The sequence below is a fragment of the Vigna unguiculata genome, chromosome 3, assembly GCF_004118075.2.
Source record: "Vigna unguiculata cultivar IT97K-499-35 chromosome 3, ASM411807v1, whole genome shotgun sequence".
Taxonomy (NCBI): Eukaryota; Viridiplantae; Streptophyta; class Magnoliopsida; order Fabales; family Fabaceae; genus Vigna; species Vigna unguiculata.
In genome coordinates, this window is record NC_040281.1 from 45,659,870 (window position 1) to 45,795,543 (window position 135,674).

Below are 135,674 nucleotides of genomic sequence, written 5' to 3' on the forward strand. Positions count from 1 at the left end.
ATTTCTCCCCCTCATGTAAACTTACATCATTAAGGTGACAGAGTCCGAATTTGTGAGTCATTTGCTCAAAAGTTTTTCTTGGCAAAAACTTTACAAATAGACTTGTCATATTTTCAGATGAACGAATTTTTGGATATCTATATCATCCTTTCAATTGAACAATACACTATTGTCTTCATATATGGTTGTTGATTCCATCTTTCTCGGGGATAGTCACAAGTTTCTTGCACATGTTGAATTATAAACCTTAACCAAACATATTCACAACTTTCCTCGTAATTTTGTATGATTAGACGATGTTGCTACTATGGTTTGTTTCATATACCTTCATGAAACCATTGTGCTACCACATGTGAACAAACATCTTGTTTGTGATCAACCATTGTGACATTGTAAGAATATGTAAAATAACATGCATATCCATAACCCATTGGTCTGAATCTGAATCATTTGGATGGAATAAGCTCATATTCGTAGTACCCTTAAAGTAACGAAGTATATGTTTTACTCCAAACCATTTTCTTCTTGTAGTTGAAGAATTATATCTTGCTTAACAAATTTATAGCAAATGCAATATTAGATCGAGTATAATTCGCAAGATACATTAGTGTTTCTATGACACTAAGATATGGTGCTTCTAGACCAAGAAGATCTTCATCATTTTCTTGAGGTCTAAGAAGAGTCTTTATCAACATCTAACGACCTCACAACTATTGGAGTGCATAATAGACATGACTTGTCCATTTAGAACATTTTAAGCACCTTAATCATATAAGCCTCTTGATGTATAAAAATACTTTTATTTAAATACTCAATTTCTAATTTCAAACAAGACTTTGCCCTTCAAAGATCATTCATCTCAAATTCTTTCAATTGCCTTGTGAGCTCATTAGTAGTTTCAACGATGTTTATGTCATCTACATAAACAATAATTATGAAAAATTGATTTTTAATATTTTCATATAAATACAAAGACAAAAAGGATAATTTCCATATCCTTATTTTAATAAGAACTCAATAAGATGGTTATACCACACACATCCTTGCTTTAATCAATAAAAGAGCATGTTCAATTTTATTGAATAACCCTTTTTAGAATTTGTCTTGTTGGGCAAATAAAATCCTTCAGGGATTTTCATATAAATATGATTCTCAAAAGAACCGTACGAATAGGTTGTAACATCATCCATTAGATGTAAATGCAAACCTTGTTGTGCAACTAGGATAATCGAATATTGCAATGTTGTTGCATCCAATACTAGTGAACATGTTTTTTCACTAATCAATACAAGGTTTTGTGAATAACCTTGAGCATCCAATTATGCTTTGTATCTAACAATTTCATCATTTTTAATTTGATTTTTGCGCAAAAATCCATATGTACCCAATGGGTTTCACAACTTCAGGAGTGCGAACTATACGTCCAAAAACCTTTCGTTTAGCAAACAAATAATTATGCTTCTTTGCATATTTTCATTTTGGCCAATCTTTTCTTTGCCAACAATCTTCAATGATCATTGTTTATTGATCCTCATTGTCATTCATAGCATTCATCGCTATGTTATAAGTAAAATTTTCGTCAATGTTAACTTCATTTTGGTTCCATATTATATGATTCATGACATAATTTATTGAGATCTCATCATTTTCAACCATTTCAGGTACCTGAGGTTCTTCTGGAACCGAACCATTAATTATGTCAAATGAATCTTTTGGGATTTCAACCTTTTCGATTAGGTTATTTTGCATATTAGCCTCCTTTCTCATTCAAGAGTTTTTATCTTTGGAACCAATAAGTCTACAACGCTTCAAACGTGTTCACATGAGTTTTTCAACCTTTTTTTTTCGCATCATAATAACTGATCATGCCAAATAAGGCAATCATTTTGATTTGTAAACTTCTGGTTTACCATGACATGCATTTAAATTGTACTAATAAACTTGTAGTACAAACTATAAGAGAATGTTGATAATTTCTCCAATACATTTTCTTTTTCAACTCAATCATAGAGATATAAAGATATTTCATATCTTTTTCATTGTTTGTCTCAATATAATATCCATTTAGACAAATATCATTGAAACTTAATAAGTTTCTATTCAACTTCTTGGTAGAAGTATAGTAGCTCTTTTAGAGTCTTCAAATATATTTGTAGTACTATAAATAATACTAACATCGATGTCTCACATTATCAAACAAGAGAAAAATTTATTACTCTTGAGAATTGTATAAGTTGTTGCACTATCAATAAGACACATATCTTTTGGTACTAGTGCAAAACATTCGTTTTTCATATAAACGTAAATATCAATATGAGATTTTTTTTTTCAACACTCTCATAATCAATTAGGTGATCAATGCTTTCATTTGCTTTAGCAAAGAAAATAACAATATTAAGATGAGTAGCATCCATATGACCATAATCAGAATAACCATCTTCATAAGCAAAGTGTGTTTCTATGTTCTTCTCATTATTTGTAAGATGCTCTGGTGTACAATAAGTACAATTCAAATGGCCTTTACCATCGTAATGATAATATATACCTTCATCTTTTTGTCAATATTTTCACATTTTCCTTTTCCTTTTTTTTACATTATCGTGCCACTTCTGGTGACAAAATGTGTCTTTAAAATTTTCTTTATAACCATGTCCAAAATCAAGATCATGATCGATCATGAAAATATAAATAAAATGTTGCTGCATTCACTTCTGGAAATGGAGCAGAACCAATTTGGACAGGTTTCATGATTTTTTATCAAAAGCTCATTGCTTTGTTCAGCCATACAAAGGCATGAAAGAAATTCATAATATTGATTGCTGCATTCACTTCTGGGAATGGAGCATATTAGGCGGATTTCATGATTTTTCATCAAAAGCTTTATTGCTTTGTCCAGCCAGCCATACATAGGCATGAAATAAATTCACAATATTTGTGAAATCTCTTTTCACAATATTTTTGTCATGTTGCTTAGATGCTTTATTTCTTTATTTAATGGTATCCCAATATCCATTGCATCTAAATATATTTCAACAGTTAAAATCCAATATAAGGAATTCTTCCTATCAAGGGTCACAAATCCAAATTTTGCAACATTTCGTGTGTTTAGAACTAGCACATAAAATAATTATATTAATAATAATAATAATAATCACCGTCAAAATAAAAATAAAAATAATAAGACGAAGATGAAAATTGATAAAGTTAAATAGTTTTGATCACAAGAGGAAGAATATAAGATAAAATTATAATTTGAGAAAGGATTAGAAAGAGCTTGGATTGAGACACGCATAACACTGTCGTTATAGAGAAAAAGCTTTCACTAGTCCTCAATTGGTTGGAGCATCGTGCTGATAACGTGTTATGAAATACAGTTAATAACATAGAGAATGACGACAGATAATAGAGAAGAGAAAAAATAAGAGAGAATAGAGAATGAGAGAATAGGGAGCAACTCATCTTGTCTATTATTATTGATAGGAAGAGTACTATTTATATATACAATATGTAATCCATAAAGGAAACAAATCAACTTAGTTAATACAAATATTTACCATAAAGAGTAATGAATCATATGAGTAAATGTATCAAATCAATGGACAATCATTAATTCATAACAAATATATATATATATATATATATATATATATATATATATATATATATATATATATAAAACAACACATTAAATGATTCTCATGATAGTGAGAATATGATTGAAGGTTAGTCTTTAATCCTTCTTTTTGCATTAGTTTTACATCTGGTATCAGAGTAAGGTTAAATACCTTTTGCCTTTTGTTTGAATATGTCGTGAAACATAGTTTTATCGGCGTTGAAGGTGTCACTATTGATGAGGTGACGCTTGTTAGCAAAATAGAAAAATCAAAACAGCAGATTGTTAGCAATACAACAGATTATCAAGACAGAAATCAAGACAGTTGTGTCGTGGAAGAACCACTGTCGTGAAAGCAAAATTTCGGCACGGCCGAGGTGAAACCGTCGTTCGCTCCCCAAGGTTAACACAACACCTCCTACCCTCGTGCACTCGTGGAAGGAGTTGGAACTGCAGACTCTCAATGCCCAGAAAAAATGAAAAAGAGGAAGGAAAATGTTTCGTTTGTCTCGTAAAAGGAAAACCCCAATTTCGTTTCTGATATTTGGTAAAGTATATTTCTATATATATAAACTGCTTTTTCTATTTCCTATCTTTGTGGAGAAAATCTAATAAATTTATAAAACTGATTTTGAAAGGTAATAAAAAGAGATATTTTAAAAATGAAAACTGACAACTAAAAGAGTGTTTCCTTCAGTTTTGGAAAAATTGGCTTGAGAATAATAAATGTAGTCATATTCCCAACCGCCACTATTGGGCCTTGGGTTATGGGTATAAAAGAGCTAGGAGCATCACATTGCGACCCTTCGACGCTTAGCCAGAATCACTCTAGGAATTCGAGATTTGTTTTGTGTACTCATGTAATGCAAAACACTGTCACTTGCTTCTGGCAATTGATACCATTTTTGGACAGTGAGTATGCTGATTATTTTGAGGTTGAAGATAAATTAAAAAGACACATTTTATTTTGTGAAAATAATGAGGACTATATAACTTTATTTTATATCTATATTTTAACGTTGTTAAATATTCGATGGTGTATGATGTGATGGTTCAGTAATGCTTCTATTTGAATTACATGACTTAATTAAGGATTGACATATGATTGTTCCTTTTACCTCTTTTGATCAAATAAACTCCTATATATAAGACGGAAGAAAATCGTATTATAAGATTTTGCACATACTATAAGTTTTTGTACGTAATATATGTTTTTGTACGTACTATAAAGTTTCTTTCGTACTATAACTAAGTTTTTGTATGTAATATATGTTTTTGTACGTATTATAAGATTTTACATGTACTATAAAATTTTATATGTACTATAAGTTTTTGTACGTAATGTATGTTTTTGTACGTATTATAACTAACATTTACTACAAAAAAATGATTTTTTCTATGGACAAAATCTGTATGTAATGAACAAAATCCATATGTAATTAGATATTATTTATAGATTACATACAAAAACAAATTTGTATATAAACCAGACATCGATAACTTTACATACAAAATTTTTCGTAAGTATTAAAATTTGTATATAATTTACATACCGATTGTTCTGTATGTAATTCTCAGTGACGTATTGGTGATATATTTTAGATTAGGTGTTAGAATTATTGGTGAAGTGTGAAAGGGTGAGAACATTTAATGAGAACCCATCTTAGATTCACCTTACACTACCGGGCTCAATTATGAGACTGCAATGTATTACATAAGACATGAGAAATCTCTTCCTCTACCAACAATGTCCAATTACTGATATCTATTATCCTCACCCTGCACGAGCCCATTCAAATTCAGACCTTCTACCACTAATGCATCTGCCTGCATATGCTTGTCTCTACCCACTTTTCATTTTTAATAATTCTCATTTTAGTTTCAAACTTACATTTTCATTCCTATGCAAATTAAAAAAAATATATATATCCACAAATTTTATTTTACTTAATAATAAAATTAAGAAACCTGTTATTGAACATTTATTTGGAAACAACTTTCCAATACTTATTATTTTAAATCTTTCGTATTTAAGAATTTTTATGAGATAAATTTACAATTATTATTTTATCTTTGATAAATTATTCATTATCAAAGTGAGTTAATTTCACTTTGTATAATTGAATTTTCCTTCCTTATCAGTACACTATAACTGAAAACACACGACGAGGAATCGAATCTTATATGCAGATGTGATGTGCATAAAAAATAATAATAAATTAATAGAACTTCAAAGTTAAATAGAAAAAATATATTTAAGTGTAATTAGTATAATAGGATAATAATATAATAATTATTGATGACAAAGTGATAACAAGGGCTCATTGAATAGGTCCTTAGCTTCTTGCGGATACAAATACAAGAAAATTAATGTTTCTTTACACAAACATGCTTCACATCTATTCCATAGACTTAGACTTATAAATAAGTATGCTTCTTTAAAAAACCACAACACACCATGCTTCTTTACAAAACATTCTCTAGGTTTTTAAGATAGCGGTTAGTAGTAGAAATTAAAGTCACCTAAATTGATAAAAAAGCTTCTCAAACCTCGGGAGTAGTCTAGGCAGATTCAATGCACCATCTAGTACATAATTGCAACTAGTAGATTAATTAGCTAAATGGAAATAGGAACTAAATCTACACATTTGTGATGAATAACTAAGAGACCCAAATGGCACAACTCATAGCACAATTAAAATATTTGGAGAGCAAGTGCAACCAGGTCTTTCTATTTTCAACCGATAGAACTATAGATATTCATAAAAGTTTGGTAATTGTAAAGCAAAGAAACCTGGAGTGTAAGGTAAAGAAGGGACTTTATAAACCCTATGCAGAAATAGACCTCAATGAAATCCCTTCTTGTGTCTCTTCAATGGACAGAACAAAACCACATATTGTGTCTCTTCAATTCAATCAAAATCCAAAATATACGTAGAGCAAAAATGGGTTTTATATCTATCCACAACACTAATCCATTTTATGATTTGAATGGGTTGTTTACCCTCGTTAGAGGTGAGAAGACATGGTGGTGGTCGTAGGGTGAGAGTTTTGTGATGCAGCAGCAAGGGTGCGAGCTCTAAAAGTCAAGTAACCTACAACGAGCTTGAATGAAGGTGCTCCCAGGGTCGGGCCAATCCAGAGGAGGCATGAGTGGTGATGCTAGGGTTTTGACCTCGTCGTTGGATCAATGATCCTCTATGTTAGTGTGAGTGGCAGAGAACGAATGGAGAGTGAGTGCGAGATGAAGGAAGAATAGGGTTTCTAGTGAACTTCTTCTTCTCTGTGACTAAGCTTCTTAAGCTTCTTCTCGGAGCTTATTATTATCTGATATGTGAGTTTCTTCTTTTAGAATAAGTAACAAAATTTAGAATGCGAGAATAAACTTGGTTTTAATTTTTAATAATTAATTAATTTTAAATATGTGTATAAAATTAGGAGGTATTTTCTTTTACTTATTTACGGATACTTTATCATTATTTACCGATGTCATCTTTCCCAAAAGTCAGAAAAGTTGAGTTCTAACACATCAAATTCTTTCTATGTTATATACAAATTTTTTCGTATGTAATTCAATTTTACAAATTCGTATGTAATATCTACTTTACATACAAATTTAAATTTGTATGTAAATATTTGTAGATAAATTACATTTTTCTTGTAGTGATTTTATACGTACTATAAGATTATAAAATTTTCTACGTACTATAAGTTTTTGTATATACTATAAGGTTTTCTACGTACTATAAGTTTTTGTTTGTAATATATATTTTTGTACGTACTATAAGATTTTCTACGTACTATAAGCTATTGTACATAATATATGTTTTTTTATGAAACCAATGATAAAGTATAAAATCATATGGTTTGACACAATTATTTTGTGAAGCTATAGATTCATTTCTTGACTGCACCATAAGAGGAGGATAATGTAAATTATATGTTGTATGATTAATTTAAATACTTGAACATTATTATTTATTTTTGTTGCATTATAAACAGTGTTAATGCAAATATTTATTTCAAATGTTTAAATGGTGGATATTTTTAATGAATTAGAGAGTGGTCACGACATCTGTGATTGATTGATATTTATAATCACGTAATAAACATTAATTGTAATTAATTATATGTGATGGGATAAATTTTTACCTACAAGAATTTTCTTACATCTTTATCTTTATGATTAATTAGAATGGAATATTGGATTATATTTCTCAGCTTGCCCATAAGGATTAAGAGAGAAGAAACGTAGTCTAATAGTTTTATCATTTGGTTATATATGAATTGAGGAAGAATTTAGCCCACCAGCATGTTTTATGTCACTAGATTCATTCATTAAGACGCGTGTTTACATTGGTAAAATATAATAGTTCATAATTTTATCATTTGGTGATGTGAGTCTAATTGAGTAAGACTTTTTAGCCCACAAACAAGTTTTATGTCACTAGATTCATTCATTAAGACGCATGTTTATGTTTACATTGGTATAACATAATAGTATAATTGTTTTATCATTTGGTGATGTGGGTCTAATTGAGTAAGACTTTAACTCAGACAAGTTTATGTCACTAGATTCATTCATTAATACATGTTTGTATCGGTAAAACATAATAGCATTTGGTTCTGTTGAGTATGACTTTGACCCACATTCAAGTTTTATATCACTAAGATTCATTTATTAAGACAAGTTTGCATTGACAAAATATTATTTTGTTATAGTCTCAAATTATGATAATGAGCATGTTTTTATAAAAAAAATTGCAGTTTCTCAATCTGTAAATATTTCTAATATCCATCATGATGATCATGGTATTCCCAAACTAGAAAGGAGATAATTATAAGTTTTGGAAGGAAAAAGTTCTTCTCCTTTTGGGTTGGATGGACATTGATTATGCTATTAGAAAACTATAATCATGGTTATTACTTATACCAGCCAGCACTCAATATATTGTTGATCTCTATGAAAAGTGGGAGAGATTAATTAATTGTCACCTTGTGATGTTAATAAAGACTAACTTTTTTTATGGTATTCGGGATTTTGTTGATTAGCATGACAATGTGAGAGATTTACTAAAGGTTAATGATAAACCATTCATCACATATGATAAATCTCTTACCAGCACTATTATCATGTATTTTTCATCTTTAGAGTTCATTGAGATTAAGGGAGTTACATAATCACATCATGTGCATAAGAGACATTGTGGCTCATGTAACATCCATATTTTTAATAAATTGTATTATTTATTTTAAATAAAACACTTAGAAAATTTTCTATTTTTACTAATGTTTCGTATTTTATTATGATGTAGTTTAAACATTAAAAATATATTATATCATGATGTAGTTTTTACTTATTAAGAATAACAATAAGAAGAAAACAAAACTAATAAAATATGCATATATATATATATATATTAAAAAATATTAGGTAAAAAAATATTAATTTAAATTTTATTAAATAGGTGTATGTAAAAAAAATATAGAAAAAAAAAGAAGAACAAGAAGAGATAAGAAGATAAGAAGAAAAGTGAGAAGGTAAGAAAGTGAGAAAGAGAGAAAGAAAGAAAGAAGAGAGAGAAAGAGAGAAGAAAGAAAGGAGAGAGAAAAAAAGTTTAGAGCAAAGATTCAAAGAGATCTTAATCATCTACAAATATTATTAGTGTGCCATTCAATCAATAAGGTAAGGGGGAGCGAGGTTAAGCTCTTTTTATATTAATCTTGATAAACTCATGGGTTTTATATTAATCTTTTATTTATTTTGACTCATATATTATTCTATTTACTTTCATTTAACTTATTTTCATTTATTATCCTCTTATATTTATTTTATTTAATATCTAATTATACACTGATCCTGTTTATTTATTTATTTTATTTAATCTCCAGTTATGCACTGGTCCTATTTATTTATCTCCAGTTACGCATTGGTCCTATTTATTTATTTTATTTTATTTATCTCCAGTTACGCACTGGTCCTATTTATTTATTTTATTTTATTTACCTTCAATTACACACTGGTCCTATTTATTTATTTTATTTTATTTATATCCAGTTATGCATTGGTCTTGTTTATTTATTTCAATTAATATATTTTCAGTTACGCACGGGTCCCGTTTAATTTATATTTTTGTTATTATATTTATTTATAATGCTATAATCCTTATCTAATTATTTATTTAAAGTTCTTGCTTTGATTCTTATTTTATCATTATTTTATAATTTTATAAAACAAAAATAAATGTGAAGTGAAAGTAAATATTATTTTATTCAGTGAGCTTGGATAGAAGAAAATTGCATGTACATTTTATCGTTGTTTTATATTCTTTGTGTATAGTTTATACAATGACATGATTTGATAGTCATCACATTTTATAACCTTTGAAAATATCCAAGAATATGTCAGTTAAGTAAGAGTTAAGTCTGATTTCAATAAGTTGAGATTAAACTAGTGTCAGAGTGTTTGTATTTGGGAAGTCACAGTTTGGTACACTGCGGGATGAAAGGCAGGGACCATGGTGGGGTCTAAGGAAGTTTTACCAAGTAGGTGAATATCTGGATAGTTCAGAATAGCACACCGGACTAGGATATTCATAGGCCAAACTTAGGACTATCCGATACCCGCTCGACATCGCCAATGTTAGGTAGTGAGTATATATCTCTTTTGTGAGCCGATGAATGACTAATATTCTTGAGAAAGAAATAATGATGATTGTACCAATGTTTTATGAGAAATACTCAACTACCTGATCACTCTCAAAGTAACTTTTGATGTTCATAATGGATCATCAGAAGTGGAATATGGATTCATATGTCTGGTAAAACAAGATCGAGTTTTGTGGTTGTAGATCCAAATCTAGGCCCCCAGTGTTTGTATTGTTTGTTGAGTTTATTAAGATTGATATTTAAGGCTTATAAAGACCTCACTCCTTTCATATTTTTCTTTCATATGTACCTGTTGCATGAGCAGAAGAGGAACCTGCTCAGTGAGAGTTGTTCGGAATATTATTGGTGGATCTTCTGAAGTTTGACTCATGGATAATTTCTATTAATATCTTTAGGAGATATTAAAAATATAGATAATCTTCTATTTTGATGTAATACTCTTAATATTATACAAATATATATTTTTGTAATATTTCATAAACAATTACAGAGATGTAAACTATATATATATATATATATATATATATATATATATATATATATATATGAATATGAAGTTATGTTATTATTAATATTCTCTTAAGAAAAATCTTATGGTAAAAAAAATTTAATTCCATATCTTTTTTATCAAATAATAATTATTTAATATAGTAGTCAGGGCGTCACAGCTCAACTGAAGGCCTTAAAGGCTACTATGTCAGATTTCGTTATAGTACATTATATTTTGTATACTTTGCCTCATCCATATGCTCCTTTTAAAATTCCTTATAACACATATAAGGATAAGTGGTCTATTAATGAATTAGTGACCATGTGTGTTCAAGAAGAGGAAAGGTTACTAATGGAAGAAGGTCAAATGGTAAACTTGACTACTTCTCTTAAGAATAAGAAGAATCAAGTTAATGAGAATGGAAAGATGTCTGCTAAGCCAGTTATAAAGAAGGAGTCCAAGTGTTTCTTTTGTAAAAGAAGGGACACATGAGGAAGGATTGCGCAAAGTTTAAGAATTGGCGAGTGAAGAAAGGTAATTATTTTGCTTCTGTTTGTGATGAGTTTAATATGACTAGTATTAATCATCACACATTGTGGATTGATTCTGGAACTACAATCCATGTTTGTAATACCATATAGGGTATGCAAATGTGGAGGCTATCGGGACATGCAATTTGGTTTTTAATAGTGATTTTATTTTGTGTTTAGAAAAGGTCTTTTTTGTGTTTCTCGTTTTTATAAAAATTTAATTTCCATTTTGAGATTTGCACCTTTGGGTGTTTCTTTTAATTTTATGGAATATGGTTTTACTTTGTTGAATAAATTGAAAGTTTGTTGGCTTTTATGAACTATGTGATGGTTTTTACTCAATTAAATTACAAATTACACTGCTTATAGTTCAATGTATGTTTCTGTTGGGTTAAACAATGTGTTATGAATGAAAATTCCTTCATGTTATGGCACCGAAGATTGGAACATATCTCCATTAAGACAATCAAACAATTAATAAATGATGAAGTACTTAGTACTTTATATTTTGTTGATTTTGAAACTTGTGTAGATTGCATTAAGGGTAAGTAAACTAACAAGTCCAAAAAAGGTGCTAAAAGGAGTTCAAACTTACTAGAAATTATTCATACAAATATTTGTTGTCAAAGTATGGATGCAAGTAATCCAAGATACTTCATCACCTTGATAGATGATTACTCACGATACATTTATCTTCACTTACTTCATTATAAGGATGAAGCTTTATATGCCTTTAATGTTTTTAAGGCTAAAGTAGAGTTACAATGTAGAAAGCAAATTAAGTTTGTGAGATCAGATAGAGGTGGAGAGTATTATGGTAGATACACTATAAGTGGACAAACACCTTGTCCATTTGCAAAATTTCTTCAAGAACATAGGATTGTTGCCCAATACACTATGCCTAGTTCTTCGGAGCAGAATGGTGTGGCAAAAGGAAGAAATCAAACTTTAATGGATATGGTGAGAAGAAGCATGAGGAGTTATGCAAAACTTCCTAAATTCTTGTGGATTGAAGCACTTAAGACGATTGTGTGTATAGTGGATCAAGTTCTAACCAAGGTTGTTTTAAGAACACCTTTTGAGTTATTCAAAGGTTAGAAACCCAATTTATGACACCATACGCCTTTGGAAATGCCCATCTAAAGTGACATTTTATAACCCACAAGAGAAGAAACTAGAACTTAAGAATATTTATTAGTCGATATTTCATTGGATATACTAAAAAGTCCAAAGGTTATAATGTTTTATTGTCCATCTCATAACACTAGAATTGTTGAATCAAGGAATGTAAAGTTTCTTGTAAATGACTTGATTAGTGGGAGTGATTTAATCAAAATAATCATAATGAAGTACAACCCTCTAAATCAAATGATAGACTGGTAGTCATTCATGCTCCTTTGGTTCAAGAGCATATTGGACAACTAGTTATTCGAGTTCCACAAATTGTTGGAGATAGATCAAGTTGCTAAGGAACCAGTTGAACAACAAGTTTCTCATCAAGGTAGTAAAGCAACATTAAGAAGACCAACAAAGATCAAAGGATCAATCAACAATTTCTAGTGATTATAAAGTGTATTTACAATAATTAGATTACAACATTGGAGCAGAAAATAACCTTGAACGAGAACAGATGAAGAATGTTTCATATGCTTCAGCTGTTGAAAATCTAATGTATGCTCAGGTTTGCCCCAAACCTGACATTTCACAGTTAGAGTTTTGGAAAGATATCAAAGTAGTCCAAGTGTTGACCACTAGAAAGCTGCAAAGAAGGTAACCAAATATCTTCCCAGACTAAAGGATTTCTTGCTCATATATCAATGGCATTAATACTAGAGAATCAACATTTGGTTATTTTTTATGCTTACTAGTGATGCTATATTTTGAAGCAGCAAAAAGCAGACCTTTTGACTGCTACTTCCAGTATCTAGTATGGAGGTTGAGTTTGTTTCTTGTTTTGAGGCTACCTCACATGGTATATAGTTGAAGAGTTTTATATCTAGGTTTACTGTTGTGGATTCAATTGCTAGGTCATTGAAGTTATATTGTGATAAGTTTGTTGCGTTATTTATGGCTAAGAATAATAGAAGTGAAAATCAAATTAAGCACATTGACATTAAATATTTAGCCATAAGAAAAGGTGTTAAATGGTCATTGAGCATGTTAGCACTGAGTTGATGATTGTCGATCTTTTAACTAAAGGCATGCCATTAATGAAATTTAGTGTAAATGGGAGTTGGTTTCATGTTATGACAATCATTATTTTTTACTTTAATAAAACTTTTATTCAGTTTTTCTCATTTTGTTGTACACATATTTGTTTATTTTGAGAAATATCGTTTGATCCCGAATAAACATATGATTTATTCATTATAGTTAAGAGTCTTTGATGAGAAACTATATATTGTGATACATAGGAGATCATACTAACTTTTGGAGAAACTGTCACCATGATCCTTGTATCAATTTTATTGTATTGATTAATAATGGGATAAATGAATCAAGTGGGAGAATGTTGGAAATTTTCCAAATATGTGATATGTGAGATAATATGATATTTTCACATGGTCAATTATTTCCAAAGATATTATCCATTTGTCAATCATCTAATTGACAACAATTTATTATGGCAACTACTTTGTGATGGACAGATGACTACTATATAAGTGCAAGTTTCATAAGTGTCTTATGCTTTGGGTCATCAAATATATTCTTTTCTACGTTATACTATACTACCAAAATTTAGAGAGTGATGATTTGAAACGAAAAAATACATTAAAAAAATTCTCATAAATTAAAGGTTAGTTCTTAATCTTTTTCGCATTAATTTTAGTATTGGATCCTCACACACATAATAAACCTATAGTTTACATTAAAAAAAAAAAAAAAATCCTTCTTCCATTCTTCTACGCATGATTTTAACATTTTTTTTACCAGCAATACAAAATATATTGAATGAAATACTTGGTGTACTTCAATTCATATACACACTTAAAACAAGGAAAAATAAAATAAAATAACAGATCTACAACTGAAAAATATATATATAAAAGACACAAAACCCACAAGAATATAACAAAACAAAACAAATTCAAGTGCACATACAGGAAATTTGTAGTATTAGTAAATATTCTTGCAATAAGTGAAAAGCAGATACATTGGTTTTTTTTAAATGATATTAAGGGATTGCAATAAATTATTTAAGCTATTTTTTTAATATTTAAAATAAAAACGTGAATAAATGCTGCTTCTTCTTGGCGTTGCCCAGTACTATTAGTATAGCCTCGGCGTTCCTAACTCTATGTAAGTAAATATTTTGGAATAAATTTTATTTGAGATTTACGATACAATCTATACATTATGGTTATGGACTTAAATTTCTTTCTTAATGATTTATAAAATATTTATATAAAAAGGAAAATTAATTTAAAAGTAAAAATAGAAAGATTAGAATAAAAGGGATAACAAAATTGAAATTTATTAATAAATTTTGAAAATACTTTCAGTGAAGATAGCTATTTAAATCTATCTATTGAGAGCATACAGATACTATAGTATAATTAAATGTTTATGTTTTGATACTGTTTAAAAAATTTAGTTCATAAACTTATTTAAAAATAAATATTAATTAATTATTTAACTGTATATATTTAAAATAAGTTGCTAAAAATAATGCATATATGGTTTTTATTTTGAAAGGTGTAACATTCAAATTATATTCCCAAATTTCAATTTAGTCTATTAAAACATACAAATTATACATAGAATTCCATGCAAACTCAACTATTATTAGTTTAACGTTCAACATGAGTTCAATTTACTCTAACCAAATCCAAATAATTTTTGTTAATATAGTTCAACTATCCTTACTTAAAATAGTTGCTCTAACCAAGAGAAAACTAAAAACTCTCAAAACTTCCTTAAACTCTTAGCTATAACTCCTAAATAACAATTCAATGATCAAGAACTAGACCAACTCACGGGACTATTCTCACTATAATTAAATTTTTGAAACCCTGGAATGATCATAAATAGAACCAAAGAGAAATGGTAGGAAAGAATTCGAGTAAGCAAAAACTTACTCCAAAGCATATTCTAATTGCATAAAATTGGTATAAATAAAGCAACCTGCTAGTTGGTGCAATTTGATTGAACAATGATAAAAATAGACTTTAGAAACGTAGAGAGGGTAAAAAGAAGAAAAACAAATTTAGTTAAGATAGTGAGTTTTGAAAATGAATAAATAAATAGTTAAACATTTTAATTTATATACTTAAAAGTATTTCCCCTCATTTCCTAATCTCTTTATTGCCTTTTGTCATCCCATGTTTTCAGTTGGATTTTTCTTTATTACTTCTTGTTTTCTCTCTATTCTTGAACTTGAAACTTGAATTGGTTAATTTAATTTAAGCGAATTTAAATACTACTAGACCCACATCATCAATAGAGAGACTCTTGTATTTCTACCACAAAAAATTTCATACGATACGATTTCATACCAATATTAAAATGATAATTATTGTTATATATAAATTTCACCAAAAGTAGAATTTCATCAACTGATCTAAAACACATTTTCAACAAATTTTAATAATAAAATTGTTCTCTTTTGTTATCTTCAAGGATGGGTCTATTTAATTTTCAACATAAAAGAAGTTAATGTAATGCTCACATCACTTTAAAAGATTATATGTAATTTACTTTAGAAGAAGTTTAATATTCTAAGGATAATGATATTTTAATCCATTTTTTTTAACCAATTTTTAACTCATCACTCTTATCACCATTAGATCATCACATCACATCACTACAAAAAATTAAAATAGATTATTTAAACGATAACAAATGAGGAAATAACAATATAATACTCAATACTCACTAGGAAAGAAGATTATAGTGTGATGAAAAACTAAACATGCTTTACGGATAAAATATGGAATAGATATTATTTCGATAAGTATTTATGGATAAAATCTAGAATAGATATTGAATAGATATTTTGAATGAATACATGCAGATAATAAGTATAAATAGTTTAGTTATTTTATTGTTGACGGGGCATTTACTCTAATCATGGTATCTAACTAACATATATGCTTTTTTCATTAATCATTGTTAGTAAATTTTATTCAGATATTTATAAAAAATCAAGTGATTACAGTAAAATTAATGGTAAAAAGAATAATTATTAAATAATTGTTTATAATTTCAATTTATACATTTTTTTTATTTTTTTAAATTAAACCCATAAAAGTAAAGTTATTTTAAATAAATTATTTTTTTAAAACTTATACTTTGTAGTCTAATTCATTTAAAAAAAACAAATTTATTTACACTACTATTTTATGGCACAATTTTATTTAAACTATAATTTAAACTTAATTTTTATCTAAATTTTATATTTATTTTATATTTTAAAGTATTTAAAATTACAAGATATTCATATGTATAAAAAAACACAAATATTTTCTTTAAGAAAGTATACCCCTACCCTATCCGTTACATGCAAGGCGATGTTGGATTTTAGATGGATAGATCAGTTTTTGTGTGAATATAAAATATGTGCTTGCTGGGTCTTGGTTTGACTTGGTAATTGCGGGCTTATGATAACTCGGCGGTTAGAATTGGGCTGCTTATGTGGGTTGGGCGCCTTTTTACACTAGGCCTAATGAATATCGGAATAAGAAAAAAAACTAGACACTTTGGCAAAATTTGAAAGAGAATGGCATTTTTATGGATATTGCTACCAGTCGTGCTTTGATTATTTTAAGGGGGTTTTTCCCAGTTAGTGCCTCCAAAGAGTTCTACTGCACCCCCAAATATTAATTGTGCAGTCCATTTTACCCCTCTGACTTACCTCTGTCTTAAGTAGGTAAAAGTAATTAAAATAGTTGTTGCGTTAGGTGAACTAAGAGTTGAAAGTTGAGAGTTCTATTTGGTTCTTATGCTGCACCCCTCCCCCTCGAAATCCGGATTTAGAAATCCGGTTCAAAAATTAAACGGATTTAGAAATCTGGTTCAAAAATTAATTGGATTTTGACATCCGGTTTTCCAGAAAATGAATTTAGACAGAAAGGATACACCGGCTTTCGACGTTCGATTGTGTCCAAAAACGAATTTAGAAATCTGCTTCACAAATTAAACAAATTTCCACATCCGATTCTCATGAAAACAGATCTTTTCAATTGTTAAATTTTTAAGTTGTTTATATTTTTTGTGATTCATTATATATTTATTTAATTTTTTTTTTTCAAACTTTTAAAAATTAAATATTTTGTTAAATCTTTAATTCTTCATTTTGAAGTTGTTTTTAATACAAATCAGCTTTCAGTATAATGATAACCACGTATTTATTTTACACAAACCGAAAATCGAAATCCGATTTTTATTATACTTTACTTATTTTTTGATTTTTTTTGAATTTTGAAATGCTTTTTAATTATTTCGAATATTTTGTTAGTATTACTGTATTTGTTTTATATATTTTTTTAATTTTATTAATTGGTTGAAAATTTAATTTCTTTTTAATTTAATGTTAAATAGTTTTTTAATATAAGAATAACATAAAATTAAAAATAATAATAACTAAAAAAATATATATAACTTAAAAATAAACAAATAAAAACGCATTCATCAAATACATAAAACTTTAAAAAGTGTAGAAAATAATTAATACAAAAAATTGAAAATTACAAAAATTATAAAACAATAAATAATAAAATGAATAAAAAATTAAAACAAAAATAATAAAAATAAATACATAAAAGTTCAAGTTCAGAATTAAAAAAATAATAAATATTAATAAAATATATTTTAAAAACAATTAAACAGCAACTTAATAATATTAATCAAATTGAAATTAAATTTATATATAAAATAAATAAAAAAATTAAAGTAACGGAATTGGAATGTGGATATACAAATATCAACGTTAAATAAAAAATCTGTTTATCAAGCGGACTTCCATTGTATATAACTTTATTTAATATAATTATATATAATATAAATAATCTAAAATTAAATAATTAATATATAAATATAAAAAATTTAAATTAAATCTCATAAATAAATAAAAATATTAAAAGCTAACAAATAATAAATAAGTAAAAATAACTTTAAAATAATTAAATATAATTAATCTAAACATTATAAAGACAAATATTTTAAATAAAAATTTATCGTTATTAATTAAAAATTAAAAAAGTAAAAATAACTATAAAATATATAATTAAAAAAATATGAGAAATAAAATTAAAAATAAAGTAATAAAATGAATAAAAAAATAACAAATTAAAACAAAAATAATAAAAATAAATACATAAAAACTCAAGTTCAGAATTAAAAAAATAATAAATATTAATAAAATATATTCTAAAAACAATTAAACATTAATTTAATAATATTAATCAACTTAAAATTAAATTTTAAATGTAAAATAAATAAAAAAATTAAACTAACGGAAAGCCGATATACAAATATCAATTTTAAATAAAAAATAGTTTACCAAACAGATTTCAATTGCCGATATATAATTTTATTTAATGTAGAATCTAAAATTAAATAATTAATATATCAATATAAAAAATTGAAATTAAATCTTATAAATAAAATTAAATAAATAAATAAAAATATTAAAACTAACAAATAATAAATAAGTAAAAATAACTCAAAAATAATTAAATATAATTAATCTAGATATTATAAAGGAAAATATTTTAAATAAAAAATTATTATTATTAATTAAAAATTAACAAAGTAAAAATAACTACAAAACTTAAAATAATAAAATTTTATTTAATGTACTTATATAAAATATAAATAATCAAAAATTAAATAATTAATACATAAATTATAAAATAATTGAAATTAAATCTTATAAACAAATCAAATAATAAAATAATAAAATTGAAATCATCAATCGGATTACCAATCTTGGTTAAAGAAAAGAAGCTAATTTTGAATTTCGTAACCGAGTTTCGAATGCCGGTAAACAATTCATCCGGACTTCAAATGACGGAATTTGAATTCTGTTAAATTACTTTATCGGATTTCAAATGACGGTTCATAATTTCAAATCTGTTCATCGGGTTTCTCAGAGCAGAGGCGAAGATTTGTTTTTTTTTTTTTTAACTTTTTACCGCTGAATAGTCAAAGGTTCAGAGGGATGCTATTGGAAATTTGAAATTTTTGAGGGTGCAGTAGAACTCTTTGGAGGTGTAGGGAGAAACCCCCTTATTTTAAAAGCAGTACAGAGTTTGCTTGCTGATCTATGTTGATAATAGTCCCACACAATCATTATTTATTAACTGTATAAATAATGATATTTTAACACTCTTTTTGACCAACTTTTAACCAACCACTCTCATTATCCTTAGATTATCACATCATATCACACAGTGGCGGATCTTGATCAAAATTTATGGGGGAGCCAAAATAATATACTTAAAATTTATATATTTAATATTACTGCTACTAATTCAATAAAATGAATATATAATTTAGTATAACTATAACTATAAAAGAAATTTCACATATCTAAAGATTATCCATCATTTTTTCATATTCTAGAACTTATCAAATAATTCAATTATAAGTATATTTTTCAGCTATTTTTTTTCCAATATAAATAACCATATTATCTACAAAATATTCATTTTTCCTTTTACTAATATGCACGTATCGATTCAAAAGTCATCACAAGCATTCCATTTCATTGTTATGCAATGAGTAACGATATTGTCCTGTTTTGATCTTCACTTTTCTTTTATCAATTTAAAAAAATGAATTTATTCTTTTATTTTTCATCAATATACATATTTTAAAAACAAATTTAATATTAACTTCTTCTTTATCATAATCTAATCAAACATTAAGAGACATAACTACTACAAAAAATTATGATAATCAAATTCACTTAAAAATTGTCTAGAAAAAATCACATAATACATTACTTACTTTTCTATATTCATAAAAAATAAATAATATACAAAATGTCATAAGATAAAAATTAATACTAAATATTAAACAGGTATTTCATTACCAAGTTAGACAAGATAAAGTTATCTTCTTTTTTTTTAAAGATGGAAGAAAAGATTAAAAAATGAGGATAAAAATAATGAGTTTTTGTTTAACTTATTTTTTTTTCTTCGGTAACAAAAAGTTAGATAAAAATGAGAGATAAGTACAACATATAAAAAACTTAGTAAACAATGAAAAGAGAAAATGAAAATTATCTTAATAATTTTTATTATTATATTTGATTTTATATTTTACTATTTATTAACATTAAATATTATACTTTAAAAAAAATATCTAACTTAACTTTTATTAATTTTTTAATATATTATTACCTAATTTAAAAATATAGACATAATTTAAAAAATTTAATAATATACATAATTTTAAAAAAATTAAACAAATAATTTTAAAAAATTGAAAAAAAATTGGGGGGGCCGTGGCCCCCGCCAGCTCCTAAAGAGCTCCGCCACTGATATCACATCACTAAAAAAAAATCAAAATAGATAATTTAAGGGTGATGAGAGTGGTAGGTTAAAAGTGAGTCAAAAAAGTGGGTTAAAATATTGTAATTAATTTTATTTAATATTTATTTGCAATAAACAATAAAACTAATATGTTTAATTTTTGTTGAGATATTGTTCATTCTTGATAATACAATGTTGATTAATTTATCATTTTCTAATCCTATAATTTCTTTTAAGATATTTAATTATCAAAGTAAATTCAATCCATCTAGATCTAACAAATTATCATGTTTAGAGAATTTTGCAAGGTTCAAGCCTTTTTTCTTTCAATACTATACAATCTAGCGACTTCAATTTCTTAATACTAAATCAAAAATCAAAAATATCTTCAGATATTTTAAATTGTTCAAATCTATTTTGAAGAGTGGTAATTGTTTTATCTACAATGTACAAAAAATAGTCAATTTTATATGATTATGGAAGAGACTATACAATTTCATTCTTAACATTCTCATCAAATTGTTTATTTCTAAAACTAATACGTTTTTTTCACAAAACTTAGACTATATAACCATTTCAAACCCAATTTTCTTGGTATAAATCAACCCATTTTCAAATTTATTTTCTATGTACTTTTTTAAAAATGAATGAAGATATTTTAATTGTTCAATAGCTTCAATAATGCATATATACTTTTCTAATTCTTTAGTAAGTGCTTAAATTTAATTTGCAAATTTTAACTTTTTCATCAACTTTCGTAGTTTATTTTGAGATTAATCATTAAAAAACAATTAAAAAATGTTATTTTGTAGATCAATATATATATATATATAGCTTATTTATACAATAAAAACTATCATTATAATAAATTTAAAATTATTGAATGAACACTTTTTAAATAGAAAAGACAATTATAATTTGATAAAGGAACCTACAACTAAAGTTGACTTAAGGCCCAAGCAGCTAAAGTAAGTAAATAAAGGTACAACAAGTTTTAATTTTTGAATTTTAGCCTTTTAGTTGATACAATATTATCGTACTGAAAATGAAGAAATATCAATTAGTTCATTCTACAACTTGAAATAGAGATAATGAGATACATGCACAACATATAAGGAATGCGAGTCAACTAATAGATATTGACTAATGTGTCAAAGTGAATTAAGAAGCAATGTTCAAGAAGAGAGCAAGGAGCCAATGAGTCAAGGAGTAGAACCAATAAATGAGAAGTCATAGAGAGGGAAAATAAGATAAAAATCAAAATTTATTAGAATGAGTAGTTAAAACCAAGATTATGAGAAGTTTGGATTTTCTACTGATTTTTTGGTTTTTTATTGTTGTTCTTCTGCTATATCTTTAAAATACATTGATGGCCATTAATTTTAAAATTAAAATTTTAAAATGTATTAAAATTCTCTTTAAAGTACCAAAATAGTGTGTTTTTAAAGCTTAGTAGAGGACAATACAAAAAAACTCAGCAAAGAACCCAGATTCGATTATGAGTAAGATTGTAATGGCTTCATATATTCAAAAATTTCACATTTTATAATATATATATATATATATATATATATATATATATATATATATATATAATTATTCGATTTTATAAGAAATAGAAATTAATCCAATTTTATCTTTTGAAATTTTAAATAACATATATAAAAATAAATAATGTAATAAAATATAAAAAAAATATGAAAAGAATTAAAAATAAAATAATAGAGAGAAAATAAATAAAAACAAGAATTTTTTATCGGTCTTCATAAATAACATGAATATAATTTTTTTATACAAGAAATAATAAACAGTAACGTTATAATTAATAAATACAAGAAGTAATAAATACTAATGTCATAATTAATAAATATTAAACACTACTAATGTTATAATTAATAAATATTAAACACTACTAATGTTATAATTAATAAATATTAAACACTACTAACATTATAATTAATAAATACTAAACAAATACTAACGTTATAATTAATAAATACTAAACATTATTATCCTTTGAGTCTATACAAAATTGTGAGTGCAAAATTGAAAAATTATAATTCTATTAAATTTTAATTAAAAAGTGTTATGGTGTATTGCAACTGAATTTTAATTGTATTAATTTTTTATTAAGAAATTAATTTTAATTGTATTAATATTTAATTTAATTGGGTAAAAAGTAGTTATGTGACTGAGAAGACATATAACGATGTAAATTTAATTATCGTCAAAGAATATGAACAGGTAGTCCAACAAAAAATTTAAAGAAAAAAAAGATGATTTACATAACTCTACAATTTTGTTTGACAATCTTGCCACTATGTATCTAACTCGTAAATACTATAATCTAACATGTTACTATTTTATGATTTAAATCTTGATTTTGACAAACTTAAGAAAGAAAATATAAATATCTAATCAATCTATTCTTCCAAGACAAAATTATATTTTATTGGAAAGAATTATTCGTTCATCAAATATCACTTTAATACCCACAAAATTAACTATCATTCATAATATTTTAATTAAATTTTATTTAGAAACATAATTTTATAATTAATTTAATAGAGAATTAATATTAAATTTTTTGTTTGAATATTTTTTAAGAAACAAAAAACATGAGCTTTACCCGTTTGGACGTTGAACCTCTAAGAAGTTCATGATATTCATCTTTTATATGATTTTTTCTTCGTCAAAGTTGAAGTGACAATTCATTCAAAGTGTGCTAGACGAGTTTCATTCAACACTTATTATTAGCAATATCATTTTACTCTTCAATGACATCTTAACGATAACATTTGCAATGGAAAAATACTATGACCGAACACAACATGGTTTGATTTTAATAAAAATATTTTGGTTGGCATCAAATTATTGTACTTATAGATTTTAAAATGCGGAAATGAAGTAAAAGATATTCATGTTGCCGGCGGATCTTGACAAAAATATACCGGAGGAATCAAAATAATATAATTTTGAGATTATTAAATTCGATAATTAGTATAATATTTTAAGAAATGAATTCTCTAACTGAATCGATAATTAGTCTAATGTTTTGAAATATGTGAAGAAATAGAATTTATCTTCTTTTCATCAATAGTTTCTTTTTATCACTTTTAAAAAATAAATTTATTCTTTTATTCTTTATCAATATAATCTTCTTTTGTAAATAACATTAAAAAATAATTTATTATAGTATTTTTTTTTATAATTGAGACACATAATTATTAAAAGAAAAATATATTATAATCAAGTCATGATTAAAAATTGGTTATGAAAAAACACATAATACATTATTTATTTTTCTTCTATATTCATAAAAAAATGAATATACAAAAAAGCTCATGAGATAAAACATAATGTTTTTCATTATTGAGACAAGAGACAAAAAATGATGCGATAAATGAAAAATGAGAGCAAAAATAATGAGTTTGTTTCTAACTATATTTTTTCTTCAAGAACAGAAAGAAAATATATGAAAGTAAGAAATGATTACAAGATTAGAGTGAGAAATTATTACAATTTGTGAATAACTAAAAAGATAATGAGAAAAAAAAAGTTATCTTAAAAAATATTTGGTTTAATTACTCTTTTATTCATGTTTTGGTTTAAAAATGTTAAATTGGTCTTATAGTCTTTTTAGTTTCAATTTGATCTCAATTATTGAAAAATTTATACAATTTAATCTTTTACAATAAATTTTGTTAAAATTTTTAAAACAGATCAATGACTTTTTTTATTAAAATTGAAACTCTTAATATGGATGGTTTGCTTTGTTTGTGTAATTAACATTATTGTAAGATCAATTTTTAACAAAAAGAGAGATAAAAAAATTAAACCTAAATAATTTTATTCTTTATTATATTTAATTTTATGTTTTATTATCTATTAACACTGAATATTGTGTTTTATAAAAAAAATGGAAAATTACACAATTTAATTTTCATCAATTTCTAAAATATACTACCTACAATTAATAAATTTTAAATATATATATATATATATATATATATTATAAATTTAAAAATAAAATAAAATTTTGGGAGGCCAGTCCCTCCCTACCTCCATTAAAATCTACTGCTGCATGTTGCAAAGTACTTACATAGGTAAGGATTAAAATGTGAAAACTTTGAATAGGAGAATCAAAAGAAGGAATATCATCAAATATTATAGGAGTAAAAACATATTTAAGACTTTAATAATTTTTTTTTTAAATTATGTCACTAAATTAAATTCTTGTAACAAATGTTAAATGTACTTTAAAACTTCTGATTTAATTTTTTTTTATTACTTCAACACTTAAAAGTAAGCAAAGTAATATTGTAAACAAAATTTAAATACTAAATATTAAACAAAATATGAAAAAAAAATCAAATTAAATGGAATTATTGAAAAAAATGTCATAAAAAGGAAAATAGGTAAAAAGAAAAAAGAAAAGTGAGGAATATATATAGATGTATTTATCATATTACATAAAATAGTAATATTTATGATAATTAAAATTGTAAATTAATTTTAACAGTTAAACACTGTCGCAGACCATGAGAATAAACTGTGATGTTCTGAATTTTCGTTTTTGTGATTTTTCCTTGTCTCTTTATATAAGATTATATTGGACTTATATTTAATTTGTCCCTTGTTGAAATGTTTTATTTTTATGTAATATCTTTCAAATAATTAATACTTTTTATTAATTTTAAAAGTATTTGACAGATATTTTTATTGATATTTTAAAATATAATTAAATTAATTATTTAAAATATCTTATAAATAATCATTTTTAACCAATTTTTCCAATCCGATCCCATGCTTGTTTGACCATTTAACATTGATGCTTTGGCTGTCCAATGGGAGACTGCCATGTGGCAGCTCCTCTTCCGTCTCATAATTAAGGTTTCCTTGTTCTACACTTTAGGGTTGTCGTCGCGGCAAGGACTGCAATGTCAGGAGAGTTTCGCGTGGCGGCGTCGACCTGACCTGTTGGTGATCGAGGCACGGACCTGGTGCGTTGGAGATGTGCGCTGCGGTTTCTCGTTTAAGCGCGGCGATAATGGTTACTGCGTTTTGGCTTGATTCGCGATGGTTTAACGTTCCGATCTGCTTCACGAATTTTGTGGTGTGCGATTTAGGTTCAAAGTGCAGGTGGCTTCGTTCTGCTCCAATGGTTCCGATTTGCTTCGCATCTTCGTGTGCCTGGTGGCAGCGTGATGGAGACGTGAAGACGCGGGTGGACGCAGATGCTGGCAGCGTTGAGGGTTTGGGATTGATGAGATGGTCATGGCAGCGTGATTGCAAGTGGTTGACGTGAGAGGAGCATGCTGCACCGTCATGATGTGGTGGCCGACGGTGGTGTTCGTCAATGGTGCAGGTGCTGCCTAAAGTTTCTGGTTTGAGGGAAAAGGATGGAAGGTTGAAGGTTAAAAAAAGATGATGTGACAGCATAAGATAAGATTGTGAATTAGGTGTTGTGACGTGTTAACCTATGATTGGATATATTTGAAGATGGTGGATTATCACATACATGATGACATGATGTGTTTAACTTGAAATACTGAGCAGCAGGAGAGGTGAAAATAAAAGATATAATTATTTAGTTTTTTTTTTTGTTCATTTTGAATATTCTATTATTTTTTATTTGGTTCATTTTGATTTTTTTATTATTTTTTATTTAAAAATTTTGATTTTTAAAATTTATTGTTTTTAAAAATTATATAAACAATCACGGATCAAAAGTCATTGTTGTATTACGTGTCAGTGTCACGTGGTTGGTTATTGTAGTTACAGCGGTAGTGATTGTTTTCAATTTGGTTTTATCTAAATTTTTGATTCAATACAAACAATCCAAATTTGTCCTACCCAATTTGAAATCAAATTAGTAAATTAATTTAATTACAATTTATATATGCATGTTAAAATAATTTTTTAGAATTTATACATCAAATCGCTACAACTAAATATTCAAAAATTTTCTTTATAAGTGTAAAAAATTTCAAATATAAAAAATTACAAGTGTAAGAATGTAAAAAATAAAATAATTTAAGTATTTAGGTAAAGTGATTTGATGTATAAATTTTAAAAAATTATTTTGACATGTATACATAGCTTATAATTAAACTTAATTATTGATCTCAAATATGAGAAGACAAAATTGTATCGTTTTACATAATAGACGGACTAAATTGAATAAAAAATTTAAATAAAAGACTAAATTGAAAACAACCACTATTACTACTACCACGTGGCAACCTAACATGTGACCGTTTATATATTTAACGAGAAAGACCAACTTGAACCTTTATAAATAATTGAAAGATTCAATTAAAGCAACAAAAAAATATTAAGGGATCAAAATGAACGAAACCAAAAAATTAGAGAACTAAATCAATAATTATACCAAAATAAAAAATATTATGGGTGCATATAATAGGTTATTGGATGACCCATTTTGAAAAGGGGAGTGTATTAATAAATTAGGGGGTGTAAAACATAAGTTTCCAGAACTTGTTGATTTTGGCCTTATTTGAAGGCGTTATGTAACTTTGATCAATTTATTTTTATATCTTAAATGAACTTAATCTTAACTTCAACTGCATGAACAAATATTAGAATATTTAAAAATAATTTATGTAATTAAAAAGTACTTTTTAAGACTTTTTCATCTCACAAGCTCAAAAAACTTAATTATAAAAAATCACTATTAAATTAATGTTTTAATAAATAAATTCAAAATTAAACATTAAATGAGGACAAAAATATGCATTCATCAGCTGTGGTGATGACATATGCAAAAAAAGTGAAGTTGTGTCCCATAGTCACACGTTCTTCAATGAAGTTGTGGGCATTGGACATAATTTCATTTTTTTTACATCATAAGAAGTTGTGTTGTGATTTATACTATAAAAAATGATTTGTACTATAAAAAGATGTTAAAAAAGTGTGGGTGTTTTATAATGTTTTATACTATTAGTTATGATGAAATCATGAGAACTGGATAATTAACTTTAGTATTTAGATCATTTCTTTTTATTATTTTTATTTTAAAAAATAATTAAAGATAAATAGAAATACATATGTTAAAAAATAATTTATTGAAATAGTGTGATGATTTAAAAAATTGTTTTAAGATTGTTTTATAAATAATACTAAAATATTTTATTATTAAAAATTTTAAATATAAATAGAGTTAGTATTATACGGGTTCATTTTATAAAAATGACCATCTCTCTATAATTATTTTCTCTAAATCTCTCTCTGTCATTTCTAAGAGTTTATAACCTTATCTTCATCTCTTTGAAGATTTAAACTCATCATAGGACTCCTAGTGTTGAAAGTAACATTTTATCCGGTCAGATTTGTGATTAGAATAAGTTTTCTTTCTGCTCTTTTTCTTGAGTTTATGTTACGATAGGTTGAATGTGGACATTGTGAGGATGCATGTGGCATTAGGTAGCTCAATTTGAATCTCTACTCTCTCTTTTTTGTCATAAGAGTGTGTCAGATTATTGATATGTGTTTTATTTATGTAGTTAGAGTTACTTGTGAGTGTTGAGTTGAATGACATCAAACAATTGTGGTGTGTGAAATTTGTTTTTGAAGTAAGGGAAGTTAGAAAATTATTATTGTATGAATTTGTGATTATTGTTTCGATGAGAATAGATTAGCTATAATGTTCATTTTGGGATAGATCAAGTTGGACAAAAAAAATGCTTCTAGTTTCTTAATTCATTGAAATGTGATATATGAATTGAATGGATGACGAGGGTATGACTTCTAAGGAAGGGAGTATTATACTAAGTTGTGTTTAAGGTGTATTGAATTGTGATTTGTTGAGATTATCCTATCTCTACTAGTATCCAATTCACATAGAGAAAAATATCTAGTTGTGAGAGTTAGAAAATGTTCATAGAATTTGGTGCTTCGATATGAAACAAGGTTGAATAACAAAGGTATAAGAAATTCACTTGTTCATACTTGAGGGAGACATTACTCTTAGTTTATTGTTGTGTGAGATCATGTTCCTTGGAGAGTGAGATAGTATTATATGTGCACAATTTATGGGTCTATTTAATATACATGTCTTCCAAAAGTAGAGTAAAGTGCTTAAGTCTTGTGAGCTATGAGAGTTGTGCACAACAAAAAACACTTTAGACAACGACATAAAATTGTGATTTAAATTATAAAAACCGTGGTCTAAAAATTAGACTACAATTTTTTAGGCGTGTTATAAGTGAGTGTAGCTATAGGTAAAAGACAATGTTTTTAGTATGAAAATACTTTTAAAACCGTTGCTTAAAATCTTCACAATAGACAATCATTTTTCAAGTTGATTTTAGACTTCACATATATTTTTAGACCACATTTTTTCTAGTTTTGTCCACATAGTTTAAAGCAACAATTATATAATCACGGATTTTCATGATATTTATACAACATTTATAAAAATGTTGTTTATTATATGTTTATGTCACATTTATTTAGTTGTTGTCTAATTTAGTGTGAAATAAACTACAAAATGTTGTAATGGTGATTATATTTTGTTATGCGATGATAATTGCATTACAAATGATACCATCTTATCTAATTTTTTATTGGTTTTTGTGTTTTATCCACCTACTATAATTGTATTATACATGAATAAATGATCGTGCAAGTAGAATTAGCGGTAAATAATGAGTTGCTAATGTGATTTGTGTCTAACTCTATTTGTATGGTTATATTTTGTATAATCCTCCGGTTGTTGGATTAGTTTTATATTTTGAAAAGTAGTTCATTATATATTTTGAAAAACTTAGATGATTGTAAATATAAACTATATTAATGCTTAATACTCAAATCTATAATAGTCTAATTAGTAATGTAATCATGTTAATTCGATGTTACACATAATATTTTAGGAGTTCAATAATAATATGTAAAATATAAACATTTACGATGTATACTAAAAATATCAAATACTAGTTATCAATATGTAAAAAAAAGTCCAGAAAGCATAAACTTTTTAGTAATTTTTTTTTACTTTCGTGATTTAAAAGCATGTTTTAATATTGATAAAGTTGGTGTCTAAAATATTAAAACATATTTATCTTTTAATTATTATTTAACAAAGTTTGCATACATTACTCAATTATAAATATATTTAAAAAAGTGGGACAAAATGTTTAATGATAAGGTGAATGCACTAGAATAGAACCTTCCTTGATTAGTGGTGGAGATTCCCACGAGATAATTGATAAGAAAATGTGAGGTGGACGCAAAGATTTTAGAACAAAAAAAGTAGAAAAGCGGAAGACCCACTACTTTTATGTCGTCTGACATAATTTATTTATTGGTTGGTTGATATAACTTTCTAATCATAGAGAAAAGATTCCATAAGTTGTATCCAATAATCAAGATCTCAATAAATTTCACAAAAATAATTTTGTATGCATATATTGATATCTTTATTTCCACTCTGAGCATACTCTTAGCCCTTACATTAAATATTCTGTTAATCTTTATGAAATATTAGAATACATGAAAATGTCTATTTTTGTTTGTACACATGCCATCATCAATTAATTATTAATTTTATATTTTACAACATATAATTGGTTAATTGTTTAAAGTTTTGTATATTAACATGTTTCTCAAGTTTCATTTATTTGGGCTATTAAATTTGAATTTATCATCATTATCTATATTTGAACTAATTTTAATTATTTAAATTAATTATGCAATTTTTTTATACTCAACATATAATGTACTATATATTTAATAGATTGAAATTAAAATAGACATAATTTAACAAAAATAATGTTTTTTTTGCTGATAAGAATGATATGTTTTAGAAAGTTTCACATCGTCTAGGATAAGTTAGAAAGTGAGTCTTAATGATTATATAATGACTTTAAGTCCATGGTATTTCTTATTCCAGTCAAAAATATTTTAGGTTTGTATTTGACTTCTCTTATACTTTTGTAATAGAGTATTGTGAAGTTTATGTTAAATTTTTGCTTTTAAAGTATGAGTGTACTTTGATCAAAGGGCAGGAAAGGATAATTTATGTGTTGTACAAATTTTTACGTAGTATTTTTTTTTTGTCACTAAACCACGATCAGTTTTGGGGTTTCATATATTTTTGTATTTCTTGTTTTTTTTTTTTATCTTATTATCTTATTTCTTTATTAATAGGGTGAGTCTTAGGAGTAAAGATGATAATATTCTTAATTGATTATGCGTTTTTTTTTTCAATACTTTTGAATAATCAATTAATATTATTCTATAATTCATTTTCTTAATCAATTTTTAATTTTATTTTCCCCGTGTTTTTCATTTTTTAATATACCACTCATAAAATATAATTCTTCCTTTCTCTTGTGCTATTTTGTTTTAGTTTTGTAAATAATTTTTATCTTTTTAGATACATGATATTTTAAAATTGTTTTCTTTTTAATCTCTACTGTTGAATTTATTGTCTGTAAATAATAGAACACCAACATCAATTTATAATTAAATTCATAGTGTTTAGGTAACTTCTTCTTGTACCATCCATCATGTGTACTTGCTCAGACTTTTTTGTGGAACCATATGTGTTCATTCCCTATTTATATGCAAAATGTTTAATGGTTATTGAATTTGTGGGTTTGAGTCTGGGTGTGGGACTAATTGCTAGTTTTATAGTTGTTCAATAAATTTTAATTTTGTAGGGATGCGTTTCATAATATTTTTTGCCATAATAAACTCAAATGAATATATAAAGAGGGTGAATTTGATATAAAGTACATGAAAGAAGAATTCTTCATATGGAGATAATTCATGATAAAAAAAAACTATTGCATTGTGTTTATCTCAAAAAAAAAAAACTATATTAAAAAACATCTAGAGAAATTTGAAATGAACAATGCAAAACCAATTAGTACACTTTTTGCAACCCATTTCAAGTATTTGCAAATTGTCACTTCAATGAAATGAAAGAGGAAGAAGAATTTTTCTCTGAGTACCTTCAATGAAGATGAAAATGATTTATACTAAATTAGATACTACACATATAACGAGTATTGTTATATGACTAATCCCAAAAAGGCTTGTTCACAATCTATAAAGTGAATTATTAAATACTAGAAAAACTAAAGTAATATTAGATTGATATTTAGGAGAGGAACTAACAAAGTTATTGAATATCAAACAAATGTATTTTATAGATATTTATGGGTAAATGAATATAAGTATTTTAATCACTCATGAAATAATAGACTAATATGAATAGTATTATATTTAAGTCATAAATATTCATTCATGTGATAATAGACTAATTTATGTTTTTCTATTTATAGGTAGAAAATTAATTTTATTTTTAAGGAATTTAATTTTATTCAAACTTATATCACTACAATTTATTTAAATTCATTTCTTCTGATATAATATTCTATTATAATATATTTTAAAGTCAAATTTTTGTTCAAATTTATATTTTAAATAATCTTATTTTTCAATAAAAATTATAAATATGCATATATAACGTAAGTATAAAAAAGTTTCAGATATTTTTTATTTCAAACTAGTGTAAACACAGGCGCTATCGTGCCTGTGTGTACGTATTTTTTGAATTATATTAATAATTGATGATATTGTAATGTGATTAAGTTAATAAACAAAATAAAAATATATTTATAAAAAATAAAGTAAAATGTATGGAGAAAATATGAGAAAAATAACTGTTGATGAATAGTAAGAGAAAAAAAGAAAAAGGAGATAAGTAAATAATTTTATAAAAACTTGTAAAAGTAACCGTTAATTTTTTAAAATTTAATAAATAATTAAATTATAAAGGGTAAAGTTGGAATTATGAAATGTGGACACAAAAGAGGAAATCCCCTTTATATATAGTTATATTTTATATATAGTTATAGATAAATATTCATTCATGTGATAATAGACTAATTTATGTTTTTCTATTTATAGGTAGAAAATTAATTTTATTTTTAAGGAATTTCATTTTATTCAAACTTATATCACTACAACTTATTTAAATTCATTTCTTAGAAAGACTGATATAATATTTTATTATAATATATTTTAAAGTCAAATTTTTGTTCGAATTTATATTTTAAATAATCTTATTTTTCAATAAAAATTATAAATATGCATATATAACAACGTAAGTATAAAAAGTTTCAGACATTTTTATTTCAAATAAGAAAAAAAATACTTTGACGTTTGATTTGACGGACTTTTTACCTAAAGGTCCCGATCATAGGCAGAGCGGGAGAGTGACAAGATTAATGAATAATATGAATTATAAATAAACATGAAAATAAAATGCGAACCACATCAGTGTCAAATAAATTCCGTCCATGGGAGACATTATTGGTTGTCCCCCAGTAGCCCGTCTGAGGACAAAAATATAAGGACAATCATATTTTTTTTATTATTAAATTTTGATAATTTTTTTTATAAAATAAAATGTTATTTTTTAAGTAGTTTTTGAATATTAAAAATAAATAAAAAAAAGAAAAAATAGAAAATCATTTAAGAAATGACAACTAATATTAGAAAAGGAAGTTGTGAAAGTAGTGAAAGAATCATTTTCTAAAATATAAATACCATAATAATTAATAAAAACAAAGACAAAGGTGATTTGAAATAAAATATTTTTTTTCTTGATTTGCTAAAACGTGCAGAACATGGGTAGGTATAGTAGTATACTACCACTTGTCCAAAGAGAAGAAACTTTCCTACTAATAAGAACAACGGTGAAGGAAGCTTGAGCTTGAGCTAGCAAGAGATTCAGCACAGACATGGCTAATGACGATGAACCCAAAAGTCATCTCTTCGGCATCAAAAATCTCTCTCATAAGACACTCCTTCAGAGCGATGCACTCTATCAGGTCAATTCAGCAACTCTTTCATTCTCTCTTTCAAATCGTAACCATATTTTCGCTCGAAACCAACATATTTACTATTGCAGTACATACTTGAAACCAGTGTTTATCCAAGAGAGCACGAGTGCTTGAAGGAGCTCCGCGAGATGACAGAAAAACACCCTCGGTAAAATCATTCTCATTTTGTATTTCCTAATAAAAGATATGCACTGTCTAAAACAAACTATGCTTGTTCCAAATTCTTGGGATAAACTTCTTCAATAGTTTACTGATGATATTTAAAACCAGGAACATCATGGCTACACCACCAGACGAAGGCCAACTTCTGAGCATGCTTATTAAGCTCATTAATGCCAAGAACACCTTGGAAATTGGTGTATACACTGGTTATTCTCTTCTCTCCAGTGCCCTCGCTCTTCCCTCTGATGGAAAGGTTCTCTCTTTCTGCATGATTCAACTTTAGTTTATACCCATCATCAACAAAGTAGTGAGTTTTATTTCACATAATATATAATTTCGAGCTTATGTTCTTTTATTTGTGTTAGATCTTGGCTTTGGACGTGAACCGCGAATACTATGAATTGGGTTTGCCCATCATTGAAAAAGCTGGTGTGGCTCACAAGATCGACTTCAGAGAGGGACCTGCTCTTCCTTTTCTTGACGAGCTGCTTAAAGATGTGCGTGCACTGTTTCACACCATCTCAATTTGTATATTAATTTAGAAAAAGAAAAAAAAAAGAAAGAAGAAGGAACTGTTTTGGTTTCATGAATTAGTCTATCCTTGATAGTTAAATCAACCGTGTCAATTATGCAGGAGAATAAGAAGGGAACGTTCGATTTCGTTTTCGTTGATGCTGATAAGAACAATTACTTGAACTATCACAAGAGAGTAATTGATCTGGTGAAAGTGGGAGGTCTGATCGGATACGACAACACCCTATGGGCTGGATCTGTGGCCGCGCCTCCTGATGCACCGTTGATGGATTACGTTAAGCCTCTTCGCATCTATGTGTTGGAGCTGAACAAGTACCTGGCACAAGATTCAAGGATCGAGATTTGCCAGCTCTCCGTGGGTGATGGGATTACCCTGTGCCGCCGCATCATCTGATCATTTATTTTTTCTCTGCCCATTCATTACTTAAATAAGTAGCGTGAAGATTACAGAATCCGGATTAGGTTGTTTGGGTGTGTCTATGCTTGTTTCTTGTCATCTGCGGAAACGACACAAATAGATCGAGCAACATGGAACATGAACATGTAAGTTTGGAACAGTTGTGCAATAAAGATTTTAATAATGGGCTACATTTTTAAGTTATATGATTGCTTTTTTTTTTTTAATATTTAATAATTTTTTAAGATCAAATATGTAATAAGTTATACGTTTTTGGTTTAAGATAGTAAAAAAATATTTATTTATATTTTATTTTCAATATTATATTATTTTTTAAGTAATTTTAGCATATTTTAATTTTTTTACTTTATTTTATTATAACTTGCTTTTTATTATAATAAATAATATATTTTTCACCTCACAGTGTTATGGTATTACTGCAAAAATAAAGTAAGAACTTTAACATATATATCATTTTGTAATTTTTCAAATATTGTGATGCGTATTTTAAATTTTCGAATATGTAGAAGTAGAACTAATGAAGTTAGATGTTTTAATAGATTAAAATATAATTTGAAGAAAAAATGTATTAAATACTCAAAAAAAATAATTATATATTAAAACTTAGCTTTTGATAAATTTTAAAAAAAATGTTGAATGCATATTCTTAATTATAAAATGGTAAAAAATAATTTTGTTACTCCAAATATAATGGGTCTTTGTATGTGATTTCGGATTATTATTATCATTATTTTAATTGTTTAAATCTATCTAATTTCGTACAAATAATACCATCTATAATACAACGATGTAATAAGAATTTCAAAAACTTTTGTTCCATTTTAAATTAATACTATCAAGTCATCTTCGTTTTAAATAATTTCAAACTATATCTTTATACATGTTATTTTAATAATAAACTTGTATAAAAACTCTTTATACTTTTCTATTTATACTTAAATCTTATAACTTCAAAATTAGTTTAATTACTAAAATTTGTATTTTGATAGTAAGATTCATGACTTAAACAAAACTAATTTTTTTTGTTTTTAAGAATATGGTAATATATATATATATATATATATATATATATATATATATATATATATATATATATATATATGTGTGTGTGTGTATCATTATTAATTATAATAATTGGATATCTGATATGATATTTCTATTCTACTAAATTTAATCTTCTGGCGCATTCCTATTTATTGAGTAAAGTGTCCAATCATTATTTTGAAAAAAGAGAAGGAATCAAAAGTGCACTGAAAAATTGCTCACTTTCGACATCCAGATTCCATGGTGTTGGGCTTGGATTATTTATTCGATACGTTGACCTTTACACGCATGACAAGCTCCATTATTGTAGTATAAAACAAACATTTTAAATTCCCGTTTAAAAGCGTAGTTTATCGCTTCTAATAGGCTATCATTTTTATACACCACGTGTTTCTCAAAAGCATAATATATTATATATTCCTATCCAAAAATAATAATAAATTATAATTTTTTTCACTTAACTATTTATTTGATCCTATTTTAGTTGTTTTTATTTAATTTGATCCTCATTTTTTTTATCTAATTTAATTTTTATTTTCGTTAATTTTTTGTTAATTTAGTCATTTTTATTAACGGTGTTTAAATAGTTAATATTTTTTAACAGTATATGTAAGTGTGAGCTCCTGGTTTCTTTAATTTTTTTAAAATTTTTTTAATTTAAAAAAATTGTCCACGTGCAAGTAAAAATTGTGCCACGTGTCAATATTAGTGTCACATGTCAATTTGTGGTTGTATTTTTTTTGTTCAAATTAGTCCCTATATCCGTTATTTTTATTTAATTGAGTCCTAATTTTTATTAAAATAAATTAGTTTTGTCCATTTCAAATTGACACCAAACTTAAATATCTTTTATACAAATTATATTAATATTTTTTCTAAAATTGATATTTCTATTAATTATTTTTTAAATTCAATTATAAATGATTAAATTTAATTATAAATTGAATAAAATTCTTATATTTAATTGATAAAAAGAATATAATCTTAAAATATTATAAGAATATAATTATTAAATATTTTTTTCTAATATTTATATTCTAAAATACTTTTAAAATTGATATTTAAAGATATTTTAAATATTCAAAAATATTTTAGAAAAGTAAACTAATATTTGTAAATTAACATTTAAATATAAAATATTTTAGATTTTAATACCTAAAATGTAATAAAAATATTAAATATTTTAGATTTAAATGTCAATTTTACAAATGTTAATATATATTTTAAAAATTTTAATAATTATATTTTAATAGTATTTTAAATAATTATATTCTATTTAATAATTTAATCTAAGAATTATATTCAATTTATAATTAAATATAATAATTTATAATTGAATTTCAAAATTAACTAATAATAATGTCAATTTTAAAAATTAAATTGTTCCATTTTAACAAAATTGGGACTAAATTAAACAAAAATAACAAATATAAGGACTGAATTGAAAAAAATAACGAATTTTGGGATTAAATTAAACAAAAAGAAATAATACAATTACAAAGTGACACATAACACTAGCATTGAAACATGGCACAATTATGACTTGACACATGTATAATTTTTTTGAAATTTTAAAAAAAAAATTAAAAATAAAAAAAACCAGGAACTGACACGTGACATGTAGTGTTAAAAAACGTTAACTATTTAAATACCATTAGTCAAAAGGACCAAATCGACAAAAATTTGACGGAAATGAAAACCTAATTGAATACAAAATGAAAATGAAAACCAAATTGAATAAAAAAAAAGGACCAAATATATATTTAAGCCTAATTTTTTTAGTAATCATAACTCATTACCATTTAAAAAATAAAAAATTAGAAAGATAATTGCCTATGATTCTTATATAAATCGTAGTCTATTATCATTAAAAGAAAATTAAACTAAAATTAGAGAGGAATATACTATGATTTTTGTATAAATTTTATTCCATATAATAGTTTTCTTAAAACTTTTTTTTTTTTAATTTCGCTACATATAATGAAGAAACTTATACAACAATCATAAGCACAAATACATTTAGAAATGGCCAGAACAGTGAACAATTATATATAATAGTAAAAAATATATTTAAATAAAAAAGATAATTATAAGTTTGTGGAAATTTGTTAAAGATGTAACATGTAAGATAATATGATATATTCACATAATCAATTATTTTCATAGATTTAGTTCATTTGTCAATCAATTTTATAATTGTTATATAAACTTTGATATTGTAATCTCATATAATTGACAACAATTTATTGTGACATAGACATAGAACTCTACAAAGCTCACACATGTGCTCTATGCTTTGAATCATCAAATATGTTTTCTTTTACCTATACTATCAAAGTTGAGAGTGAGGGTTTAAGACGAAAAAGCATATTAAAGGATTTTCATGATAATGATAATGACGAAAGGTTAGTCCTTATTTCTTTTACCGCATTAGTTTTACATTTAGTACTAAAACAAGGTTAAATACATTTTACTTTGTTTTGAATCTGTCGTGGTTATTTTTTTGAATTTTTTTTATTGTGTTTTTTCTTGTGTTTGATGTCGAACCTAATATTATCGTCATTGGAGGTGTCACCATGAGGTGCTTCTAACACACTGTTGGACATTATTGTTATGGGTACAAAAGATCCCATGGTATCGACATTGCGATCCTTCGAGACTTTGCAGTATAAGGAATTTCAGATTTGTTTTGTGTACCCATGTAGTGCGTAACACTGCCACTTGCTTATGACAAATGACACCATCTTTTTGGACAGTGGGTGAACCAATTATTTTGAAGTTGAAGATGAATTAAAATTACACTTTTTATTTTGTCAAAATAAAATAATGAGGATTATATACTTTGTTTTATATCTATACTTTAAGGTTAAACATTACATACATGGTGTGATGTCAAATAATCTTTTTTTATTTTCATAATTAAATATCTCTTAAAGGAAATTAGAGGAGTGAAAAATGATAAATCAATTGATATTCTTAATTATATAAAAAAAGAATATACTACTTTTCAAATGAATATATAACTTATAAAATAATATTAATAATTATAGTATTAGTTGCTTGAGTCGAATGAAGTTTTTCAAAACTAAAGATAATAGAAATTTGTTTAAGATCAACAATGTCTTAGGAAAGATTAAACAAATTAATCATTATTTATTGAAAGAAAATGTGTTAAATAAAATTAATTATGATAATTTAATAGATAATTTTACATAAAAAAATTAAAAAAATAAATTTTAAACAATATTATTATATATTTTAGTATAAATTATTTTGTTAGTAAATAAAAAGATTTCATTTTTAAGTTTATTTTAGACCTTGTAAATTAATGAGGTTTCAATGAGGTGAAGATTTTTTTTTCAATGTCACTTTATCAATAAAATCTTTCTATTTATTTATTCTTTAATCAGTGTTCAAAGGGAATTAAATTAATTTATGGCAAAAATAATACAAATAGTAGAGATAATTATAATTTATTAATTAGATGAATAAACATATTTTTATGAAGTTATTGAATAATGCAAATATAATAAATCTGACACCTGATATAAATTAATCAAATCTGAGTACACGTGTCTATGAATATTTTTATATAAATGAGATCAGTAATTTTCATATCAAATTATATATATATATATATATATATATATATATATATGTATATATATATATATATATATATATCGTGATAGAATCATACACAATTATTCATATTTAATAAGTATACGACTGATGAAAAAATTAGGCAACTTCTTTAAAAACATGTGATTCCTGTTTTATAATCTCAACCTTTGACATTAAATATTAGAGATTAATACGTTTTAAATTTATTTTAATATGAAAAATCATCGTATCTTATAATTTACATGATAAATTTATCTTAATTTAAAAAGTCGTCTTATATGTTTTGAACACGTCCACATAAACTAAAGTATAACACAAGAAAAAATTGCGCACATGCAATAATGTTAGGTATCGCATCTTTAAAGTATTATCAATGCATACCGAAACCAAAGGGTACATGCGACACCTACCCCCCACTTTATAAATTGGAGAGCGATTCGGAGCATTCTTCTCATCCAAAAATTGTTCTGAATATACCAAAAGCAAGACCAACAAAAAATAGTTATGGCTGTCACACAGGAACAAGAACAAACCCTCGGCCACAAAGATCTAGCTCACAAGACCCTCCTTCAGAGCGATGCACTCTACCAGGTATATTCAACAACTTCGTCTTTTATCTCATACCACCATTCACTTTTTCTTACTCACTATAATTTAATTTCACACACTCATGCACGTATATATGCAGTATATACTTGACACCAGTGTACACCCAAGAGAACATGAAAGCCTCAAGGAGCTCAGACAGATGACAAAAAACCACCCTTGGTAACGTCGTACCTCTTCTTATTCATCATCAATACATATATGAACATACTATTTTAAGGCTGTAATGGCATTTTTTGTTTCTACAAAATTGTCATTGCTGTTACGACATGTATATTTGTATGATTCGCTTCCTAAATTACTTTATGATTCTGAAAGTGTCATATCATGACCTGATATCTAAATTATCTCATACTTAAGACCATTAATCCACCATATCACGAAGAAAATCCTTATAATACACTCACATAAAAATGATAGATTGCGCACTTGAATACTTAAAAGATTTAAGAATGAAACACAAGGGTTTTCAACGAGGAAAAAGGAAAAGACAAAAAGAATCCAATAGTTCCGTTTGTTTGTAGAACGTAGGTTTACATCAACGTGGGCAAGATTATTACAAACTTTGTTTTACTGTTTGCAAACAACTTTTGAGCTGGTTCTTTTTTTCGGAATTCTTCTATGTTATGGAATTACTTTACAAATTACAAATATATGTTAAAACAGGAACCTCCTGGCTATACCACCAGACGAAGGACAATTTCTGAGCATGCTTGTTAAGCTCATGAATGCCAAGAACACAATGGAAATTGGTGTATACACCGGTTACTCTCTTCTTTCCACTGCCCTGGCTCTTCCCACTGATGGAAAGGTTCTCTCTTTCTGCATAATTAAACTTTTAAATTCATAAAACTACTGAATTTTATTTCACATATATAATATATAGTTTACAGCTTATGTAATTTTATTTTTTTTAGATTTTGGCTTTGGATGTGAAACGCGAATACTATGATATGGGTTTACCCTTCATTGAAAAAGCTGGTGTGGCTCACAAGATCGACTTCAGAGAAGGACCTGCTCTTCCTTTTCTTGACGAGCTGCTTAAAGATGTGCGTGCATCATTAATGTGTCAACAACTTAAATTTCATCCATGCTTTGAATATTGGTTAGGTTAACTTCTGATGATTAATTGAAATAATAATGTAATTATAATGATTAAAATGTTGAAAAAGTGTAATTATTATAATGTGAAAGCATTGCACTGTTGCATTGCTAGAGTGAGTTTGTAATTCCGTTATGAGGGCGAAACTTTTGCAGGAAAGTAAGAAGGGAAGCTTGGATTTCGTTTTCGTGGACGCTGACAAGGATAACTACTTGAACTATCATAAGAGGGTGATTGAGCTAGTGAAGATCGGGGGGCTGATTGGGTACGACAACACCCTATGGCATGGATCTGTGGCTGCACCACCTGATGCACCTATGGATGATTTCGTCAAGACTCATCGCGCTCATATGATTGAGCTCAACAAGTATCTGGCTCAAGATTCTAGGATTGAGATTTGCCAGCTCCCTGTGGGTGATGGCCTTACCCTGTGCCGCCGCATGATCTGATCTTTTCTTCCCATCCCATGACCACCTTTCATGGATTTTAATTTTACAGGAGTTATGGGCACCGGGATTAAGACACTTAGTGGGATAATTTACTTTTTAAATTAATAATAATTATCATCATCATATATATATATATATATATATATATATATATAACAGATTTAAATATATAAAATTAGGAAGTAAAATTTTCTTTTTTAAATACTTAATAATAATTATAACAAAATCATACAGTAGTATACATGTACACTCTCGTGTATAGATAGTTATACGACTACCAGAATAAATTAAGAAATTTTCTGCTTCAAAAGCTTTACTATTCTTCTCATGGAAAGGTTTTGCTTTCCCATTCTAATGACGAGGGTTGCACAGTAGTTTGGAAGAATTTAATATTTCATCTAGTAATTTTACATCTATCCAATTTCATACATAATATATAAGCTCATGTGTTTTAAATAAGATTTTGCATCATAGAAATTAAAAAAAAACATATTCTTTTTTTTTAAAATACAAATAATTAAATAAAATATTTATTAAAGTACGGATTTCTTTTTATTAGAATAAAAATTCCTACAAAGTATTAAAAGTGGTGAAACGATAAAAACTAGTTAAAATTCGGAATTCAACAAAATTAATTCTTTTCAAAAATAATGTTATTTAATTTATTTCTTTTTCTTCTTTAAAAAGTGAAAATATCAAACTTCTATTGTTTTATTTTTAAAATTTTTTATTTTAAATGATATTATACACTTATTGAGGAATAATATAAATATTAATATATATTTAACTTTTATATATTTTTAATATTAAAATCTTATAAAAGATATTACTTTTAATTTCTAACACAATAAATGATTTGATATTATATTTTTCTAATGTTATATTATTTATTTTAGTTTATTAATACCAGTTGAATCACCCGTTCGAAGAATGCATCTTGGTGTCCAATAGATAAACCTGTTCTTGAAAACATATAGTATAACCATAGATCCTTCAAATTCAATTCAATTATATATTATGATTTTGGGCAACTTGCGTAGTGTGAGTGTGATACTTCTCTTTATCACAAGTTTAGAAATGCTATTGTCACACTTTTGAATACATAAATTTATTGAATTTACAAAAAATTGTTAACCCCTTTTATTGATTAATCAACTCCCTTCATTATTTATAAGTGCATTATATTATAATAAAATTTTGAGATATAATTCTATCAGGCTTAATTTTAATAAATTTGAAATCTTTCGGTTGACTTTCTATTAAATTCTGTGGTACATTGATTGTTCAAAATTTTAAAAATTTTTAATTGATTTTTACATTTAGATGTTCCATTTAATATATAACATGCTCAAAATTTTATAACTTTTTCAATTGAGTCCCCACATGTTTATGTTAATTATATGACATGACAATTATCTTATATTATTATGTTGCTTAAATGTCAGCATATAATATTTTGTTATAAAAGATTATGATAACAACATCTTCTTTAAGATCTAATGTAGTGAATGAAATTATTTTTAAATTAAATTAAAATTATAAAATACAAAATAATTAAAAAAAAATTAACTATGAAATTATAAAATCATAAAAATACAATTAATAAATTCAAAAATTAAGAGGTTATAAAATTATAAAATTAATAAATTACAAAATAAACAAATACAAAAATTATAAAGTAATATAATTATAAAATTAGATAATTATAAAACTATAAAATTAAAACTATGAAATTATAAAAGTATAAAAGTATCAAATTATAAAATTGTAAAATTATAAAATTATAAAAATATAGAATTATATTATTACCTAATTATAAAACTATAAATTATTCAATTGTTAAATTGTAATTTATAATTTTACAGTTATATAATTATCTAATTTCATGATTTTATGTTTTTACATTTTATAATTTCATAATTATAATTATATAGTTTCATTATTTTTAAATTTTTAAATTTTATATTCTTATAATTTTATAATTTTGTAATTTGTTAATTTTATAATTTTTAGTTTTATAATATTATAATTTTATGTTTCATAATTTATAGTTATATATTTTATGTTTTTAGAATTTTTTTATTTTACAACTTATAGTTTTAATTAATATGAATAAAATTTTATGCTATCTATAAATCTTTGATGCATGGTCTGTAATAAAATATTATGTGCTGACATTTAAACATGGTGACAATGTAAGATACGGTCACATAGTTAATAGAAAGTTTAATTATGTCTTAAGTCCATGATAATTCGGAAACTTTGAATTATTGTTAATTATTATCCTGTTATATCACTTACTCTTCAATGGCTGACGTGTTATTATCCTTTCATGTCACCTTGTTCAATTGTCGTCACATGTAATTTTATTATATTAAAATTTTATAATTTATAATTTTATAAATATGAAAATATGAAGATACGATAATATGATGATATAACAATATGATGATAATACAATATAATGAATATAATGATAACATAATATAATATAACATAATATAATGATAAGATTATATAACATACGATACAACAATGTGATAATATACCAATTTAACAATACAAAGATACAACCATATATTACCAATATGATAATATAACGATAACACAATATAACAATAAAACGATATATGATATGTCAGTACAACAATATAACAATATAACAATAAAAATGATAAAATCAAATATTAATTATAGAATAACCCGTGAGCACCGGATAACATTTTCCTTTAAATATTAATTTAATACAATGATTTGAGTGCATCTATAATTACATTTATTTGTCAAATTAATTATATAAAATATGAAATAATATACAGATTTTTATGAAATTAATTTTGTTGTAAAATCTTGTTTATACCAATTAATTGATGTAAGATATCATTAATTGATTGTGAAGATCATTGTGCAGATTCATAGTTTATTTCTTTTTGACTGTAAATTTAAAATATGTAAGAGAATAATTCTAAATCTCATTATTATATGTCATGAATCCTCCTATTCACAAGCATTTATATACTTTTCTATGCTTTCAAGGCATTACGTGTAATTACCTTATTATTTAATATTTTTGTAAAATATTGAAAACATTTGTACGAACATATAATATTACTCAATGTAAAAATACTTGGACACAACTGTTCCTGTCCGACAACCCACATGGCTACAATTAATTGAACTGTCAAACAGACGACTTTTAAGATGAACTTAATACGCGCATTTTTCAACAGTGCTGGGCATTTTTCCACTGGATACAGTAAACCATGGACAAGAGCAACAACAACAAAAAAACTCGTCATTGAAAATAATGCATATCACATGCAAATTCCTCTATCAAACTAATTGTTCGTGTTCCATTTCTGTTATAGACATAGTAATTTGGAAAAATATCTATAACATCAATGCAAGAGTGAAGACCGTGTAGTGGGAAGGAAATACAGGACACCAATAATTGGATACACTTATAAATACAAACCTCAAGGATCAGGAGCTTCCATTCATTCTATCCTAACTCTGTTGTTGACTAATGATTTCTTAATACAAAGCCTGAAAATTAAAGCAAAAAAATGCTATAAACATTAGCTAAGACAATAATGAAGTCTCATGTATTTACCAATATGCACATACAGATAATACAAAAAGTTAGATTTTAATAGATTATTAAAAGTTAACGCAATGCCAACAACGTTAATCATAACTCTCTCAGAAGCATATAAAAACATTTGAAGAATAACAATTGATCAAAGCAAATGAACCATCAGAGATAAATAAACAAATAAAATAAAATCTACACTAGCATTAAATTTGTTTAAAACTACAGAGTGAAAGTTTTGTTATAATTTTGTCCTTAAAAAGACATATCAGAAAATAAAGAAAAAAGAATATTTAAATTGTCAATGACATAATTCCTAAACGATGTAAATCTTGTTAAGTATACCAGAACAATAGGTATTGAGGAAATCGACACCTACATCATCATCACTATCCATTACTAAGAAGTGGGATTTTCCACATATGGGAGTTATGCATGCAATGTTCAACTATACTTCCAAGGACTTTTGAGCAAAATAGTTCACAATGTTTAATCATGAAAAGATATTCTATTTCTTTTCTTTCGATATTTAAAAGGATTTAGTTTAAATTATATGTTCTACAATACAATATATGTTCAACTTGCTTCAGAACGGTATCAAGAAACCCAAACTGAATATTTCAATGGTAAGAGTGAAAAAGTATATTCAAAAGTATTTCAACAAACTTCTACACATGAATCTATACAACAATAAAAATAAGAAAAGAAAAACTTTCATAAGCTAGAACTAACTTCTATTAAATAAGTAAAAAATCATCTTTTTGAAAAGCTGATATAAAAAAATAAAAAAAAATTCTACCACATAGTTTATTCACAAGTTAATTTTAACTTCTAAAAAAAAAAAATATTTCATTTTTCCTTTTATTTTCTGGTCTATTTAAGAAAAAGGTTTATTTAAACATACCGTTATTATCATTACAAGGTAATACCGGAGACAAAAATGATATCATATATATATTTACAAATAAAAATTACTGGCACTATACAATTCATCAAAAGGAAAATCTTCAGGGTAAAAAGATTCCTAAAAGAACTCTTTATAAAAAGAGATGCAATTATTTGGTCCAAGTTTCTAGCAATGAGAGTGACAAGACAACATCTTGCTAGAGCATATTTTCTTACTCAAAGGACAGTTTTCCTTAAATTCTTGACTGTTGTTTTTCATAGTAACATTTTCCATCTTGACCAAATGCATTATTATGCGTGTTCACTCGACCAATATACACACCAAATGCATTTACTATGCGTGCTCACTAAACCAATATACACGAGCAGGAAAAAAGGAAAAAAGGGAAAAACGGCGTAATTGCACAATTTCATGCATAACAATGGTCCGTCACCTTGTGCACAATCATGAAAACATACAACCAGTGCTCCCACTATCCATTAAAAGACTTACCAGGCTAGGGTTTAAAATCAACTCAAGTAAGCCACAACGACAATGATTGTAATGGATTAATACATACTTCATATATGCCATAAAACAACTCTTCCACTAAGCTTCCAAATCAGTAAGAAAAAAGTTCCCCAAACATTTGGAAACATAAACTACTCGCCCTCAAATTTCAAGCTTATGAAGCACACAAACTCAATCAGAGATAAAGCTATCAACTTATACAGCAGACGGAATCACAATCAGTAAAGAATGATTGTCCAAACAAACTTGAATGTGAAGTTTGGTGGCATTGTTTATGTTAGATGCTCTTTAATTTGAACATTTTGTAGCATCTTTAACACTCAAATGAATTAAATTTCATAAAACTAAACATCCAATCAGAGCATGGTCAGTTGCTTCACTCCAATACCTTATTAACATCAGTATCTGGAAAGTAATTTTGCCAACTACAATTATTGCAGATTTGAAAACAGATATGTGCAATGAGAGAAAAAAGAGATAGTGTATGCATCCAGAGTTCCAACATCTAGAATTGAATTTGTGCATCCAAGAAATAACATACCTGAACGAACTACTAATAGCTCCGGAAATATTCTTGGTCTCTCATGACTATCAACTCAAATGATTTCACTGATCCTTGAAGGTAGCCTCAGCAAGAAATTTGTCTATATCTATTTTTTTCTAACCTAGCAATAGTTCCATGACACTTCATAGCTCAAGATAATACTGCCGTGTACATGCCAAGATACTAGAGATCCTCTTGAAAGACTAGCTTAAATATGTCATACACAGTGCTTAGTCATCACAGCTGCAACAAGACTTTGTAGGAAGTAAAAGACGACAAGAAATAAACAATTTGGACGATGGACAGATGCAGCTGATTTAGAGAACTGAACAGATCCAGTAAAGCTTCCAGCAGTATTAGTCGCCGGACTTGTACTAGGAACAGAAATATTCTTGCAAGATCCAAAGGGTGCACCGGCCTGCCAAATTGAAGTAAGAAAGTAATTGTCGTTACCAGAAATTGCTTTTTCATCAAACTGTACAGGTAGAGGCTGTGCCGAGATAGAAATTCATCCGAGCTATGTATTCATCAACTTCATTTAAATACAACACAAGTACACAACTAAACTTCCAAGAGGTGAGTACTCATGATGACTATATCTTAATCCACTCTGGCCAATATACTGTTACATGATTTCACATAAATTGACATAAAGTAGAAGTATACAGTTAAGAACAAATGGTTCAGATAATTGAGAAGAATAAGTCAAGGGAAAGGGACAAGGGGATGTTATTACTCGTGTAGATCTGTTTATTTTAATTTTATACTGACTTTTACAAATCAATAATTAGTTTGCAACAAAGATTTGAATTAGATATAGCATTTTTAGGACACAGAGTGAACATGGGAATTTACCTAGTTTTCTCATTGTGAAATACTCCAATAACTTGGAAAAAATTTGACATAATTAAATTCAACCATTTTTTTCTACCATAAAACCTTCAACACGAGTGACTGAACCATTCTTTTCATCATGCAAGTCAAGATCAATTGGTCTACTACACAATTATTGTCGCTTTTGACATATTACAGAAAAAAACATGGTTATATTTGAAAAAATGCAGAGAAATCTTAAATATGGTCACTAATTGACCATTAGTCTAATTCTATATTCAGAAGGAAAACCTGAATCAATCTGACGTCCATCAGATACATATTCAGGCTTCAAAGAGTATAATCTCAAAGCCTCGTATAATGTTCATGTGGTCTCGTATACTGTTCATGTGGTGAACATTTTAAAATAAATAAATTGAAATTTGTAACTTAGATGAAATTCCAGAGACTTTCTATAGAAAGATAGATGTAAAATTATACTCAATTAGCTTTCTAACTCACTAGTGTGGCAATGAACACTCCTAAAATATATGAAAATATGTTATCATATCGTAGATTGTCTCTCCAGGAACAGTTACCCTGTTTCCACATTATATCTTAGGATTGGTAGCCCTAATTCCTTATCATAACATATTTTTCTAATCAATTAGGATTAGGACTGGTATAAATAGGAGTTGGTGGTTTAAGTTTTGTGAACATACCAAACATCAATACAGTGCAATACATGTTAATTAATATGAATTAGTGATTCATTCTCTTTTCATCGCTCTGTATGCAAAATTACATGATTAAAACAGACATATGCAGGAACAAAGAATATCAGTATACATAAGATTCAGGAACAAGTGGCATAAAATAAAATACATGTAGAGACAAGAAAAGCAGACAAACCTGGCAGGCTGCGATTGTACTACATCCACACAATGATTGGCCATTCATTTTATCCACAATATCAAAAACACCACCTCCATCACTCCTCTACATGAAGTTTCAGTCAGAATGCTAAAGTGGAATTGCTAGATATATGATGTATACAGATTAATAATTAAGTTCCAATTAACAGCCCAGAACAGAATAAGGAATACCATGTAAAAATTAACAGCTATAAAGTTGGGGAGCAAATTCCCTGCAGCTTTGTAACAAGTGTTGACCATCTCAGCAAGTGGAGCTGAATGCTCTTTGCATGAGTCAGCTTCAACTGGATAGGTTGGAAAGTAATTCATCAGGAAAAGTGATTGACTTCTAGAATTTAATGCCTTTGATTCTTTTCTGTGTGGACAAGAACCCTGTTCCACTCCAGGATCTCCAGCTGACGGCAAGTGAATTCAGTTAGTCGAAACAAATCATGTACAAAGAAGATACACACATGTTTAAATAAATAAATGATATAGTGCTTACGCTCATTTTCGACCATATGCCTCCACTCGTAAGCTATTCCTTCACCTGCTTCCTTTGAAGCATCTGAAGTGAAAACAACAAGTCGGTGATTTGCTTGAACCATCTCCGTCACAGTGGGCCAATCGTTACCCTTTTTCGGCATCTTGGAGACTGGAAACCAATATTTGTCCAGTCCAGCACTTGTGAACAGATTAGTCAACCCCTTTGGAGTGTGCACATAGTCTTCAATTATGATGGTAACAATCTCAGTTGGATTTTCTGTCAAGAACGCCTCCACTTCTTTCAAAGTATTGACAGCTGGTTGCTGAGAACATTTTAATAGGAATATTAAGCCATGTCCCATCATAATGCAACCACAGAAAGCGCGATTAAGGTTTTAAAAAAACGGTCTGTAAGTACATCCTGGGCTACAACATAAAGGTTTTTGGATTGTTTGCAATTGCAATGCAACCAAATTGTAGCCCCATTTGTTAGCAATTTCCCTCAATATAAAGAATCGTGACACAACCATGACCACAATTAAAACCTTAAAGTAGAATCAATAGATAAGTAAGAAAGAGGATTAAATTACAAATGCAGTGAAGTTGTAGCATTGCCCACGAAATGAATGACAGAGCCAGATATCGTTCTGGAAGTCGTACATATCCAACATCAGTCCCCTCACTCCATTCTAAACCATCAACAAAACAGACGTATAAGAAACATAACAAAGCAATTAAACTACCGAAACCAAACAAAAAATGAAGAAGAAAAGCAAGCAAACTCTCCACTTGACATACCCTCAACTGGTTAGTGACAGAGTCTTCTTGATTGTAAAAGGTCATCCTCTGAACACCGGGCAGAGGCGGTGCATCGACGATGCTGAAGGAATTGTGGGTCACAATCCAAGTGTACTTGTTGAAGGGCAACCCATTGACCTGCAGCGTGCCCCAGAGGGGAAAGTCACATAAAAATTGGGGTTGGGGAAGCTCGAAGGGAAAAGGAAGAAGCTTACGATGGGTGTTGGAAGAGTGGGTTGGCCTCTGGTGCAGATGGGTTGTTTCAAGCCCAAAGCGGGGCAATTTCCACAGAAGAGACCTGCCCCACAATCCGTAGCGGCCGAACATGCTTCTGAAACCTGCAAAATTCAGTTCAATTCAGAGTGAATTCGCACGGATCTCTTCGTTTGAAAGGAAAATGAAAGCGAGAAAGGGAACCTGGGAATTGACGTTAGTGAAGGAGAGGGAACAGATGAGGAAGATGATGGCAGGTGCAGGAGCTCTGCATTTTGAACGGTAGTTCGGGGAATGCGAGCACATAGCAGAACCTAAGACGAAGCCTGCGTAGCCACAAGGTTCGAACTTCAAAGCGAAAATGGAGTTCCACTGTGCAATGATCCTAACTGTGGATTCAAAATCTTACTCAGTGCTAAACCAACCCCACTCACAGTTAAAAGAGTGTGGATCTTCTCGAGTTATACCACTTTTATCTGATTCGGATTGGTTTTCACTCGGAATCGTTATTCCACAAATATAATACTCTGTTTAAATTAAACATTTATATAATACTTTTTGAAATGTTACATTTTTCTATTGTGATACATAGTTTAGCATGTTTATTTTGAATCGGTATCTTCAATTCTTCTCTTCATTGTACTCTGAACGTGTAACGAAAATTTGAATTGAAGTTTTCCTTTTTTTTCTGTTTGAAAAATAGATAAAATGGAATTATTTATTTTCTCAACTTCAAATATTTTTTTTAGTACTATAATCAAAATTAACTTATTTCACTCCATATTACTATAAAAAAATTAAAATACCTATATAAAAAAAATTCAAACTATTTATTGAATAATGTTTTAATATTTTAATAATTTTCGTAATTGAGTCGGACAATAGTTTTACTTACCATACTCACATTTAATTTTTATTTTCATTTCTTCATACGAAACAAATTTGTAGTAAACAAGAAAAAACCAAAAAGTGGTTGAATTGTATTTTAACCATTTTCGTAATGGAGTCAGACAATAGTTCTACTTGACATTCAAGTTTGATATGCGGACTATCTAAAAAGTTTTTTAGAACTTTGCTTTTGAAAATACTGTTTTTCTTATATTAGTTTCATATAAATAACATGCAGAGAACAAAAATAAAGGAAATAGAGATTTAATTTTTAGCTTAATTATGCCTATTGTTCCCACTTTAATATGAATATATTAATTTTCTAATTTATTTTTATTTACTTTTTTTGTAAAAAAATTGTTGTTACGTGTTATATATCTGATGTGACAGGTGACACCGACATTGTTACATGAAAAAACAATGTCATATGTGTCATTTTTAAATGTTATTATCTTGATTTCAATTTAATTTTTATATATATCTCTTTTATTTTATTTAGTGCCTATTTATGTATCTTTGATTTAATTTTATTCCTTTTTTTTTCAAAATAGAACAATATTGTCTTTTCCTAATTTGAGTCTAAATTTATTATTTGTATAAATGTTATATTAATATTTTTATTAAAAATAATATTTTAACATATTACAATACTATATATTATTAGCTCATGTTTTATTAATCATTATTTTTTCTTCAAAATAGAATCATGTTATCCCTCTCTAATTTAATACCAAATTTATTATATATATATATATATATATATATATGAATAAATACTAATATTAAAAATGACTTTTTAACATATTTATTATTATATAGTATTAAACATATTTTGTTAAACATTTAATTTAGTACTATAATTTAAGATAAATATCTTGATTTTGTAAAAATGTTTCTACTTAATTAATTTTAATTTTATAAAAAAGCATTGGATTAAAAAAATACTTTTTAATTACAAAATTGAATAAAAAAATACCAGGAAACTAAATTGAATGAAAAAAATATATATAAAAATTAAATTGAAATCATAGCATTGGTCTTGACACAAAAACTAACACATGACAACAAATTTTTTTTGTAAAAGAAGTTTAAAGAAACTGAAAAGAAAATTAAAAAAATCACATGTTAACACGTAACACACAATTAACTATGTTTTCGCATAATTTTTTTCTAAAAAAAATAATTTGAAACAATTTTAAAAAAATTGAAACCCAATTAAAACTTTTTAAAAATATATGCTCTACGTCCTCATCGATTTTTTCGGTGGAAATTCGAGTACCCCTATACACAATGTATATTTAACGTGGTTTTAAAGAATGAACTCTACAGAAAAAAAAAACGTTGTAAGATTAAAATCCTAGAAAATAATTATGTAAGAATGCATATTGAAATATGTAATGAAATACATACTTGCGGTATGATATTTTCAAACACGTTTGTTGTCTTCGTAATGTATCTGTTAAATCATGTTATTTGAGCGACCGAAGACGAGGAATGAATGATTATACAGATCTTTGGTATTTCTTAAGCAACACACGTCACTCAACAGATATCCAACTCAAAAACAATAAAAACACAGCATCTCAAAAGTTTTATCAACACCATCAACAATCATATACATCTAATCCCAACAAAACAACATTTCAATTCTTTTAAGGACAAACTATACAACCCAACTTCGTACTCTATCACATGATTAACATATTATCACCTTTCATTAAATCTATGCTTCCCCAATCAACTATAGAAGTTATCATAAATGTTATTAATTTCTCTTATTGGGATCGAAGTGTACGTCTTGGTACAACAATTTGTAGATAAAATTCGTAACGGATAGAAAATAAATATCGTAAATAGATATTCGAAGATAACAGAGTATTTTTTTTATACATCCATGTTAACAGAGTGGGTTCATGTAGTATAGTATATGTGGATACCCCATACCCGCAATATTCTAATTTAAATTAAAAAAAAACATGATTAAAATATTAACACATTGATTTTAAATGAGTTATCTTTTATTAATTAATTTTTTTTAAATTATTTCTTTATAAACTGTCATTCAACGTTATTTAAATAAGTTATTTGAACTTTGTTTGAAATTTATGAATGTTATGTATTCTATTTTTTTTTTGTAAATACTTGCAAGTACATGTAGATATCTATTTATATTAAAAAAAATATGCAGATACCAACATAATGAATATGAAACATGTACGTGACATATATTTATCTATCAGATAAAACAAAAAAGAACTATTATCCGTACCTTACCTGTCCCGTTTACATGCTTAAATTTGACAATCCAAATAAATCTTCATACATTCACTCTCCACTGACGACATCTCCTCTAAAATATATGCTTAATTAGAAAAAAAAAAGCTTATTAACTGGGATAAAAACTAGTTATGTCAATTCAAAATAATCTTCATTTTAACCGGCTCCTGAAGATCTCAATTATGTTAGAGAATGTAGAAAGAAAAAAAAAATCTAATAGAGATTTTAAAATAAACTAAAAAATGAATGTCTATTTCTTATTTATAAATATAGTAACAACTAATGTATTTTACAAAGAGAGTTAAAAAATAATAACTAAAGATCATCATCATTCAAAATTTACCTAATAAATAATATTATTAATATTTTAATTACAACTTTTTTAACTTAAAATACACTAATGTATATTATTATATTATTGAAATAAATTATAAATAGTAATTTTGGGGAGTGTTAAAATGATCATAAATTGCAAGGTAAAATACAATTATTGGTTAGAACGTTGAAGCTTTGACATTTTTTAAGAAAATTAGAATCAGTTTATAACTATTTAAATATTATCTCATTAACTCCAAATAATATAATTATAAAATTATCCTTCACTTATTTTACATCTACTTTTAATAGATAATGTTATCTATTTTTAACTAATTATTCTAATTATTTTCGATTATTTACTTTAATTTATTTTAGTAATGTGTTATGACAAACTAAAAATAATTAAAATGATTAAAATAAGTCATGATTATTGTTACCTAATTTGCTTATGCAACTTACAATCATGGGATCTGACTAAAAGTGGACTTGTAAGGATCTTGTGTTGTACCTAGAATAGCTAGCTGGAAACGGCGTCCATGAAGTCAGGGTGATTTCCCATTGCCTCCAAAATCTCAAAAGGAAGGCACACTTCAATGTCGATAGAACCTTCTTCAGCGCCTCCAAACACACTAATCTTTCCGCGAATCTTATTTGCGCTGCCACTTCTTACCGCCAAGGGCTTTCCCCACCCAAAATCGTTACCGTAAAGGTTGAACCTCGGAGAGCTGCTGGTGACCAGTGAACCACTGAATAACGAGCCAAACAGCCTTGGATTTCTCACCCAAGACTCATAGTAGTTCTTTACCCTCTCATGAGAGTGCAAAGCAACCATCTTGTTCATCTCCAGAGCACCCTTCCCAAGACCACCCTCCAATAGTTCCCCGGCTTTCATGCTCACAACACTAGCTACCATAACTGAGTTTCCAAAATAACCCTCTGCCAGTGGTGGAACCATCCTCGGCCCAACGCCAACCAGAAGTACGTAACCCACCTCTTCTTCAGGCTCCACTTGTCGGCAACGAATCACACAGCGCCAAAGTAGAGTTAAAAGCGCTTGCAGAGAAGATATCTTGTCTGTGTTGGCCTCTGCCGTCAAGTAGCTCCGTCACCTGCACTGCCAGCAATGGCTGTGACGTGCCCTCGTAGTTTTTAACGCCGTTGAGTGGAAAGAAGGAGCGAATGATGGGAGGATTGTATTTGGGTTGAAGGATGTGAGCGATAGTGGTGTTGGGTGAAACGGCGTGGACGAAGAGGACTCCAGCGTTGTTGCATACGATGTGGGTTGAGACAATGTTGTCGTGATGTTGGAGTATGACGAGACAACCAGTGATGGGAGGAAAGAAGGCAAGAGTGGAGGAAAGTGAGTGTTGAAGATGATTTATTTGGAAACTTTTGTCTTTGGGTTGCGAAAAAGAAGACCTTTTTGGATGGGTTCAACTGTGAGAAATGGAAGATCAAATGCAGTTAAATGGATTTGATTGTGGTGGTGGTGATGACTTCCACAGCTTCCATAATTTTATGATTGTTTTGATGTTTCTCGAAAGTTTTGTGTGTGAAGCTACTCAGTTATGGTTGGTCTTATCTGATACACCGAACTGATATCACTCCCATTATCCCACCCACAAAAACGTTTGTGGCCAAAAGATAATTTCTCACCACTGCATTTTAGTGGATGACATTTCCTGACCAGTTTAAATCCGTGAATAATTAATATCTCAATTCAAAATTAATTTCAAGTACTATTGAAAGCCAATCATAATTTTACCTTCATATATTCTTTATTAGAGAAAGATATTTTATACATCTTTCAAAAATACAAAATACAAAAGAAAAAAATAATAATTTAATTTAAAGATAAAACTTTATTTTTTAAAATAATTTGAGAATAAAAAACATATTTAATTTTTTATTATATAATTTTAAATGCTTGTATTTACCGAATTTGAGTTTAAAAATAAATTGTTTATACAATTGTTTATAAGTTGCTTTTTAAATGGTTGTATTTACAAAAATTGAGGTTAAAAATAGCTTTCATGGATATACTCTTCGGAATACAATATCCAAAAAAAAAACATATACTTGATAACCTATTTTAGTAATGTATAGTATTACTCTACAATAAAATTTAATTTGTTTATTAAAATATTAATATATATCATTAAAAAATTAAGGCTATGAGAAACGAAAATAATCTATAATATAATTATATGACCATTAGAGAAAATATATATTATTATTCATTATATTAAAAGTTCATAAATATAATGAAATATTAATTATACAATTATTTTAAAATATATAATTAATTATATTTATAAATATTTAGTTATTATTTTTAATTATATAATTAATTAGTTCTTAATTTTACTCTTGACCGTCTTTTAAATTTAATTATTTTTCAAAATTAAGCCATTTTCATAAACTAAAATAATTGTCTATATAACATTCCATTTTAGTAAATTAAAACTAATAAAATAGAACATTTCATTATAGTATTTAAAACAAGTAATGCAGTGCACAAAGTATATTGATATAGACTTACAAAATATAGGACTACAAAAATATAAATTTATACACTCAAATTAAACCAACAAGCTAAATACAAAAACTAACGAGAACGAAAGCTCTTCAAGACCTTAACCGATGATTTCTCATCCTCTAGATGTGTCTTTAAATCCGTAACATCAATTGTTTCCATCAAATATGTGATCATTGCAAAAGAAAAAAACGAATAAACATAAGAAAACATAAAGCACATAAAAAGGTATACTAGTGTACGAAAGAGTTATCCTTAAACAATTAAATCAGATTAAATCTAGATTTTGCTTGGATAAAAATATAATGAAAATACATATGCACAAATAGTTAACACTAAACTCAATTATCTAGATACATTCTATTGACGTAGAGATTCATTGGAGGCGTGCATTTATAGTATTATTTATGCTTTGTAGAGTCCTATGCAAAGGGGTTATCACCCTACTAGTCACAAGGTTAATCTCCTTCGCGTCTAAAACCAAATAGGTCCAGTAATTAGGATCTCTTACGGCTCTCACTACATAACTCATTCTAATCTACATGAATGTGAATGGTTATTATAGTTCACAATACCCCTCTACTGAATCTCATACTTCATTGCATACATTAAAGTTACCACCACCAAGAATTTTTCCTTGAAATTTCTTAAACACCACCATCATACATGTCTACAACCATATTTTCACCTCAATTAATAATAAACAACATCATAAACATACATTAGCTCCATCAAAGATCTATATTCAATATAGTCAAAGAAGAAAACAAGGCCAACATACAAGCTCACATTCAAAGGTGGCACTCAACGCCACACACGTCGCGAAAAGATGACACTCAACGACGGTTTTAACACTCAACGACATTCTTCTCACAATCTCACAAAAGGTAGAGCTCAACGACACTTTCTGGCACTCAACTGTCTAGAACTAGAATGATCCAAACCTACAGTACAAATATGGCGTTCAACAATGTCATGTTGCCGCTCACCGCCAAAAAATTCGCAAACCTCGACACTCTATTATATGCGACTTGGAACTAAAATACTCCTAAATGCATAACGAGACTGGCGTTCAGTGTAGGTTGCAATGAGAACATGGTTTAAAAACTCATAAACAGTAACATAATATTTAATGTTATTTCATTACATAATATCTACTATTTCACATTTATAATAGGAAAGTAAATGAAAATCATAAAGAAATAACATAAACTATAGTTTATTTGTATAATAAGTGCATATTAAAGTTGGAATCCAAATTTTTAAATTTTTCAAAAACAAATTAAAATAAAGATAACACTCTAATAAAATTTTATTAAAGTTTAATAGGTTAAATGCATGAATGACTATTTTAATATTTACATAGTTTTTTTTTTTAATTTTATGTAACTTTTTGAGGAAGGTTTATACATCTTTCAAAACTTTCATTTTTACATACATACTTTTCATCTTCCCATAAATCAATTATGTTGACAAAAGTAAAAGTAACTTTTCCAAAATTTATTCTTATCATAAATGTGAACTTTTATAAATATGTGAAAATTGTTAAAAGGCATTAAAAGGTCCATTAAAAAGTATATCTAATGAACAGTATATTTATATTATCAAAATTTATTATATTATTATAATTATTTATATATATATATATATAATATTTTTTATTTAAATTGTTGATATATCAATTTAGTCTATTTTATATATATTTTTAAATTATCTATAGGACACTTTTTTACTACTAAATAGAAAAAAAAACATATAAGTTACGTTTGTATAACGATTTTAAGAAATATGTTACAATTTGAAATTTACACATTACAAAAATAAATAACGAAAATTTACTTTTTTAAATAAAGACTTATATTATCAACAATAAAAGAATATATAAAATTTGAAATATATGCTAACAAATTTTGAATTTAAAATTCAAAATGAAAAAAACTGGTTAAAATTTTGTATCTTTGCAGAGTCCATTCTTTATTATTTAATTTTATAAAATAAAAACTTATATTAAATTTAATTGTACTTTTATAATTTTAAATTAATTTAATAAATATACTGTAATTTTAAAAAGTATTAATATAAAAACAAAGTTGTATTCATGTAATTTTGACATCAACCTAGAAGTTGTGTTAAACAAAATAATATTTAAAGAATATAACTTCTCCAAAAGTCGTGAGGCATAATTTATCTATATGAATAATTTTTTTAAAGTATACCTAATTTAATAAAATCTAATTTAACTTTGTGTTTGGATGAAACATTTCAACAATGCTCAGAAATTAAAATATTTTGTATTTAAATTGCTTGTAATTAAAATTTCTTCATTTTATAAATAACTTGTTTAGATAAAAAAATTAAAATACCTTACTTTTCCATTTCTTGTTTGGAAAAAATGAATTTCTTGTGAGATAAAATTTAATTTTTACAATATTTACTTTAGACCTGATTATGTTTTGAGTTCATGATAAATTTGAAAACGGGTTCGACGACCCAGATGGACCGAGCTGACCCACCCGACTACCCAACCGAATTGGTCTGACCCGACGACCTAGACGGACTGGGCCGACCGGAAAACCCGGACAGGCTGGGTCGATCCGATGATCCAGACATCTGGGTTGTTGGTCCAGCTCAACCCGTTTGTGTTGTCAAGTCAGTCGATCCGTTTGGATCGTATGGCCAGTCCAGCCTGTCATGATTGTGAGGTTGAGTAAGAAAAATTTCAAATTTCACCTTCTATAGGATATTTGAATTTCCTCTAATTTAACTAATTGAAATACTTCATAAAAATGCATGCATTTTAAATGCTTTTTAATCTCTCTATCGATACAAAACATTTCATTACAAAGAATCTCAAATTCTTCAAATAAATGAATCTTCCTTTTAGATTTCCTCGTCCAAATTGCTCTAGTTTAGTAAATTTTCCTATGTGGACTGAACTGAACCAAGGTTGTGCTCTGTCCTGTCCATTAGTTGGACACAACATCCATGAACTCTGCGTCATTTCCCATGGCTTCCAAAATCAAATAAGGAAGGCTCGCTGCAATGTCAATGGACCCTTCTTCAGCGCCGCCAAACACAGTAATCATGCCGTTACGTTTATGTTGTCCACCTCCAATTCGAACTGCTTCAGCCTTTCCCCAACCAAAATCGTTATCTAATATCTTAAACCTTGGGGAACTGCTAGTGATCAAGTAATTACTACCACCCACGCCACTCGGTAATGTTAAAAGCCTTGGCCTTCTCACCCAACATTCATAGTGCTTCTTTACCTTCTCACCAGAGTGCAAAGAAATCACCTTGTTCATCTCTAAAGCCCCCTTTCCAAGCCCACCCTCCAATAATTTCCCGGCTTTCATGCTCACAACAGTGGCTATAACTGAGTTTCCAAAATAACCCTCTGCCAGTGGTGGATCCATCCTCGACCAAACGCCAATGAACAACACATAATGCACGTTTTCTTGCGGCTCCACGCGCTTGCAACGTGTCACAGAACGCCAAACGAGAGTTAGAAGCGCTTGCAGAGAAGATATTCTGTCGCTGTTGGCCTCTGCATTAGCTTTTGATTTGAGTTCCGCGATTTTTTCCTTCGTGAAATGGAATACCCTCTCATGTGGAGCTAGTGGTTTGGGGTTTGGGGAGTGTTGGTTTTCTTCTTCCTCTGTGAAGGGAAAGTGTATGGGGTGGTCAATGCCATCGGGGAAGTAACGGTAGAGAGAAGGGAGTTTGGATATTTGAAGGGAGCCACGTGAGATTTCAGCCCAGGAATTCACGAAATGCCACAAAGACTTGCCGTCAGCAACGACGTGGTTCACTGTTAGGGCGATGAAGATGCCGTCGACTAGCTCCGTCACTTGCACTGCCAGCAATGGCTGCGACGTGCCCTCGTAGTTTTTAACTCCATTGATTGAGAAGAAGGAGGAAACAATGAGAGGAACGTATTTTGGTTGCAGGATGTGAGCAACGGTGGTGTTGGGTGCAGCCGCGTGGACAAAGAGTGCTCCAGCGTTGTTGCATACGATGTGGGATGAGACAATGGTGTGATGATGTCGGAGTATGGCGAGACGACCTGCGAGGAGTGGAAAGAATGCTAGAGTGGAGGAAAGGGAGTGTTGGAGGTGGTGGATTTGGAATGGGGTGTGTTTTACGTTGCGAAAAAGAAGGCCTTTTTGGATGGTTTCAGTAGGGAGGAATTGGAGATCCCAGGGAGTTAAATCGAGTTTATGAGGGTTAGCGTTATTGGGAACGGTTGCTTTGATTGTGGTGGTGGAGATGACTCGAACGTTTTCCATGTGTTAATCTCGGTTGAGTTATGTGATGGAGAGAAGAGTAGTTTGGGTTATTTATACGAAAGCAAGGTCTCTGATTGAGGCGCCGTCAAAGCGTGTTAGAGAAACAAAAGTGGAACAAAACTCCTGGGTTATGTGGATAGCGGAAGAACGATTAACAGATAACCATCAAATCTTCAAATCTTACGGAGAATCGGTACCTGATTACGAATCTGCATTCATACCATATTACATATACTCATGCTCTTCTCTCGGATGTTCCACAACCTCAGCACTTAAATCTGAATTCAAGTTCGACATCGTGTTGGCAAGTTCAGTGATATATAACTGAAAAAGAACATATACTAAATAACTAATTTCTAAAATTTTAATTAGACTAAAATTAGTTTCATATTAGTTAGTTCGTGATCCATTTATAAGATCTTTTTTTTTTCTTTTTAAATTTCTCATATTGACATCCAAGGCATGCATGAATTCTTGCTGTGATCGCAAAATAGCCTTTTGAAACACATTTTTATATATTAAATCTTATTTTAGTTTGTTAAAAGTACTAATAATTTTAATCAAAAGATCATTTTGATTTAACTAGCGAGAAAGAAAATTATAATCTATATGTTCTTTATTACAAGTGCGGTCTCTTGATGATAATAAATGACTTTTAATTCATTAAAATTACATTATTCATTTAAAATTTGGTTAAAATACTTCAAAATAATTTGCTGGGTTAAATATGTTTTTACTTCCTTAATTTATTAGAATTATTTATTTTTCACAAATTTGGACCAATTTAGTCTCTTATTTTTATAAATGCGTGAATTTATTATTTTAAACTAAATTTTGTTAAGTTTTTAAATAAACATTGAAACGATAATATGTCAAACAATAATATGTCAAATAGTGTAAAAAAAAACTAAAAATTCAAATGTTATCATAAAACGCTTTTGAAACATAAAATAAATTTAACAAAATTTAGTTAAAATGACTAAATTCATCATGTCTAAAGTTAGAAAACCAACTTGGGTCAAAATTTCAAAAAATGAATAATTTCAATTTTAACTCCAAAGTTGAAGGACAAAAACATATTTAATTCTAACTTTTTTACATATATTTGTTCAAAGATATTTTAACCCACTACTTCAGTCACCCTTACATTATCACATCACATCACTCACCAACATTAAAATAAATCATTCAAGTTGTTGGTGAAAAATGATAAAAAAAATAGATCAAAATGTCATTATTTATTGAAAAATTACTTCCACATCATTTAACACAAATTAAAACCCAGATTCAAAATCAAGCTTAAAAAATAAAACCATCATTCTATTCCATTATCTCGGAGAGAGTAGTGTAGTAGAGCATCACATATTTGAATTTGAAGTTTTTATATCAAACAGTTAACAAAATGTAATAATCTTGACTTCTTCCAACTAAAACAAATTTGAAAACTTCCGAAAAAAAACATTTTCAACTAGAGCAGGCGTGAACATTTTCGACCTGTTAATCCCATGACATCAAAATGCTCACTGCAGATACTAGAAAACCAATTCCAACATGAAGTTAGAAAAACACGAGCAGGGGATGCGTCTTTTTTCGTGGTTCCCAGACATTCTCTGCTTTATTCAAAAGTAAGAAAAAGTTAATTAATTATTGTTCCTTCCAAAGAATTAAACTCCGGTGTCAATTTTGACTTTATATTGTACAAATTAACCTCTTCTTTAATGATAATTTATATTAATATTTTATATGAGTGCAAACTCCTTTTGACGTTGAATTGAAGCAGTTCAAAAAGGAAAATAGATGAACTACAGACGAACATGTTTCACTGATAATCAATTTACAGTAAGGACAATGTCACAAAACTTGTAACTGTCATTTAAAGGGAATTCTCACAACACCGTAGCAACGTGTGTGGTGGGTGCTTCTCACAGCAAGAACAACTTCAGGTTGTCAGTTTTCATGCGTGTAATCAAAAGTAAAACACACAAACACCAATCAACTCCCTTTAATAAAATATCAAAACGAAATATTATTTCCTTCTTATGGCAGAGTACAGTACTGAACAACTCTACAATCTATCATGTATCAACATTTCATGTGTTCAACTAGAACGATGTTTTCATGCTGGCACTTCTCTTCTTTCTCCTCAATAACTTCCTCCACAAGCTTCCACTTCCTGGTTTCTTGGCAGGTACAATGGCCAAAGAATTATCAATACTTCTGTCTTCATGGCCTTTAACACCGTTCAAAACTAAAATCTTTTCTAGGGGTTCTATAACGCCAGGAATGATGAGGTTGGAGTTGCCATCACTTGCTTTAGGAATCTGGGCTTTAGAATCATCAGCTAGCATCTGATCAAGTAGAGAACGAGTTTTCACTTTTATGACCTTTGGATGAGTAGGACTTGGATCTACATTATTTGTGGTGGTGACGGTGGTGGCGGCGGCATTATCAGTAACTGTATTAAATTGGGTTGCGACAACACTGTCAAAAAGGGATGCATCTTTTGGTGCAGCCATTGCTTTCAACTGTTTTCCAAGATTAAGGATAGTTTCTTGACACTCTGCCAGCTTTTCTGAAGCAGCTGTTATCTCCCAATCCTGTGAGATTGATGCGACTCCTCAACTCAATACCAACACAAGCACAACAGAATTGAATTCGCACAGGTAATAAATTCATAATACACAGAATAAGACCCACCTTGGATAAAGTTTTCAACAAACGCTGGTTGGAGAAGCAAAAAGATGTAAAATGAATGAAATTTCTCTCGTAAATTAAAGTTGAACTTGAAGTGCTAACTTTGTTCTTTGAGGAATCATGGTTTCTCTTGATTAAATATTCTTAAAAATTACACAGGAACCAGTAATGTGACTATGAATCAACAAGAAAAAGGACTGGAATGAGATGAACTTACATTACGCAGTGGCTTATCTTTGTCAACAATATCATGTTTTGAGCACTCCTTTGACATGCTGAGAACATTAATTCGATACGTGACAATCCACAATTATAAATTAAAAACCATACGTTCAAAAAGCATATTGAACAGAAACAAATATATGAGGGCAATTCATACCTTTCAAGCTGGAGCTGCAATTCAAGACATTTGGCCTCTAATTCTTCACAATTGCTGTTCTTATTCTCCAGTTCCAATTCTAAAGCAAAAACCTTGTTATGAGCCGCTTTTAATTCTGCTTCTGTATGCTGTGAATCAAGATTTGAACTTATCAGTTTCTGATCTTTTATTTCATTCTCAAGTTTTCCATTGGATTCTTTAAAGGATTGTATCTCCAATCTCAAGCTGTCAACAGTTTTCTCTGATTCCTGGATTTGATTCATTAAGGATTCAATCCTATCGGTAGCTGATTGAAGCTTCCTTTCCAAGACTTCCTTTTGAGATTCAGCACTGATTAATTTATCTTTAATATCTGTAAATTCTTTCTCATTATAACATATCTCTCCTTTCTGAAGATCATGACCACATGAAGTAGTCACTTGAGGCAGTGATGACAAGTTTTCTCTAGGAAGATGCAACTTGTCTTTCTCTGCCAAATGACTTGTCAGCTCATTCTCTGTTTCACCTTCACTACGTGTTTCATCCCAATCAAATTGTTTCTTGATAGCATCCCTCATACTAGAAACATCCTGAAGTGAAAAGCAGTGGTTCATGATCCAATCCAATGATGTTGTTAGTTCTTTTGCAAAATTTCCACAATCGATCTTGCCACCGAGTAAATCATAACACACATGTAGAAATTGCTCTATGACTTTACTGAGTTCAGATGTTTTCCACTGGAAAACACGGACCATGTAGCCTGTTGGCATTCCTAGATTCTTGTAGGAAAGGATATCCCTGTCTCCTTTCTGCAAGGAATCTGAACTATCATAATCCACAGCTGGCAGGATTCTTTCAACAATTTCAATTATCTTTCCAATTGATTTACTCAGATCTTCCTGAGAATGTGGTTCGATTCTCTTTATTGACAAGATGTCAGCATTATTTTCACCACCGGATGGATTAACCACCAAAGTATTGGAACAAGAGATGCAATGAATACATTGGGGAGGATTCATTGTGTCAATATGAACCGAGCCTCTGCTTGAATCAAAGTCACACAGATCGAATTCGTTCACATGCCTCAAAGCTACTCTAATATCATGAAGTATATCATCAGGGCCTTTGTGAGTAACATGGTTTTGTTCCAGGACCATTTTTACTACATCCTGAAGCCAACCAGGAACAATGCCCTTAAATATGTCAATGGAGCAACTGTTCTTATTTGACTTTGAGAGGTCTGAAATGAGATCAGACACTGGAATGATCTCCATACCTACTACTTCTGAGGTGGTCTCGGTTGTCCCAGACAAAATGTGATCAGGCACTGGAATGATCTCCTTACCTTCTTCAGAAGTGCTCTCCTTTGTCCCAGTCTCTGAGAAGCTATTGATCTCAGTAACAGCTTTCAAAGAAGCGGATGGACTTTGAGTGGCTTTTTCAACAGAGACCACTGCTAATTTTTCCATTTCAACAAAGTCATCCATAAGATTTATGTCTGAAGCTCCGACACTTTTGCATGACAACGGTTCCTTCTGCTTTCCACTTCTAAAGTGATCCAATTCTGAAATCAATGCAGAAGCCCAGGACTCCGCACAACTAGCCTTGTCATCACTGCCAGCATCAGAGAATGATGTAACAGAGAACTCCTGTGATGCAAGGTTACTTCTATGATGTTCCACACTTACAAGTCCTTTAGATAATTCTTCAGTCTGCGATTCAAGATGCAAAAGTTTGGAAGCTGTGCGAGAAAGCATTACTCTTGAGAATTGAAGCTCATTCATTTTCCTATTTAGGGATTCTTTTAAAACCTTGTTTTCTTCTTCCACAGCACATAATTGCTCTGTCAGAGTATTGATTCTTCTAATGGGAGTCTCAGGAGAAGTGTCAACTGAAGATTCAACCATCAAACTGTTTGTGCTCAATTTGCTCCTCCTTATTTCAAATGAATCCCGTCCCAACATTTCAACCTCATTTTTCATTTTTGCCAGGGCAGCAGGACCTGGTAACCGTTTCCGAACCAGAAGGCGCAGCCTCTGACATTCTAATTCTAACTTGGCAATTTTTTTTGTACTCTCTAATTGCTGCTTATGAGAAGCCTCAGCTGTCCGACGACTAAATTCCCTCTCCTCATTCCGGATCTCAAGTTCCTTCTCAAGCACACGAACCTCATATGTCAGAGAGGTATTATCTTTCTCCATGGACTCTAATCTACTCATGAGTGCACCATGGTCTGCCTCAGCTTGAGTCAATTGTCTTTTCAGTTCTTGAATCAAATTTTCTCTTGCAAATATGGATTTATTAAGATGAGAATTATCGATCTCAGCTTTTGCAAGCCTTTTACTTGTCTCGGATAACTGCTCCTCCAAAACCATGCGCTCCTTTTCAAATTCTCTTGAAGCCTTCATCACAGCATCATGAATCCTTTGCTCTTGTTCTTCTCGAACAAATCGTAACTGCTGCATACATTCCTTCAGAGCTCCATCCAAATGAGCTACTCTCTCTTCATAAACTATACGCTGCTGCAAAGCTTCATCCAGATCTTGCTTCATAGACAACACTTCAGTTTCTGCCTTCTTCAAACCTTCAAAAGCAAGAAGTTATTAGAGATTCATAAAATTACACTAAAACAATTTAAATATGCAGCTATTTATCTGCTTTTCAAATCCCACATTTCAAGCTAATGATACTGAATACACACACAAAGATATTAAAGAATGCTACCTGCCATTGCTTCTTGTGCAACTTTTGTTTGTTTCTTCACCAGTTCATTTTTTGCATTACAGTCAGAAAGTGCTGAATCAAGCTTGTTATTTAATCTTTTCAAGTCCTTCTCTAATTCTTCTTTATCAGCTACAAGTGCCTGTACCTAAAATAAAATTAAAAAAAAAAGGTTAAATATGATAAACTACCATTCATATCAATAAATAAAGCAAAAACTTTGCAGAAACTTCCTCTGGCATAAAGACAGTGTACATAGCGGTTGGAATTCAGTTTGTTGGAAGGAGATCATTGAGCCAAAAATTCATGATGGCTAAGAGATGAGGGGAATCCCTCTTGGTCAGTATTTCTCATCTAGGAAAACTCATTACGCAACTTATTAATTTGGAGGATAAGCCTTGGATCAAAGTAATAGTCATATCATCAGATGATATGAGATCTCCAATACATCATGCCAAGGATATTGAACGTCCTTAAGAACAGAGGGGGTCATAATAACGAGTGATACAATAGGCTCAATAAATCTCGCTAGAATAAACACTTACAAGCTCTACTACTATTTTAAGAGAATGGAATTTAAGCTTAACTTAATTTTATAAAAACAACTTAATACGGTAAAGTTTATACTCACTTATATATTATTATTACTATTTTGTTATATTACTATAAAAGTGAAAAATATGCTACACTTCTATTCTTTCCATGGAGGAATGTCTCTTATATCTCGCTGAATATTCTAAAGGCTGTTTGTTATCTGCGTCAGGGATTCATTCCCAAACTGGGGTCTGGGACCTCGGCTTTGTTCTTTGATGACTTGACAGGGATGGGCCCATTAGCTCACCAAGTCCATTTTGTTCACATTGCTGATATTTGGAAGGAAAGAAATTGGGACTTCAGAGGAGTTCATACTTTGCCTCCTAACTCTACTATTCAAATTATTGCCAACATTACAATTACAATTAATCCTCAAAGAACGGATCATTTAGCCTCGATTGGACATGCTTCTGACATATATTCATCACCATCAACCTATTTGTGCTTATAGATCCTTTTTTTGCCACTTCCTACTAATGCTAAAAGGCTTCAATGTAACTTAGCTATCTCTGCTGGCTGTCCCAGATGTCCTGACCTATTGAAGACATTCTTTAATCGCTTGTGACTGCCCTCATACAAAAGAACTTTGGCTTAGATCAGGAATAGATTCAATAAATATCCTTAAAATTTACAACTAATAGTGTCAATTTGTGGATTATCCAAATCCTCTCGTTTAGTGAGTTGTCTTTAGTCCCTACAGTTATGTGGTGGGCTTTGCGTTGGAGAAATAATTTCATTTTCTCTCGGGATAAATGGTCCTTCTTTTTTTTCCCCTTGTTTACTTTTCCTTATGTGCCAAAAAAGGCAAAAACTAAAGTTCAAATAGTCCTCAAAGTCTGATGAGTAGATACAACCAGAATTATATTGCCAATTTTATAATCATAATATTTCAGAACAAAATGCACAGGAAAAAAAAACTAGATTATTATTCTTATTAATAAGGATAAAAGGTTAATTAATGAAAATACTCGTAAATAGGAGTAAGACAAGTGACGAATAGACAAGGTTGCAAATTGCAAGAAGCCAGCTTAATCATGATATTGAACATAACGAATAATTAATGCTGACAAAGTTAAATCACCTCCTCATTTTCTTTTGAAGTGAGATCCGTGTTGTCAGCTGCTATAATTGTCTTTTCTGAGGATTTTTTTCTCCAAAGCCACGTTTTTTGATCCATAATACTAAAAGCTTTAGCAGGGAGGAACCTACACCAAGTCAAGGCCAGTGGAAAGGAAGTGTGCTACTGTAAGTCTATCTTGAAGGATAAGTTCATCTTAAAACAGAACAAGGATCCCAGTTAACAAAAATTAAGTATAAAATTCAGTACAAAATAATCAAGATTTTTTAAGTACTTTTATTATGAATAGATTTATGATCTCCACAGAGACACACTGTATATCAAGATTATTCCCAAAAGAAATTAAATTAAACTTGCGAGTATATTGTCACAACATGACTGCAGAGTATAAAACTTAATCACCATGGAAATATTTTTAGTAACCTCGATATGTACTAGCCTAGTGTTCAGCCAGAAACTTACAATCACAACATACAAATTCGTACATTCCATAAGACATAAATCCATCACAGTTTTCTGTTTATACAAACATGACAAAACATAAGACATAAACCATATCAGCCGACAAAAAATTCGCATGCAGCAGAAAATCACGAGAAAAATGCTGTTTCCCCCTTTCCCACTGAGAGAACAAACCAGACAAGATATACAAACTCATTTTGCTGTAAACAAAAAAGTTTAGGAAAATAAGAACAAAAACAGATATTTTGTGCCATATGTGTGTGTATCTATATTTATATTGCCATGTCTAAGAAAGGTGTGTTAGGAGGTTTCTGACCTCTATGGACAAAGTTTGAGGATGTGCATGGAATGGATGATCCAAAAAGTTAAAAGGGGGATAACTGAACTGCAATACAGTGTGGTGGAGTGGAATCAGAAGCGTGGAAATAAGAATGAGTTAGGATAGTTGAGGAGTGTTTGAAGGTTGAGACATCAAGAGTTGGAAGGGAAATGCGCATGATGTGTGATCTCTCACCAGCGGAGAGTGGAGGAGTGAGAGTGTGAAGCGACCATAACACCCACAACCAGCTCAGCTTTCTTTGTAGAGTGAGAGAAAGTGTTTGGTGAGGGAGAAAAAAGGGGAAGAAGTGAAAAGATAGGGGAGTGAAGAGAAAATGACAGAAAAAATAAGGAAGAAGGAGAAGAGAGAGAAAAGTGTCGGCTTGGTGCTTTTATTGGATCTGCCAACACGAGAATCGAGGACTGGGATACTTTTATATGTGGGGAAAATTAGTAACAAAAGACGAGAAGTCTCAGATACACGTGTACTACCAACACCCATTATTCAACTGGGGGTTATGCAGTTAATTTGGTTAAAATAAAATATCTTGCATTTGTAGAAATTATAAGTTTTGTGAAAATCAAATATTCTGTTACAATTAATATTAACTTGTAAACGATTTAAAATTTATTTTTTTGAATCTATAAATTAGTTTATATATTGAATAAATTAATTTTTAATAATTTTTAATATTTACATTTATTTTTTATAAAAATAAAAGAGCAATAAATATATATTAATTTTATATAATATATTTAACCAACTTAAATGATTTTTTTATGAAACAATTGATAAAGTAAATAAGTTAACCATTAGTTTATTTAATTAATTTATAAGTCAGTGTGATCACCATAATAATATATAATATATGAGTGTGTTTGACAATATTAGTATATTTTAGTTAATAAATTGGTGGTTCATTAATAAGCATATAATGTATAAGTTTTTAGATAAACTAATATACTAAACTATAACTATTTGGTAATTAGTTAATCTATTAGTCCGTACCTGGTAAATGACATAAAAATGCATAATTATGTAAGTTTATTGTATAAATAAAATCTCTGTTTTCTAAACCAAAAAATGTTAATTTGTAATTAAAATTGTGGATTTTTTTTTCAAACAGTTAAATTCTTATTAAATATTTTAGTGATTTAATTTATTTTTTAAAAATTGTATGTATATTTTTTGTAACGTTCCTAGTAAAGAAAAAATAACAATAAAGAGAAAATTATAATAAAAGAATAATAAAGTAAATGAAAGAGGTATAAGGAAACACTTATAAATATGTTTAATCTCTCTTATGTAGGTTTCCTCTTGATCTCTTCTTTTTTCTCTTCCAATTTCTTCTTCATTTCTCATTTTTTCTCAAATCTATTCTTCATTTCTCATTTTTTTTCTTAAATCTAACTATATCATGTTGAAATTGAAGAGTTAAGAAACATTTAGACAAATTAATATCATCTTTTGAGTAAGTTCAATTTCTATCCCATTTTCCATTAAAGCTTCCTACATGTTATTTTCTTTCAGTTAAATGTATTTTTTGTACTCTCTAGATGGATTTCTATTTGTTGTGATCATGAAACCATATGCTTATCATTGATCGGACTTTTGTTTGTGTAAATATAACAATTGTATATTTTGAAGTTGTGTAGGGAAAATGCAGTGAAAAATCTTTATAAAGGTAAGGGAAGTTAGCTTTTGTGTTGTTTGATTTTAATTGTTTGAAATTTATATATCTATTGATCTGAATACATGTTGAAATTGTAAGTGTTATGGAGATTTTATTTTGATTGTAACTGGTTGATTAAATAGAATGTTTGTGCTACCTTGATTGTGTGTGTTTCTATTGATTGGATATTTGGGAGAAGATTGAATTAGAAGATCAAATTTGCACAACTAATTATTAATGGTACCTTTGAAACCATTTGGAATTTATAAAAGAAAGTAAAGAGTACCAATTAAGAATTAATTGAATAAAGTAGATATTCATATTCTCTTTTGATGCATTGGCATTGGGTGTCCTTTTGATATCATCGAACGCCACTGTGTGCAATGTTTATTTTAGTGATTTTGATGTTTCCTTATGATTCTCTTGCTATATTGGTACTATTATGATAGATAAATATGTATGAATTATGAAAATGATTGTGTATTCTTCGGTTGAGTAAGAATTGTTTCTTCAATTGTGGTATTAATAATTCATCATGCGAATGTAGTAGTTCCAAGGTTGGAATTCTATTGTTGATGGTTTATGTTTGTATTAATGTAAGAATTAGGTTAAGACTATTCTAACTTTACTAAGTATTAACTTCATAGAGAGGAAGATACTTATGCTGAGAGTTGAAGAATGTCCTTATCCATGGTTTTAGCAAATCATAACTAAATTTATAGTAAGTGATTTATCCTATTATTCGGGAATATGAGAAGTGGCCATGGGATGATGAAAACCCTTGAAAAGTGAGGGTGAATAGAACATGTGTATTGTCTTGGATTTTAGTCAATAATCGAGTCCTTTTGAAATTGTATCTAATGTATGATGACTTTGAAGACCTCTGAAAGTGATATGAAACTGTTGTGATTGTTTGAGATAAATATAGTTGTTAAAATAATAAATAAATTTAATTGTATGATAAATTCCTTATTATGGTAATGGTCCCTAACTTTTAATATGTATATACATATATGTGTGTGATATTTTATTATGACCATGATGCATAATTGTACTCTAGATTTGATTTGATAAATGTGAACTACTTGCATTTTTTTTAATGATTTATATAATTAATTTCTTGTTGAATGAGTTGTAGGATTGAAATATGTGGAGGGATGATAAAAGTTGAGCTAAGGGTTGATTGTATCTTAGGTAAAAGTATTTAATTATTTTAATGTGTATACACTTTTAAAACACTTTATGCTTGTTTTTTTTTTTCTTACGTAATTATCATTTGATAATACCTTTGATAATACCTGAGTAGAGGAAAACACAAGTAGTAATTGTAACACGAGAGCTAAGGAAGGTCAATAAAGGTTTGAAGTAGTGGTTATCAAAGGTGATCATGTATATAATCTTTTGAAGAAATTATCAATTATGGTCACTAAAAATTGGAGCATTTTAAAATTTCTTTTATACTGTCTTTTTGAAATACAATTTGAATGGACCGTAATTTGTACTAAAATCGTGTTATAAGTATATTATGAACAATGTTTACTACTACGTAATGCTATAACAACGTAATATATTTAGAATGTTTATACCTTTTCTAAATAAAAATATCTTATTTCTTTCAAATCATACCTTCACTTATTTTTCCTTTTTCTTCCGTGTTGAGTTCGATATTAAGAGTATAAATAACTTTAAAATAAATTAAAGCACTTCAAAAATTTAATAAAAATTAATTATTTAAAAAAAATATTATTATAATTATGGAATAATAATTTTGTTTAGAGAATATAAAATGTATTTATATGACAAAACTAATTTATTTATATTTTTTTAAGTATGTTTATTATTAACAAATATTTTACGAGTTATTAATTACATTAATAAAATATAAGTAAAAAAATATAATGTTTGCACAACTTCAATATGTATAAAATAAATGTTTATATATATATATATATATATATATATATATATATATATATATATATATATATATATATATATATATATATATATATATATATGACTTCTAAAAAGTAAAGTCATATATTCATACATTACTTCTTTACTTCTTTACTTCTTCACTTCTTCATTAAAACAACACGATTTCCTTTTATTTCTTTAAGTTAATTTTCAAACATTATTTATCCATCTAAAAAATATTTTTTAAATATATAATTTAAAAGATAATAATCATTGTGCTTTTAATACACGTGTTAGATAAAATCAATATTACGTGTACTATACAATTAATGACATGGTAAGTGTAACGGTGTAAAAGGACCACAACCTCTCACCAATCCACAACATGCCCCTCATAAATCATAATTGATTTGGACTCATTTATGCTTCGTACCCTTTCATATATCCGGTTATTTGTAATGTAGTGTTAACATATATTTTTAATATTTATATATTTATAAAAAAAATTTAAAAATTATCGATATATTTTAATTATAAATTTAAATAAAATATAATACATATCATTCATGAATTTCACACATATTTAAATAATTGTATGAATGATAATTTACAAATAAATTTTTTTTTTTTAAATTAATTGATATATGTAATCAAAACCAATATATTAATATTTTAATTATATTTTTTTAATTTAAATTAAAGTATAGTGAGTATGAGTATCTATAAATACAAATATTATGATACATGTATCCATTTTATTAACATCATGCGAATATAAAGAATACTCGTACCCATTAACTACAAATGTTCATTTACAATATCTTACGAGTTGCACAATTTATCCGTAAAAATCTCTAATTATAAGTGGAAATATATGCATTCGTATTTGTTTATTTTTATCTTACAATTATAGAAAGATAAAAAATTATTTATTCTAAATATTATTAAATCATTTTTTTTATTAAATTTATAAAAATAATATATTATTAAAATATAATTGTAAAAATTTAGATACAAAATTTAGAGGATAATATATTTAATAAAGTAATTAATAAAATAATTTATATTAATAAGGATTAGATCGACCGTGAAACATGTACACTAAAAACGGTTATTAAGAGGTCATTTATAACTATATATAAAGGGGATTCCCTCTTTTGTGCCCACATTTCATAATTTCAATTTTACCCTTTACAATTTAATTATTTATTAAATTTTTAAAAATTAACGGTTACTTTTACAAGTTTTTATAAAACTATTTACTTATCTCTTTCTTATTTTTTTTCTCATACTATTTATCAACAATTATTTTTCTCATATTTCTTCCATACATTTTATTTTATTTTTATTTTGTTTATTAACTTAATAACATTACAATATCATCAATTATTAATATAATTCAAAAAAATGCGTACATACATGCGCGATAACGCCTGTGTTTAAGTTAGTTAGAAATAATATTCTTTATATATGGATGTAAATATATTTTGTATATAGTTTTTTGTTTAAAAGATATTTTTGCTTTAATTTTTTATACCTTCACTTCTTATGTATGTTTAAATAATGTGATATTGGAGAATAAATTAAAAATATTTGACAATAAATTTAAAAAATAATATATATAATTATTTTAATTTAATTGTATTACATTTTGTTGATATGTCGTTACTTATATTTTTTTCTTGACATATCTAATATCTAATTTCTAAGTTCAAAGTTCAAATATCAATCCAAACACAATTTAATAAGTCTATCAGAAAAATTAATAGTTTTAGGTTAAAAAAGAAGTATATACATTTACATTTTAAACTTAATAATCAAAATATATTGAAATTTAAAATAAAAATAAAAATAAATTTTATTTAAAAAATAAAAATATATTTAACTCTTAAAGTTATAAACTACATCTAAAATGTTAAATATATAAAAGGTAAAATAAATAATAAATAAAAGATATGTTAATGAGAAATAAAAGATTACATGTAATAATAATTATTTGGCATTATATATGGATCCCTCACTGACACTGTTTCTGAGAATCTCGAGCTCTGCAGGCTTCTGCGTGGGCAAGATTCGTGGGTCATTGGTTGTCAATGAGTTCATGAGATTTTCTTGGGTTTAGTACCACATTTTTATATGCAGAATCAAATTATACAAAATTTTAAAATAAATAATAAATAGTATTCATAATACATCACAACATTTTTATTGATCAATAAAATTTTAAATATAATAAGTTTATTCTTTGTTATAATCTTTACTTAAAAACTACACTACCAATAATTTTGAATTGATCCTGTGTGTAAAACATTGTCAGCACAGAGATAAAATAAAACTCCATTGCATTAGGTGATCTTATTTTGCTTTCATCCAACGGACTGGAAGATAGCAGGTCGTTGTCTCTTTTAACACTGTCTCAGTCATGATGTAAGTGAGGCTAACATTATCATTAACAGAAAACTTTATTTGAAATATGCAAATTATGGTAAATTAGATCATTACTATTTTGAGATATAAGATCGATTTAGTGATAAAATAAAAAAAATAAGATAAAAGAAAATTGAGGGTTTAATTCCTTGACTAACTACTAGTAACAATTAACATTATGGATAAAAAAAATCAATAATATTTGTTATAAAAAAGGATAACTTTCATTTTATTAGCTAGTATCATAAAACGTTTGCTAAATGAAATGATTATGAGGAAGAAGAAAAGGAGTGGTTATTAATTAATGGTGCATGAAGATTCAACTAATTAATTAAGGATAGAATGCATTGCTTTATATAACCAAAGACTTTGGCTTTACTCTTAGCATTCTTCTGTCCGAACTTTATTATTCTTAGCTTTAACATTAATGGCGATTTTGATAATAATTGAGTGATAATGTGGACTTGTGGACCCTAATCTGCCTCATGTATTGAGTGGTTAGAGTTTACCTACAACCAACAAAAGGATGTGAGTCCAGGTTGTTTCCACTCTAATAACTTCTTGGTATTCATTAAGAAATTCACAAATAAATTTTTTTATTAGGGATGTTAGAGGTGCACCATGTAAGAAAGAGAGATGTTTTTGAGTGTGTATCTTATTATACATTGAAAATGAATATTTATATACAACAGAATGATCTACAAAAGAGACGTAATCATGCTATGCATAATTTGCAGAGATTTTGACTAATATAATTATAGGAGAATCATATTTCATCAGTTTAATTAGTAAAGAATAATATATTTTCTATAAAAAAAAAAGGAAAAGTTATGCTTCTGGTCTTACATTTTCTATCAAAACTTAATCTTAGGCTATGTTTTCTAAACTGATGAAATTAGTCTTCTAATTAATTTTTTAAAATATAAGATTTTGTATCCTTATAAGGCTTTTCCATTAACAAAATTAGTGAAAGAGAAGAAATGATTCGTTAAACTGAAATAATAGGTTTAAAATTAGTTTTGACAAAAAAACAAATACAGTAATAAAAAGCATATCTTTTTTTTTTTTAAAAAAAAATCTGTTGTTAATCGTATTTCTAATACCCTACAAATAATGGTTATTATTTATAAAAATAAATTACTCTGATTTCTTTTGGAAAGACATTTGATTTATACCAAAATTAAATTCAAGACCATATGACTTAATGTAACACAGTAAAAATTAAATTATCAACTATATTATAACTTCATCAAAAGATTTATACAAAATTTTGTAATAATACAAATTACAATATATATATATATATATATATATATATATATATATATATATATATATATACGAATATGTATGTAAGGAGAGAAAAAAAAACTGTAAAATTTACAAAATTTATTTGTCTTACTTATTTAAGTGAAATATAATTGTGTGCCAAAGAAACATATTATTGAAAATATGATAGCAAATAGGAAAAGATAAAAAAGAAAGACTATTATGACTTTCGCATATCCACATAATGCAAATTTTCAAATTGCACCACCAACTCATTTTAATTGGATTGGACTGAAGATTCTTTAAGAGTGGTTTTTCACTTTCAATATATAGATACTTTTTTTTATGTCGAGATATTATTATATTGGTTGAAAAAATATGTCGAAAAATTAAAATATGGTTGTAACGTTCCATTTAACTATTAAACAAAATTAAATGAAACATTACACAAAAATAGTACTGTAGCGTAGTCCTGGGATCCTTAAGACAACTCCTACAACCTGGACACACCATGATGCCAACGGGAAACCAGATACAAGTTTAACAAAAGAGAGTAGAGTATTAAAGCATAAAACAATACATGGACCATAGCCCTAAAGAAACCATGAAGAAAAAAAAATCCAGCCCAGATGGCTAAGCAGCGGAATTGCCATTTCCTTGCTGATCACGAGAACCTCGCCTATCTGCTCCCATCAATCAAATTGATGATCATCGCAAGAAAGAAGAGCCACATACAAGACAACCATACAACAAACCGAGTAAGCTAGAGCCAACAACATTTTTATCATACAATCGAATATATTTTCACCATTCAATATCCATACAACAACCAAGCATATTATGACTCTCAATCAATACACTACGACTCGACTCATCCGGATACGTATAACCTGGTCGGATTCAGCAGTTGCTTGCACTTGTGGTGGATACCTCTGCTCACCCCCGAGTTGCTCACCCCCGAGTTATGTGTCACAAGTGTTACAATGAATCCGTTTTCCCTCACCACATGGTTAGCCCTTAATGAATTTCAGGCCTCATGCTACTTTCACCACAAGAGTCAGTCCGCTCTAGATGAGACTAACCGACCCCTTAGAGCGTCAGGATACAACCTTACCTTGAAACCTTACCTAGTTATACAGATGGGGCACCACCATAGACACCCACTAGCAAGGGCCATGGAATTACGTCCCGACCACTGAAGCGCAACCCCAGAAGTCTCACCTAGAGGCTCCAAGGAATTACACACTGACACGAACCCAACAATCATAAATCCACAATGAGAGAATACCAATCATGCTTACAAATTCCATGTCAACCTCTAAAAATATAATACCTCATTCGTACCACATGTTGAATCCATACCACTGATCATTACCACCCCATGAGTATAAGGCCTCATCTCATATCATTACCATGTCTCGTAAATTCCAACTCACTCATTAATTTCACATGCCAAGTTTCCATGATATCCATCATACATTTCATGAATTTTGTCACACATACATGGCAGTCCATTATATATATATATATATATATATATATATATATATATATATGTATGTATGTATGTATATGTATATCTCAACCTAGCAAGCATACCCAAACCATTACCAATCATACAAAGGCAACCAAGTAACCAAACCACATATTGTCTCGCCCAGCCCCTCGCTCAGGCGAGACAGTCTCGCTTAAGCGAGTCCCCCTTTCGCCTAGGCGAGGGCTCAAAACAGGAACAGAAAACAACGTGGGATCTCGCTTAGGCGAGACCCCTTTCGCCTGGGCGAGTTGTTTGCTCGCTCAAAATAATGAGTTGGCCGCCTGGGTGACCTTTGGCGAAAAAGGCTTGGGCGAGCCTCCGCCAGACTCGCTTAGGCGAGTCCGACTCGCCTGGGCGAGATTATCAGTTTTTGCCATAGCCTCACCTGTAACAGATGTATCATTCAACCCAGCCAATCACACAAAGCATCTCACATACCAAGAACAATGATTATTCCATACAAACAATTCACAAGCTCAAGAACAGGCATAAAAACACAACTTAGACTCAAACCCTAACTTCCCGTTCCTCGAAAAAGCTTAGTAGAGATCTTGGCGACACGACCACGGGCACAACAGCTCTAAGGACGAACTATAGGGGTGGAGTAGCAAGCTCTCTTAGCTCAACGTGGCAGTGAAACAAACCCTGGCAGAGGGGTTGACGGCTGCAGTCCTAAGTTCTGCGAAAATGAGTGAAAAGTGAGGCTTAGGGCAACGGTTTTATCTACTGGGTCAGCCTTTAGGCCCACTTACAAGAACAGCCCCTTAAAATATAGGGCAGGGAGAAATGGAAATATTTTTAATGGGCCTTATAGTGGTGGTATAATTAAAATTTATAAAAAAGATATTACATTGGTTAGAAAAATAATAAATCTAAAATATAAACTCAATTATATATTACATTATATATTGATCGATGCAATATGTAATAAAGATTACATAATGTGATATAATCAATTGTTTCAAACTCTCGTTTTTCATTCTTCCTAAAGTGTCACATATAAGAGAAATATATATGAAATGAAAATATTAATAAATGTTTCAAATTTGGAAAGACATAAATAAACAAACTTAATATCAATCTTTTAATCCATATTGCAAAAATGAAAAAAAGAAACAAATTAAACACGAAGGGTGGAAATGAAGACAAAGTGAGGTCGAAACAAAAACAAAAATAGAAGAGTTGAGATTTATAATTTTTACACTGCACAAATAGAAAGCGAACGTGCATGAAGATTTACTGATGACCAAGAAATGCTGCAAAGGCTCCAACAGTAATGAAACATAACTATAATCTTAAAATGGTTTATTATACTACTTAAAATATTTGATAATAGTTTATCAGGTATTACAAATATATTGTAACCTTAAAGTACTCGTTAAAGAATTAAAAAAATAACAAAATTATTTTTTCACACGTTTATTTATAATATTTATTATATTTAAATATCTAGAGTGGAAAATATTAATCAATATCCTTTCCCCAAAAAAAAATTAGGGTTTATAAAGTAGGAGAAGAAGGTGTTGGAAATTTCTAGGAAATATGTGGGATCATATAATATATTTACATTATCAATTATTCTCGTTGATCGAGTCTATTTGTCAATCAATTTTATAATTGTTGCATAAATTTTGATACTGTAATCTCATATAATTGACAATGACAACTATCCTATAATAGAGAAAGAATTTTATAAATTTTATAGTGTTATGTGTTTTTGGTAATCAAATTTGTTCTCTTCTACAGTATACTATACATGAAAGTTTAGAGGATGAGAGTTTAAAACGAAAAGCACATAAAAGGATTCTCGTGATATGGCAATGCTCGAAGGTTAGTCTTTATTCCTTTCTCCGCATTAGTTTTACATATGGTATCAAAGAAAAGTTAAATAGCTTTGTCTGGCTTGTTTTTTGAATATGTCGTCTTTTGGATTCTTTACTTGTGTTCTTCTTGTGTTTGATGTCAAACATAATATTATTGACTGACGTTGGAAGTGTCACTATTGATGAGTAAGGTTAACCCACTGATTGACTTTGTGGTTATGAGTACAAAAAATCTCGGAGCATCATCTTACAACTCTATGAGGCTTTGGCATTTGATACAATTTTATTTTTGGATAGTGGATGTGCGAGAGAGGTTGACGATGAATTAAGAATGCGTCCTTGACGTTGTTAAAATAATGAGGAGTATATAATTTTATTTTATATCTATATTTTAACATAAAATATTTTATGGTGTGATGGTTAAGTAATGTTTTCTGTTTGAATTACTATATAAGCTCATTAAGGATTGACATATGTAATGATAGATCTTGATCATAAATTTTGAAGGGCCAAAATAATATACTCAAATTTTATATATTTAATTATTGTTACTAATATAACAAAAATATATATAATATTAATTTAGTATTAAAATCTCCTTGTATGTTTTTTCTTCAAAAAATAATAGTTGAAGTTGTATTTGATATGAAACCATTTTAAATAAGCTTTTCTAATTTCTTCTTTATCCATGGATATTCCCATATTTGAGAAATTTTTCTTATATTAAATTCCAAAAAATTAATATAAAACTTTCCGCTTGTAATGTAAAATAATTAATATGAAACTTTTCGCTTAATGTTAAATAATCTTAAGGAATGGTTCTCTAATTCAACAATTGAATTCTTAGTATCATGCTTGAAGATGAGAAGAAGTAAATTTGTATTGTTTTCATCTCCAAATACATCTTCCCTTTGATCATTTAAAAAAAAATGAATCTATTATTTTATTTTTTATCAATATACCTATTTTTAAAAAATTAAGATGGAAAGTTAATTTATCAAAATCTTAAAAAAAAAATCAAGAGACGTAATTATTAAAAAATTATGATAATAATGGTTATGAAAAAACATATAGTACATAACTTTTTTTTATATTCATAAAAAAATAAATATACACAAAACTCATAAGATGGAAAAAAAAACTAAATATTAAACTAATATTTTCCTATTAAGATGAGAAAGAGTTACCTTCAGTTACCTTTTTTTTATCTTAAAAGAGAACGAATGAGAACGAAAAGTCAAGAGAATGAATTTATGTCTAACTTTCTATTTCTTTTCTAAAATAAAATACAGAAGAAGAGATGCAAGAGTGTAAATGTATACAATACTGGATAACTTAAAATGAGAGAACAAAAATCCCAATAAATTTTATTATTCTTTGTTATATTTAATTTTTTATTTTACTATTTATTAACATTAAATATTATATTTTATGAAAATAATAAAAATAAATCTAAAAAATTTTATTTTATTTTTTTAAAAATTTAAAATTCTTGGGGGCCATGGCCCCTCTACAGACCTCATCAATCACAACACCTTCAACGCCGATTATATTAGGTTCGACATCAAACACAGGAAAAACAAGGCAAAAGTATTTAACTTTGTTCTTGTTCTGATATCAAATGTAAAACTAATGCGAAAAAAAAAGACTAATCTTTCGTCATTACCACTATCACGAGAATTCTTTAATGTATTTTTTTTTTTTTGTTTCAAAGCCCTCTCTAAACTTGTTGATGGTATAATAAATTGTTGTTAATTATATGAGATTATAGTATCAAAATTTATGCTACAATTATAAAATTGATTGACAAATTGTTGGAATAATAAGTGTGAGTTAAAATTCTCATATTGGATAAGATAGACAAAGTTAAACACTATATAAGATTAGAGGTTCATAACCCATTGTCTTAATTTGTACGTTTAATATTTTTAAATAATAAGACCAATTTAATTGATAAAATTATTTATTCTATTATATATTATTATAAACACTTGTTAAAAAAATAAAAAGTAATCCATAATATTTACAAATAAATAAATAAAAACATATTTTGGGGTTGCATTGGATCCTACTACAACGGCCATAGGAAGATGGTGTACGTGGTTGCATCATTTAACGCAAAACGTAATAACTGCCACCATATTTCAGTTCTGCTCTCTGCAGTGAGGACTCGGACTCAGACGACTCAGAAGCTTAGGGCCCATGTTCCCACGGAAGAGTGGCCCAGAAGCTTAGGAAAAAATTTGTTCTGTTTAAAAGATAAGTAAAATTACTATTTTTATCTTTTAATTATAATTTTATTTATTTACAATTCTTTATATCTTATAATTAAATATATGAACGACTATATAAATTTCTTAAAAATATTACTGAAAAGATTTAGAAAATTATTGATACTCTTTACATGAAGTAATTTGTTTTCTTTTTCAAGACACAAACACCTAAAGATAGAAAATAGATAAGTACAATAATGTTTGTTTTCGATATAGACACGAATGTGTCCTTTATTGGCAAAATCATTTCAATATGTGGTTACTTAACATGTCTCTCCTTATTAATGCTCTTGACTTCAATGTCTTGGTATCTCTTAGAGCTAGGTTGACAAATAATTGACCTTCAAAATTCTCAAGTTTCGTTTTTAGAGGATTAAACATATTATGCAAAGATATCCTTCAATTTTTTACGCATTCTTCAAACTACAATTTTGCACCTTTAAGCTGAGATGTTCAAAGTACTCGTCTCCTCAAGGTCGAGAGGGGAGTGTGCGTAAAGAAGACACTTTAACACTCAAATAAACCAAGTGTGTCAGATAATATTAAATGCATAATAATGGAACGAAATTAAGTTACCTCATGCATTGTGCTCTTTATACCATGTTTATTGTAACATCCAAAGATAAAGTAAAATTATATATATTTCTACTTTTAAACCTGTTTATTTAAAAAAAAAAAGAAAAAAAAAACAACTGACAGTAAGGTTTTTAAATCTGCAAAATTCTATGGGAGCTAAATTACTATGTTGATTTTGAAATTCTTGCAGCACAAGCACAAGTAAAGAATATTTAGTTATGTCGCATTCACAGTGCCCGTAACATCTAAAGATAAAGAAAAAAATTTTATATATATATATATATATATATATATATATATATTATTATGAATAATAATATATCTATAATTATAAGTAAATAAAGCAATTATAATTATAGATGATTAATTAACTAATACTATATATATATACTACACGTCTAATAATAGGCACCAATTATTTTAAAGTTTCTACTGATTATCAAGAATTAACATTCTATATGTATATATATAAAATTTTACATAATTATTAATTGGTACTGTTATTAAAAAAGAAAAAAAACAAATGAGCGATAAGGTTGCACAACAACTCTTATCTGTTCTGATGTAGCATTTAATGCAGAAAAAAAAATCAGTAACCAAGCATTCAAAGGCAATCAAACGGGAATAGTATTTACAAACCTAGTTAAAACTAAACTATATGTAATCATTACATTGAGACATATAAATAGGGGTGAGAGGTAAATGGGTGAAAGTGTGAAAGTAGTGAAACGTGATAAAGGAAACAGAGAGTGTTAGTGAGGTGAATCAAGGTTATTAAGAAATAGGAGGTGGAAGTGCGACAGAGAAAAAAATAATATATATATATCATCAAAGCTTCAGTACAACCTTGGTATATTTTCCACAATAATTAAGGTAAGGGAAGGAGACATCTATCATTTTATCTTTTTACTATGATTATTTTTAGTTGTTCATAATTATTTTTATCTTTGGTGAGGTGTCCCTAACCTCATTCTAATTTATATTTAGTTCCCAATCCTATTTATTTATTTATATTCATCGCCAGTTATGCACTGGTCCTATTTATTCAATTTATATTTACTTTCATTTACTTATTTATATTTATCTCTAGTTACGTATTGACCCTTTTTATTCATTTATATCGATTTTAATTATTCATAGATCCTATCTATTTATTTATATAATTATATGATTTAATATTGAAATAAAATTTATTATAAATAAAGATTTGATTATTGTAGTTGGAGGTATGACCTTGGGGATTTAAACGAGTTAGTATTACTCAAGATGATATGTTCTTGAGTTACTTTGTTGGCCATGAGCTCATTTATCCTGACTAGTCACTACAAAATTAATCAATATCTTTATAAAAGTATAATAAAAATTCAGTTTCATGGATTTGGGAGAATTTTTATTTCATTTTATTTTATTATGATATGTTTTTTTTTGTGATATTTGTCTCACTTCCCTATTTCTTTTTGATTGTGTGCGAAAAACAAAATTTTATAACATTATCATAGATGGCTGCTCCGAACATGCCTGATCCCTTCTTCGCCGACATTGTGGCTGTTTTTCCGGGAAATGCATGGCAAACCAATGTAGTGAATAATTTTGTAACATTTCAGGGAACGGGAAACTCTACCATTACTTTTCTCTCTGCTCCGAATGCACCGATTGTCATCGAAGGACAAATCGGAGTTACCTTTTATTTACCCCCAACAGTCCAAGTGAATCCTATCCATAACCTTTTCCCTCCACCTGTTTGATAAACCGTATATGAGGGGGAAACTGTAAATAAATAATCCTTCTTCCTCTTCTAGTGTAGGAAATATAAAATGTACTAAACAATGTGGATATAGGAAGTATATAGCATTGTAAATATATATATAAATGTGAATATTTTAAATGTAATTATATATTAGTGTATAAATTATTGCCTCTAAATTCTTATAAGTATACTGTAATAAATAAATAAATAGAATTTTTTTTTCGTCACATTTATGGTTTTTACTTGGATGAGCCTGGTCAACGAGACTAATTACTTGATTAATTTTGCCTAATATGTTTTGACTTTTGCATTAACTTAATCTTATTTTGTCTATGTTAAAGACTGGTAGGTATGATATCGTTTTAATCGGACATACTTAGGTCGAGTACATCTCAATTTGAGTGGCCAAGATGTTCCTAGACGTACATAGTATTGTAGTCCCTCAAACTTGACATGATATATGTTAGAGTCTTTATTTTACCGCCATGATTCCAGTCTTAAGTTGGTCGGTATGTGCAAAGAAAATTTATATTTTGTTCCTGCAGAGGGACAAATAAGATAAGTTAGGCACGAGCGTCACCTTACTATGTAGTCCGCTATCTCCTTAGTTGGCCTCTTCCCATTCGATACATGCCGGCTTGAACCCAGGAGGGGTTACCTACAGAAGAATCTCCGAAGCTCAAGTAAGTCAAAGCTCTCAAGAGTCAAATCAGCAATTAATGAATGCGTACCTTTAAATGATGGGGTCCACGTGTATTGACATTAATGACGTTTGACCATTTCATGGGCTGGGCCTTGACTTGGGCTCTAGCTTGGGCCCCAGCTTGGGCCATGAGTGGGCCTGGTCCTAAAGCAGTTTCCAGAGGTGTATTGAAGTGGGTTAGCCTTCTAGGCAAGTAGTCGGTTTTGGCCGGCTACCTGTCTAGATGGCTAGTGCTGGTTGTGTCCGGGTGCTGGATGGTATGTGGTTTTAACGTGTGTACTTATTTACTTGATTGAGCTTGGCTAGGTACAGTACATATTTCTTTAGCTATCTCACACTATAGGTATAAGGACATTGATAAGAAACAAAAGAACATTAGGTATATTAAAAAAGGATATGAAGGTTCACCTTAATCCCATGAATTTGAAACTTGTTGAATTCAACCATTAAACCAATTGAAAACTATTGTTGCATTTGTGAGGGTCCACAAAATGGTGAAGCAAGTAAAACATTCAATTTAGATCTCTAAAAAGAATGCCTCAAATTTTTTTTAGTATTAATATTACTGCATTAAATTCGTTATAAATTTATGTTTAAGAGAGAAAAAATTTAATTAAATTATTATCAGTGTCTATTAATTTTTATTGGTATTAAAAATAATATTTAATGAGTTAAAACCTTTTTTCAACAAATTATAATTTTGTTTAGGAAAAAGGGAATAATTATTTATCTTTATTCTCTCATAGTCCATTTTGATTTCTATTTTCTTATTTGATCTCTATGTGACTTCTCATTTCATTCTTTTTTCTTACTTTCTTATATTTTAGAGTTTTTCTTTTGAGAGTTTTGGCAGATTTCGTTCATTGAATCTCATGTTGTCTGTGTGTATCACTGTTTTTATCCTTGTTAGTATGTTTTTCCAATGTGTTACTTTTTTATTTTATTTGACGAACTTGTATTAGGATCAAAAATGTATTTTTTTGATTGGTTTTTGTTTTTTGGTACTTTTCTATTTGTGAGTTTTAAAGAAGTTTTTTTTTTTCATATATGAATTGTTTAAACTAGAAGGAGTTTCTCAAAGTTAAAAATAATAATAAAAACTTATTGAAGATCAACAATATCTCCACAAATATTAAACATATTAACCTTATTATTTATTGAAAAATAAATATTAAACGAAATTATTTATAACAATTTAATTGATAATTTTACATGAAAAAAGCTTGAAAAATAAAGTTTAAATAGAAAGCTTCCTTCTTAAGTTTTCTTTACCCTTAAACTTCCTTTTAGATTGTTGAATATGGGTTTAAGAAGTTTAACCGTATTTTAAAATTTCCTCTCATGTGACCATTACTAAATGTTGCGTGCTTTCATTTAATAATGAAAATATGAAGTTAAAATTATTATTGTCTTGAAATAAACATATGTTTTATTTAGAATTGATTCATGGACATCAAATAAAAATGTGAATTATATGAGTGTGATAGTTCATTTTATTGATAAGTTGTGTTATGTTTTTATTTTTATCTATTGAATTAGTTTGAATAAACTTGTTATGATTTGATTTGTTGACTTATTTGAACTCTTGAATTTATATTTGTAAATATCGTATTTTTTAATTAGGTTGATGTTTCAAAATTAAAACTTTTTTAAAAAATTGAAAAGAGATAAAAATTTTCATATCTAAATTTAATTGGCATAACCCAATCAATTTGCTCAAAAGTGGATTAAGTTGAATTGAGTTTTACATTAAAAAAATTAAAATAAAAACACAACCTGACATGATATTTCTTTAGTGGATTGAGCAATAAAATTTCCTAAACCGCCCATAACTCAATTTATAAACAACCCAAGTATAATATTGAAAAGTAGTTGGTTGGGTTGATTATACTGGATTGGTACTAATATGTTGATATTAAGTTATGGGTAACTTAAGGATTTTTTTTTTCTTTTTACTTTGTTAACTTTCTCAACTACATAGTCCAAGCCCATGTTAGGGAGGTGATGTTCGAAAGAGTTTAAGTTTTATGTAGGTGAGGAGCCTCTCGATGGGTTGAGAGTTTAAAAATTTAAGAACACATTTTTCTCTTAAGTTGAAACACTGTATGCAAGTGAATTTCGCCATACATATCTCATATCTTCGTAACACAATAATCAATATCTTATAATGTCTTTATTAATCTTTTAATTATTTTTCTATTCTATTACTTCAAATACAAGAGTGTTCTAGCTAGTGGTTGATTACTAATATTGGATAGTTAGGAACAATCATCCCGCGTTTATGAGATAATGTTCATTTTAGAACGTGAAACTCTATTACGGTTTTGTTCTTAAAAGACGTCTTAAAGAATGGAGGGAGGAAGGAATACATAAACAACACCTAACCTCAACTCCTAAGCTGTGAGACTTATTGAGTATACCAGAATAAGCCCCCCAGTCGAGGACAAGTGGAGTTGTCAGTCCCCATAGACAGTGCCAATGTTCCAACCCAACCAAAGTTTGTCCGACAACATTGTTAGGAACAATCACTGCGTTCCGTCACAATTTTGTCCTTAAAAGATACCTCAGATGGTGACTATACCAGAATATTATTGATATAACCAATATATATATATATATATTAATATAAATAAAATTAAAAGGAAATCACATTTATCTAATATATTATTTTATGTTTTTTCAAATTATCGAATCCATTCATAATTAAATCAAAACTAAATTTTCATCTATCTCTTTTTTAATGTAAATAATCATATTATATTGTATTGTATGCATGAAATTTATCTCCATTTCATTTTGAAATCTTGTTTTTGTAATACATTACAAAATGGATATTTTAGTTAAAGTAAAATATATTTCTTATTAAGTTTGAAATTTTAAACTAACTTTTTCTATATAATATTGGTAAATTAGTAACAAAATTGTTAAATAATAACAAGTGACTAAGTAAGTAAATAATTCATGATAAATATTATAATCTATCTTTATGTTTTCAAATTTAATAATGGTTTGACTTGTATCTATAAGAAAGTAATTTCTTGAATATTCATATTTTAAAACAATAAAAATATATTATTATATATTAATTAACAATGTGTGAAACTTTTTTGGGCCTAAGTGTTGTATTTATATAATTTTACTATATAAAATTATTATTCTCTATTTTATTATTATTATTATTGTGGATTAATATTAATCAATAAATTATATTATTTGTTAGTATCAATTATATTACAAATTGTTATTAATTTATGAATAATACGTAATTATTGGGTTTCTGATGAATGATCCATGATGGATTGGATAACGGTCTATGATGAACTTGTTCAATAACCTGTTGATAGGTCTATGGTTTATGCTCATAAAAATATAAAACTGATATCCTATTAATAATTTTTTTAAGACAATGAAATAAGACGCTAAATACGTGCGTTTGGACATTCAGTCTTTTCCGCATACCCTACTAAGAAGAGAGCAATATTCTCACTCTCTCACACGAAATGATATTATTCTTTCATCTACATTATTCTTAAAGTCTAATCATGCACGTTTTCACATCATGCTCTTTGAGTATTGAAAACTGTTAAATTAATTTAGGATTTATTACTCTTTTATGATTGATCTTTACTTCATGATCTAACACTAAGACCTTTTACACACAAACTAAGATCTAAGTTCATAAATTACATATCATATATAAAAGTATTTCTAAGCAAATGTATAAGTTTTTATATAAGTTAACATGTTTATCTATAAACTTAGAGGCTAAAATTGTTTAACATGTAACCTGAACATGTTAACAAAGTTAAATTTAAAATGAACTATATTAGATTTCAAAGCTACAAATCAAACAAGTTAACATAGTAATTATAAGTTAGATGTGATGAAAGGAAAGAGAAAGTTAAAACATGGATAAAGAAAACAATTTATGTCAAAAAAAAATTTTATAGTCGAAATTTTAAATTAATCGTAAGCCCAATTAGTTTAATAAATTATAATTCAACTTTTTCATAGAACCTAAGAGTGATACTTAAATTGATTGTTCAAACGATAAAAAAAAATTAGTATAGAGATATTAAGGGTTTAGGTTATGTTAAGATATGTCAAATATTCTATTAGCAAATATTATTTAATCAAATATTGCATTAACTATAATTTAGGCATTATTATCATAGTCAAACACTGACATCCTCTACATTATAGGAAACGGTGCTTCTTTATTTGAATATTTCTGATGGCTCCTTTCGATCAAAATCAATAGGAGAAACTTGATTTTGGGACTTCCGCTGCTATCCAAATGCAAGAAGCTATTCCCAAGAGTCATAGTTTTATTGTTGCCGGATTTGTGACCAAGTCAGGTATATCTAACTTTGCTCTTAATCTGTTGTTACTAGGGGTGCTGATTGGATAATTGATTCAGGTGCTACTGATCATATGACTTGTGATCCACATAAATTTATTAATTTTTCTACTAATTGTTCTAAAACTGCTATTATTAATCTCAATGGGATCTCATCTCCTATTGAAGGTGTATGTACTATATTCCCCTTTCCCTCCTTATCAATCTCTGATATTTTATTTGTTCCTACATTGAATTGTAATCTTCTCTTTGTCAACAAGTTAACCAAATCACATTCTTGTGTTGCCTTATTTTATCCAACCCATTGTTTGTTTTTTCTAGAACATCCATTCCAAGGAGAAGATTGACAGTGGTAGAGAGAGAGAAAGACTGTATTATCTTGAAAATGTCTCACAACAAATCCATAAAGGAAGGTTGACTTGTCTTGCGAATGAACACATACACGATAAAAACAAAAAGGAAATTTGGTTATGGCATAGAAGAATGGGACATCCCTTTTTTGGTTATCTAAAAAAATTATTTCCATCACTATTTCATAAATGCAATATTTCTGATTTTATTTGTGTGAAACTTGTGTAATGGTAAGAAGTCATCGTGTTGTGTTTCCTTTAAGCAATCAAAAAAACAGATTTTCCTTTTTCATTGATCCACACAGATGTTTGGGGCCCTGCTCCACAATCTACACATAATGGGAAAAAATGGTTTATCAGTTTTGTTGATGATTGTACTCGGGTAACTTGGGTGTATTTGCTTAAACATAAAAGTGATGTGTGTAATGTGTTTCGTTCCTTTCATTATATGATAATTACTCAATTTAATACACACATTAAGGTTATTCGATCAGACAATGGAGGGTAATATTTTAAGACTGAATTAATCGAGTTCATGAACTCCAAAGGCATCTTACATCAAACTACATGTCCTTATTCACCACAACAAAATGGGGTGGTTGAGAGAAAAAATAGACATATGTTAGAGGTGACAAGATCACTTTTGGTAGATGGTAATGTCCCATCTTATTTATGGGGTGAGGCTGTGAGATCTACAATTTATTTGATTATTCAAACACCTTCTAGTGTGCTTAACTTTCGAAGGCCTTTAAATGTGTTGTTTGATCATTGTATCCTTCCTTCCATAGTCTCTTTACCGCCTCATATTTTTGGATGTGTTATATATGTTTACTTACACCCACATCAACCTACAAACGTACAAAACTTGAAGAACGAGTTTTAAAATGTGTTTTTGTTGGGTATGGATCAACTCAAAAAGGCTATTGTGCTTACCATCCACCATCAAAGAAATTTTATATCTTTATGAATGTGACATTTAATGAGCATAATTTTTCTTATGTTGATTCTACAACATAATTCCCAGATATAAAATTATATGTAAAGATAAATTATTGTGTGAGGATCATTCTGCAGGAAGTGAGCCAATCCTAAATATGAAAACTTCTCCTTTAGATAATATAGTGTCTTCTGATCCTAACCAATTGGTTCAATCTTCTCCACAGGTTTGACTTGACTCTTAAGAGGTACCTTCTGATCCTATCTCTGATAATACTAATGTAGTTGAAACTAATCATGAAATTGTTTCTCTTGATCCTACCCTTGATAATACTAATTTAGATGAAACCGATCATGAAATTGATTGTCTGCATGAGACCACCAACACACCAAACATTGAGTCGTCTACTACTGTCCAGTATAATCTTCCACCCCCCGTTCTAACCGTGGTCAACCTCCAGCTAAATATGAACCAGACCTCCAAGCCAAAGTTAAATATCCCATTAGTAAATATGCATAATTTGTATCTCAATTATCTTCAATTTCTATTCCTATTAATATACAGGAAGCTTTGGCAGATCCTAGATAGACCAAAGCCATGGTTGATGAGATGGCAACTTTAGAAAAAAATGACACTTGGGATCTTGTGTCCTTACCAAGAGGAAAGAAGACTGTGGGCTGCAAATGGGTATTTACAATTAAGCATAGAGCTGATGGAACTATTGAGAGGTACAAAGCACAAATTGTGGCTAAAGGTTACACTCAATCTTATGGTGTAAATTACCAAGAAACGTTCACACCAATAGCCAAACTTAATACTGTGAGAATACTTCTGTCACTAGCAGCAAACGAAGATTGACCTCTTCTAAAATTTGATGTGAAAAATGATTTCCTACATGGAGAAATTTCAGAAAAAATTTATATGGATTCTCCACCAGGTATGACAAATTCAATTGGAATGAACGTTTGCAATTTAAAGAAGACTCTATATGGATTAAAACAATCCCCAAGAACATGGTTTGGAAGGATTACAACTTTGATTATATATGTAGATGACATGATTGTTACATGAAATGACCAAGATGAGATTTCTAGTTTACAACAATACCTTGCATCTGAATTTGAGATGAAACAATTTGGAAACCTCAAATATTTTTTGGGTATTGAAGTAGCCAAATCAAAACATGGTATTTTTCTATGTCAAAGAAAATATACTATTGATTTACTATCAGAAACTAGACTGCTTGGGAGTAAACCAATTGATACACCAATTGAACAAAATCATAAACTCTTTCAATGCTTAAATTCAGCAAACATAGACAAAGGGAGATACCAAAGGCTGGTAGGAAAATTAATTTATTTGTCTCATACACGTCCAAATATTACCTATCTAGTGAATGTTGTTAGCCAATTTATGCATGACTCACGAAAGCTTCATATGGATGTTGTTGAGAGGATTTTGAGATATTTAAAGTCCATTCTTGAAAAATGAATTTTGTTCTCAAATCATGGAAACTTAAAAGTAGAAGGGTACACTGATGCAGATTGGGAAGGTTCAAAAGATGATAGAATATCTACCTCTCGATATACTTTACTTTAGTAGGAGGAAATCTTGTAACTTGGAGGAGTAAAAAGCAGCCCGTAGTAGCAAGATCTAGTGCTAAAGCAGAAGTTAGAAGCATGACACTAGGTGTATGTAAACTTTTGTGGATTAAAAATGTGCTATCAGATTTGGTATGAGTTTGTATTGTGATAATATGTCGGCTATAGCAATTGCTCACAATCCGGTGCAACATGATAAAACAAAGCATGTGGAGATTGATAGACATTTCATCAAAGAGAAACTTGAAGCTGGAATAATTTTCTTTCCTTTTGTAAGATCAGAATTGCAGTTGGCTGATGTTCTCACTAAAGGAGTGTCAAGCAAGAGTGTTTAATGAGTCTCTATTCAAGTTGGGGGAATGTGTGATATCCATGCACCAACTTGAGTAGGGGTATTAAGATATGTCAAATATTCTATTAGTAAATATTATGTAATCAAATATTGTATTAGCTATAATTTAGACATTATTATCTTATCTCTGTGAGCAAACCTATGCACTCATTCTTTGAATAGATGAAGAATTATAGTATTCTTATTTATATATATATATATATAATATATATATATATATATATATATATAACCCTATTATTTAAAATAATACATTAAAATTATTTTTTAAATCTTTTCTATAGATTAGACTAAGTTGACTTTCATCTCTACACTTTATACTTTTTTTTATGTAGTAATATTTAACGAACATGTATTCTAGATTAAGATAAAGTCCTATAATTTTCTTTCCTTGTTCACAATAATTTGAAGCATAACACCAGCACTGATACCGGTTCAAAATATGAGAAAGTTATATTAAATACTTTGTGTTTCATCCATAATCAAATGTTAAGTTGTGTTATAAATTTTTTATTGTACATCTACTTTTCCTTCCCTGAAAATTATCCTGTTTCTATGGTTCCAAATAGCCAAATTTTTTTGGAAAGTATATTCGGAAACATATATTTGGAAATTCACTTTTTTAGAGAGTAAAAGGGTCATCATGAAAGTTTGTGGGGTTGCGTAAATAAATTGTCGGGGTGCAGGAAGTAAAAGACAATAAGTAATGATGGGTGATTTGAGTTGGCTTTGGTTTAGTTCTTGACTTATTGTATCTTGCACTCGTTCTTGGACGAACTCAGACAGACACCTTAAGAAATCTGTTTTATTTTATCAATTTGGGACGAGGACATGGTTAAGCCGAAGCAACAGAAGAAGCTATCCCAGAAGAAGCAACAACAACCGCAAGTAGGTTTCAAATTCCGTTATCTCTTCTTTGTTACTTACTTTATGTTTTCTCTAAACAATCAATCTCTTGTAGTTCTACAATTCATGGATATTAGAGTTGCATTTGTGATCCCAATTTGATATTTCCTAACGTATCTCTCTATCGTGCTTTAATTGTTTTACTGTAGGCAATGATCAATAGAAACCCTATATTCATTTACCAATTTCATTATTTTATTTATTTATGCATTTTAGTGATATTAGTGTGGATTGCATTGCATCTTTCAGAGGGGGCCTCTGTGATGTGCTACTGGAATATGCACTGTGGCTAGTGGCTATATTTTAAAATTACGTGTAAGGAACATTTTAGAGATTAGATTGCTAGACTGGAATCATCCATTTCAATTTTCAGCATAACTAATTTATGAGGTTGCTGTGGCACTAAATTACAGTTTACATTAGAGGGTAGAGACAAAGGTGGTGACATCTATATTATGGCTGTTGATGTGGCCAGTGATGTACTGTCAAGGATGTCTTTGTCTAAGTTTGTGAAATCTGCAGTTTAAGACTCATTTGAGGTTAAGCCTAGGGTTTTTTGTGATGATTTTTTTCTTATCCTTTTTTTTCTTTCAGATCGAAGGAGCCTTTTTTTTCCTGTATGCCAACTTGGTTTTCCAGATGTTAGAAAAGTTATTTTATGTATTTGCTGTCTAGATTCTTGAAAGCCAACTTTGGTGTTTTTACCTTTTCCTTGTAGAGGCAGTAGTAGCTGTTCTGATTGTACCCTGATTTATTTATCTCTATAATCATCCGTTATATGTATATTTAAAAGTCTGTTGAGTGAACAGACTACTTAAACTTTAGTGGATCGAAAGGGAGAACATGGAAAAGGAAGATAAATAACGAGGAAAATAAGGTTGTTTGGATTTAGTGAAAAAGGTGGAAATAGGTGGCAAATGAGTAGTAAGTTGATATAACTGATGTGATAATGTATAAATTAGTTTAAAGCTACTTTTTCAATTACAAATAAAATATGCCGTTGTATTATGTATTAGAACAAAAAATAAAAATTGTGGTTTCCTCACTCAAATGAGTGGTTGGCTAAATTTTGTCCATGGTGGGTGCATAATCTTTAATGCCTCACACAATTGGTTTTTCTCCACGTAATTTAACAAAACATGGCAAAAAATGTCACCACAATAGATTATGTGACCAATGTACATGGAAATATAGGTCTTTGATACCAACATAATCAATCATGGGCTATACGTAATCGATTATGTTGGCTCCTGGTGCACTGTGACAGGTAATTTCATGTGAGCGGCATTTGGGGAAATCATTCATTGCAACACGGACTTTGTCCTTGTATCAGCCCATTTCGCATTTCATCTCCTATTTGATGGATAGATTCAAGTGTGGAACCCAAACTAACTTCCTTGCAAATCAGCGTGAATCAGTGGAAATAAACACATGTGATCCTCTTCAAATCCGTCTCCTTCCTTCTGCATTTACAATACACACGTAGAAGAGTGTTAAGCATTTTGCATTCAATCCCAATGTTTTAACTCCTTTATTTTGATCTTGTCTTTGTGAAGGTCCTTCACAAGGTGCTATAAAGACTTTTAAAGGAAACAACAGACAATGCAATAACTCTCTTGCTGTATTTACTATTAATTTAACTGTTTTGAATGTATACCCTTATCTATTACTTAGTGGGATAAGGCTATCGAAAAAAGCTCGAAAAAAGCTCTTATATATTAATCTAGTGGAAATCCAATTGTGAGTTTGTACTTTGTAGTGTTTCTAGGAATATATGTTATTTGGATACTTTAGCCATTGGTGACCAGCCATGTATTGGAAACAGGTTAAGAAGCTGGGAAAACAGGCTGACACTTCTCAATTTCGTACTCAGTTGGATGCTCTGGGATTACGCATTGTTGAAGTGACTGCAGATGGTAATTGTTTCTTCAGGTCAGTTTGAATGCTCAGCATCCATTCTACTGACTACATTAGCATCCATGTTACATAGTACATACTACTATACTAGGTACTTTCAGTTGCACACAAAGTACCAATCTTTTTATTCTTATTCTGAAACTGACAGTAAGTTATAGATCCTATAATTTTGGCATTATCACTTATTAAATTAGATCTCTATCTCCATCCCCCTCCCGTTTTTGCATTTTTGGCTAGGTAAATTTCACTGGCGTTTGGTGTTTTCAGTATGATGAGTCAATCCTGCGAAAAACATTTTATATTAATTTAACATCTTCTATTCTTATGCAGAGCCCTCGCTGATCAGTTGGAAGGCAATGAGGAAGAACATAAAAAGTACCGCAGCATGGTGGTGAAACACATATTGGTACAATGTTCTGGAAACAATTTTGTTCTTTTCTTCCTCTTCTTTTTTGAAATTTTCAACTACTCCCCATGTTTAAAGCTTATGTATTGTTTATGTAATAATTTTGATTCATGTGGTTTTTGAAATTCATTGAAAAAAATGATATCTATGTCATTAATATGTTATACCCCTGTGCTCCCTTTACCCCTTAATTAGACAAATAGAGAAAAAAAGGTATTGCTTGAAATACTTGGTTAATCTATGTGTTGTTGATGTAAGATGTGGCAAGAAGAAAATTGTTTGGGTTGGAACCTTTATCTGGTTAATCACGTAAGTATTCACAGTTAACCTAATAGACTAAAGGAAAGTTGGAAAAACATAATTTCCATAATCAATCATAAGGATCATTGATTGCCTATGATTTGTCTATTCTTTTCTCAGTGATATTTTATGTTTGTGAACTTTCCTATGTTAGTTTCCCTCTTTAATATTTAGGAAAACTCTTTCACATAGCCTGGTCTTGAAGCTGTGATTAACAGGATAATCGGGAGATGTTTGAGCCCTTTATTGAAGATGAAGTACCATTTGATGAGTATTGCCTGTCCATGGAAAATGATGGTACATGGGCTGGACATATGGAATTGCAGGCAGCTTCTCTTGTAACACGTAGTAATATATGCATTCACAGGGTGAGCAGCATCCTTGAAGATAATCTACGTCTTCACACCTTATATTCTATTGTCGCATCATTTTGTATGGAATATTGTTGATTAGTTAGATTATTCATTATGTGAACTTTATACAAATGAAGATCGTGGTATTTTCACATTCTATCATCTTTGTCTCATGCAATTTTATTTTGTTTCTGAATGTGCGTAAGCTTTGTTCATTAATGTGAAGACTGAAAATAGTAAATGCATATTTTTCCCAGATATATTTAATTGCTTTTATAATGTCTTTGATACACTTTGAATTTTGTTACATGCTAAAGTTAATTGAAATTTCCATTCATACTGGTGTGATTTTGCAGCACATGTCTCCTCGGTGGTACATTAGAAATTTTGATGATCATGGAGTTCGCATGGTCCATTTGTAAGTACTATGGAGTCTATGGTTATATTGTACTGCTTTGTCTCTTTTGTCTGAAAATTATAATGATGATATCGATATGCTAAATCTATGAATAAACTAGCAAAATATTGTTTATATATTTAACTTGCTGATAGACTCTAGGTCTTCAATTTTGTAATTAGGAGACATTTGCTTTCAAATCAGGCATTCAATTAGTAACACCATCACTTAGAATCACATACACGTGTACATGAATAGAATATTAGAGTTCTAGTGTAGGCTGACTTCATTATTTAGACATGAGGTATGGAAAATGATAATTGAACGTGATTGATGAAGCTGGTTGTTGTAACCGATGTGATTCTGTTAGATTGTTTTGAAGGAAACTTGATAAAATTATGGAGTAAAAATCCAACCGTTGTCTGTGAATGAAAAATCCTTTCAATGATTTTGACTAGGATTTTGATCCTATTATTTATTAGATTTTGCAGATCTTATCAGTACGTAGTTGGAATATTTAGTAATTAATAGTTTCTAACCTTAATCACATCATTCTATCAATTTAGAAATGAGATTTTCTTGTAATATCGTCTTGTGTGCTGTAATCTATTTATGCATAATGCTTATAATTAAAATTTAAGGAATATATATGCATACGGAAACAATGAAAACATAATTTTCCTCGACCTTGTATTTGAATTTGGATGGTTTTTTAGTGTACTGTGTTTTTTCCAGGTCTTATCATGACGGGGAGCATTATAACAGTGTGCGGTTGAAGGATGATCCTTGTGATGGGCCGGCAAGGCCAATTGTAATCAAGGTTGTTATTATTTCTTCTTCTTGATTCTTGGACTAGTATCAAGTATCGTAGCATATGCCTGATTAATTTTAGTTTGTGAAAGGTTGATGCTGATCTTTCAGCACCTTCACATGAAATGAAAGTTATGAACAACAAAACCCGTGGGCGAGCTGGTAAGGAAACTTTTCAACCGGGGTCCATAAAGTTGGTTATGGCTGGAACTGGATGTGAAAATGCGGAAAAAGTGGAACAGGTGAAATGAGTGCATACCTTTTTGCTGTTTGCTTGTGCTGCATTACTAATATTTCAGTTCGGCAAGGTCTCTTGTAAATTGCTGTCTTTTCTACAAAATTTTAATTACTCTACATGTATTTAAAGTCTGTCTTCCTTGTCCTAGATTCTAGGGCAGGTAAATGGAGATGTTGATGCTGCAATAGAATTTCTAATAGCAGAGCAAGGAACAGAAGAGTGCTCTGCGAACTCAGATTCCCTACCTAGTGGGGCTAATACTTATGGTAATGTTGTTCTTGTATAATTAATGCATTTTGCACTTTCCATACTGTTAGATGACAAACTAACATTTTCATGCTTTATTGGTATTTTTTTTTCTTGCATAGAGGTTTAATTTATTCACTAGCTTTTAGTATAAACCATTATGATTAGTAGAGAAAAATGAAACTTTGGTTCTATCGTAACCGACCTAGTCTCAAATTCCAAGCATGTATAGGTCTTGATGAAAATGAGAACCATAAGCAACACGAAGAAGACAAGGTAGAGGACAGCACTAATGATGAATCAAACAATAGTTCCAAGAAGACCAATATCAAATTGCAACCAAATGATAAGGTTCTCTATTTTCTGCTAATTTTAGTTTATATACAGGTTTTGCTTAATCCCCTGGAGGGGTTGATCCAAAATAAATTAGCTGTTGAAATATTATGATCTCCTTTGACACGCTTTTGTTATTCTGACTTCCTCTTCTTTGTGGTGTTAACCACCAGATTCCTAGAAACAAGGTCTGCCCGTGTGGTTCCAAAAAGAAATATAAAGCTTGTTGTGGATCTGCCTTGGGAAAACAATCTGCTAAGTTTCTAGTGTACGTGTCTTATACTTTCCTATAGTACTTTCTGCACTTTCAATTACTCGGTTAGTGTTTGCAGTGCTTGGAAATTTTCTCTGGGAGCTCACTTGATGTTCCTTGGATTTAAGTTAGTTGACTTGATTTAGTTTGCTACAAGAATGTAATCAAATGGAAAAAAATTAATGCGTGTGACCAATATCTCTGTTGTGTCAGTAACCAAGCAGCTGACGCACGAAGGGGCAAAAATGAAAGGAAGCGAGGAGAAAAGGGGATTTCTGCAAAAGTAGAAGTACCTAGTGAATACGACTTGGTAACACCTGACGTGGGCGCCCTTTGTATTTGAATTGATAATAGATGTAAGACATGCCTTGTACTATGGTCTACAGAACCTTTTTCTTGCTTTGCAAAATTGATTAAAAGTTATTGTGTCTTCCGACAGAAGTTGATTGTGCTGCACCAGAGGAGATGAGCTACTGAAGGTGATCAAGTTATGTCTTTACATTCCTATTGATTTACAAGTTTGCCGAACGTTATATACAGAGAACCCTACCATTTTTTATATCGTCAGTGCTCATGTTACGTCAACTGGTTGATATGCTCATGACAACTTATTGGCTACCAAGATGATAGCTTTTAGTAGTAATCTACCATGTTGTTATCGCCCCTTCAATATATACTAACCGGTCTGTGAATTAAGACTTGGTTTTGGTAAGGCGGAAAGAGGGAGGGAGGAAGGAAGGAAGAGGGTAAAAAGTTATTTTTCACTATTTTCCTCTTAATCAAATAGTCTTTCTTGTACTGATTCTTTATATCTATTTCGCTTTTTTTTTTTTCCTTCCGCTTCCTTTATTTATTTATTTTTCTCTTCACAATACCAACTTCACATCTAGGCTTTATTCAAAAGTGCATCCTGTGTACTTGTGAGTTGTATTATCAAGATATCACCACCTAGGACATCGTTTACTGATAGGCTTGCCTTTTTTTCTAAACAGGTTTGCTTTTGGCAGAAGCCACATCAGGGACAGGAAAAGGAATGTACAGAAGAAGAAATAGAGTTACAGAAATTATTTATAATTTTTGTTCTTCCGGCAAGATGCTTTTGGGAAGAATGTGGAAGTCTTGATCATTCTTTTCATGAGAAGTCTCGTGTGAGAATCAGTTTTGCCTAAAATATAGGGTAGAAATTTTATCATTATGATTTAGTCAAAAAGTTCAGCTGAACAAGGGTCCTTTTTCCTTTTAACATTTTCGGCTAGAGTCAATGGACCTAATCAACCAGAGAAAAGTTTCTTACATTATCTCAGTAATACAAGACTAGAGTGGTTCAAAAGAGGAAGAATTAACCCACCTAGTGATTGTCATTTACTAGTTCTTAATCTGATGGACTTGGCTTCATTATCGAGGAATTCCACCTATAAGTTACATTCTGGTAAAATTGCTGAAGTATTTTAAAATTTTAAACTAATGAGATGTAGTAATTATGGTAGTTTACTGATAATTCTTACACAGTTGCATGCGTATTCTGACATTTTGCTCTCTTTAAGTCGACAAAAGTATATACGAGGTGCATGAGTTCTTCATTTAATTTATTTATTTATTCATGGTCTCTATCTGGAATGGTCTTAGAAGCAAAAATGATCTTTGCATTGCAACGTGACACGATCTGGATCTCCTATTACCAATTACTAAACGAGATGGGCGAATCTAATTAAGGAGACAAAACTCTTATCATTTACAACACTTCAACTTAAGGTCCAAGGGGTATCAAATTCCTCGTTACTTAAACCCAAGAAACAAATGTTTTTCTTTGCAAGTTTAGTATACATTCTTAAAAGTTGCATGCATGTAATGCAGCATAATGGATATGATTCTTAACATACTTGAGGCAAGTGTTAACATTCACATTCTTTTTATCGACTTTTTTCCTTTCTGTTATCTATCTGTTTAAATACGTTTTAGTATTCATGAAGTAAGCCGATTTAATTTACTTTTACTATAAAAAGATATTTTTTATTTTTAATATAAATAAAATTTTGAATTATTAATTTTTTTCTATAAAACCTCATTATTTTAAAAAAGTATTCATTTATACCCATAACTATTTATATACGTATTCGTGTAGATACAAGAGATTTTTTCATACAACGGAACTGGTTACACGAATCCAGTACGCGTGGCCGTGAATATTAAAATCAAAAAGTTTATTTGAATGATTGAAGTTTGAAATGCAATAATATGAAATTAAGTTGGAATATTTTGCTAAAAAAAAGCTGCGAATGAGGTAAAGGTTTGGGCCTAGAATTGGATTTAGTAATAGCCTAAATGTGCATCGTTGGTAACTTAATTGGGCTGTTTTGGTAGGCAGCAGTTAAAAGCATAGGCTATAATGGAAGGGCAATTGTGAGGCATGAAGAGAGTGGCATACAAAAGGAGTCTTAGTTGGTGAGCCCTAGCAATCATGATGGTAAGAGCATAGAAAGAAGAAAATGGCAGACATGGAAGGTTGGTGAAGATGAAGTTTGCGTTGAACACTAAACTTGCTCCAATAACTTAAAAAGAGTGCCCCCCAAAGTCCATCACATGACCCAAATAAGAAAGAACCTTGTTCAACACATTCAATCACTCCAACACATTACTAGGTTTGGAAAAGTAGGTTCTAGTTTCCCACTACCTTTTTATGTGTTCACCACTTGTGCAAGACAAGACACCAAACAAATCACCACTCACCAACTCCCAATTGTTTGTTTTTTGTTGAGAACATTCGGTTAGAAAACTGAACAAAAGTGGTGCAGTCCCCATAGTAGAAACTCGTAAACCTCTTTGATTGGCATTGGCCCAAATAGAAACATGTCTGTTTCCTATTGAAATTAAGCAACTTGGACAAGCAAACCCATAAACTGTGCTGTCCCTGTTTTGGGGTCTCTGTTACATTGCCCTTTTCCTCATATTTTTGTAGCTAGATTCATGGTTCGGTTTCACAAGTGTCAACCATCAACAATTTAATGCGAAACTCCATTCACATTCGCAGACACTTTCGTTTTCCATTATTCGTATAGACACTGAATTTTCCTTTTTCCATTCAAGGGAAAGAACTTGCGTAGCCACTCCTCAAAGCTCAAACCGATTGCGATGTGAAATCATAATAATAGTAACGTAATCATTTGACCAATCCAGCCTTAACGGTCGTAAAATGGAAAACCTAAAATCGATTGAACCAACCGAATTGACTTTTGACGAAGAAATCACATGTAAACCTTTCGATCTTACCCAAATCTCACTGTGATCCACAATTTCCTCTTGCCTTGGGTTTTATAGGAATATTAGTATGTAACATAAAACTATACGATTTTTCAATGCTTTTCTCTTTCTGAATACTCATCAATGGGTAACTTCTAACACCACTCATTCCTTTTTCGACTGCTTACTTGTTAATCTTCAAAGTTTTGCATCAAAGAAACAAATATTCAATCTTGGAAACTCTGGCTAAAGCTTTTACACTTCCTTATCAATCGTATCTCGTCCAATTCAACCAACTTTCTACTTTGCATTTCTTATACAAAAATCCTTTCATTCAAATAAATTCACCAATTCTTCTTCTTTTATGTACGATATGCCTAAACTCCACGTTTTTAAATAATGATGATAAAAATGCCATGGTTACAAATTTGGACTCATTACGTAAAATCCCTTCTTCAGCATTGTACAAAACCCCTTCTATTTTATACTCACTACGATGAAATACGTTTCAAATCAAGCAGATTTCAATTTATTAGGATCTAAATTATTCAAATTTTAAGATAACATTAAAATGATAGAAGAATTCAAAATGTGTTAATAGCAAAACAATCAATTGTAAGTTATATATATATATATATATATATATATATAATATAATATTGTAACAAAAAAATTTACAGTCGCGTGAATTAGTACTAACTAAATCAATAAGTTTTCAATTTATAATTCTTAAAACTTAGTTTTTGTTACCAAAATTCAAATATTTTTATTTTGAATATAAAATTATATTTTATTTGTTATCTATACTTTTATGTTGAATTATATAAGATTATATTTTTAATATTCATGTAGAGAGATGAATAGTCACGTTTTATGCATTCAAAGTCTTCGACTTTTAATCAATGTTTTCAAGAACCTTTTTCCAATTTTATACAACAATATTTAGATATAAATATGGCGTATTTACAAAATAGAAGGAGGCTTATGTTTGTTTCTTTCTTTTTTGATAGTACATAATGTACTATTTTTTTTTTCATTTACATAAGAGGTTTATCTACGTTTCAAAAATAAAGGGGGAATTATATTTTAATGATGACATATACAAATATAAATTGCATTTTAATAACAATATTCAATAAAAATAATTGTATTTAGTATTTTTTTTAAAAATGGTTATTTAGATTTGTGACAAATAAAGAACTAGATCAAGTTTTTTCTTAAAGACTTAGTTCTTGATTTAATTAGTAGTCAACTTTTGTTATGGATTGCAATGTGAGACGAGTTATGCAAGGTTAACTCCTTAAAAAAGGTGCAAGACAAATTGAGTATTTTAGCACATTCTCTAGTCTTGCATAGTCTCAAATCTTAGGGCAAGCTGACTCGCATAACCTTCAACAAAAACTTTACTACATTTTAATCTCCAAGACAAGCCAAACTTTTTTTTATTCTTTCACTTCATCCTTAAATACCTAAACAAACTCTCTTGTCTATATTTAGTATTGGTTACTTGCTATAGTTTTTTGATAGCGTAGACAATAATTTATTTTTATGTTTCCTAGCTCATTAAATGTTTAACTTTGATATATTTATTTGATGTAGATGTTAATATTATGTTTTCTTAGCTTATTTCAATTGTATTGTTAATTGTAAACTCATGGGATACAACAAAGATGTTAAACATTAAAATCATTATTGTTGCAACATTTATATTGAGTCTTGTTTAATATTTTTGCTTATGTGGGCTAACTCACAAGTTTACATGCCAATCATTATGTATGGCGAATCAACAAAACCAACTCACAATTCTTATGTGGGACGGGCCATCCTAACTCACTTTTTGTAGGCCGAATGCAGGGCGAACTAGTCCATATTGACATCCTAACTTTTAGTGGCGGATCTTGACTAAGAGTTTAAATGGGATCAAAGTAATATAATTCTTTGATCATTTGATTAGATCATTAGTATAATGTTTCAAAAAATAACTTCTCTATAAAATAATTCGATCGTTAGATTGGATCATTAGTATAATGCTTTAAAATATGTGAAGAAGTAGAATCTATCTTGTTTTCATCTTCATAAATAACTTTCCTATTATCACTTCTAAAAAATGAATATATTATTTTATTCTTCATCGATATACTTTTTTTAAATAAAATAAAAAATAATTTATCATAATTTAATAAAAATTGAGAGATGTAATTATTAGAAGAAAAATATATTAAAGTCAAATCACAATTAAAAATCGGTTATGAAAAAAACACATAATACATTTTTTTCTTTTATAATAAAAAAATAAATATACAAAAGGTCCATGAGATAAAAAATAATCTTAATAACTATTGCACTAATATTTTATTATCCAGCGATATAAGAGGGAGTTACACTTTTTTTTCTTCGAGAAAGGAAGGAAACAAATGAGAAATGAGAGCAAAAATAACATGTGTCTAACTTCATCAAAAACAAAAAGAAAACATATGAGAGTGAGAGATGAGTACAATTTTGTGAAAAACTAAAAAGGCAATGAAAAAGAAAATAAAAAATATCTTAATAAATATTTGGTTTAGTTACTCTTTTGGTTACTGTTTTCAAAAATGCCAAATTGATCCATCAGTTTTTTTAGTCTCAATTTAGTTCCAATCTCTTAGTCGCAAATTGATGTTTTTAGACGAAAAAAGAGATTAAAAGTGTAATTAAACCTAAATATTTTTATTCTTTATTATATTTGATTTTATGTTTTATTATTTAATAACATTAAATGTTGTATTTTATAAAAGAAATAAAAAGACAAACAATTTAATCTTCATCGATTTCTAAAATATACTACCTATAATTTTAAAATTTTAAAAAATTTCAAATATATATATATATATATATATATATATATATATATATATATTTAAAAAATCAAAAATATTTGGGGGCTATGCCCCTCCGTACTTCTTAGATGCTCTGCCACTGCTAACTTTTGACATGTCACTATTTAGCTATAGTCTTTTAGGTCATTATTCTTAACTTATCTATCATTAAAATATTGATTCAGGATTAAGTGTCACTATTATTTGTAATTGAAAATGTGGGATTGCAATTTTTTATGAGATCCACCACACATTATTATAGGACTTAAATCCTTTATATATTGTCATCACGCCATTCTTACGAGACTTTCATCTTTTCTATATGGACATTATGTAATTTTTATATAACCTTCACCTCATTCATATATGGATACTACTCTGTTTTTATTTGACCCTTACATTATTTATTGCTTGACACTTTGTGAAAATATATAGTGAGGTTTTTCAAAGAGCAATTATAAATCCTTTCCGATTTGCATTGAGGAATTGGAGACAATCTTCTTCTTTATGTTATGTTTGTTCATATTTATGGTTAGAGATACATTAATTTTTTTTGTCCATTCATAGTGTATCTCTTTTTCAAGCAATATTTTTATACAAACGTCGATGATTTATCGACATTCAATCTTTTTAGTTTTTTTTAGAACGATTATTGACATAAAGCAACATAAACATGTTTTTCGAGAGATATTTGATATAAATAATTCTTCTTGATTTTTTTTGTAAGACTAATTAGAACGAACATTATCAAGAATAAAGAGTGAAAATTTATAGAATTTGAATTTTACTATGAGATGTTTAAAAATACGTAACTTTATCATCTAAGCATAAGTCTATCAGACAAAATAAAAAAAATTGGCGTCCATCGTGGGATCGGTAACGAAGTTCTACAACGAACCATCGATCCCCTTAAGCCTTCCATTGTGATGATTTGTCATTCCCCTTAGATCCCAACTGAATGGCTTATGTTCTTATCACACCTAATAGTTTTACATTGCTGAAGAGTTGAGGCCTAAGACAGTTTAAATACATCTTCTTTCTTCCATATTTTGAAACATCTCTTAAGAATAAAATCGTGATAGAACATACATTCCAAAATTGACAATACTTTGGACGCATGGTAATTGATTGACAACAATTGAAATTAGAACATTTTGTTACGAAGACACTTAATTAAAATAAATAAATTTTGCTCTTATAAAACCATACCATGAACATTCTTTAATCTAATTTAATATATAATTTTAATAGTCACTTTTTATACTTCTATATTACTTTTAAAAGTCTAATGTAAGCGCAACTTAAAAGTGAACTGATCATTATAGCTCGATTAAAATAATAAATTTTAGTTTGAATATATTTTTAGTCTCAATAAAATAAAAATATTTTAATTTTGGTTTCCAAAAAAAGATATTCACTTTTTGTTTTTGAAAAATTTAAAACTAATTATTTTGGTCCACATAAAAATAAATAACTTTTTTGTTAGTCTCTCTAAAACATTTTCCATTAGTTTTAATTGTTAGGAATACAAGTGTGAGTCTAAGTCCCACATTGACCAGAAATGAGAAAGTAGAGCACTATATAAGAATAAAGACCCATAAACCCATTGCCTTAAGGTTTTGGGTTGAGAGTGGTGTCAGTGTCTTATGTGGTTAGGCTCAGATCTCATTGGTGTTGTTCTCCCTAGTGAAAGCCCCTCTATAAAACCTGACAAGTGGTATCAGAGCCGATGGTTAATGCCGGCTCAGACGAGTGCAGTACCAGTATGGTCCTAGTATCGAAAGTCTTCCTGACAAGAGTCCCAGATAAGGGTTCCAGGTAAAGCGTGTCTCGTTAAGAATAACGGCGGTACAGAAAAGGGCAGAAAAGGAGTACTCGTGGTTGGGCAGCTTCCGCTGGAGGGGGGTGTACCAATGTGGTTGAAGGGACTCGTGGTTGGGCAGCTTCCGCTGGAGGGGGGTGTACCAATGTGGTTGAAGGGACTCACCCTTGAGGGGGAGATTGTTCGGAATACAAGTGTGAGTCTAAGTCCCACATTGACCAGAAATGAGAAAGTAGAGCACTATATAAGAATAAAGACCCATAAACCCATTGCCTTAAGGTTTTGGGTTGAGAGTGGTGTCAGTGTCTTATGTGGTTAGGCTCAGATCTCATTGGTGTTGTTCTCCCTAGTGAAACCCCCTCTGTAAAACCTGACAAGAGACTTCCTGTGGTTTTCTATTTTACTATATAACAGACTCTATGTAAAGCTTTAAGATACACCAAAATACAAATACTTCCTAGTGTAGTCGTGGACGTAGGCATACACATTGTAGCCGAACCATGTAATGCTTTAAGATACACCAAAATACAAATACTTCCTAGTGTAGTCGTGGACGTAGGCATACACATTGTAGCCGAACCACGTTAATTTCTCTGTGTCTATTTTTCTCTCCTTTATTCTTTCCTTTATTGCCTTGTTCCTAACATTAATTGCTACAAAATATGAAATAATTACTACGTTGGTTCCTAAAGTTCATTTTAAGATAAATAATAGTACTTATTTTAGGAATTTATTTTGGGGAAAATGGTGACATTGTAAAAAAAACGTACTACTTTTTCTACAAGAACTGAGAACATAAAGTTAACTCAATTAAATACATCCGTCTTTCTTAAAATAAAGAGAAATATTAAGTATAGAACATTTTGGTTGGTGGTTTTTCTAATAAATTCCTTGACTTGAAAAAGAAGAGATGATACGTATTATACTCATTTTCTTCTATTAAAGGAAACGTTTTTTCTTTTTTCTTTTAACAAACACTATAAGAAAATACATTATTTAGTATTGGTCAAAAATCAACTCTAACAAGTAAAATTGAATGTCAATTAGTTAATGGAGTTCAATTTGACCTACCACAAACTCTAAAATTATATAAACACTAATGAATCATTAATTTTTAACTTGATTTTAAATTACGACAATTAAGTATCAGCTAAAAAAATTTCTCATACAACACTTCCATTTAAAAAAAATTAAATAGAAACAAAAGCAATAAACTAAAAAAAAACTTTGAATAAAAGTGTTTTAAGAAAAAGAAAGGCGAAATCAAAATTTCTTCATGATGAATGAATGAGGTGAGAGTGAATAAAAAAGATAAGTATGAAGGAAGAAGATGAGTGTAGAAACTAAGTAAGAATATAAAAGTTGGTTGTTGATCATAGAGTGTGAAAAAATTTATGCAGAAAAGTTAAAGAAAATGTATAAGTGAGGTGATTTAAAAATAGTCTTTAAATTTTGGCCTTTCAAATTAAGAATAATCTATTGTTACTATTTATTAGCATGAGTTTAGTCCACATTAACTTATATAAATAATAAAGATATATGAAATAAAGTTATCACTCACTTAAATAAATAATAAACCAAATAAAATTAGTGTTAATTAGTTGATATTAACTTAAATAAATATGAATGTTATATATAAATAAATAAAATTATTAGTTAGTTTGTGCGAATCAGTAAAAAAAAAAGTTGACATTTGTGACAATTAAAATTATAAATTTTAGCGATTAAAAATTGTCACAAACAAAATTTCTAGCGATTTAAAAAATCATCAAAATTACATATGTCAAAAACAATTTGTGACAACAAAATTCAACCGTCGGTATTGTTGTCAAAAAAGAAAAAAAATTACTAGCAATTAAAAACTGCCACAAAATATATCATATTTTGACGGTTAAAAACCGTCACAAAAATATATCATTTTGTAACAGTTAAAAACTATCACAAAATATATCATCTTTTGATGGTTAAATATCGTTACAAAATATATAATATTTTAATAATTAAAATTAGTCAAAAAATATTTTAATTATATTTTAAATTATTTAAAATTCTAAAAATATTTATTAATTATTTTTCAATAACCAATATTTCATTTATTTATTATATTTAATATTACTCTTTATTTACTTATTTATTTACATTTTTTAAAATTCAAAAAATATTTATTAATTATTTTCAATAACCAATATTTCATTTATTTAAAATTATTTTTTAATCATATTTAATCTTATTATTTACATATTTTTTAATATCTTATTATTTTTAATCTTTATTTCAATGATTTAAGTCGATATTAATATGAAACTAACACAAATACTTTTACTTATTAAAAAATTAAAATAATTATCATTACTAAAGAAAACTAAAATTTTATTAGAATCTAATATTACTCTATTACTAAGACATATTTTTATGACATATTTTTATTTATTAAATGTTAGCGTATAGTTAGAGTCGACTAAACTGACTCTATTATTGTAATAGACATCGACTTAATCGACAAATATGTTTTAAATAATATGAAATTAAATTTAAAATTAATTTTAATTTTTTTCCTTTAAAAATAATAATCTTTTATATCAGAATTTAGTTAACACCAACACTATATTGTTCCTAAAATAAAATAAAAAATCTTTCAAATTGAAAACAAGAAATTTTCAAGTATATTGAAAATTAATTCAAAAGAAGACTTTATTTAAAATATAAATAAATGAAAACTAAATAATAAAAGTGTGAGTTTTTATTTTTTAATGTTTAAGTTTGTAAACTTCTTTGTGCGAAACAAAACTGAGTTTATATATATATTTCTTAACTTAAGAATTATATGAAGCTCTAATCACTATAAAAACTAATGTATAAACAATAAAAAATGATTTAGAAAATTCTTGAAATAATTTCTTTGGGTAGATATATAATAAATATTAAGTTGGTCAAAACAATTAGGAAACTATTGTACAAACTTCAACCGAAAAGTCTTATTATTAATTTCATCATCTTTAATTCTTTGTTGGATCTTAATCTTATTTTTATCGTTAACCCAAACCCATTGTTTACACTGCAGTTGAAATTTACTTTTACTGCTTTCACCCAATTAGAAGTAAATTTTAGAGGAATGTTTTTGAAAAATGTTGCAGCACATGAAGATGAAAGAAGAAGTAGGTGTTTTTAGTTTTTTTGGAAAGGAGGATAAGATGGAATAGGCAATGCAATGAGAATGAGTTAGCAATAAGTAGTGTTTTGATAATTTGATGGGTTAAGAGAGTGATAATTACGGAAGAAAATGCGTAGGTAATAACTGAGTTGTAACGTATTCTGTCCCTACAGAAATGAACAAAAAGATGTTACAGATGCTGAAAGTTAAAGACAAAAGAATGGATAGAGCTAAAACAATGGACATTAGAAAACGAAAGATGATTAATACTTAGCGAGGAAGAGAGCATGCATCTACATCAATCCTCATTTGTAGTTTATCTCTTTTTCAGAAAAGGAAGATGGGACCACAACACTTCCTCCATTACTACACAACAACCCTCCACATTCCATCCATAATGTGGTCCGGTTTCTCAACCTATGACCAAAGGAATAAATCATTTTTCCTAATCTTATTTATTATCATTTACTCTCTTTTCTTTTATTTACGCATCTACTACTCTACTAAACCTTTCCTTTCACATCATCCATGCTTTGCCTTCTATTATCAACATGGGATATTATCATGCAAAACTTATTATCTTTGCCTATGCTATATATTCTCCACACTAAACTATTGCCAATCACCACTTTAAGACTCTCTACTCCTTCTTTTCACGTCATTTTAACATTCATTACACTCATATATATACGAGAGGTTCCTTCTTAAGACTCCAAAATATAAAATTTACTAGTTTATGTTTGTTAAAAAATGTTCGGTCTCTCAAGGAGGACTCTTAATGAGAATTTGATATCAATTTGATATCAACGAGACATGAACTAATCATATAAAAAATTATGAACTCATTTTACATTTAAAACTTTAAAACTTTAAGATAATGAGTTTGTATGTATTTTTTTTTTATGTTTCTTAATTTTTTTCATTTCTACTCAATGAAAAATAAACTTTCATTTGAATTCCTAACTGTATCTTTCTTAAGTATGAGTCCCTTCCAGATTAGTATACAAATCATCAAGTAAAAATATTTCTTTTAACTACGAGTATTTTACGGACAATCCTTACTTATACGATGCACTCTTATATCACTATTAGATCTTTCGAGTAGATTTACAAGAAATATTCTATACCAACATACAACATACAAGCCAGTCATATAAAAATGTGCGAGACCATGTCTAACCTAAATTTTAGATAATAAGTTTGTGAGTTTTGTTTTTATATGTTATTTAACTTTACACTTGAATCCCTAATAAGAAAGATCACAAAACTTTACTTTAATATTTATAGTTTGACATTTGCTCATTGAAAAGTTCATAACTTCAGTTCTACATTTTTTGGTGAAACCATAAAACCATTAGTCAGTAAAAGAACTCGGACTATGATTTTTATGAAGATCAATTACCCCCTAATTTGGTGTAAAATCATGCATAAAAAGAATCGTAATCTCCAAAATAAAAAAAGCACACTCTCCATTACATCTCACGTATACCCTTGTGTTTGAAGTCACACTCCTATGAAAAATTCTCTAACATAATTTCTCTCTAGCACGCCTCACAAACCTCCATGAGCATAACCACATGCTTATGAAATACATTAATATTATTATAACATTTTAAATTTATTTTTAATCAAATATAATTATTTTACATATATCTCATAACAAATTTATCCACACAACAGAGCACAATTTGCCTGTAAAAGATTTTTTTTTTTCATAATTTAAAATTTAAAGAACCTTGAAATTATGTCACAAAACATATAAATTGCATAAGAATTGAAAAAATGAAATAAAAATAAATTTATATTACAAGCACTATATAAAAGTTGTATTAGATAGTCCCTTTATATAGTATTTTTTGTGTAGAGGAGTAGCATTTACAGCGGTTGTTCCTTATTGAAAAATATATAAAAATATATAATGCATGTTAGAGTATTTTTGTGAAGTTAGAAAAAGTGATTAGAAAAGAATCTTAGTGTACTAAAAATAGTAAAGTTGAATTAAAAATGGAAGTGGTGGTAAAGAGAAAGAAGCATATGTGGTGAGAGGTCACATGGGAGGAGGATCTAAGAGAGCAGAAGAGAACAGAAAATTACATATATGCCTCTCCCTGCGTGGTAGAAAATTCCAAGGAAGCAGATGCAGGTGAATACAATAACAAACCCACAAGGATGCCACAAAAGGAAAGTGTATTGTGTATGGAAGAAGAGAGAGTGAAAATTGGAATGAGAGAGAGAAGGGGGAAACCGCGTCCCACAAAGGGAAACCAAAGGAGTAGTTTGTCTCAGTGAATGATGAAAGCGATCTAACAAATCAGACCACAATGTGTGATAGGACCAATCACTCCTCACCCAACTCCTACTCTCTTCGACAATAAACTTTGTTTTCTTCATGTAGACCCCAATTCTTTTCCGACCGTTCAAGAAATTCCATTTATGGAAACGCCCAACTTAAAGCCTAAAAAAGCTGCTCTCTACCCAACCCACTTTACTCTTTTCCATTTCCATTTTTTTTTTTCACTTTCTCCTCGATAACCTATTCTTTTCACGTCTATTTTTTCTCTTTTTTTTCTTACTCCTCTACCTGTAACATTGTATTTGCCTTAAACCTTGAACTTCCTATGGTAAAACTAAACATGGACGCGGGAGAAAAACAGAAACAACTCTCAACTCTCACTGCTGTAGCACTGTCTCACTCATGGGATGCAAAGAAAAAAATATCTAAGGTGAGAGGGAGCACTGCAATTTTCTTTCTTTTCTTTACGTAGAATCAATCGAGGTCCATGGCATCAAATATTTGGACCACCACCAACCTCTTCTTCTTCATCACTGTCTCTCATTCTTAGCTTACTCTCATAAGCCTCTGTAAAACGGGATCTTGGACCACGCTACTTCTTCATCTGTTAACCTCTTCAACAACGTATTATCAACTTTGTATATACTAATATCAATTCATTTTAAAACAATATCATCACAAACTTCTATCCACCATTCAAGTTTTTCAGAACAACTGTTCACATATATACATATTCTTAATTTATTCTGTATTCATTCTTGAAATATCATTTTTCATATACAGTTATGACTGTGTTTAGAAACACCATTATATAGAGATTCACACATTCTAAAACACAAAAGTAAAGAAGGAGTTTTTTTTTTTAATCTTTTCCGTCGAACTTCGATTTTAAAGTTTTTAATTGTAAGTCAAACACCCACGATATTATTAAATGAGAATCACAATTAAAAAATATTTCACATGTTCCTTTTAATTATTTTATTTTACAAAGAAAATTATTCTTTATATTTTTATTTTTTAAATTTCAAGATAAAATAAATTTATTTTTAATTATTCTCTTAATTTTATTAATATGGAAAGGGAAAAAATAATTATAATAACGTAGATAAAGAATACAACGATACAGAAATCTACACTAAAAAAAAAAAGATAACTCTCATAAAATTAGATTAAAGATAAAAAAGAATTAAATATTTTTCTTAGTTTAAATAAAAAACTTTAAACTGCTACTATAAAGCAACAACGAGGCACTTATACTAAAAATATATACAGTTTTGTTCTTGTAAATATCGCATAAAGGTTACAATTTTTTTCTTAACCCTACTTAAATGTCATATTTTAAAGAGTTTTTTATTCTATTTATTTGTTATAATATTCATTATGGCTTCAGTCCTATATATTCAAAGTCATATCACAAATGTATTGGTCGATTAAACTTAAAAAAATTAGAGAAAAATGAAAAGATAGTCCTTATACATGTATTTGTATTGAATGCAGTTGCAATGTATTTAGTTTTTAGAGTAGTTGAAATTTGTAGCCCTACATTTTTTTATATAGATCCTACGGGTATAAACTCTGCCCAACTTAAGTAAATTTATTATAGGAAGGAAAGTTCACAGCCCTACATTTATAATATTTAAATACATTTTTTAAATGTTACACCGTATGTTTTGACTACTAATATATAGAGGATAATTTTGTAATTTAGGACAATATTATATTTTGTTTGAGAAAGAAATGAATTGAGAGATTATTTAAAAAAATAAAGAAAATCTCTCTTCAGCAATCTGGATAAATTGAAGAGAGTAAAAGAATGAATAAATTAGATGATATAATGTTTTAGCTTAATATAAGATAATAATATAAATTTTAAATGATTTAAACAAAAAAGGATTTTAAAAAAACACTCAAAGTACAAAAATTAAAACTCTAGACAAATTTCTAACAAGGAGAAAGAAATAGTGTTTGGTACAAACCTGATCCAAGAAAATATAAGCCGAACAATGAAATAATTTGTTTATTTCCATATTATTGTGTACCCTAATTATATTATGTTTTTCTGTAATTCATCCAACAACAATATCATAAAGTGTTGCTTTTGTTTACTGAAATAATGTGGTTTACAGGGTGATTAAGTGTAATGATTTATTTGGTTTTTAATTTTTCCATTTTGGTAGTACGACCCAGTGGTAGTACAAGAAGCCTAAAACTCGGGTGTTATATTTAAACTATTTGAAGCATACTTTTGGTGAAAATATCTAAGATGACGGTAGTGATGACGAAAACGTGTATGCTTTAAAATGATAATTTAATTGTTTACGAAAGGAGAAGGTGGAAAGAAGAAATGGATGATTATTTAAATGGGAGGACTATTATTTTTGCAACCTACGAGATAACAAAGTTTATCATCAAACATTGAGTCTGATTCATTAACGAGTCAGAAGCTGTTCCCTCTCAAACTCACATGTCTAGAATCGTTGAACCCAACCAATCCATTAACCAATGAGGCCTCTGCTCCACAAAAGTACATATCACCTATTATTATATTAATATGATAAGATACGATGTTTTTAGTTTTAATTAAGATTGTGATTATGCAGTTACTTTAGTTTTTTGTCGTAAAGGTTAAAAAAGTGAGAAGGGTTAAAGTGTTAAACCCCCTGAAAAACCCTTGGCCATTATGCCCTTTTGGTGGCTTCTTTTTCTCTCTCTCACTCCATGTATCAGTGTCCTTTTGGAGCTTTAGACGAACAATGATAGGTCCCTCTCATAATAATGGCATTGTCTGACTGCTTTTGGCCGAGAGAACTGATTCAAAGGACACCGTTGATGGAGACTATTCATCACCATCCGATGATATTTCCAAGACACCAGAAAATAAACCATTTTGTATCTCTGCATATCCACCTTCACCTCCACCCTACTCCTCCTATCGATATATATAAAAATTCCTCATTCCTAATATTATTTTGTTCAACTTTTTTTCCTCGTTTAAGCTTTACCTAGATTTGTCTCAACGTTTTTTGTCAAGCTAAACAACCCCCCATTGCCCTTCTAAGCCACCAAAGGTAGCATCTTTCCTTGGAAAAGTTTTTAAGACCAATCCCAATCCAAAGAGAAATAAGGAACAAATTGACAACCATGTGTAGGTGATAGCAATACATCCCAAATTAAGAAACGAATAGGTGCTGTCATAAATACCACAACGCAGAAAAGCAATAAATCAGAGTTATACAAGATCATAAAATTTTAGTCAGAGCCCAGAATATCTAGTTAAAGATTTCGTCCGTTTGTTAGTTTGACTGACCCAGACCAAGACCAGTAATAAGTACCCAATTTGGATTGTTTCTCTTTTTTCTTTCATCCTTTCTTTTCACCTCAACAGTTAACAAGTTATGGTCTTGTATGGCCTTCCTAAAGGAGGTTGCTGGGTTGGACATGGACACGGCCTAACACCGCAACCATTTTTACATGCTAAGAAAAGAAAATAAATATTTTTTTTGGGGGTGATATTCTTAGGGAGCAGATTATGATCATTTGAATGAAACTGGGTGGGCAGAAAATTTCTATATAGGGTCATGAAGGTCTCATGAGAGTGTGGAACCCATTTTTCTGCAGCCAACCTTGAGAAGAGGGTCTTATCTGTTGTGGGAATCCTGATGATGCTGCAGCAGTTGCTAAATAATGTGGAGGCCCGGATTGCCACTGTTGTTGATCGGCCATTGACAATGAAAGATCACTTCCAATACGGCCTCCAATGCTGCTGCTGCTGCTGGGAAACTACATTTAATAAATAAATTATAAATAAATAAATAAATGGGCTGACAACTCCAATACTAAAAATGTGTCTCAATGGTAATAATAGTGGGGGCTCGTGTTTCTATATTTTCTGATCTCTATTTAATGTATGAGCTAAAATAAATTAATTGAAGAGATACCCACATGAAAATTTGGTGGGTGAATGGGAGCAAAATTTTGAAGCATTTGAGACTCTCCTCCGGGAGACCTGTAGGGACCATATCTTTGCATTTCACTGGAAGCTGGACAATGAAGGTGCGTTTGACTTAGCATCCTCAATGCTTCACTCTCCCCGTGCACTTCCCTTCCCTGTGTGTCCTTGTTCCCTCTATTACATGGTTTTGGCAGTATATTCACCAGCTGAACCAAAATTTAACACACTAATCAAAACCAATCCACCGTAACTAAATATTATAATAATAATAACCATCCACCAACCTTGGGCTTGCTTCCCCCATTTCTCCAATTAGACTCAGGTGCCCCCTGTTGATCATGATTTCCACCATTGCTCCCGTGATGATGATTCCCCAACGCTTGGTTACTGCCACCCTTCGAACTTGAATTACCCAAACTTAAATCCAGATTGTGATCTGCACCGTTCCCTGTGGATTCTGCTCCTTCATATATACATACAAACATACACACCATTCATTGATAACACATAAACACCATTATCGGAAAAATAAAACTTTTAGTCCATTACTTACCGGAGTTAAGCTCGTTCTCGTAGATGCTGGGATCAAAATTGGTTACGGCCTCTTTGCCGTTGCATTTGATGGCTGCTTTGTCATAAGCCCTATAGGAAAAACGTGCGATTGAATTAAAACCCTAATGATGATTAATAGTTTAATATTCTTCGCTAGAGATGGGCAATCTAGAAAATGGAAGGAGAAAAGGAAAACAATTAATAACGACGTGAGTGACCAAAACAAGATAGTAGTAGTTTACTTTGCAGCTTCAATCTCGGTGTCAAAGAGACCCAAATAAACGTACCTGATGAATCAAACGAGTTAATCTTAGTGATGAGAAAGATAAGAAATTTAGATTGTTTAGCATGAAGGAAGAAGGAGAAAATCTAGAAAAAGAAAAAGGAGAAAAAGAAAAAGAAGGCATACTTTTTCCCTAAAAATTGACCCATTCGAGCTTCCCATCTTCCACACTTGTGCAAAGTTACACCTCTATATTTGGAGCTTCCCCTCGGAAATCCAGTGCTTTGTCGGCGAAGCACGTGGACGAACTCTTCCTTGGTAAGATTGCTCATCTATTAACATCGAATACGACCAAATCACGAGAATAATTCGAGATGGGAGAAATAACAGTAACCGCAGGAGATAAGGTGTATTCTACGAGAATGAATGTTGAAGATAAGATAACATGGACGGAATAAAATAAAATCTGCAAAGGATCACCTGCTTCAAGTCGTCTTCATAATCTTCAATATTGAAGTTTATGTCGGCCTCCACTCCTCGGAACTTGATGGCCGCACGATCATAGGCACTGCAAAGAGAGACGAAATAGAGGTTTTTCTTTGAGGCTCACATTTTCCACAACGAAATGTGATTTATATTTGATTCGGTTCAAGACATAGAAAAAGTTATATTACAAGCTTGGTAAACTAGAGGAGGGGGCAAGGGCTCACCGAGCAGCCGCATGTGCTGTGTCAAATCCACCTAGACAAATTTACCCAGACAAAACCATCAAGTCAGTCACCACAATAAAATTTCCCCCCCACACACACACAACACACTCACTCTTGTCTCTACCACATCATAGCCGAGACAAAAAACACAAAAGAAGAAAAAAAAAAACGTTTTAGCCGCTTAAAACAAGATTTAGGGAAAATAACTGCCACACTCCACACACACACACAATCATTGTTATCGTTATGCTTACCTAGATACACTTGTTTTCCACAATCCCTGCAATACCACGGACACAAACAGAACCGAAAACAATCAAATTTTGATGCTGAGAAAAGGCCAATTTTTTTTAGGACTTCAGGTACACATTTTTTTTTTTTTTTTGTGAAATGGAAAGCACTAACCATATATGAGACTCCCACCGACCCGTTCTTCTGTAAAAGGTGACTCCTCTATACTGAGAACTTCTTGACCTTGGTCCTCGGCGACTCTTCTTCATAGGCTGAGAGACTTCCACTGACTTTCCAGCACCAAGTGCTTCTGATTGGCAAAATTTCACACCAACCCAGTGAGCTCTGGGGAAGGTGGAGCTTCCACCACCCGATGCAACCGCCACGTCAGCCTCCTCGACCGGAAAAAACTGTCTTGTCACGGGTGGGTGGTCACTGTCCATGGACTCAGAATCTTCGGTGACAGAGAAGCCGAAAATCTTGCTGCTTCGCTTCTTCATGCTTCTTCTGCCACCTTCCTCGTCTTCGTCCTCGTCCTCCTCCTCCTCTTCTGATCCGTCCTCGATTACCACAGCCGAAGAGCTGGAATTGGAAACAGATCCAACCCTTTTGCCTTTGATGTTGTCATCGTCCCCGTAGATGGAAGTCTTGAGGGAAGAACAGCCTTCGGATTCCTCGTCCTTCCTCTGATCGGGTGAGTAATTGAGATCCCACATTCTAACATTAACGGAAAGTAGCGAGACGGGTGTGTGGTGTTCAGTCTCACATGAAAAGACCAAACCTTTGTGTTGCCCGTTTATTTAAATTTTAATTTGGGGTGGCTGGAGCAGAAGAAATTGAAACTGCGTGCGTGTGTGTTGTCGCGGTTTGAGAATAAAATAATGGAGATGCGAAAAAGGGAGAAGTGGTGGAGGTAGCGAGGTTGGGAATTCAGAGAAGAAAATCAAACCTAGGACGAGTGAAGAGAGAGAGAGAAAGAGGTAGGTGTTGCAAAAATGTAGTAAAGGAGATGTTCAAAGATCTTTGTATTCCCCAACTGCCCAATACAGCATAGACGAGGCCAGTTTGAGCAAGCTTAGACGAAAGCATCTCACCCTCTCCTTAACACCCTTCCTTTCTTCTCTCTCTAACCACTTGCTTCTCTCTTTTCTTTTCAATGACTCATAATTTCATTCTCTCTCCATCTCTAGATTGTCCTTTTTCTTGTCATTCGTCACTCTCGAAAAAACAAATATTTCTATTTCTGTTTTCTTTATTATTATTTCCTGTAATTCACACCTTTCTTTTTTATTTTTACTGTTTTTCTGTATTTATTAGAGAGATAAATAGGTGTTGAGAGAATTGGGAAAGAAAGAACCATCTCTTTCTTAAACAACTTTCCCACGTTAACCAAATCGAAAAGCATCCGGGGGTGTCTTTCTGGCTCCTAATTACCCAGTAATGGAAATAGACAGCGCAAGGAGTCCTAAAGAAAGATAATTACTCAAAAATAGCTTTTGTTAGCTTGTAATCGCTAATGATTTCGCAAGTCGCAAAGCCCCTTCTTGAATCCACGCCTCCAAGCGTTTTTATCTTTTTAGGATTATGACTACGTTTTACCATGTGGGGTGCCACGGGAGGACAAAAAAGGAAAGTAATTAGGGGTGGCGGGGAGGGGTATTTCGGGGAACAACAAGTATTTAATTGGGAGTGTGGAAGCGAAGGGAAAGAGTGAAGGAGTTTGTGATAGGTTTTGGCATCAGAAAAGGAAATGAGAATAATAGTAGTAAAAGGAAACTCTTTCCAGAAAAGTCCAATCCAAGAGTACGGGAAGAGGGCCACCTTTGCCTCTTTCGTTCTCCAAGCGACCAATGCCCTTCCTACGCTGTACCTTGTATTTATGACCCTATCTTACACTACCTCACTCTCCTCAAACTGCGCGTGTTACCTCTATGTGTAATCTTTGTTTCCCTTCCAACATTTTTTTTTTCTTTTTTCTTTTTTCTACCTATCCTTTTCATTTTTCTTATCTCCTCTCTCTTTATAAAAACCACTTATGACAACTAACTACCCATCCACACTCCTCTTCAACCTCACCAACATTTTTTTCAGTGTAATGTGCTCAAAAATATCTCTCATTAACTCCTGCAACCAAAAAAATTGAGCGGAGCTACTCTACAAAAGGAAATAACTCTATCATTTTCTTTTCCTTCTAACATTCTACATATAAACCTTAATTTATATACATCGTGTTCCCTTCTAAAGAAATTTAAAGGTTCCAACACATATTTCTAAAATCATCTTTTCTTTTCATTTTCGACTTCAATCAAACCTATAGCCAAAAACAAGATTCTACAAAAACTAAATACAGAGTAAAATCTCTCAAACATCAGAATGATACTATTGTTAAGGGAACTATTTACTAATTTCCACCACCCAATAATACATCAGAATTTTACATTATATCCGATTCAAAATTTTAAACTAATTAATAAGGTTGTTGGTTTTTTCTCTCATGCTGTCTAACTTTGATTGTTTTTAAATAATTTCATACTTCAACTTTAACTTAAGTATTGACAATCTACTTCTTAAGTGTTAGTTTTTTTACATATTGTTTTTCAAGTAAGATTGAGACTCAATAAAGTATAAGTGAGTAAAATATGACAGAGAAAATTAATCACAAGTTTAATATTTTAAAGTTTTAAATTTGAAATGGTGTCTTATTATTCTCTTGAATGTTGACTATGATTAAATAGTGAAAATCTTCCTTCCTGCTATTTCTTTTCCTAAAAATAAATTTTCAAGAGACGAAACATTGTTTATCTCTTATAACAGTTAAGTCTAACTTGTTTCTTAATTTGTTTAATCCATAAAAAGAAATGGATATTTTAAAATATCCTTTAAAAAAACAAAAGAAAAAAGTTGTCAAGTGCATAAAGTTCTTGTAAAATACAAGTCAATGCCTTTCTTTTGCTTTTTTGCACAATAAGTTTGTATCTTAATTCAACCTCTACGAGATTAAATATTGTAATAATAAGTGATAAATAAAAACATTTGAAATGCAAATTAAAAGAATTTATATGAAAAAGTAACATGATAAAAAGATGTACGTCAAATCCACATATTACCACACGCGAGAAATCATCACGAAAGTTCTAGTGGTAAAAAATAATTGAAATACACTAAAAGAAAATACACTATTCTTCAATTAATTGTAAAAAATATAGTACATCATTAATTGTGCTTTATTAAAAAGTTGAATATATAACATGTACTACAAGATTGTCAAAGAAAAATGGGATGTAATTTGCATTACCTTAATGCTCACATGGCATATTGAAATAAACGCTTACTTTAGAAAATTATACTTAAAAATAATATTTCATTCACAATCAAATTTTAGTGGTCAATTTAGATAGTAAATTATAAAATAAAATAATTATTAATTACTAAAATAATTATTGTTATAAATAAAAAATTATTATAGTATTAGTTTAAACAAGTTTTTCACACCTATTTACAAACTATTTATGTATTGTCGTAACCGAAGTCACAACAGGAGGGATGAACCAAAAATAAAATTTGAAAAAATAGAGTTTAGAATTGTCACCCTAGTTTATTTTGGAAAACTACAAACAAAACAAAAAACCAAAAAGATAAGACAAGGTTTGCAAAAACCAGATTTTGGATCTGGAAGTTGGTTACGCGTAAGGAAAGTGTCCTACCATATTTGTCCTAAGACAGTACCTTTACTTTAGTTAAACGTGCAAAAAGATATGATTTTTCAAAATATTTCTTTTCCCCAAAAATAATAATAAAAGAATGTAAAAATAAACAAAATTAAGTTTTTATTTTTTTGGACCCGACAAGGATTAATCATCGCTCTTACATATCTCCATCTACAATGGAGGATCAAAATTATGTAGTTCTTTATGAAAAACTATTTAGAAAATGATTTGAATTTTTTGATATTTTTGAAAACCTTTTTATTTAAATTTTTTATACTTTAAATTATTTTAAAATTGATGTCACGCGACGCGAGCAGTCGGGCAGACACTTAAAATAATTTTTTTTTTAATATTTTTTTTCATTTTTTTTAATTATTTTTAATTATTTATTTTTTTAATTTATTTGAAAGTGGATGTGTATGTCACTGCGATGCAACGTGAGCAACCATATAGATGTTAAAGAATAAATAAAGAAAAATATTTTTTTATTTTTAGATCTTTCTATATTTTTTAGAAGAAAAAAAAAATTTTAAGTGAGTGTTACGCTATGCGAGCGTAAAGATAGACACTAAAGGAATGGGCAAAAAAATATTTTTTTATAATTAAAAAAATAATGAAAATTGCAAAAAATAAATCAAAAGATAAAAGAAACTAATAGTGACGTACCTTCAAAATGTTTCTATATCTCTTCTTCTTATTAATCTCAACCTCTCATATTCAACATTACAACTACCTTTTCTCTCTTTTTTTCTTGCCTTCTAAAGAGATGTGTATGGGTGGTAATGAGAAAGAAAGAAAAAATGTAGAAAATATTTTATTTTTTCAATCCCTTTTTCATATGACAAATGATTATTTAAATACACACATTGTAATATCAATATAATCATAGCCTTAATTGTAATCAACAAAATAAGGAAGGAATTAGTCATCAGAGCAACATATTATGGCATATTATGGGAATCAAATAAGAGCACAATATCAATCATCATCAGTAATATTGATTTTAATCATTAGCAAATATTGTTTCTAAGTATTAGAATCATATCATTAATCTCTCTATTAGAAACAAAGAGTGAGGACAAAAATATGTTGGGTTGTTGGAAATTGGGTTTTTCGTTCTTCTTTTTTTATTCCTTTTTTTTTCTTTTTTCATCTCTCTTTTTGTTTTTTTTGCTAAAATTAAGGTTTGAAAATTTTTGAAGAAAATTGTGTTTCATCTTTTTTTTATTTACCATTAACTAAAAGACATTTTTTTTGTTTTTATTTTTATTTTTTATTTGAAAATAAATTTATTCACCCGAACGAATTTGGGTGTTGACATTTATGATTAACCAAAATCTTTGTGTAGAGTTGTTCCTTCCACTAATGGTTTTTCGTTGATCTTGACATTCAAAGGGGAGTATAATAAGAAGTGATGCAAACAACAAAGAGGCAAATTTTATCATAAAGGATATTAAAGAAGATGGGTGGACAAAAGAAAAGAAGATCAGAAAGGTAAATGAAAAACAAGAATTTAGGATAATGTTATCCTAATTTGCTTATTCTTTTAATATAAAAATAGATAATCCAATTGTGAAACTATTTGAAAAACACATGTTGAAACAATGTTTTATCCCAAAATGATGAGGCTTTCTTAACAACCAATTTCCACCAAGTGCACTAGTGCGTTGCAATATCAACAAGTGTTGTATTCATAAGGTTTTAATAAGTATATTGATAGTTAGTTTTTGGATTTTTTGATTTTGATAGAAAGCATGTGTAGATATATAGATTGAGGAAAATGGAGGTTAGATTCACTTTATATTCTAGAATCAATTGTGGTAGATTCAATAAATACAACATTCAAATACTTATAATTCAGATATGAAAAATTAACCTTCCAAGATAAAGTTCTAAATAAGCTCACGTAAATTTGTCTTATAGCAAATTTACTTACTAACCTTATGGAGGTTCAATTTCATAGCCTTGCTCCAAGGTTGAAGATCTTTGTTCAACTTAACCAGATATACCTTCGCGTCTGAAGATCATCTTGGTGATGGATATTACTTTCCTTGTTCTCTAAGGCCAATAACACCCATATTCCTCATGTAGTGCCTATCTATGTCTTAAACAACTTGGTCAATTCTTTGGCCCAAGATATACCCAATACTTGCATTAAGAGTCAGAATAGTGGGGCCAAACTTAAAATTCCAACATTGGTAATTAGTTTAATCTAGTTTGAATTAGTTAGTTCTGCTATTAAAATCTCATTCCTAGGACCTTCCAACAACTAGATCATGCTCTAAGGTGTATCCCGAAACAAACATTAAGCATGAACCAAATCAAAGGAAAGTATAAACATCTAAGAGATAAACTACATAAATATGAATAAAGTATAAGAAGGTTACTGCTCCATTGATATCACCATAGAGAAATCAATTACTCATGGAGTAAAGTGTTATAATACAAATCCAACAACATCTAGATATATAGTATTTAAAATAAGATCATCTATCTCTAGCCTCATAGATTCATTCCTACTCTACTACTACATATTTGATTCTCCACTTCATGTCTAAAATGAGGACATGAGGTCCTTTTTTATAGAAATTTTAAGGTAGTGTTTAATCCAACTTTTGACACTTAGCCACAAAGGTTTCCTTCTACGAAGGGTTTTCTTTTGTCTTTGTCGCCTTTATGGCTGAGCACCACTTTCTTGTGGCTTAGCCATGAACTACATTAAGTGTTAAGCATCATTCTCTTGTCGCTTAGTCATGCACCGTCTTAAGTGTTTAGCACAATTTTCTTGTGGCTTAACTACAAGAGTCACATTCTGGATCTTTCCTTAACCGTTTTCCTGGTGCTCAACCATAGACTTTTGGGCTTAGTTACATAATCTTTAATTCTTTGAGAAATTGTTGTAAAATCATCAAAAATTCATCAATTTACTTCTTTTTCTACTTTTAGTACCTCATTATGTAATTATAAGTTAAAAAAAGTTGTTAACTTATAAAATATGATCAATTAAAGCATGATTAGCGTTAAATTTATATGAAAATTTTATATATTCTAAACAATTCTAACAAGATAAATTATTTTTCTTTGATTATATTATATTATCGTACTTGTTTAAATTATATGGTTTAGGAAATTCTATTTGTTTTTCTTTCAAATACGTTTATGTTATATGTCAACATAAAGAAAGGGATATTGTTTGACCAAATATGGTTATAAACCTTATTTTGATAAACAACATACAAATAAACAAGTTTAGAGATATCAAATAGAGCATCACCTAAAGTCTCAACATTTGATAATATATTGTTTATACATTAAAAAAAAACATCATTTTACATGCCATAGCTTATATTTTATATTCATCTATTTTTAATTGTTTGGTTAGTAACATTTTTTTTCTTATTTCATAGAAGTGTACACAAAGTGAAGATACGAAAGTGAAAATAGTACTTTTTGTTTTTATTCATATGTGATTAAAAAAAAAAACTTACAAAATTATTTTAGTAAAACTCAGATGTTTTTAATAAGTAGACTTAACTTTAGTGATTGATACGAATTATTATAAAATATTATCTCTTTCTGTCTTTAAGTTTTTTCTAAGAAAAACTCTTTTGAATTTTGTTTTTTTCTTTTCATTAACAAGTACAATGTGACTTCGATGGTGAATCACAAGTTCGAGATAGATTATTTAGATCAAAAGTCTCTTGACATCATAAGTTTGAGATGGATTATTTAGATCAAAAGTCTTTTGACAAATATTCAGGTAGTATGTCCTGTTGAAATAATCATCATCAAAATACTTGTGGTTAAAAATTATTTTTATCATTATTAATGTGAATTGGAATCTCATATATTATAGAAAAAAAAGCTAAGCACAAAGCACTCGAACTTTTCTTATGTTTACTTATTCACTAATACAAAAATGACTTATATCACTACGTCACTTCATTTGTCTGACCTATAGAAATCAGACGTAAACATTGTGTGACAGAAGCATGAAGCATTGTGTGCTAAAAGAAGCATTGTGTGTTATGTTTGCCATTGTTGTGTGTCAAGGTTGCGTTTTTTTGCCATTTTTGTGTGCCTAAAGGCTGCACTTTTTGTCATTAAAGTTGATTTTTCTCATCTTCTCCCTTGTGTGTGACTGGTTTAGACAATGATTATTGACTCAAATATTTTTTGTGGTAACTTCTATTAGGTTGTTCTCGAATGTAGAGTGTTCACATCTAATATATTAGTCACAGGTTTGGACTTTTCAAGATTTAGTAATTAAAAACTTCAAATTGTCATAACTTTTCCAATGAATCTCAGATGGAAATATTCTAAAAATTAAAGTTGTTTAAAATTGGGTGATGAATACATTGTCCGGATGGGGTTGGGGGTCCGGAATTTCAAAAAATTCACCATTTATGGTATATTGCTTATTTTCTTAGCATTTCTCACTCATTTTTCATACTTTACAAATTTATTTGAGATACCCATACTACTTCAAAAATTCTGAAAATTTTTGTGGTATATTCTTGTATTATATATGAATTTTCCATGGTTTCATTGAAGGTAAATTTTGGTGAAAAATATAAAAGAACCGGACTATAAATTTATGTTTATTGTAGAACAAATGTAAATTTATGTCTGTTATATATGCACAAGACGTAAATTTATGTCTCTGGTAATTACATCTGGGTAAAAAAAGGATAAGATTCTAAAATTAAAAAATAAAATCATGATTTTGAGTAAACTATACTATTTTAGTTAGTATATTTTGTAGTGAAGTTTATTGGGTTGGATTAATTGGTCCTAATTTATCCTAATTATATTGGGTTGAATTTTATTTATAATTGAGTTAAACCTTACCAACAAAGAGTAACCAACTTTTATATGGATTTGATGATGAATTTAGTACGAGTGACCGATGTTTACATTTATACTTATGTTATGGACAAAAGTGTTATATTTTTCTTTTTTTTTCATGCTTTAGATTAATTTGAACAAAGTTGTAATAATTTAACTTATTAAATTGAAGCTGAATTAACTTTTGTAAAGATTATGCTCCTTTTTAATTAGGTTGATACCTAAAAATTACATTTTTGTTCTAACAAAATAAAATTCTACAAAATTTTAACCTAATTAACCTAACTCAATCCAACCTATTCAAAATGAATGGAGTTTACATAAAAAAACAAAATCCAATCCAACTCCATAATTTTTTTAATTAACTAAATAATAAATTTATCCAAATTTTATATAATCTAACTTGCAAACACCCTTAATATTCTGAATAAAGAAAATGTTTGAGAATAATGATTTAATAACTGCAAGTATGAGAACAAAGAGGCATAAAATAACGAAATGAGGTAAGTATAACTAATAATTAAAAAATATATTGTTGATTAACGATTTTCTTACCATCTTAGTATTTTGTGGACTGAATGCTGGAAACTAGTCTTATTCTATATAAAGAATTAATGTGTAGGTTTTAATATAAAATGTTGAATAAAAGTATGATATATTTGTTGGCATTTTTCTTGTTTTTCCCAAGTATAACCCACCAGCAGTCCACTATCCCAATTATGGTACATATCAATTTCATGACAGTAAGCATGTACGTGCATGTGCCTCCTATTCATGAAATGTAATGCGCACCAATAACTTATTAGTTGCTCAGAAAAAAACTTATGTGGTGGGTACACATCATATTAACCTATGCACAGTACTCACTTGGTTTTCCTCTCTATCAGTAAGAGGACATTCACTGAAACTATGAACATCAACAACAGTGTATGATACATAAGCTTATTCTACTCAAAGACATGACTATGTATTGGTATGGATACTATGTACACAACATAAAATCCATCGGAGTGTGTATGGTAAATGTGAAATAATGACGACTCCAGAGCAAATAGGGAAGATATAAAAAAATGGTAAAAGTGTCTAAAAATATAAAAATCTTGAAAGTTCCGACTAGATATAAAATAAATATATAATATATATAAGAGGATATAAATCTCATCTTATAATTTTTTTTTTTTGTTAGACTTAAAATTTATTTTTTAATATGATATCATGAATTAGATTTATCGTAACAAAATTTATTTTTATCAGACTTCTATAAAATTGAATTAAACTTAAAATTCACTTTATACCTTTATACTTTTTATGTAAAAATACAAAATGAATGATAACACAGTGTAGAAATCAATATTTTTTAGCATTTGAATCTAGACTTTCAGTTGTAGATTAAAACAGTAAAATATTATTTTTATTGTTCTTTTATTTTTTTTTCTCCTTTAATTGGAAAAGAAGAGAAAAAGTAAGTAAAAGGTTGGTAGAAAATGTCATTGACATAATAATATAACCTTTTCTATATATTTAAAAAATTTATAAACAAAAAATTTTAATTTTAAAATAATAATATATTAAATTAAACTAATTTATAAAATATAAATTTCAAATTAATTATTATTATAGTATAATAAAACTTTATATGTATAATATATTATTTTAATAATGTGATTGATTATACATTATTTTAATTACGTAATGGTAATGTGAGCATCTATTGTTTAACGAGACACTACAAGAAAATATCTCGTTAACAAACAATTTTAGTGATAAAAAATTGTTAATTATTATAGTTGACCAATTTAAATACAATTTACGAAATAAAAAATTATTGATTATTAAAATAGTTTGTGAATACAAAATTATAATTGGTCTCTAAATTGGTTTTAAAATTTAGTTATCAAGATTTTAGTTATCAAAGAAAATTGGTTACTAAATGTTGACTACCAAGATTTTTCTACCAAAGAAATTGATTTTTAAATTAATCTCTAATTAATTAGTGACTAATTATAATTTTGTATTTATAATAATGATTATTTTAATCAATAATTTTTTTTATTTTTGTAAATTGATATCTAAATTAGACATTATGTAGTAGTTAATAACTTTTTGTCACTAAAATTAGTTGTTAATGACACAATTTGTTTGTAGTAAGAAAACTAATTTATGTGTGTTAAATTTTGAAACTTTTGTTGTATTTCATCACATCCCCATCCTCGTTGCATGAAAAGTTTATAAAAACAAGTTATCCGGTTTTTCATCTATTTTACTTTGATTTTTGAACTTTTCACACTTTTCAGCATGTTTCCACAATGACCCTAATTTTAACCGCTCTACTTTGATAAAATAATCACTATTTACTCTTATTCTGAATTTCATTATAAATTTTCCAAATTAATCTTGATTTCATATTTATTTATTATTTTCATGGATAATCATATATAATTATTGATTAATTTTTTCGTAAATTTAAATGAATTAATGAATTATAAATTGTGTTATTCTAAAAAATACGTTCAATAGTGTGATTTTTCTTAAACAAATAATGTTGATGTAATATTTAAGACTCATTTTATTTAAGATTGATTATGAGGAAGTAGTTCAAGTAAATGGAAAATCAAAATATATTTTAAAATGTTATAAATAGTTTTAAAATAAAATAATTTTTATTTATTATATAACTATCTTTCTAAAACTTAAAATTTTTGTCTTCTCTTTATCTTTTTTTTTTTTACCTAATTACCAATATTTTTTTAAGATTAAATTACATTTTGGTGACAATGACAGAACCATATAGATTAATTAGATTTTTGTTTAGAGTTTTTATATTTTTATATTTTTAAAGTTTTCAAAGTTTTTTTTTTTTTGTCTTTTTAAGAATTTCTAAAGATCATATAGTAACACATGATTTTTAGACCTTTTTTATGACTACTCTCCTCGTATATTGAATATAATGAATAATACAATTGTGTTAGGTAATAGATTTAACCGAGGAATATTATAATTTAAGTAATGGTGTTAAATCAAGTTTGAATGTTTTGGTTTGTTTTGAGTATTAAGTAAACATGTCTTGCTAAATTGGTATATTTTCAAGCTAAAGTATTAAACATGTTATAATTTGTATTAAAATTATGTGGAGTGGTTAGATTTAGATAATATTATCCTGGACCAATTTTTCTTGTTTGTTGTACTTTTTCTTTGTATATAATCCACTTAGCATATAAGAATGCACTTAGAAAATATCATCTAAAGAGTAAATTGTTATTTTCTAACTAAATTTTATCCAATGGTAGTAATTTGTATAGTTATTGTTATGAATTTGTTTAGCAAATCTCTACTCAAGAGCAATGTGCATTTTTGAATTAAATCCACCTAGCGAATCAAACTCATCCTAACAAACTTATTCTAATAATGTAATAGTAAGATTCTTGAGTTTGCACCTTGATATGTACATGTATTTATGTGTGTAGATTGAATTGGAAATGTTATGATTGGCTTAGATGAGATAAGTCAAATAATTATGATTGTATCTTAAACGAATTTGTGGTTTGTAAGATTAAATACATGAAATCATTATTAAAAAAGAACATCATATTTTCACTGCATAAACTAAAACATCATAACTTTTAAGTTGAGAAAATTATTTGTCTTTCCACCACTTTTACAGTTATTTATGGAATGAACTTCATTGTTCAACCTCTTTGTTTCTATTGATTTGGAGTAACAAACAATGGGAATGCATGTGTCTATTGTGTTTGTATCACATGATTTGGGATGATTTGCAAAAATGAATCTGGAGGAGTGGGAAGAGAGTAATTTAATAAAAAAAATTCATCTTGATTTCTAAAAATCATATTTTAATTTAATATATTTTTATCAATATTGATTTTTTTTTGTTTAAATAATCACTCACATCCCATTATAGTATAACTTACATTATCTACCGTTTAAGTTAAATTATTTTTATATGTAAGGATAAAATGATAATCTTATATTTTTATCAATTAAATCATTATTTTTAATCTATCACTCATTGATTTTCATAAACTTTTGTCTCATTTCTCTTCAAATATTACCATCTTTCCCTTGATTCAAAGAATCAAACTTTCATCTCTCTTTCCCTTCAAATTCACTTAAATTCACATTCTCTGAAATTCAACCCTAGAAACAAACACAAGCTTAGGATGTGTTTTGGTCTGAAAATGACTTTAGAAGAGTGAATTTGAGAAGAAAAGAACGTGAATGTGAAATTGTTTGAATTACAGAAAAGATTATGAATTTGAGATGAAGGTTTGAGTATGATTTGATAGGTATGATAAATTAAAAAAATGTTTTAATGGATAAAATTAAATTATTACTATTTTATCCTTGAGAATAAATATAATATAAATTTAGATGTAAATAGTAAAAATTTTGTTAAAATGAAAATTGAAATTGTTATTTAAAATTACAAAATTATAATTTATTATTATTATTTATGTTATTATCATAAATAGGTTATTAAGTTAAAATAAATTATTTTAAATGTATAATATAATAAATCATATTTGGATTTTTTTTTTTTACATTTCTTCAACATTCACCGTAAATCTTCCTTTTCATGCGAAGTGCAGAGGAGTAAATTTGCATTGGTTTTCGTGTTTTTCTAATTGTTTTTTTTTTCTCGTTAATTGTGTTTTCCATGTTCACAGTAAATCATACCAACTTCGTCTGTTGAAGCAAACTGACAGTTAAGGATTTGAAATTTAAAAACTAAAAGTACTTATATTTTGTACTGTATATAACGATTTGCAGATATAGATTTAAAAAATATATATATATTCGAATTGCATGATTTAAAAAAAAATAGATCTGTGAATAACTTTTAAAAATTCATCCCACTCATTTGAAAAAGATTTAGGACCTCTTCGAGGATTTCTTATTTAAGTAGAAATTAAATGATGGATCAGCAAAAAAGGAGATGTTCGTTTTAGATGATATATGAGCGAGTATTTGAATGATTTAGAGAATGAATGATTTTTTTTTATCTCGCGTGTGCAGGACAAATTTGAAGGATTATTTTAACAAATGATGCTTTTATCCATAGTATGGACATTGGAATGAAGTTGGATCCGTTCTCTATAATGTTGGATCTAATCCAATGCAACTGGATCGATCCCAATGCTATTGGATCCAATCCTATGATACTTAGATCCGATTCCAAGTTTATATATATATATATATATATATATATATATATATATATATATATATTAAATAATAATATTAATAACAATATTAATAATAATAATAATAAAAATATATTAATTTTAACTGAGGACAAAATTGTAATCTTACATTTTAATACATTAAAACTTTATTTTTTATCTATCATATCATTCAAATCATTCACAAAATTTCATAAATTTTACTTTGAAATCTACTCACTCTCACCTTCAAATTCCTTACAAAAAAAACAACACACACTTCACCCTTTAATCCACTCAAATTCATCCTCTTACTCTCCCTCAAATTCATCTTTTGAAGTGAACAGAGCCTTAAGAAGATCAGCAAACATTTTTCACTTGTACCCTCTGTAAATTTTATATAAAAATATATCTATTAATGTAATTATTAATTATAATATACTATTATTTAATTTATTTTATTACATATTATTAAGTATTAATAATTCTAATTATTTATTTACTATAATTATTAATTATATATATATATTATAGAAAAAATTAATAATAATAAATAATTTATTTACAAAATAATTAGTATTTTTTTTAGTTATTAAAAATTTATGTTCTAATTAATAATACATTTATTGATATATATATATATATATATATATATAATTTATTACATCTATTATTAATTTATTTATATATAATAATTCTTTTTATTAATGTATATAATATTTAATAAAACAAATTTATATAACTGTCTATAATAATTAATAATAGTAATAAAAATTTTGTTAAGATTTAATATTTTTATTTTATTCAATAATTATTAATTTTTATTTTTATTATTGATGTTTTAATATATTTAATAGTTTATAATAATAAATGATAATATATTTATATTTAATAATTAGTATTATATATAAAATAATAATTAATATTAATAATATTTGTTTATAATAATTAATAATAATAAAATATATGAATATGTATACAATTACTAATAATTAAAATATTGTTAAAAAATTATATATATATATATATATATATATATATATATATAATTATTATTATTTATATTTATGTATAATAATTAATAATAATATATATAAATATGTATATATATATATATATATACATATATATTAAAATATTGTTAAATTTTAGGTTCAATCATTCCATAGGTTCCCATTTTTTTAGCGAAATCTCAAGTAGGTTCCCCCATTTTTATTTGACTCAATTGAGTCCCTATTTTCGAAAATTCGTTGCAATTGGTTCCTTTTCGTTAGTTGACCAGTAACGGTGTTAATTATGTGTCACGTGTCAGCACGTGATTTTTTTGACTTTTTTTTTATTTTTTTTATAATTTTTTTTAAAAAAATTAAAATTGTCACGTGTCAATCTGACATTGTGCCACGTGGTAGTGACATTATGATGTGGCAGTGACAGTGCCACGTGTCACTATTAGATATGAAAAGTCTCAATGTAGTCCCTATATTTGGTTATTTTGTCTCAATTTGGTCCCAATTTTGTTAAAATTGAATCAATTTCATCCTGTATTAAATTTAAATTTTATATAAATTTTACAATGGTATTTTTATTATAGTTGATATTTTTAACAAAATTAAATTTATTTAAATGTATATTTTGTACTAATATTTATTTAAATTTTATTTTAAATATTTATATATCCATAATTTATAGATAAATGTTAGAGTTGCTTCAAAAATAAAAACTTTATAAATTCAAATATAAAATTTTAAAAAAAATTATAACAATTCTAACATTTGTCTATAAATTATTGATATATAAATATTTGAAACAATATTTAAATAAAGTTCAATGCAAAATATACATTTAAATAAACTTAATTTTGTTAAAAATATCAATTATAATAAAAATACCATTGTAAATTTATATAAAAATTAAATCTGATATAGGGATAAAATTGATTCAGTTTTAAAAAAATTGGGACCAAATTGAGACAAAATAATAAATACAGGGACTACATTGAGACTCTTCACATCCAATATTGACACGTGCCACTGCCACTGCCACATCACACTGTCTTTGCCATGTGACACAATATCAGAATGACACGTGGCAATTTTAAGTTTTTTTAAAAAAAATTATAAAAAAATTAAAAATTAAAAAAAATTAAAAAGAAAAAGTCAAAAAAACCATGTGCTGACACGTGGCACATAATTAGCACCGTTACCGGTCAACTAACAGAAAGGAACCAATTGCAACGAATTTTCGAAGATAGGGACTCAATTGAGTCAAATAAAAATGGAGGACCTACTTGAGATTTCGCTACAAAAATGGGGACCTATGGAATGATTTAACCTAAATTTTAATATTTTTAACTCTTCTAATAATTATTTAATTTTATTTTTATCATTAGGGGTAATTTAGTAATTTTAAAATTTTATCTATTAAAATTTTTTTAATCTATCACATCACTCAACTCATTCACTAACTCTCATAAATTTTATCTCCAAATCTACTCACTTCACCCTCTAAATCCACTCAAAAAAACACATATATTTAGAGCTGTTAAAATGGGTTGAAACTTGCGAGCCAACCCAGCCCACCACAGGTTCGGGTCAGGTTGGGTTGAAATTTTTTTATAAATTTATACGGGTTAATTTTTGACCCCGTTCACTTAGAATCCTGCTCACCTGGGTTGAACTTGTGGTGAGCCGGGTTGGTGCAATAAAGGGTCATGCAAGTGTTTTTTGTTAAGTTGGACTTTGCATTTGGATCAAATTAGGTTATTTTTTTAGCCAACACATAGATAATTTGGTATTTTTTTATTTTAGTTTGTATTTGGATTGTATTGAAGTTTATTTAGATTTTAATTATAATTACAATTTAGTTTTGACTGAAAAAAAAATAAAAAGAATTAATTTTTTTTAATTAAGTGAGCTCATAAGCCAATTCGTCTTAATGAATCAAATGACATAGAACTTGACTAGAGTCCTACCCAATTAGACTCACATCACCATATGATAAAACTATTATACTATTATGTTTTACCGATATAAACACACACCTTAACATCTTAATGAATGAATCTAGGACATAAAACTTATTAGGCTAAAGTCTTACTCAATTAGACTCATCTAACTAAATGATAAAACTATTATGTTTTACCAATGCAAACACATCTTCATGAATGAATAAAGTGACATAAAACTGGTCTGTGGACTAAAATCTTACTCAAATAGACTCACATCACCAAATGATAAAACTATTATACTATTATGTTTTACCGATGTAAACACGTTTCTTAATGAATGAACATATTGACATAAAAATTGTTTGTGGACTAAAGTCTTATCCAGTTAGACTCATCTAATCATATGATAAAACTATTAGATTATGTTCCTTTTCTCAATTCCTACGGGCAATTGATAAATATAATATGATATTTTGTCCTAATTAATCATATAGATGTAAGAAGATTTTTGTGGTTAAAAATTCATTACAACACATATAATTAATTACAATTGATGTTTACTGCGTGATTATAGATATCAATCAATCAAAGATGTTGTGTCACTCTCTAATTCATTAAAAATATATTCACCATTCAATTTATATATCCTTCTCTTATGTTGCAGAAACAAGTCTAAACCTTCCCACAATAATTATGTCAAACCATATAGTTTTATACTTTGGTTTCGTACAAAGACGTAAAATACGTAAAAAGTCTTATAGTATGTATAAGAAACATGTGTTACGTACAAAAACTTATAGTTTAAAAAAATCTTATAGTACATACAAAAACATATATTACGTAGAAAAAGAAAACTTAAAGTACGTAGAAAACCTTGTAGTATGTATAAAGATTAATTTATAGTACGTAGAAAACCTTATAGTAGTATAAAAAAACTATTACGTACAAAAACTTATAGTACATACAAAACCTTATAATACGGTTTTCTTTGGTTTTATATGAAGGAGTTATTTTATCAAAAGATTTAAAAGGAACAATTATATGTCAATCCTTGATGAACTTATATAGTAATTCAAGCAGCATGCATTACTTACCCATCACACCATAAGATATTTCACGTTAAAATATAAATATAAAATAAAGTTATATACTCTTCATTATTTTAAAAAATAAAATGTACATTTTTAATTCATCTTTAACCTCAAAAAATAACCCACACACTCACGGTCCAAAAATGATGTCAATTTCCATAAGCAAGTGACAATGTTTTGCATTACATGACTACAAAAACAAATCTCAGATTCCTAGGGCCAATTCCTACAAAGCCTCGAAGGGCTCCAATACGGATGCTCCA

General features: G+C 28.6%; 8 protein-coding genes across 19 annotated transcripts; 3 read left to right on the top strand and 5 right to left on the bottom strand.

Moving 5' to 3' along the window:
* Positions 1–33,449: 33,449 nt before the first annotated feature.
* LOC114176528 (caffeoyl-CoA O-methyltransferase 5-like) lies at positions 33,450–34,956 on the top strand. Its single transcript, XM_028061598.1, has 5 exons — positions 33,450–33,647; positions 33,728–33,807; positions 33,930–34,074; positions 34,187–34,318; positions 34,456–34,956. The coding sequence occupies exons 1-5, from the start codon at positions 33,558–33,560 to the stop codon at positions 34,747–34,749; spliced, it is 741 nt and encodes a 246-aa protein (XP_027917399.1). The 5' UTR covers positions 33,450–33,557; the 3' UTR covers positions 34,750–34,956.
* Positions 34,957–39,945: 4,989 nt separating this feature from the next.
* Positions 39,946–41,628, top strand: LOC114179485 (caffeoyl-CoA O-methyltransferase 5-like). The gene is made up of 5 exons (XM_028065840.1): positions 39,946–40,032; positions 40,130–40,209; positions 40,714–40,858; positions 40,965–41,096; positions 41,305–41,628. Exons 1-5 carry the CDS (start codon positions 39,946–39,948, stop codon positions 41,596–41,598), a joined length of 738 nt encoding a protein of 245 aa, XP_027921641.1. The 3' UTR covers positions 41,599–41,628.
* Positions 41,629–44,862: 3,234 nt separating this feature from the next.
* Positions 44,863–50,847, bottom strand: LOC114174906 (PI-PLC X domain-containing protein At5g67130-like). The gene is made up of 9 exons (XM_028059642.1): positions 50,580–50,847; positions 50,378–50,500; positions 50,163–50,300; positions 49,955–50,053; positions 49,384–49,687; positions 49,071–49,294; positions 48,877–48,963; positions 47,149–47,569; positions 44,863–45,144 (listed from the first exon to the last, which is right to left on the bottom strand). The coding sequence occupies exons 1-8, from the start codon at positions 50,679–50,681 to the stop codon at positions 47,369–47,371; spliced, it is 1,278 nt and encodes a 425-aa protein (XP_027915443.1). The 5' UTR covers positions 50,682–50,847; the 3' UTR covers positions 44,863–45,144; positions 47,149–47,368.
* A 3,422-nt stretch (positions 50,848–54,269) lies between these two features.
* LOC114175486 (uncharacterized acetyltransferase At3g50280-like) lies at positions 54,270–55,371 on the bottom strand (the record flags this gene model as incomplete). The annotated part of the gene is given in 3 exon segments (XM_028060241.1): positions 54,270–54,951; positions 54,953–55,243; positions 55,246–55,371. Coding segments are annotated over 3 exon segments (993 nt in total), but the record flags the coding sequence as incomplete, so codon positions are not given.
* A 3,931-nt stretch (positions 55,372–59,302) lies between these two features.
* Positions 59,303–60,683, bottom strand: LOC114176017 (protein ENHANCED PSEUDOMONAS SUSCEPTIBILTY 1-like). The gene has a single exon (XM_028060910.1). The coding sequence runs from the start codon at positions 60,681–60,683 to the stop codon at positions 59,361–59,363; it is 1,323 nt and encodes a 440-aa protein (XP_027916711.1). The 3' UTR covers positions 59,303–59,360.
* Positions 60,684–62,481: 1,798 nt separating this feature from the next.
* LOC114178220 (filament-like plant protein 7) lies at positions 62,482–69,297 on the bottom strand. 2 transcript variants are annotated; one of them, XM_028064004.1, is made up of 6 exons: positions 68,907–69,297; positions 68,132–68,323; positions 66,460–66,604; positions 63,757–66,319; positions 63,595–63,652; positions 62,482–63,280 (listed from the first exon to the last, which is right to left on the bottom strand). In XM_028064004.1, the coding sequence occupies exons 2-6, from the start codon at positions 68,225–68,227 to the stop codon at positions 62,786–62,788; spliced, it is 3,357 nt and encodes a 1,118-aa protein (XP_027919805.1). In that variant the 5' UTR covers positions 68,228–68,323; positions 68,907–69,297; the 3' UTR covers positions 62,482–62,785. The 2 variants fall into 2 exon arrangements, with proteins under 2 accessions (XP_027919805.1, XP_027919804.1); XM_028064003.1 differs by having other exon boundaries at positions 68,132–68,255; positions 68,907–69,296.
* A 23,799-nt stretch (positions 69,298–93,096) lies between these two features.
* Positions 93,097–99,948, top strand: LOC114176035 (OTU domain-containing protein 3). Of its 9 annotated transcripts, none has more exons than XM_028060934.1 (14): positions 93,215–93,341; positions 94,627–94,792; positions 95,185–95,291; positions 95,607–95,682; positions 96,201–96,350; positions 96,692–96,753; positions 97,468–97,552; positions 97,635–97,784; positions 97,929–98,046; positions 98,250–98,377; positions 98,533–98,627; positions 98,826–98,968; positions 99,052–99,358; positions 99,605–99,948. In XM_028060934.1, exons 4-12 carry the CDS (start codon positions 95,662–95,664, stop codon positions 98,953–98,955), a joined length of 939 nt encoding a protein of 312 aa, XP_027916735.1. In that variant the 5' UTR covers positions 93,215–93,341; positions 94,627–94,792; positions 95,185–95,291; positions 95,607–95,661; the 3' UTR covers positions 98,956–98,968; positions 99,052–99,358; positions 99,605–99,948. The 9 variants fall into 9 exon arrangements, with proteins under 9 accessions (XP_027916727.1, XP_027916729.1, XP_027916728.1 ...); XM_028060935.1 differs by having other exon boundaries at positions 95,185–95,275; XM_028060926.1 differs by lacking the exon at positions 94,627–94,792 and having other exon boundaries at positions 93,097–93,341.
* A 15,192-nt stretch (positions 99,949–115,140) lies between these two features.
* On the bottom strand, positions 115,141–118,777 carry LOC114178156 (AP2-like ethylene-responsive transcription factor TOE3). Of its 3 annotated transcripts, none has more exons than XM_028063904.1 (10): positions 117,813–118,777; positions 117,662–117,687; positions 117,408–117,438; positions 117,178–117,265; positions 116,884–117,029; positions 116,717–116,761; positions 116,476–116,564; positions 116,207–116,385; positions 115,913–116,128; positions 115,141–115,739 (listed from the first exon to the last, which is right to left on the bottom strand). In XM_028063904.1, the coding sequence occupies exons 1-10, from the start codon at positions 118,352–118,354 to the stop codon at positions 115,707–115,709; spliced, it is 1,395 nt and encodes a 464-aa protein (XP_027919705.1). In that variant the 5' UTR covers positions 118,355–118,777; the 3' UTR covers positions 115,141–115,706. The 3 variants fall into 3 exon arrangements, with proteins under 3 accessions (XP_027919705.1, XP_027919703.1, XP_027919704.1); XM_028063902.1 differs by having other exon boundaries at positions 115,141–115,750; positions 117,813–118,775; XM_028063903.1 differs by having other exon boundaries at positions 115,141–115,750; positions 116,207–116,379; positions 117,813–118,774.
* Between the last annotated feature and the right edge of the window lie 16,897 nt (positions 118,778–135,674).

Bases quoted from the DNA above. Each gene is read 5' to 3' on its own strand.
- LOC114178156 (XM_028063902.1), bottom strand. From the start codon at position 118,354: ATGTGGGATCTCAATTACTCACCCGATCAGAGGAAGGACGAGGAATCC. The intron at 116,565-116,716 runs GTAAACTACTAC...TTTTTCCTATAG, and splicing joins ACCGAGATTGAAGCTGCAAA to GGCTTATGACAAAGCAGCCA. The intron at 116,386-116,475 runs GTAAGTAATGGA...GTATATATGAAG, and splicing joins CGAGAACGAGCTTAACTCCG to GAGCAGAATCCACAGGGAAC.
- LOC114178220 (XM_028064004.1), bottom strand. From the start codon at position 68,227: ATGGATCAAAAAACGTGGCTTTGGAGAAAAAAATCCTCAGAAAAGACA. The intron at 66,320-66,459 runs GTAGCATTCTTT...TTGCTTTTGAAG, and splicing joins TGCACAAGAAGCAATGGCAG to GTTTGAAGAAGGCAGAAACT. The intron at 63,653-63,756 runs GTATGAATTGCC...TAATGTTCTCAG, and splicing joins TTGCAGCTCCAGCTTGAAAG to CATGTCAAAGGAGTGCTCAA.
- LOC114174906 (XM_028059642.1), bottom strand. From the start codon at position 50,681: ATGTGCTCGCATTCCCCGAACTACCGTTCAAAATGCAGAGCTCCTGCA. The intron at 49,688-49,954 runs GTAATTTAATCC...AAATGTTCTCAG, and splicing joins GCTACAACTTCACTGCATTT to CAACCAGCTGTCAATACTTT. The intron at 47,570-48,876 runs GTTTGTCTGCTT...TCAATTTGGCAG, and splicing joins GTACAATCGCAGCCTGCCAG to GCCGGTGCACCCTTTGGATC.
- LOC114179485 (XM_028065840.1), top strand. From the start codon at position 39,946: ATGGCTGTCACACAGGAACAAGAACAAACCCTCGGCCACAAAGATCTA. The intron at 40,210-40,713 runs GTAACGTCGTAC...ATGTTAAAACAG, and splicing joins ATGACAAAAAACCACCCTTG to GAACCTCCTGGCTATACCAC. The intron at 41,097-41,304 runs GTGCGTGCATCA...AAACTTTTGCAG, and splicing joins TTGACGAGCTGCTTAAAGAT to GAAAGTAAGAAGGGAAGCTT.
- LOC114176035 (XM_028060926.1), top strand. From the start codon at position 93,285: ATGGTTAAGCCGAAGCAACAGAAGAAGCTATCCCAGAAGAAGCAACAA. The intron at 97,553-97,634 runs GTTGTTATTATT...AGTTTGTGAAAG, and splicing joins CAAGGCCAATTGTAATCAAG to GTTGATGCTGATCTTTCAGC. The intron at 98,378-98,532 runs GTTCTCTATTTT...GTTAACCACCAG, and splicing joins AATTGCAACCAAATGATAAG to ATTCCTAGAAACAAGGTCTG.
- LOC114176528 (XM_028061598.1), top strand. From the start codon at position 33,558: ATGGCTAATGACGATGAACCCAAAAGTCATCTCTTCGGCATCAAAAAT. The intron at 33,808-33,929 runs GTAAAATCATTC...ATTTAAAACCAG, and splicing joins ATGACAGAAAAACACCCTCG to GAACATCATGGCTACACCAC. The intron at 34,075-34,186 runs GTTCTCTCTTTC...TATTTGTGTTAG, and splicing joins CTCTTCCCTCTGATGGAAAG to ATCTTGGCTTTGGACGTGAA.
- LOC114176017 (XM_028060910.1), bottom strand. From the start codon at position 60,683: ATGGAAAACGTTCGAGTCATCTCCACCACCACAATCAAAGCAACCGTT.